Here is a 121,294-nt window from a genome sequence, read left to right on the forward strand (position 1 = left end):
TCTTTGATGCTAAGAAAAGCATATGCTGATTTTGGTGTTTATGTTCAACAGCTCGGTTACATGTTGTTTTGCATTATTCTTCCTCTTCTTTTTTTTTTTGAACAGCTGCATTATTCCTCCTATCTAAATGCATGCTTAATTAGTTAACTATTCTCATTTTCTAATTAGCTAATTATTCTCATTATTTAATTAAGTGTAAAGCACTAAAGCAATAATCCTATTATTAATCACTGCACTTTTATTTTTCCAGTTGTTACATAATTAAAAATAAAAAAAATAAGAAAAATGATGCATCAATTATATATTTATATCGTTAGGATGTAGAGTGTGAGAAACAATAAGTATCGGTATCGAAAATCGACATGTCAAATTTTGGAATGAGATATTAACATTAGTTTTATCTTAATCTATTGGTAAAAAATTTATCATATATATACTTTAATAATTATTTTATTCAAAAATTCATCATATTTATACTTTAATACTTATTTTGTTCTAACAAATTTCATTTTAAGTAGAGATTGTCATTGTTCTCTTATTTAGATTCAATTAACTTATAATCCGTGTAACACGCGAAATTTGTTGTTTTTTTTTTCTTTAAAAAACTTATAATATTTGAAACTATTAACATCTAAATAGATATTTATATACTTTTGAATAACAATCATAATATCATATTCATTGTTAAAAAAAAATGTTAACAAATTATGTTTTCAACCATAAAACTAAATTACAAACATGAAATATTAAAGAGATACTTTTATTAACACCGGGTTGTAATTATTCCTATAACTTTATCAAGGGTACCAAAGGTGTTATTTACTAATATTTTTAAAAAAATCTTTATATTACATGGTTTTTTGATATGATTAGTTAAATACATGAATTAATAATGTCGTTGAAATAAAACTTTATTAATGGAATTAAAATGTAATTGAACTTTCTCATAACAATATAATTTATACTATATTAAAAACCTATATGCTTTTACTATTTTTTATGCATAAGGTACAACATCATCGGCTTTATACTCTTTAATTGCATTTTACATGTTTACATGTTGAAAAAGCTAAATATATATCCCTTCCTTATGGTATTTTCTTTTTAATATATACTTAAAAAATAATGTGATATATACAAGTTATTTAAGCATGAAATGTCAAGTTCTTATAGCACATACTAATTTTTAATAATTTTTATTTTAACCCCCTAAAGTTTCTATCTTTTAACTTTCACCCCACATCAAAGTTTTCGGTTTTATTTTTTGACACTAAACTTTTAGGTTCTCAAGTTTTCATCAAACAACTTTCGCACAGTTACGGTTTTACTTTTAAACATTTGGTTTTTGATTATTTTCATCCAATTTTTTTATACATATATAGCGTTTTCAATATATAATAACTTTTATTATCGTCACGTCTTACTTTCATGTAACATTTGAAACATTAATATAGTTATTGTTTATGTTTTTATACATCTTATTATTCTTTTACAATTTTTATATTGTTATTGCTAACATGTTTAGTAGTATTTTCTAAGGAAAGTTTATATCTTTTGACTTTTACACCACATCAAATTTTTCGTTACATTTTCTTGACACTAAACTTTTGGGTTCTCATTTTTCATTAAACAACTTTCACATAATTACAGTTTTACCTTTAAACATTTGATATTTGATTATTTTCATCCGTCTTTTTATATATATAACGTTGTTATTATATAACAACTTTCATCATCGTAACGTTTTACGTTCATATAACATTTAAAACATTAATATAGTTATTGTTATGTGTCTATACATCTTATTATTCCTTTTTAAAAAGCTTTATTGTTATTACTCAGTTGTCTTCTTTAAAATTTGGATTTGAATATTTGACATAAATTTGGATCCAAAAATTTATCGTGTAAAATACGTATCCCGCGACAACACTCGGGTAAAAATAACTAGTATTTACTAAAAAGCTTTAAAAAAATTAAATAAAAAAATCATACAACTAAAATTATTTATCAAAAGGTAATTAGTGAAGTAAATGGTATAGGTTATTAACAAATAAATAAACATATAGTAATTTATCAAAAGTTTTTATCAAAACTTAAATATCATATTCAATTTATCATGCCCATTTGAATTGAACTTTTGTCAAATACTCAATTATCTGACATTAAAATTACAAATGTATGATATATAAAATTTTGTATGCATGAAAATATAAATGTACTATATAAATAAATGATTTTTTTATAAGTTATAACATTAAAGAATAAGGAATATCATTATTATAAAGATTTGATTAATAAAGTTATTGTACTTCTCATTATAGCTCAGTGGTTGAGCACCAGCTTTACATGTTGGAGGTCTCGAGTTCGAGACATGGAAAGGACATTTGAAGGAATTTCACAATAAAGTCATCCAGTGAAGCATGTTTTATTAATGCAGAGGAGGCAGGGTTTTATCCCAAATAAATGTCGTGCCTTCAGGCGGTTTAGCTGGGAGTTTCTCCTCCTACTAGGTATTGAGGGTGAGGGGCTCTCTAGCGCCGACCCGGTTAAGACAACGTAAGCTAGATCCCCTGTTGCGAGCAAATAATTCACACCTTTAAAAAAAAAGATTAATAAAGTTGTTGAGTGGTATTTAATAAGGCCATTTACTAAATTAAAATAAATAAAAGTAAATTGTAATAAGTAAAGTATGAAGACTAAAAATGTTATCGACGAATTATTGGATTAATGATGTTGTCATTAAGAAAATCTAATAGTTGAAAATAAAAGGTCAAATGTTATCAATGACTCACACTTTTTCATATTTGAATTAAAGCTTTTTTTTTAATATATATTAAAAATTACTTGAATTAATGATTTTAATTATCCATTATTAATGTATACATGTTAGATATTAAAGAATATAATCAGAACAAATCATCATCATTTTTTAGAATAAGAAGATTATGTGTTAGACTGCAAACCAAAAATCATTCTATCATGTAAGGGAAATGATATATTCACAATTCAAATTTGTTATCTATAATAATTGTCTACTTCATACAGTTATACGTTATTCAATAATATGCACTTATTGTAGATGGCAAATTTATGTTATAAAAATATTAATTTCCATCATGTTAACTCACGTATAAATAGATGAAAGGTCCTTGTATGATTATCATCATAAATCAATACAATAAGCAATCATTCTGATTTTTACTTCTTATCAATATACGATTTGAAAGATATATACATTTCTTTAGTTAACAAGACACTAGGAACTACAGTTAAGTTAATTTATAAATTTTGTGTCTACTAGGAACTACAGTACTCGGCGATTGGTTAATTTATAAATTTTGTGTTTATTAATGTAAAACAACACGAAAGAAATTATATGTTTACATGGAAAATGATTGATCCTCTTAATAGATTAACCTAAAAATCCTCTTAATTTTTAGATGAGTACACGTGGAAAAATCAGGGAGTGAGATTAAGAAAAATAATTAGTGGTATTCACATATCACAAGCTAAAGTTATTAGAAGGATTTTTAAGCTAATTTTTTAATAAGATAAATCATTTTCTTTACAACATACCATTATTTTCTTTATGTATCTATATAAATCTCGATGTAATAATAATAAAAATCAAAATTTATTGGGAGTTGAAACTATAGTATAAATCTTTGTTTATTTATTACTATTATGTAATAAAAATCCGTTGAAATTCCCCACAGCTATTGCTTTCGATTTTCTATGGTTATCTTTTTTTTTTTTTTAATGTTCGTGTCACGGTACGACTAGCCGTTACATCCATATGCGCAGACAGTCACTAACGACCGATCCACGAAGTCAGGGACCACAGGAGAGGGAAAACCCACCAATTTAACCGCCACATAAGGCACGACGTTAAATTGGAGGTAAAACCTTGCCTGCTCAGACTCGAATCCTGGTCTCTCAGGATCTAAGCATCATTGCATGACTTCAGAATGCTGCTGGAGTTTTAACCAATTATCTTATCTTTTAATTTTTAACGATAAAATATTAATGGTTAATAATACTCCTTCCGTCCGATATTAAATGTCCAATTTTGATTTGTCAAGTCTTCTGCTTTAAACCTTAACCGTAAAAATATTAGTATATACTATATAAAACTTCATATAATTTATATGGACGGATTGAGTTTTCAATGTACTTTTCATTGATATAACTTTCATCAACTAATATATAACACAAACAAAGATATTAATGGTCAAAGTTACAAACAAAAGACTTGACAAGTCAAAATTAAACATTTAATATGGGACAGAGTAAGTAATTACTTTTTAATTGTTCAACAAACACTTATTTGTATATTTTAACGAGAAAATAACTTGGATACCTAAAATTTTCTGTCCTTAGGTCAATGGTTGAAAGATTATTACTCATTCAAGAGGTCTTGTGTTCAAGATTTGGAGAGGACATAAGAAGTCCCTTTATGAGGGCTTGACTTTGGTATACCCATGTTTAAGTCTAATGGGACAGGGTTACCCCTATTAATCGCCGTGCATTCGGGCGGATTAGTAGAGAGTTTTCTCTCATCGGGTATTTGAAATAGACAATTCTAATTCAAGAAAGTTCTCTAACGCGAACCTGGTTAAGACAACATATGCTATACCTTCCATTATCGAATCACAACACGAAATTTCTAGCGAAATTTACCTTTAAAAAAAAAAACCCTAAATTTTTCTAAAAATGTATCAAATTTTTTTAAACAACGAATTAATAGTTAGCCATTAGTATTCGAGACAAACAGTGACATCCAATTGGACAGTATTATACCTTTTTTTATTTTCACAAAATACTCAATAAAATCGCAATCAAAATTGTCAAATCGCAATGAAAAACACAATATCACAACGAAAAATTCAAAATTGCAAAGAAAAACCTCAAAATGGCTATGAGAAATGCGGAATCACAACAAGAAACCTGAATACGATTTAGGGTTTCTTGTTGTGATTTTGTGTTTCTCGTTGCGTTTTTGGTTGCGATTTTTCATTTTTCATTGCGATATTGCGTTTCCTATTATGATTTCGTTAAATTTGAAAAAAATTGGCTGAAATTGTGTTCATGAATATTTAGACCAAGAATTCATTGAGGCAAATCAATGAATCATCATCATCCTATATAACCACGCGTTCTCCACGCGCATAAGTATTCCACTATCTGGTCTCTTTTCTTTTCCAAACCGTCATGACATAAAACCTCCTTTTACGTCTCTTTCTATCCACCATCTCTCTCTCACTCTTTATATATATAAAAACACACCCATTTTATTTTCTTTTCATCCCCACCCAAAAAATAACACAAGTTTTTTTTTTTCTTAAAAAAATCATGAGTTACTACAATCAAGGCCAACCCCCTGTTGGTGCTCCCCCTCCACAAGGTATATACCATTTTTTTTTTCATCTTACATTTGATTGATAATATATATTTAGGTTTAGATAGTGAGAATTATGTGACAAAAAGGGTTTTATGATGGAGTTTTTGTTTGGTTAATATATGTATGTATATGTATATATAAATATGTATATGTATAGGTTATCCACCAGAGGGCTACCCAAAGGATGCATACCCACCACCAGGGTATCCACCACAACAAGGCTATCCACCACCACAACAAGGTTACCCACCACAACAAGGATACCCACCTCAGTATGCTCCTCAGTATGGTGCTCCTCCTCAACAGCAAAAACAAAGTAGTGGTGTCATGGAAGGATGGTAATCTTTTTATTTTTGTTTTTACTTTTTTTTTTATTACTCTTTCTCTTTTACTTTATCAAATTTGTGCATGTATGTTAAGTTTGGATAGAGTAAAGATCAGATCTAGATTGATGCCTAATCTCAGGTTTTTCTTTTTTCTTTTTTGGGTGTTTGTTTTTTAGGGGTATTTTGGTCATTTAAGGATTTTAGGAAAGATGATGTTTTTTTTTTATCTGGTCATGAGATTTTGGTGCAAAATCATGTGATTTGTTCTCGAACATTTGGGTTAATGTTATTGTCAAACTTTATGAATTAGTCTTTTTTTTTTTCTTTTGATAAAGATTGGCTAGGAAACTAGATTTTAAGAGGGTTTCTGCTATTTTCTATGATAAAATATTCCGATAAGCAGTTTTTGAGCTAATTCGTCAGAAAAATGAGCAATATGAAAAAAAAAATATTTAATTAAATAAGCAAATATTTAATGCCCCTTAGCTAGATTAATAAAAAAAAGGGTAATGGAAGGAACTCTAGCCCCGGTACCACAATTGGATACCCATCAACTCACCCCGTATGAGCCATATGATGCCGGTATAATAGCTCCATCCTAATCCCCACATGATTTGGGCACCCCGAAGGATCAAACCAGCGTATTTAAACTTCACATGTGGGTCGAGGCTTTATTGGTAACGGGTACCTTAAAGGAATTATTTTTTGTGCCAAGCGGTGACCGGACCTGAGACCTTAAGGTCATCAAGTGATTTCTTTACCACTAGGCTAACTCCGTATTGGTTAGCTAGATTAATCACATTTCATTATTTTGTGAAACCTAAACTTCAAAGGATATAACAATTAATATTTCAATTTTTGATCACCTGCTAATTGGTTAAGTTACACATAGTGGTTTTATATAGCGAATGAAGATATTAGTAAGTTGTTTGGGGAAGAGTTTATGATATTTTTTATAAATGATTTTGTATCGGAACTTTTGGATTTTTACATTGTAATTAACGTGCCTTATGCAAATGAGACAAATGAGAGTTTATCTAGGAAATGTGTGCTTTTCTGTATAAAACGAGTCGTGTACGTTTTGTGCTAGGTTTAATGCTCTTATGTTACGTAGGAATTATATATTACTTCTCTGCATTTTGATATAGTTGGCATTTATGGAAAGGATATATACAAGCATATTTCTTTGTTTGGACCACAATGATATTCACGATGAAATTTTAAAATATAAAGAATATACACCCCTATTTACCTATGTGTCAAAATGTTTTGTATTAATAACTAAGGCTGTGATTTTGTTTTTTGGGTCATGGTGTGTAGAGAGCTAAAGAGGTAATCTTCGATTTTTTATGCATTCTCCGAGTAGAATCAACAATTGAAAACAAATATACTTTTTCAGCTTATGGCATCAAGGAAAGAAATGTGATCTTTGGGATCATACATGCAAGTGTGTACAAATATATATGTGACTCGTATTAGGAAAAAGACGTGTATAATGGGAAAAAAATGGTATGTGGCAAAAAAAAGGGGGGGCGGGAGGTGGTGGGTAGCAAGAAAGCTTTTGACCCACACCCATCAACACTTGTTCTATCTATTATTTTGTTTCTTCAAGTATTAAGGTAGCAAATGTGCTTTTAAAAGCTGTGATTCAGATAATCATAATGATACTCTTGGTTCAGTAAATACTTAAAAGAAGCGGGTTTAGGAGGTTGTAAATGCCGAGTACCCTTTGAAAAAGTTCATATTTTTGGCTGATGTCTGTTTTTTAGGCAAAGTGTTAAACTTTGTTAACGGTGGTTTTATATAGTTGATAAAATTATTAATAAGTTATGGGAAGAGTTTGTGAATTTTATTATAAATGTGATCTTGTATTGGAATTTGTAGATCATTATGTTGTTATCCAAGTGTCTTCTGTAAATGAAAGCTTATCTGAACTTTCTAAGAAATGTGTGTGCTTTTCTGTATAATACGAGTCGTGTACGTTTTCTGCTAGGGTTAATGCTTTTATGTTATGTAGAAATCATATAGTTTCTCTGCGTTTTGATATTGTTGGCATTTATGGAAGGATATATAAGAGCATATTTCTTTGTTTGGACCACAACGAGATTTACAATGCTAAACTAGAAATCCAAAGAATATACATTTATATTCACGTATGTGTCAAGATGTTTTGCTTTAATAACCAAGGCCTCGTTTTTGTTTTGTGGGTCCCTTATATATGGTGTGTGGAGAACTAAAGAGGTAATGTTTGATCTTGTATGCATTTTTGAGTTAAATCAACGATCAAAAGACGAGTGTACATTTTCTGTGTATGGTATTAGGAAAAGGAATGTAATCTTTGGAATCATCATGCAAGTGTACAAATTTTATGTGACTCGAAATAGGAAAAAGACGTCTATAATGGAAGAAAATAGTATGTCGCAAATGGGTAGGTGGTGGGTAGCAAGAAAGCGGTTGACCCATCAACATATTTTTTGTTTCTTCAATTATTAACGAGTAAATTTGCTTGTAGAAGCTGTTATTCAGATAGTCATAATGATACTCTTGCTTTAATAGACACTAATAAGTAGCGGGTTTAGGAGGTTGTCAATGCCGAGTACCCTTTGAAAGAGTTTATATCTTTGGCTGATCTCTGTACTACTACATTTGACAAGGCAAGGTGTTAAACTTTGTTTGCAGTTTGGCTGCCCTGTGTTGCTGCTGCCTGTTGGATGCTTGCTTTTGATTGAATGAAGTATGGATGGTGTACAAGTTATACCAAGATTTCATTTGCGCTATCAACTGTGGGGACTTGTAACCAGATTTGAACATTGCTTTATCTTTTTCCATATGATTTTGGACTTAATGAACTGAAAATGTATCTAGTGGTTTTAACATCTGTGTTGTTCTTCAATGGATCATGAGTTCTTGTTTTTGCATCAGTTAACTAAGTTGTCGGTGTTTGTGAATGATTTTTTTCTTTTGGCATGTCAGGAATTGCATTACGACATCCCTGAAAATCTCTTCTGAGTTTTCGTATCGTGTTCAAATGCTCTCCCTTTATAAACTGTCCTGAAATAGAGATAAACAACACACTTCAAAGCTTAATATCCTTTCAAATACATCACCTTTTACATTAGAAAACATGAGTTATGTTCCAGATTACACTATACGTCTATACCTACTATAGTTTGGATTGTCTACTATAGTTTGGATTGTCTTATAGTAATATCTTAATGATAAATAGAGAAACATTGCTTGCGTAATGGTAATCTTAGTTACTAACCTCAATCTCTGTTTTGTGTCTTGTGGTTTTATTTGATATTTGCTTATCTTGTTTTATAACGCACAAGTGCACAACTTTGTTTATGATAACATGATAAGAGCTTTTACAGTAGATCAATTTTGTACTGCTGCATAAGCATGTTTAACTATCGAGTTTTAATGAGATTTGTTTTTCTTGCAACTTAAAACATGTGGTGCCATGTAATACCAATATATTACTTACAATCCAGATATCCTCTTGAGTGCCAACAATATTTTCACGAGATACCTTTATTATACATCTAGATTCTATGTTTCTCATACTTGGTCAATAGAACTCTACGCTTCCTCGGTTCCTCTTAAAAATCCATTCTAAGGGCATACGGTATGAGGTCGGGGTTGGCGTTGCTGACATGGCATTTAATGCAATATCTTGCCCTAATCGGGTCCTAACACTTGATTGTTTGTTTTGTCATTCCAACCTTGGATATGGCGTCCATTTTCTGTTTCCTTTTAATTTTAACGGTTGAGAAAGAAGTAAAGGGTTGGCGTTGCTGACATGGCATTCAATGCAATATCTTACCCTAATCGGGTCCTAACACTTGATAGTTTGTTTCGACATTCCAACCTTGGATATGGCGTCCATTTTCTATTTCCTTTTAACTTTAACGGTTGAGAAAGAAATAAAAATCAAAGTGATACTTATAAGCTATTAAGGCTGATCGGAATGAAGCGTTTCTTCCCCTAGGGACGCCAAAAAAGCATGTGGAACGCCCCGGGAACGCCTGCCACATTGCTCCCAGGGGCGAACCTAGCCAAAAAATGTGTTTCCCTGTTCCATTTCGAACGCCTGGCAAGATTTGACCAAACAACCCTTTACTTTTCCTATTGGTCTTTTTTTTACTTGTATAATAAGGGGTTATGGGGATTGGGGAACTCCTCACTCCAAGGAGAATCTCTCACTTCAAGAGAACTCCACATGTCATGCATATGACAAAAAGACTCCTCATGATCTAACAAACCTAGTGTATATTTATATTAAATGACCGGTTATTACTTATTACTCTAAGAAGTCATAGCCTATACTAGGGATTAGCAAAAAAAACACGAAAAATGAAACCGAATCGGTACCGGTATCGAAAATTGGTACCGATGAGTATTTGGTTTTGGTATCGGTTCTCATTCTAGGCCGAATTCGGTTTCGGTACCAATCGGTTCGGTACGGAGAAACCGAATATGAATACATATAGTAGGATGTAGTGGTAGGCGATTCTTCTAAATCATATTAGCATATGAAATTGTTTTTATATTTATACTTCAATCGAATCCTTTAGTTCTTTTTCATATTGTATTCTTTCACATACGTTCACTATCAATATACCGATTATGCTTGATACGTACATACAATTTATTCACCATCATTCATCATAGTCAACTCAAAATTTTGAGATCTCACAGGTTGTTTTATTTCCTTAATGAATATGAACAAATAATATAAACACGGTTTATCAGTTTTACAGTGTATTTTTGAAACGACACAACTCGATTTAGGAAAAATAAGATTTTTTTTTGTGCGGCGCACAGAAGTTTTATGCGGAACACAAAAAAAAATTTGCTCAGAAAGTCTGTAACACTAAAACACTCATTTGTGCGGCGCACAGAAATTCTGTGCGGCACACAAAATGACCTGACAGCACCAAAATCAGTTTTTAACACTTAATTCAACTTGCAACTTATCCAACTCAAATCCAAACCTCATTAGACCATAATTCAGATTTCAACTTATATAAAACACATTTACAAACATAGTTTGACATTCAAACACAATTCACATTTACAATCGCCATCAAATGGGTCGTTTGCCCAAGTTGACATTTGATCAAAACAACCATACATGCTTTTGATGTCAAAAGACCAAACCTTACCCATATTTGCAGAAATTTGTCATAACCAATATTACCAAAACATCAATAGTGTCAAGAGCATAAATAGGTGAGATAACTAGGTGTCTACATAAAAGTACCATTCCTTCAAGAATGGCAATACCTTCAACCTTTCCAAAAGCAACTTCTAATACTTCAAACTTCGAATCCACAAGTTCCTAGTTCCTTCTTTTGGAACCGCCTATAAAAAAGGTAAACAACTAAAACGTAAGTGAATGCTTAGTGAATATACCTGCATACATTTATCTACATGAAGGAGGGCAATGCACAAATGACTATTATATGTCACCTATGACCCCGTCGATCCATACTTACATACTCACCTTTGTACTTTAACGCTATACATGGATCCATATAAGCAAACAACACAATCATTATCACATATTGGGGTTCTTAGGCCCCATTCACAAGAGGTTCTTAGGCCTTGTACACAATGGGTTCTTAGGCCCCGTTCATCACATATCAAGAGGTTCTTAGGCCTCATTAATCACTATGCCACAAGGGCTTTAACGCCAAATCGATTTCCATACATGAAATCCATCATCATATGAAAATTGACCCAACATATACATAAAGGTATGCAAATATACTCATCTCCTTCGCGACTCGAACAACAACTCGATATAATGGCAATGCACAAATACAAATTTTCAACCAATTTATCACATCATAATATTCACAATCTTGACTAACTCAAATTAATCATTCTAACATTTTACTAGCATTCTTAACCCAAAATCATCTCACTTTGTCATTGAGTTGCTTTTCTTTCACAAATTTGTTTATTGAATTCAATCAATCATCAACATCATCACTTTTATCTTCCAATAATTTAACTAGTAAAAATCATCACTTTCTTAAGATCAATGTTTTCATCTCAACACACATATTCTTAGTTAAATACATTAAGCAACTCAATAACAAACTAGAATGAACAAAAATTTTGGGAAAAACTATACATAAATCACTTTCTAGCAAAATCCCCAAATTTTGGTACTCCAAGAACCCTAATTTCAATAGAAAAGATAAAAACTAGGTTAAAGAAATCAATACCTCTAGAATGGAAGATAAAAGATTAGGGTTTCCAAATCACAATTCTTTCCCCTTTTCTTCTTACTAAATTTCGACCTCCGCCACCACTTTACTCTCAATTTTTCCAAATTCAATTCTTCACTAATATGAATTATTATTCTTAATTTACTTGGAGAATTCTTGATAGATTAAAGAAATGGATTTTTGAGTGGAATGGAATTCACAAAAAGATTCATGAAAAGAGGAATTAGATAATGGAATGGTGGGTAATAGTTTAAGAAGATGGTTGGCACACTATGGGGGTGCCACGCCCCGTGTCTAATTTTTGGGAGAAAATATCCGCTATCCATTAAAGTTTCAACTAAATTAATCCCATATCCAAAATAAAATATCAGGAAATTTATTTAATGTCAAAACTATAAAAAGGGGTTAATTTCTATACCTTAAAAATATTGAGATGTTACAATTTTAGAAATTTGAAAAAACATTTATATTATATATAAAATCCATCTTGACTTCATGAATTGCATTTCTCATATTTTGTACAAGCTCAAGTTGCAATTCTATAGTAATACAAAAGTAAGTTATCTCCCTTCTCCAATTTGTTTTAAAATTTTTACTAATACCCTTCATCTTCGTATTCATGATTCCAACTCCAAAAGAAGATTTATCTGCATATACACTCGTCAAACCCAAAAATGCTCGTGAAAATTTGGTACTTTTCGGTACAAAACTGAAATACCACCGGTATCGTATTCATATAAACGGTACGGTATTCGGTTCTCACTTTGGGTCATTTTCGGTATCGGTAGCATTCGGTTCGGTACGGTTCCGATACCGATCTCATCCGTAGCCTATACATAGCTAATATAGAATATATATTCGAAGAAATGAAGAATACATTAACAAAACGTCTGAAGGGAAAAAATAAAGAAGAATCTTGAGCTATCGTGCCACAACAGAAATTTTACTTTAACAATAGTTAATTACAAATCACTATAACTTTTGGTCATTAGTCCTATTTTTAAGTTACATCGACCCTTTCCATTCTTTATATAAGGAAGATAAATGTAATGAAATATGAAGAATAATTCCAATCCATCTCTTTAAAAAAACTTCACTTTGCCTACCTTTTTGTGTTGCTCAAAATTTCGTGTAAATATATATTTTGCATAGGAAACCAAAATTCCAAAACAAAAGGAAAAAAAAGCAAAAAAATTATGCAAGAAACAAAAAACAAATCAAATAATTGTGTAAAAACCAAAATATATATCCAAAACTAGGAAAAAAGAAAAACAAACTATGAAAAAACTATATATTAGAAAGTTTAAAACAGAATACAACATGTTTAAATCTAAGCAATAAAATGGGATATAATGTAATGAAGTCTGAATAGCGGCACTATATATTCTAATTATATCCATTATAAGAAACTTTGTAATTATTTTTAGTGAACAACAAGAGTTTAAAGTAGGAATAAAATATATTGACATTAAAAATCAAAACATTTTTTGAGATATTTTATATGGAAAATGATAAATCCTCTTAAAATAATAGCTTAAAATCCTCCTAACTATTAGATTGGGACATGTGACAAAATCAGGGGGTAATATTAGGAAAGAGAATTAATGCATAACACTTATCATGTTTTAAAGCTTTAGGGGATTTTTAGACTAATTTTTAAGAGAATTAGTGATTTTCTATTTTATAATTGAGAAATGATTAATTAGACTAAAAAGATTAGCCTAATTATTAGCCTAACAATGTGAGCCTAACACTTGTCCTTTCCTACATTTATTTAATAATTAATGCTAAAAGATTAATTAGATGTCCTATTTTGCCCTTTAGAAATTATATAATATACAAATAATATGTTTACGGAATATGTATTATAGATCTATATCCAATGCAATTTTAAAAAATGAATAACAGGACAATCACTCCACTACATATGAATAGCTTGATTCAACAAAATACTGCATAAAAATACCAATAAAAGGATTGCTTGAATCAATCCATTTCTATTTAAAAACTTCAAAATAGTGTATAACTATCCAAAACAAAGTACAACACCACCATCTAAATGAGTACAAACATCCATTTCATATATAAAACAAAAGAAACCCATGTAATCTAAGTATAACTTAACAACGATGAATCTCCATCTCCATGATCAATATTTGAAATGCCCAGATTCTAAACATAAATCTCTTGCAAATAAATGCATCTGCATAAAAGCCCATAAACAAAATAAGTTGTCGTGGACATGATGTATCAACCAATCAAAAGTGTCGTTTACAAAGTTGTATTCATTAAAGGCTCATCTAAACATTATGTATATATGTATCATTAGTTTTTATATTCAGAGAGGTTTACAAAGAACTGTACATTGAGCTCACCTCTTCTTTGCTTACTTATTAAGATCAAAGCTGTAAATTGCCGTGAACGACTTATCTTCGTGACCAGTTTTTGTAATTTTACTGTTCGGGTCTTCACTTCCTTCAAACACCTGCATTAGATAAATTCAATAATCAAGTAATATTGAACATATAGCTATTAAAAATAACAAGAATACAAGGATATATATCCCAGTATCGTAGGCATATTTGTAAAAAACAAAACTAGAAAGTTCCTCTTCAGAATCAAACTTCATACCAACTTCGGGAATATCTTGGTTGATAGTAGCAGGGATTCGTTCAATATATTCGACATCAATATGCTTAGTTTAAACAAAAGGTTCAACATTGGGAGTTGGTTCGATAGGTTCAAAACTTGGAATTTGTTCGATAGGTTCACCATTGGGTATCCCGGTTGTACATTCCGTAAACAAATCAAACATGCTACTATACACAAAAGAAAAATCAAACACATATTATGAAAGCAACATACGACATATTTTGCAAGAAAGCTTATTATGCTAAATTAATAAGAAAAGTAGTAGATAATCTATCTATAGTATAATAATATTCAATAAGAAAATATAAAACTAGTATATATACATATATGTATGTCGATTCAATAAACACTTGACAAGAATCTATACATTACAAACTTACTTCAATTTTGAGGCCTATAAAAGACGGAGTGGTGGTTGCGTGATGAGAGTAAACGGCCGGATGAAAATAGGTTTATGAAATGTCAAACTGATCAGAGGAAAGGCCCTTTTAATTTTTTGTTTAATTGTTTTATTAAAATAATAAGGGTAAAATAGGAATTAGATTAAAAGTTTTGATTGGTGATTGGGCTAAAATTATTAGGTTAATATTTAGGCTAATTAATCATTTCTCTTTATATTACTAACAAATTACAAACTTTTGTTTTACACACTGACGTAGCTAGGATTTGGCTTTTCCATGTCATTTCCTTAACCTACCAAATTACCAATTAAATAAGGTTAACTAACTTAGGTTAAATAAACTCACGGTGATTACTTTTCTTCATTCCCTTCTATAATATCATCAGCCTAAAAATATGTTTTCTGCCTCCCATCCTAACTTCTTCTAAAGGTGATAAATAAATATCATCGTTAACACAATCTTATCCTCTAGAACACATATGACTTATGAACATGAATCGATCTTCATCTTTTTCTTTTCCATTACATGATGAAAGACATTATTAGATCACTCGTCCTTTTTTTCTTCGTCGTTAGATGATGACGGGTTGTTATCGAATTTTGATCAAGGGGTATTACAAGATTAGGATCAAGGGGTTAGCACAACATTATGATCAAGGACCATTATCGGAGTCAATTTCATGTGCAAAATGGAGATATATTTCACTAATTTTTCTCCACAGTTGTGATCTATACGAGGATTCCAAGTTCACAAAGCATCACAAGTTACTTTTCCAGATGTATCATTTAACAATCCAAAGACAACATTTAGCTCTCCATAGCGGTTTTTTTGTTGTTGTTCGTCACACTTCTATTTGGGGACATATTTGTTTGGGCATTTGTTTTCTTTGATTATAAGCCAGGTGAGATGGGGTCAACAATTTTCAATCAATTGAACTTAATTAAGCCAAATCAATGAGGTGGAAATAGTTTTTGGGTTTTTCTTATGTAATTAAACATCATGTTTGAGCGTATTGTATTTTGATCCTGTCTAACAAATTTTGTGCTCGACATCGTTATGTCGTATTTTGGCCCCTGGTAAATAATGGTTTCATATAGGTAGATGATGGATGATTATTGGATTTCTTTGTCAAAGAGAAACATAATGAACAATAGGCTCATTAAATGAACAATAGATACGAGTCTCGAAATAGATATTATTTTAGAATATGGATTTTTAATAGTTTAGATCAACTTTATAGGTGAAGTTAGATAATTTTAGTATTTTAATTGAAATGAATGGCTAAGATTCCAAAAATCAAGTTTGAATATTGATCTTTAATTTTAATCTAAAAGTTGAGATATTTTTAACTTTTTCAATAAAGTTGATATAACTTTAGAAAACATGTATATTGCTATATAAAAATTGAAAATGATATAATCTATTAACTAAACCTTCTAAAAATTTTCCTAATTACAAGATGATGACATGTGATAAAACGAAAAGATAAAATTAAGAAAGAAAGTTAGTAGAATCTATAATGTTTTGGTAGTTTTAGGGGATTTTTAAGATGATCTTTAAGATGGATTAATTATTTTACGTAAGTTATAGCCTCATGTTAAAAGTTGAAAAAAGTGATGAACGCTACATTTATGAATTAGATCATCATCAACATTTAATACTCGTAATAAATCAAACATGAGTGATTAAGTTTTAAAATATTTCTTAATCAATTACTTATACCATTTAGAGTCACTCATTATCATCACCCTAGTTAAATCACACCAATAATAGTATACTCGTAGATTAGATTAAACCCGCACGTTATGCGGTAAATTACAATAATTTATAGTTACATTATTATTCATAACTTAGGATAATATAAATTTTGTCAGATTGCGACTGATGCAAACAATAAAATTATAATAAATATCTGACATAAGTCAAATATGTTAAAGTATGATTAATGAAACATATATATTTATAAATGATAAACATATTTTTTAAGATATATATCTAATAAATATAATAAAATAAATACTTTTCCAAAAAATAAACATAATATAATAAACAATCTCATTTAAAAAAAGATAATTATTATAGAATTAATAAAAAAAACACAATATAATGTATATAAACATTTTTATACTCATATAAAAAATTTAAAAAATTATATTAATAATTAGGATTTTTTTTTTGGAACTTACTACTCACAAGTTTATCGTCTAGATATACTCACAAGTTTCTTGTTATTATTAATATTTAATTAGATTAAAATCATGATAAATAGTCTAATTAGATAAGTCATGCATTAAAGGGGTTTGATGTTATCCAAATCTAACCAAAAAAAATAATTTATATACGTATATGTATAAAATATACAACATAATGAATACTCGTATCTATTACTCCTATTAATATTATATATATACTATCTATACTATATTATAAAGCAGATTTTTCCTAAATTTTTAACATTGAACTTGAAATTTTCAATATTGATTTTAAGTACTTGGGACCCCTCCTATCTATTCTATATTTATCTAAAATAATTATAATACCCTTTCTCTCTCCTCAAATCTCAACCAATTATCTTTTTTCTCTCTCATCCATAAATCATTTTTTCCTCCAATTCATTCAAAATCTTTTATCTCAAAAACCGTACATCGATAAATTATAAAAATTGTATAGGTGTTCTTAAGATTTCATGCTCTTTCATTAGAGATGTCATTCGATATACTTTCGACAAATTTTTAAATCCGAGGGCGGAGCCCGTACGGCTAAGGCATTTGACTATCATACTCTATGACATATCAACTCCTATAACCTAGGTATCACCACACCATCTCACCGCCGCAACGCGCGGGTACTTGCTCTCGTATATTATAAAGCAGATTCCCCCTGTTTAAAATTTTAAGTTTCAACATTTACTTCCCTAAAATGCCCCTTCTATCAATTCTATACTACCAAGCACCGACTCTCCCTCTCCTCAAATTTTAACCAATCATCTTTTTTTTCTCTCCTCCACAAATCATTTACTCCTCCAATTCATTCAAAATCTTTTATCTCACAAACCGTACATCGATAAATTATAAAAACTATATGGGTGTTCTTAAAATTTCATGTTCTTTCATTAGAGATGTCATTCGATATACTTTCGACGAATTTTTAAATTCGAGGGCGGAACCCGTACGGTTAAGGCTTTTGGCTATCACACTTTATGACCTATCATCCCACCATCTTACCGCCGCAACGCGCAGAAACTTACTCTTGTTAATATTAAATATATTAAATAATTAATATTAAACTTAAAATAATCGAAAAGTATAATAATTTGACAACTAAGCTAAAATCCTATATGTCATTTAAAAGAAGATGCCGTAAGATTTTTCATATCTTCTCAGATTCACTCTCGGGCCGGAAGTTTCTTCCACTTCAAGCAGTCTTTCTACTTTTGAGTAGAAGTAAGGTCTGTATATATCATACCTCCGGGTCTAAAGTCTAAAGTCTAAACTATAACGAATCGCTTTTAACTATCTGAACCGGGTCTGATTCTGATTACATTTTAACAGGCATCTCAACGTGAATCATCTTCTCCGGTCGGCCCAAACCCCCTTTCTCCCCTAGTTTTCGTCGTCGTGTATATTTCCTCCCAAGGTACTACTAGCAGTAACTACTTTCTCTTCCATCTTTTCACTATTTAATTAATTATTATCCCAATTCAACTGTATCTATCCACCAATTTATATATTCTTGTCTATTTTCACCATAATTAAATAATTTAAAACAATATATGCTTATTCTGTTACATAAATTTATTTTTTATACATATGGATACTTACATAAAATTTGGACTGTATTAAATTTTGTTCATTAAGAAGGCTTGTACTTATTATATAAAATTGATTTTTTTTTTATTTTTATATATATTCCTAAAATGATGATAGCTGATTATTTTAGTTATATGAAACTGCAGCCATGGATGATGATAAACTCGATGATCGAGCCACTTTGGTTACGCGTATCGAATCGTTGGAGCGCGGTATGTGCCCCCTTGTTTTTTCTGTTTTGTTACTTTTCGTCCAAAATAATTGTCCACATTATTATAATAAGATTGTCCCAATGTCATCTGAATTACTATATAAGATTATTTGGTATTAATGGTTAAGTTTTTAATATCATCATTAGTATCACAAAATTCATATAAGTTTTCGATAAATGATGAAGGGTAAAGTTGAAATAATTACAATTTTCTTTAAGTGTGTGTTTTTGTCTGCTGGACGATCTAATAATATTAACATCATTTGGTATCTATAATTGAAACAGAAGTAAATAAAATGTTATTTTTGGTGAATGTTTGATATGTAGAGCGTGACGAACTACGTAATGATATTGAGCAAATGTGTATGCAACATGCTGGACCTAGTTATGCGGCTGTTGCTACCAGAATGCATTTTCAAAGGTTTCTTTCTTTACAACGTTTTATGACCATGTTTCTTTGTGTTCTTGTAACTTAAATGCTTAAACTAGTACTGATATTAATACCCAATTAGGACAGCCGGCCTTGACCAGGAGATAGATGACTTGAAAAAAAAGTTAACTTCTTGCATACGAGAGAATGCAAATCTTCAAGAAGAGCTTTCAGAGGCTTATCGTATTAAAGTGAGAATTCATTGTAGTTAAAATGCTTTTTTGATCATTCTGGGTCTATTCATATTAATGTTCTAATTCGTTTATCAGAACCAGTTAGCTGACCTACACGCTGCAGAGCTGTCAAAGGTCCGTCATTTCTTCTGGAGTTTGTTTTTTAAGTTTTAGTACAGTGATACCACTAACCCGAAACAACTATCATACTACTGAATGATACTTATTGCGATTAACTGTTGCAGAGCGTAGATGCAGAGAAACAGATTAAGTTCTTTCAAAGTTCAGTTGCTGCTGCTTTTTCTGAACGTGACACTGCAATAATGGAGGTCTAGTTTCTTCACATCTGCATTTTGTAGTGACAATACTTCAAGTTTACTTATTTGTATTGTGTTTTGATCTATTTCCTGCACCAAATTATTAAGATTGAAAATGTCTATATGGTTGTTGCAGGCTGAACAAGCTAAGGAGAAAGAGGAAATTGCATCACAAAAGTTTGACATTATGCAGCAAAAGTAAATACTTATTATGTGCTTGTGCATTAGTCTTCTATTTGTTTGCTATTTCTCCTTGTTATGCTCAATAATTTGGTGGACCAGGATAGAAGAACTCACTACAGCTGTCCTTGAAGAAAAGAAGCTTTCAACTACACTTCAGACTGATTTAAGTAAACAACAAATGGAGAATGAAATATTCAAGCAGGTGATTATGAGTGATCTGCATTATGTGATCATAATTTTTTTATATAGTTAGGTTTTTCTAGTGCTATAAAGTTTGTATCTTTACTCGGTACAGGTGATCAATAAGTTCTATGACATCAGACAGAATTCTTTAAACAGATATGATGATGCTAGTTGGGGAGATAAGTGTACTTCTCTATTAAATGATTCAGAAGACATGTGGACTTTTACTGGTTCCGGGGAAACATCAACCACAAAATACATTGTAAGTTATAAATCGCTAATACTCAGGGACTAACTAAATATTTTTGTATGCAACTGGATTGACTTTTGATTCAGACAGACTAAGCTAGAGGTAGAGGTGGAGGCGTTGAGAAAATCCGTAATTAATCTTCAGAGCAAGCTACAGATGGTATTAATATTGTACAAGTATTAGTTTCTGATTCATTTAGAATGTTAATATATGAATGCAATTCTATAAAATAGCAGTGCGAATAACAACCTGATAGTTAGTTATGGTCTGTTATCTGAGCTGTTATAAACTTTGTTAGTTTCACTAACAGGTCAAATAGCAACTGAATACTAAGTGCGTGGTTGTTATTTTCATACTGAATTGCCCTCATATAATAACTATGAACATTACTGGACTAGTTGCTCCTTTCTGATATTTCATTGTGGAACAGGGATTGGAGATCGAAAAGCATTTGAAGAAGTTGGTGCATGATCTGAAAAACAAGAAAGTGAGATTAACTTTAAGTGTTTACTAACAATGCTTTACTTAGTGATACTTAATACTCATTTCTACTTGAATACAGATCTCCATGAAAGAAAGGATGAAAAGGGACATATTAGGATTACGGGGTTTCCATTCTCAGTACAGGCTTGAAGTTGTTAATTTGCTCGAGGAGGAATCTTGTCTTCTTAAATCAGCTATTGATGACATCAAAGAGAATTTGAAAAAATTTTCTATAAATGAAGAACATAGCCATTCGTCTCCTCAGAGGGATATGACATTGCAAGAGAATGATTGCCGTGATGTGCATATAAGCCCTGATACCGGATTAGATACCATTACAAAGGTATATGAGCATGTGCTTTCTATTTTTTTTTTTGTTAAGAGTTGTTAACAGAAAGAAAATATTGAAAGAAGGATTAAGTATTTAAAGTGAATGTGGTCTGTGTGGATTATAACCTAATATGTTTCAGGAAGAAGCGTTTGGCATTCCAAGCACTTCCATTTCTGGGGCTGGAGATGAGTCAGAAGCATTGGTTCAAATGATAAAGGATAAGGTATGTGTGTTAGTAATCTGGTATGCTAGGGAGCTCTTATTTATTTGTTCGGGTTAAAAGAGCATACGAAAGAGGATGGTGACATGACAGATTTAGTTAAGTCGAAGCTGCAATAGGGTTGGCCAGGGTTGGGAGGGAGCACCTTAAGCTAATTAGAGGTTCTGCCAGCCCAAAAGTTATGGAGCTCCCATCCCATTGCCACACTCTTTTGATTTTGTTCTCTCGTTTTAGATTCCAGGGACCCATTGAATGATACATGGTTTCCCGTTCTCTTAGTTATTGTTTCACATTTAAACATTCCAGCTCTGTTCTTGTTAATTTTTGTTACATTAGACTATAGTAATACTGTTCTTTTTTCCCGTGTTCATTTAACTATCATATTATCCTGTTCATTATTATTGTGTTCTCTAAAAGTAAGTATCAATAATATCCGTTTTTTCTCCTTTTTTAGAATTACTCCTTGTTCTCTAAATAAGTATTGGTAATTACTAGATTTAACATTTATTATATATACGTTTATTTATTATTGTTATTATATACTAGAGAGGTGCCCGCGCAATGCGGCGGTGACAGCAGTGTGGTGGTGTTGCCAGCGCCGAGTGTAGGTGATTGATGTAAAGGGTGATAGTATAAGTATATTAAAAGATAAATGATATAGGGATAAGTATCCTGAAATGTAACAAACTTTGGACTAATGTCTATAGTAGGAAATAACTAAAGTTGTGTGTATTGTATGTAAACAACTTTAAAAAATGTTTTATTGTATGTAAGAAAACATATTTGACAACCATATAGAGGTGTCACTTGTCTGATTTTAATTGGTTGAACATATTTTCTTACATACAATAAACATTATTTTCAAGTTGTTTACATACAATACACATAACTTTAGTTATTTCCTACTATAGACATTCGTTCAAAGTTTGTTACATTTCAAAATACTTATCCCAATGATATATGCTATAAATATGTAAGAGTGATAATATGGAAAGTCTGAATTTTTAAGACATTCCGAAAATAGAAATCCAAAATGCTTTATAGGTAGTTATAGATAACTAGTTTAGTGTCTATGTGTCTGGAATTTGTTAGGGGCAAATTTTTTTTTTTTTCTGGTGTGTGAAGGTTTTGGGTTTGTGGCGAGTCAGTTATGGGGCCGTTAGTGTGTTAATGTGTTGTGATAGTAATTGTGGCTCATTTTTTAGTCAATTTAGTTGTTGGGGTGGTGTTTATTACCAAGCACTTCTAGTTTTCTCTTTTGTGTGGCATCCATTACCCCAACAGTATATTAAATACACACACGAGCTTCAAAAATACCTTTCACAATGATTCAGTTAAATCAGATTCAAGCGTGACCCAAAATATCCCAAAACTTATCCCAAAACAGTCTCTAAATTGCCCTTGATCAGCTCTAAACACATAAATACATGAACATATCCATACACATAAAGTCATTTATCTGAATATAAATTTGAGATTAATCAAAGATTTTGAGACTTGAAGGATACTTAACTGAGAATAGACTGGATTGGTTAGACTTGAATGAGAACGAGAATTAGATTGGTGAAGTTTGCAAGTCTTGACAGAGAATGGAGAACTTGAGATTGTCTATTACTTGATGCATCCCTGGAGTCTGGAATGAGAGAACATAATTTGAAAGTGTGGGCACTGGGATGGTGGCATATTTAATGTCCCAGTACTAATATTTTATGTCACTATTATCCGATTGAGTTGATCAGACACATTTATAAATTTTATGATTGTTCTATATGTTAATTTTGTTTACATGAACGATTTTAATACTATAGTATCCCCTTTTCTGTAATAAGTGGACTTAGGAGGTTTTATGCATTTAAATGCACTTTGGGTAATCTTTGATCCATTTACTTGTTTTTACCATCATTCTACTCATTTGACTTGTTGTAGACAAAGCTTAACCTATTTACCTATAAGTGTGTCGAATCTATCTATAAGATACACCTAAATTAACTGTGCGGCAACTCTTAGGTCTTACGAAATATAACTTGTAATTGTTGTCTTCATAAGATTACTCTATGCAGGCTTGTGTTTAATACTTCTCTGTTTTACATAATTTGTAGGAAAGCATTTCTGACTTGCAAAAAGCATGCAGTGCAGAAACAGGGGATGTTCCTGAACCCCTTGCTCAGGCATTGCAAGAAAAGGTATGCGTCCATTTGTGTTTATCAACTTGTATAGTTGTACATGTATTTACTTTTGTTATATCCAAATATATGGATTATAAAGTTTGAAACTGTGCGAGCCTGTTCAATTGTATTCAACTTTAACTTTAACATCTCCTGGCCCTTTTTATTAAAAAGATGTGATAACAGAGCTAAATGGACTAAAAAAGATTGGTAGGTTAAATATTTGGCAGATTAATTTATATGTGTATTATTGATTGAACTTTTTCAGGTAGCAGCATTGTTGCTTCTATCACAGGAGGAAGAGAGATATTTGTTGGAGAGCAACATAAATGCAGCTCTTCAGAATAAATTGGAGGAGCTGCAAAGAAATTTAATTCAAGTAACATTTCTTATATGAGTTCATTCACTTTAGTTTAATAGATGCCATTTTTTTTTAGTAGATCGCTATAAGTTGCCCTTTTTTTGGGTAGATGATAAATTGCATATTATGTGCATTCACAGTATAGTAATTTTTCTGCAGGTGACAAATGAAAAGGTAATTGCTCTAATGGAGTTGGCGCAATTGAAGCAGGAATACCATCTACTACAGGAGTACGTCTATTCCTTCTTAGTTTTAATCTATATGATTTCAAGTTTATATAATTAACTAGGGATAAGTATCTTGAAATGTAACAAACTTTGAACGAATGTCTATAGTAGGAAATAACTAAAGTTGTGTGTATTGTATGTAAACAACTTGAAAATAATGTTTATTGTATGTAAGAAAATGTATTCAACCAATTAAAATCAGCCAAGTGGCACCTCTATATGGTTACCACGTATGTTTTCTTACATACAATAAACATTTTTTAAAGTTGTTTACATACAATACACAAAACTTTAGTTATTTCCTATTATAGACATTCGTCCAAAGTTTGTTACATTCCAGGATACTTATCCCAATTAACTATTGACATGAGATGAGGTAGTGTCATAAGATGAGGTCGTGACATGATTACGGTTTCACATATATAGGAAAATCAATGATGACGTGCACCATGGTAAGGTTGCAACTGTGAGTGATGAGAAAAGCGTGTTCCATGATAAGGATGGAAGGTTGAAGGGTTTGTTGAGGAAAGCGTACTTTAGCCAGTGGATTAGTCCCCACCAACAGAATGCACAAAATATCAGTTCTACAAGTACCATGGATTTTGCAAGGTATGTGGACCATAATTTTTCTCTTTCTGTTTATGGTGATACACAATACGAGTGCATTTGTCCTTACCGTTGTCTTTCATATTTATCTTATTCTATTTGAAATGGCACTTATATCATGATAAACAAACACTGGTGAGATGTTAGGAATTACAACACTAAAACGACACTTCTAACCAAATTGAACTAAACTTACACTGACAACATTATGACTTTCACTAATGAATTCAATGGACCGGACCTAAATTATTGAAACTAAAGTCACAATTAAACTTGTCTTATTGTTACTTTATATGTTATGCAGAATGAAGATTGAGTATAGCGCTCTCAAAGAGAGCTTGGAAAGTATGGAGCATCTAACTTCTTCAATTCGCCGACTTCGTCTCTCGCTTGTTAAGGTAATGATCCTTTACCATTCTAAGTTTCTAAAGTTTTCATTTCACATTGGCTGAAAAATTACCATAAATGTCACAGGTTAAAGATTCTATCCCAGCTGAGGAGGATACGGCTGGTAAGAAATCAGAAATCATTGAAAATGTTGTCACGGAGGCAAAGCTTCTAAAGACCGCACTCGGCAGTTCTCTTCCTGTAAGCTGGTCAGCCGAGGCAGATAATGGCGTTTCAAGTGCAGAAAAGGTCGATTGTGTGTCTGCTGCTGGTTTTGAGATGGTAGAGCTTCTTATATTAGCCTCACATTTAGTAAGAAATTCCATGCTTTGAAGAAAACTACCATCGAGTTGCACGGACCCACAAGTAATCAAATTCTTATAATGTGTACATTGCTTCTTTAGATAAATATTATCATTTAGTTTTTTTTTTCATAACTTTGGTGTTGACATAGCGGTGTTTTTTTGTTCTGGAGTCTTACTGATAGTTTTAGTGTCCACATGCGTTTGCCTTGTTGAATGGAAATACCTTTTTTGTATACACAAACTGCAATTGAGCTAGAAAGTTTTCACTGCTGTTTTAATAGGTAGCATTTAGTATAAAACGAGATATGTCATTCGGACGTTACCCGTTACCCGGGAGACATGACGTTCATATATTTTTATAATATGTTTTCAGGAATATTTTTACAGATGGAGAAATTGAGTTAACTTTATACGTTGAAGACATTAAAAAATTAAATGAATTTTAGAGGATAGAATGGATATATATTATTCAAAGTTTTATGTAAAAAGGAAATTATTAACTTTATATTATTAGTTCTACAAAATAATGACAAATTTTTTTTCGAACGGAAATTTATTAAAAACACTAACAGGTTGAGGATTCAACTGTTAACAAAATTAAAAGAGTTACATGACTAATAGAGGGTTTTAAAACCACTCGTTCCGTGAGTAACTACATTTATTACATCGACTTGAGTATTAAAAATAAGAGTAAGATACAATAGACTCAAATAGAAATTCCTTCCTCAGCTTTCCGGGCGAAAAAACTTCATCGTTTCGATACTTCCAAATGACTCACATTCTGCAAAAAACAAATACTTCAATAACAATCTTCTTAGCCATGGGAATCCGAAGAGCATCAATCCAATATAACAAACTTGCGGGCGAAGTTGGAAGAACAATATCCAAGTTGAGCCATTTCCAAACTTTTATCCAAATAGAACGGGCAATCTCGCAAGTTAACAAAACATGGCTGGTCGATTCTATTTCTTTTGCACATAGAGGACATAAGATCAATGGCATATCAATACCCCTGTTGGATAAATTAAACCTTGTAGGGATGGAGTAGTAACAATCTCCATACATGGAGATTCACTTTACGTGGTGCATATTTGTTCCATCTAGTTAAGACATTACTATTCGGCAACTCATTTTCATCGATAATTGTGCGAATTCCTTTAACGGAGAAATCTTCCATACCTTCCAAGGACCACACCCATCGGTCAGGTCTCTCGCCAAGTGAGAAAGAACTTAACAAAGATAACAAACTTGTGAGCTCGCACTCCTCCACTCCGCCTCTAATATGCCAGCGCCAGTTACCTACAAATTGACCCTTGACCCATCGATCAGAAACTAGGCAATTTCGGGAGTTTTCCAACCTAAACAAGACTGCTGAATTTCCAATCCATATTTCATGCCAAAAACTAGTTTTATCACCTTTTCCAACTTTCTTCATTATAGCTTGCAAAGGAATAATATCAGAAGCATTCAAGTCCATTGCCACTTTAGAAATTGCGTGCCAAATGCCAAATTTGGTAGAACCATTTGATAACTATTATCAAATCAAATCACAAAGCACTTAACGGAAAACAAGATCTATGTAGTTTAATTAATTAACCAAAGTATAGAATGTGTACCTTAAATTGGAGAGAATTAAGCAAGAAACCTTAATAAGAAGGTTTAAAATAAAACCTCTCTACGATCGCACACACAACATTGGAATGTATGTGTGCTAGTACTTGATCACGAACTCACAAACCCGTTGTGTATATCTTCCTAATATACGGTTGTAGTCGACAAAACAAATAATCAAAACCATAATTAATGTTCACATTAAATATAGATATATGGTTCTTGGTGTTTTCGAACGGCACAAGAAACAAAACAAAAACACTTTTGGATTTTGGTTTGGTTCGACCGAAAGGAAAAGGGAAAAGAGAGGAAGGTTTTGTTGTGGGAAAAGAATGAAAAACCATTTAATTAAGTCCTCTAGGGAATAATTAGGGTTTAATTATCTTGGAAAACAAGTTAAATCAAGGCTTTTAAAAGCCTTAATAAAACCGGCCCCCAATATGGATTTAGAGCCCAACTCTAATTTCCATATTTCACATTTTAATCCTCCTTCTAATTAATTTAAATACAATTAACCCTTTAACTTATTTAAATTAATCATTTCGTGATCAAACTAATTAATAAAATACATTTAATATATTAATTAATTATAGTTACATTCATGTTGAGGTGTGACCTCGTAGGCTTAAATACTTTTCGGACATACGTTCATTTTACGTGATCATATTCCAACAGCTCCCACTTGAGCTCGTAATGAATGAAGGTAATAACATTGGTTAGCGTCTAGCAACACGCCAATGCTCCCGAAAAAATTTAAGTGTAGTATCTTAAAATACATTTCAAATGGTCAAAGCATTTATTATCCCTTTGTTCAGATACCTTTTTAAATATGAATATGGATCAATGTCATTTCATAATTTAACGATTATGTTTCTCATTTTATGACTGATTAAATATTACCAAATATAATCGAGAACAATCTGGATTTATTTGGGCACGACCATGCAAACATCTTAATTAGTCCTAACGAGGGTGCCAATGGTATCATGCTTCAACTTTTACATTGAAGGAACAAATCCTATATTGACTACACGTGTCAGTCATCATACTTCACGACGCTTTCTGAAAATAGCCCTTTATGTACCCCCTTATTCAGGTGAGTTAGAACTACATCTAGTAAGTGCGATTCATACATGCTGACCTACTTGTATCTCAAGTCAAAGGATCAATAAAAGTAACCATTTACGAATTTCACTTAATGACGTCGATCCATAAAGTGATAATTCGTTAGTGGGGTAGTCCGATATGCATCCGCTATGGATATCATATGAGTTTGGTGGGAACCATCCATTACATATTCCAAGAATATAACCAATCACTCACATTTGTCTTAGTTTAATTATATTCCCATATAATTAATCGACAATGGACAATTTAGAATATTTAATAATATATAAAAATATTAAATGAAATATTGAAGGATTAAACATGCAAATATAAGACACAATTTAATATTGAATGAAATCAAACATATCAAGTATTTTATTTCATTATAGTAAATATAAATTGTTTAACATCCCTTATCCAAATACCGAATGACAGATTTACAGGAAATAACTAGCTAATTTAGATCCTATGCCCTCGGCATGCCTTTCAAGCTTGGGCCTAGACAAAGCTTTTGTGAAAGGATCAGCTAAGTTAAAATCTGTGTGAACTTTGAGTAATTTGATTTCCCCTAGTTCGATCTGCTTACGAACATAGTGATATCGTCTAGCATAATGTCTGGCACCTTTCTGAACTCTGGGTTCGTTGGCAATGATTAATGCACCAGTATTATCACAGTACATATCATTGGGTAAGTGTAACAATCGTCACCTGAGCATTCGTCCGACTGTACTTTTCCGTTCGAATAAGGTTAGTAACCGTCAAACATAAGTCTACAGACGTGAGTTTTTATGGATTAAAGTATGAGTAAGACATGTCATTTTATTGTATACTAGTGTTTTAGACTTTTTAAGACTTGGTGCGAATGTTTGAGAAAGACTAGCTGTTTAATAGAAATGCCTAAATAAAGACTTAAAATACTTTCGTGAGTCAAATATGGTCATGTGACTAGTCGTTGTGTTCGTAATTCAAAAATATATCATAAAATATGGTCAAATCATTTCTATGACATTCGGTGTTCGTCCGGTAAGCAAAAAGGACTAAAACTGTCAGGCGTTCCGTTAGTTTGACGGACCTCCCCTCCCTTGGCTCTCTCTATAAATAGAAGACCAGCCTTTTGCCCTTTTTTTTTTCTTGTTTTGGTCGTTCACATAGCTACACACACACTCAAGGTTTTCTTTCAAGAATTCTAGCAAAATTTTCTATTGATTTTCTGTTCTAAACGCGTGTAAATCAATCAAGGCTTCAATCATCGATCAAGAAACAAGTGTGTATTATCATAATCATCATCAAAAACGTGAGTAAGGCTGTTCTTCATCTATTTAATTCGTTCTATATGTATATATACATTTACTTTTTCGGTATTTATCAAAAGCTAAGCGAATCATGTCTTTGATTATTGTTTGTGCATCTTTCGGTTACATTTGTGTGTAAGAACTGAAATTGAACCTTGATTAAGGTTTGATTCGACTCGTTATGCACTTATGTAATCGGTTTTGTGCAACTACAAATTGAAGATATCCTTTACTTGGCTAAAAGACTAAAAAACTAGTCGATTTCGTATCTTAGATCAAGATTTGTGCAATTGTCAATCACATTATGTATGAAATCAGTCAAACATCACCCTTTTTGTATTGAGTTGTGTAACTTTTGGGCATCTAAGATCCATGGGTATGAATTGGCTAGCCATAATCTACGTCGTTTTAACAAAAATCGCATCGAAATCGTCGTTTTTGATCAAAATGCGTCCAAATCCGACCCCGAACAGGTCTAGCTCGACCTCTACCTGGTCTAGCTCGACTTAGGCAGGTCTAGCTCGACCTAAATCAGGTCTAGGTCGACCTCTTCTGGTCTAGTTCAACCTCTCATAGGTTTTGTCGCTTCAACACGTAAAGTTACTAGTTTGACCCGAAATGACTTGTTTTAACTCTCGGACCCTTAAGTATTGGGAAGAACTCATTTTGACCTCTGTCCAGACCTGTCATGGTTGAGTTCAACCACTTCCCTACTCATATAATCGATTTCTTTGGCACTTCGTGTCCATACGCGCTTAATCGGTTCTTAAACTTGACTAGTTTTTTCAAAAAGTGTAGTTTTGCTCCAATTGATTAACGTATGATTAAATGGTTTCAAAATAACATTTTTTGGCTGTATTTGGTCGAGTTCAACCATAAGGTTGAGCTCAACCTCAACTCGTTTCGGTTTCGTAAGATTTTCGGTTAAAATCTCCGGTTTTGCCTAGTTTTGATTAAATTCGAGTAAAACTTATTTTGGGCTACAAAATGATTTCAAATCAGGTTTTATTGATAAAATAATTTATTTTGAACTTAAGAAAGGACATTGGTGTCAAATCTAGACTCTTGTTCGGTTTATTTGAATTTTGTCAAACGTCGTTTTAAAAGTTAAATAAAGACATGTGCACTTAAAGGCATTTCTAATAGGCTAAGACTTAAGACCAAAGACTTTCATTGTGACTTGTCATGTATTATTGATAGGTTTTGATTGTCGTGGACTTTGATTGTGCTTGTCGTGCTCGTTCGTTATACTTTCATAACACTTTTAAGGTGAGTTTCGTAGCCCCTCTTTTTACAAGTTTTGGGGTGGAAAGTATACTTATGTTTCAAATAGTTTTGTCGATTTCTGTTTATGTTCAATACGGAGCCTGTGCGTGTAGAGTTACTTGTGCCATTCGACGTGCTTGATTTTGTTTATATGTGTGCGATTTATGTGTTTATTGTTATGATTTATGGTTTGGACGTGCTTATTGTATGAGTTTGAGGCTTGGACATGAGACTTGAGACTTGGACTAAGGCAGGTACCGTAAGGCCAGACTTTGAGACATCGAGTCTTCAAGAAATTGAGTCTTTGAGACATCGAGACTTTGAGACATGAGACTTGAGACTTTGGACATATCATGGCGTAACTCTGCTCATTATGTATTGAACTAATACTTGTTTAGACTTTAAAGAATCGGCAAAAGACTTATTTCTTTGACTAGAATTTTTGACTAAAACCTACGAACTCACCAACCTTTGTGTTGACACGTTTTAGTATACTTTTCAGGTACTTAGGCTATTCAGGGATAAGGACTTTCATGATAGGACTGGACTTTGGAGACTAGAGCTCCTTTACTTTTGTCAGACTTTAAGGCTGCATGCCTTGGTTTATTCCTTTTATGGATGTACTTGTGATAAGCTTTCCTAGCATTGTCATGACTTTGAACTCATGTTTTGGGAATATATTCATTATATTCTATTTCATATAGCAGTATCTATGTAATTTCATGTTGTGCTGTACTTTTCATGACACTTCATGTTTCCGCCAACGGTGGGGTGTTACAGAATGGTATCAGAGCCGTGGTTGTAGAGAATTAGGTGGAAAAACCTAGACTATAACCTAAGAACCCCGTATAGCATTTACAATAGGAATCATAGATGCATCCTAGAACGTCACTTATATTTTGAGTTCATATCCTATTGAGACTTATTATCCCTGTGTTTATTTTGAGTATGGCTATCATTTGGTGATTGTGTTCTTTTGGTGTTATTGTGATTATTTATGTGTATTAGAGCAAGATGAAGTGATGGCGCTAACTAGTATCGCATAGCAATAATCATAGAAAAGCCTGATCAACTGTTCTATGATTACCGCCATGCCTTACGACAATTATTGACATCAGTGATTGCAGTTGTAGTGAGAGTGTGGTAGCTACCCTGGTTTGCTTAATGGGTGTTGTTTAGGTGGAGGGTTAGCCGCTGGTACACCCTGTATACATACCGAGCCTATAACTAGAGAGCATACCAGTACCGCGATCCGACCTTGCATTAGATGTACTAGGGGTGTGGAGGGTTAGCCGCTGGTACACCCTGTATACATACACCGCTAGTGCAACGGATGTAGGTGTTAGATTCAGACCACATTTTAACTGCGATATAGGATTATATATTAGTAGCATATATATATGTATATATGTATTGCATTGACATGGACTGCAAGACTAGGTTTAGTTATAGATAGCATCCCTTAGACCATAAGATGAGAGAGCTTGCTGAGTGTAACACGTGACATAGGAATTGAGATCTTCAAGCGTTTCTTCACGACTGATTTCTTGGAGATACATTAACGTGTGTGGAATAACGGTGAGATGAGAGCTACTGTGAAAGGAGACAATTACCGCGATTATTCAAGTCATCAATGTTGTCCTGGCACAAAATGCGACGAAAGAAGGGTCGACTTGTAATGAAGCAGAGGATGCGCAGTATGAGGAGGCAGTGAACAAGGAGACAAGCGAATACTATGCAGACGCTGATGATAGAATTCGTATTGGAAATGTACGAAGAGAGACTAGAAGTGGTGTCAGATGTTTTACTTACAAAATCGTCAAGGAATGTGGCATGCAAGATTATGTGGCAGAGGTGGAGCAGGCATATTTGTTCAATGATTAGATAGACGGAAGCTGTGATTGACATTAGTGAGTGTACACCTGGTCAAAGGTTCAGTTATAGGGCAATTTCTTTACCTTGGAAGCGTTGTCTTGGTGGAATGGTCAATGTTGAGCCAGAAGCAGAGTAGTGGCCAAAGCGATGTCATGTTAAAATTTTAAGGAGTTCTTGGCGAGAAAGTTCTGCAAGGCAACTGAACTGAAAAGATTATATCGAGAACTTTTGGAGTATAAGATGATTGGTGCTGATCATGTTCGTTACGCTACATGTTTGAGTGAGTTGTCAAGGATGATTTCATAATTGGTTAATCCGAGAGCAAAGGCATCGAGGAGTATCTTCGTAGGTTGACCCCTTGGGTTAGGTCGATTATGGTTGTTGTTCATCCGCTTACTCTGGAAGAGGCTACATTGAGATACGAGGCTATGACTGATGAGTTGATTTAGTGTGGGACTCTTATGGCTGTTAGGACAAAGACGAAGGAAAGTAGTGGGGCAAGTAGTAGTGAGAAAGTTTGGCAATCTATTGGTAAAAGGCATAATGGAGGCAAGGCAATGTCAGCAAAAAGCAATATGTGGGTCCTTGCCCTTAGTGTACAAAGTGTAATCTTCACACATGCGTTATTATTGATAGGTGTTAATTGTCGTGGACTTTGATTGTGCTTGTCGTGCTCGTTCGTTATACTTTCATAACACTTTTAAGGTGAGTTTTGTAGCCCCTCTTTTTACAAGTTTTGGGGTGGAAAGTATACTTATGTTTCAAATAGTTTTGTCGATTTCTGTTTATGTTCAATACGGAGCCTGTGCGTATAGAGTTACTTGTGCCATTCGACGTGCTTGATTTTGTTTATATGTGTGCGATTTATGTGTTTATTGTTATGATTTATGGTTTGGACGTGCTTATTGTATGAGTTTGAGACTTGGACATGAGACTTGAGACTTGGACTAAGGCAGGTACTGTAAGGCCAGACTTTGAGACATTGAGACTTTGAGACATTGAGTCTTCAAGACATTGAGTCTTTGAGACATCGAGACTTTGAGACATGAGACATGAGACTTGAGACTTTGGACATATTATGGCGTGACTTTGCTCATTATGTATTTAACTAATACTTGTTTAGACTTTAAAGAATCGACAAAAGACTTATTTCTTTGACTAGACTTTTTGAATAAAACCTACGAACTCACCAACCTTTGTGTTGACACGTTTTAGTATACTTTTCAGGTACTCAGGCTATTCATGGATAAGGACTTTCATGATAGGACTGGACTTTGGAGACTAGAGCTCCTTTACTTTTGTCAGACTTTAAGGCTGCATGCCTTGGTTTATTCCTTTTATGGATGTACTTGTGATAAGCTTTCCTAGCATTGTCATGACTTTGAACTCATGTTTTGGGAATATATTCATTATATTCTATTTCATATAGCAGTATCTATGTAATTCCATGTTGTGCTGTACTTTTCATGACACTTCATGTTTCCGCCAACGGTGGGGTGTTACAGTAAGTCACTCGAGGGGATCACGTCAAGCCCGCTAGTGAACTTCCTTATCCAGACTGCTTCCATTGCGGCTTCTGAGGCGGCAATGTACTCAGACTCTGTTGTAGACACGACAACTGTGGTTTTTAGCTCATAGCATTCCACCGTGCCTTCATTTAAATAATGAAGACGTATCCCGACTAATATTTAGAATCATATTTAGCAGTCTGAAATCCAACATCACAAATTCTATTACCATTTGAATTCTTGATCGGAATTTCAACCATACACCAAGAATAATTCTTTAGTAGCACACATGTACTTAAGAATATTCTTTACAGCAATTCAATGATCCTATCCAGGATTTTGCTGATAGTGGCTAACTATATTTTGCGCGAACGCAATATCAGGTCTAGTGCATTTTATCGCATACATAATAGATCCTACAGCCGAAGCATAAAGGATTTTTCGCATACGCTCCACCTCATTAGGTGTAGAAGCACTGTTCTTGCTAGATGAGTTAAGTCTTTCTAGCATGGGAACGAAACCACGCTTAGAATTCTTAATCTTGAAATGCTTCAAGATCTTATCAATATAAGCACTTTGACTTAAACTAAACAACCGCTTTAATCTATCTCGGTAGATCTTGATTCCAAGAATAAATGTTGATTCTCCTAAATCTTTCATGGCAAAACACTTTCCAAGATGGGATTTAACATCTTGCAACATTGGAATGTGTTTTCCTATGATCAATATGTCATCAACATACAAGACAAGGAAAGTAACATTATTCCCACTAGCTTTGCGATATACACATAGCTCATCGGGATTTTGAACAAAACCAAACTTTTTGATTTCTTCATCAAACCGTTTATTCCAACTTCTTGATGCTTGCTTTAGTCCATAAATGGTCCTTTAAAGCTTGCATACTTTGTTGGGATGTTTCGGATCAATAAAACCTTCCGGTTGATCCATATAGACTTCTTCATCCAAGTAACCATTTAAGAAGGCAGTCTTAGCATCCATTTGCCATATCTCAAAGTCATAGTACGCTGCTATGGCTAAGAGAATCCTAATAGCTCTAACGTCCGCGACTGGAGAAAAGGTTTCATCATAGTCAACACCGAAACGTTGAGTATAACCTTTCGCCACAAGACGAGCTTTCTAGGTGTGTACATTTCCATCCATGTCAGTTTTCTTCTTGAAGATCCACTTACACCCAACAGTTTGAACATTTTGTGGAAGATCAACCAAGCTCCAGACTTGATTGTCTTTCATGGATTTCATTTCCACCTTTGTATCTTCAAGCCATTTGTTAGATTCTGGATCTGATAATGCAGCTTTGAAATTCGGAGGCTCATCGAGATCTCCAACAACGTCTTCTTCTACCATCATACATAGTCTTTCGGTAGGACGTCTTGTCCTTTCGGACCTACGAAGTGGAATCACTTCATTATCATCGACTTGAGGTTCATCACTTTGAACACCCCCCCCCCCCCAAGTTGATGATTGCTAGTATCTTTAAAAGGTGACACATCTTCCTCTTGAGTCTCATCAAGTTCTACAACCCTCCCACTATTCTCTTGAACTAATTTCTTTTCAAAGAATTCAGCATATCGAGCAACACGAACAGTGTTTTTGTCGAGATCACAGAAGTCGTAACCCATCGTTTCCTTAGGGTATCCGACAAAGATGCACTTAGTAGTTCTAGGTTCAAGTTTGTCAGGCGTATCGCGCTTCACAAGTGCCTCACATCCCTAGACTCTTAAGTAAGACAAATTAGGGACATCACCATGCCATAATTCGTACGGTGTCTTGTCAACCTTCTTGGTTGGAATCATATTGAGAATGCGTATAGCAGTCTCTAGAGCATAATCCCAAAACGAAAATGGAAGAGTTGTACGGGTCATCATTGATCTTACCATGTCTAACAAGGTTCGATTTCTCCTTTCAGGTACTCCATTATGCTGAGGAGTATATGGAGGAGTAAGTTGTTGGAGAATTCCACATGCTTTAAGATAATCCTTAAACTCTTGGCTTAAGTATTCACCACCTCGATTCGAACGAAGAATCTTGATGGTTTTACTGAGTTGATTTTCTACTTCATTTTTAAACTCTTTAATGTTTCAAGGACTTCATGTTTATGTTTAAGCAAGTAAACATAACCATAACGACTAAAATTATTCATAGAATAATGAAGCAGCTAGCATTTTTCCTTGACATATGTCTAAAAGGGCTACATACATCGATATGTATTAGTCCAAGTAGTTCCTTAGCCCTCTCCGGTTTTATGCGGAAAAAGTATTCTTGTCATCTTGCCGAAAACACAAGACATGCATTTGTCAAATGATTCATCATTTGATTGTAAGATCCCTTCACGTTGAAGTTTTCCAATGCTTTTCTTGCTAACAGTAATTCGAAAGACACGCATTTATCAAACGATTCATCATTTGATTTGTAAGATATCTTCACATTGAAGACTGTTAATGCGTTTCTTAATAATGATAATGCCAAAGATACGCATTTATCAAATGATTCATCATTTGATTTGTAAGATATCTTCACATTGAAGTCTTTAAATGCGTTTCTTGACAAAAATTAAACAAGATGACCATGTCAAAGATAGAGTCCAAGTTAACTTGACTCTTTTACTATTGAATTATCATTTGAATCTCATCAACACTTATAAATTAGTTAAGAAGATACTTGAAGAACTAGTTAAACCAACTTGCTTCTTCTTCTTGTTCAACTCAGCTAGATACTTAGGACAATTCCTCTTCCAGTGTCTCACTATAGCATAGTGATGACAAGACTGGTCTTTAGCCGTATGCTGCTTTTTCCAAAGGGTCTTTTAAGGTTTTGAGACTAAACACATTGTTTTCTCTTACCTAAGTTGTTGCCTTTAGCTTTTTGGTTGTTTTGCTTTCTAAACCATTCCCCATTGATCATAAGAACTTGGGGTATCTCAGATTTCTTGGAAGGTTTTCTTCATACTCAATCAACTTGATATGAAGTCCAACTATGCAAATCTGCAATTATCTCTTATACCAATAAGAATCGACAGAAGATACGCATAGTTTAATCCTTTCCATAATGCTCAAAGTGACTCTTCATCTTGAGTACATGAGCATTTACCGGTTTCCCATACTCGTGTTCAAGTTATGGAGTGACTCAATTAGCTAAAGTAATTTAACTCCAACTTGTTTTCCGTACATAGGCTTGAGTTATTTGATCATATCACATGGATTTTGCAATTCGAATTGCCTTTTGAAGCTTAGGAGACATGTTTCTAGCATCAAATAAGCAACCTCAATATGTCTATTGTACCGAGTAGTTTATGCTTCCAACTGCAAAGCAGTGGCATTCACATCAGGAATAGCAGTATCTGAGTTTCAAATGACATCGGTTTTCTTTTCAACTCTTAGAACAATTCTCTATTGACAAAACAGTCATTGAAATTGGTTTCAGAAAGTTTTCTCTTTCTAGCATCGACCTGAAAGCCGATTAGTGTATGTTTTGTGAAGGATTTGTTGCCTTTTACAAAACAGATTCAAGTTCAATTATCGGTATTTTCGATAACAAATCCTTAAGAAATTAATTACCCAATGTTTATAAAATAAACAATTAATTTCATTAAGGCTAGGATCCAATTGACGTGCAACCATTTCATCAGTTGATCTGCTAGAAATGATTGCACTCAAAAGGTAAGTGATGATCAATAATTGCATTACAAGTGCAATTCCTAGAAAGTATGGGACCTACGTAAGACACTCGATTTATCAAGTGATCTTTTGTAGTCATGTTTTGTCCCATCTTTTGCCACGGATCAAGGTCTCACCGCTTAACTCGCTTTAAGTCGTCCAACTAAGAATGTGCAAAATTGACCACCAGTGTGTACCAGTGAATGGGTTTCGCCATGCAATCGCCATTTCACCACTGTGTACCAGTGAGTAAAACAACGACCCCATGTGTCCTTGACAAATTGGATGGCAATGACTTAAGTTTATTGGGTCATTCAATTTGATATGTGATCAAAAAGTTATGTTTCGAAGATTCATGCATATCTTCTAAACATAATATTTAATAAAATCATTTTTATAGTCTTAACAACACAAGAGATCTTGGTAGCTCCATTTGAACGCACAAAGAAGCGCAAGGACAAAGGTTTGCGATGAACGCAATTAAAAACCCGCCCTTTTAGAAGGCTAGCGCACTCCGACTTATACCTCTCTTAGAGTTTGTTCAAATGGTTGAGCCGGTGTATCTCAAGGTTGTAAGACTCCAATTTTATTAAAAAATCTCTATTTCGATATTGCTTAGTCAGGTTTATATTTTCTCAAAAAACAATTTTACATCACAATTTATATCACAATAAATATGTAAAATTATAAACTATAACTATTAAGCATGCAACGAGTTATGGTATGCCACCTAAACATGTCACTATGGTTTATTTATGTCTAATTCGGCTCCCCCTTCAAAGAAGAGGACCACATACATCAAGTCACCTTGATTGAGTAAGCCTTAAACATATACAAAACAATTAAGTATCATATAAGCACATAGTTGCTCAGTGGAAATTCCAGTAGCTTCACGACCTGTTTAGACCAGAACTACAAAGTTTTAGCTCTATGTGTTGAGCATCTACAGTTCAAAGCACGACCTCTAACTCATTACGGATTAAAAGATATGAATTTTTTAGTAAACTGTCGCAAAACAGAAAATTTATACGAAAAATTCACATTGTCACACAATTAATTATCAAATTATCTAGCATAATTAACCCTAATGATCAAGATTTCATATCAATATATCTAAGTAAGAATTATGAATGATTTGCATGAAAAATTCATGATTTTTTCTTCTTTTTAACCATTAAAAATTAAAGGTACACATATAATCATATGCAATTTATCACATAAACATGCAATTAATCAAAACTTGGATTAGGAACCCTAAAAAAAAATTTTTTTTTTTTTATTTTCTGGAATTTCGAACTATATATATATAATAATTAAAACTTTTTTCATATTTAATAATGTAATTAAATTACAAAATCAATTTAACAATATATATATATATAATCGAAATTTTTTAAATCAAGAACCCTAACCCCCATTCAAGTTTTGATTTATTGGTAATCAAAAAACATACATAGTAGGCTCGTGATACCACTGTTGGGTTATATAACTATTATCAAATCAAATCACAAAGCACGCAACGGAAGACAAGATCTATGTAGTTTAATTAATTAACCAAAGTATAGAACGTGTACCTTCAATTGGAGAGAATTAAGCAAGAAACCTTAATAAGAAGGTTTAAAATAAAACCTCTCTACGATCACACACACAACGTTGGAATGTATGTATGCTAGTACTTGATCACGAACTCACAAACCCGTTGTGTATATCTTCCTAATATACGAAATCCCCAAGAACCGAAAACACCATAAACAAATAATCAAAACCATAATTAATGTTCACATTAAATATAGATATATGGTTCTTGGTGTTTTCGAACGGCACAAGAAACAAAACAAAAACACTTTGGATAGTCCACCGCTGTTTTAAGTCACAAACTCATTACCGATTAAAAGATATGAATTTTTTAGTAAACTGTCGCACATCAAGAAATTTACACGAAAAATTCACATTGTCACATAATTATCTAATAATCAATCCTAATTATTGGATCATCATGCTTTGCAAAATATATCTCTATATATCCAGTAAAATCACAATAAATTTTGCATGAATTTGTTGTGATTTTACTATTATTTAACAACTTTAAATAATCAAGATACACATAATCATGCAATTCATCACATAAATCATGTCAATTCACAATTCAAAACTTGCTTGAGAGTTTCAATCTCCATTGAATGAGGTTGAAATTTTAATTAAACAAAAACCCTAATTTTTATTTAATCAAAATCCGATTTAATTAATTAAAAATAAGAAAAACAACCTTTTAATTATTCAACAATTAATTAAAATCAACCAACCCTTAAACCCTCTTTCAAGTTTTGATCTTTGTAATTAATAGATCACATATATGGCTCGTGATACCATTGTTAGAATATGAGCACATAAACATACATAATCACGAGTAAGCGCAACGGAAGAAATCGAAACATATATGCAATCAAATTAATTAACAAAGAATAGAATTGAGTTGTGTACCTTATGCAAAGCTCCAATAAAGATAATCATAATAAGATTATTATTAATGCTTAGGGTCTAAAGCAAAACCCCTCTACGATCGCACACTAGACACCGCGAATAACGTATGCTAGTACCCGATCACAAACCAAACAATCCCTTTGTTTAAACCTTAACTTCAAAGTCGAACACCCTTAATGAAAAGGGAATTCGGCCACTTCAAAGAAAATGAGAGAAAAAGGAGAGAATTTGCTTATGTGAAAAGTGTGAAAGAATCAAACAAAACCTAGAATTAAGCCCTCTATATATAGAGAATAATTAGGTTAAACATTCTTGGAAAACAAGTTAGAATTAAGGCTTTCCAAGCCTTAATCCAAACCGGCCCCCATAGAATTAGGGCCCAAAAACCATTTTTCAATTTTTACATTTTTAATCCTCTTTTTTAACTAATTAACTATAATTAACCCTTTAATTATGTTTAATTAATTATTTCGTGATCAAACTAATTAATATATTACTTAAATATATTAATTAATATTATCGAGTTACCGTGTCATTTCATGTGACCTCGTAGGCTTAAATTATTCCTGGACATGCGATTTATAATAAAATGATCACACTCCAACATCCCCAAGACCGAAGAGATAAGAATAGACCTCCCCCCAATAGATAGAAGGCTAGCCTTCTATTTCGACAACCTCTTCTTGAATTTCTCAATCATTGGCCTCCATGATTCAATTCTTCCCATATTCGCACCTACCGGGATACCTAAGTAGACAAATAGGAAAGAATCCTGACCACAACCCGCAACCCGTGAAAAGTGATCAATGGCTGATCCAGATACATTAACCCCGAAAAGTTTGGACTTATGAATATTCAATCGTAAACCAGAAGCCAAATAAAAGCAATCAAAAGTCGACTTAACATTGATGAGATTCTCCTGAGACCATTCCCCCATAAATAGAACATCATCAGCGTAAATCAAGTGTGAAATAGCAATATTACCAATCGTAAATAGAACAAAATAATGACAAATAACGTCTACCTTATTTAAATGCATAAGCTAAAAAAAAAAAAACAAAGCTAAAACTCAAAGTTTCAAGAAACATATGTTTTACTTGAAAAAATTAAAATAATAGTCAAATCATGAAAACTATTATATAAATATTTTCATTTAACACGAATCATTATATATCAACTATAAACATAATATTTTCTACAAAACTACAAATGTATCTTATAAAGCAACTAAGTTCTCAGTTTAAGGAAAAAAAATTCTGAAATTCAAATAAATTATATAAAAATTTAATTAAATTAAACATGACAATTATAAGTTGTCATTTAAAATTCAATGTCCTTTACGGTTTGTTACTTTGTTATATAGGCATTGCTGTCACGAAACATGTAAATCTCAGGCCCATTGGGCCAGAAGCAAACGTCTTACATATTTCTGATTTAAAAACGTTCGCACGAAAACTGATTCACGGTTTTTAGGATATTTATAATGGATTGAATAGCGATGGACTAAAGTTGTGCAGTATTTGAATTTCAAGTATTTCTCAAATCCTACTATGAAATGGAGAAATTACTAGATAGTCGAGAAAAACTACATTTTTAGTGCATAGATAAAAATCCTCATGCTGAGTTTTTTCATCAATGGCTAGCTACCATTCTCAGATTTGCTTTGGCAAGATTCGAATTGCATCCCTCAAGACACACGTCTCCAATGATGTCAAGAGTGGGTTTGTTTTTGGTGCATTTAAGAATCTGGGATGAGATGTATTTATTTATTTTTTTTTATTTTTTTTGGGGATAGAAGGTAGATTTGATCTTTACTTCTTATAAAATAGTCAAAGGTTCTTCTAAAAATAATCTTTTTACTTTTGAGTAACAATAAGAGTGTTTAAATTTTAATATCTTACGTGTGCCGCTTATATTTCGTGCAAAACGGAATTGGGAACGCTTCTTGAAAGATTCACGTGTGCCGCCTAAAATGAAACTTACAAATGATAATTTTGAGTTTTTCTAGTTCTAGAATAGTAATTCAGCATTCGATATATATCCTAATGTTTATATAAATGATATATAGTTTAGAATAATCAACAGGGCATTTGGTCTAGTGGTATGATTCTCGCTTCGGGTGCGAGAGGTCCCGAGTTCGATTCCCGGAATGCCCCTCCTTTTTTAATTTTATTTTTTGTCCACCTTTTCAGGCGAGCAACTTCAGCCATTCATACTTTAACTTCAATCATACAATGATACAAAGTAGCTTATAAAACTTAGAGTTAAATGCAAGATTGGTCCCTATGGTTTGTATGTTTTAGTAAGGAGGGTCCTATTCGAGAATCGTTGCAATGATGGTCCTTATTTTGAGAATTTTTTGAAAAATTGGTCCAAATTTGACGGATCTGTTAAAGGTGGCCGTCAAGTGAGCACGTGTGGGGGTATTTATGCACTTTCCACCCGTAGGAACCCCCATTGCTAAAATGGAAAAATCACAGGGACCAATCTTGCAACTATTAATCTTGATTTTTTTTTAATTTAATTCAAGAGATTGTAACATATAATTATCTGCTCGTTAGGTTTCTAATATTAAATTTATGTGCACTTTTAAATTTTAATAATAGAGATATATACCTTATATAAATACTTTTATTTTAGAAAATTGATTCATACGAGTATATAAACTTTTGTTATTATATAAGCTTAAATAAATAAAAGATTGTATTTTAGGAATTTGATATTTATTAAAGAAAAAAGCAAATATGTTTAAATAATATAAATGTCATATATAGTATTTTAGTTATCTATTCTCGAGTCAAATACCCAGAAAGTCAACAACATTTTTTGAATTAAAACAAATTACTAAATAAATGAAAATAATATAAATTCTAATTTACAAATATAAGAAAAAGCAACCTAGAATTTGCCTTAAAAGACAAAATCTTTGATATATTATTAGATAGTAGATATAAGTTATTATGAGAATTGGAATTTAATCATAAATTGAAGAATTTATAAGTTTTAGAATTTTTAGTGAAAATATGTTTTTAGTAAAAAAGTGTAAAAAATTATATTTAAGTTAATTATTTAATAAAATTTATTCTTCTATGAAAAAGTTAAAAAGAATTATTTAGTGATGAATTTTTAAAAACTGTAAGTTTATAAAACTTTTTCTACAACTATTAATATAATTAATAATTAAAAGATTTTTATTTTCATATTTTTTAATTTATAATTTTAACTATGATACATAAAAATTTAATTTTTAGGTTAATTAAATTTTTTTGATTGTTAACAAGTGATTAGGCCAATATTCTTTTATTATATATAAAGAAGAGTTAGTTGCAAGATTAGTCTATGTGGTTTTTCCATTTTAGTAATAGGGGTCCTTGTGGGGTGGAAAATACATAAATACCCCCCACACGTGCACACTTGACGACCATCTTTAACGGATCCGTCAAATTGGATCAATTTTGCAAAAAAATCTCAAAATAGGGACCCCATTGCAACGATTCTCAAATACGGACCCCTTGCTAAAATGTACAAACCACAGGGACCAATCTTGCAATTAACAATAAAACTTATATATATATATCACCTTAGGCGGAATCGTAGGATATGACGAAATGACATAGCATAGCACATGGAATTTGTAGTAGAGTTATATTAAATGAAATCCAAATAAATGTAATTCCCACAAGCAGGATAAGTCTAGGCAACACACCTCAAATAGCAAAAGATGTAACAAAGAGCAAATAGAGTTCAATGATGAAATGCAACTAGGAGTCCATGAAGGATCTCTTTATTAGTCTTCCTAAAGTCCTTATGCTCAATCTCCTTTAGCATTGTTATTATCTGAAAATGAATGCTCGAAAATGTCAACATAATGTTGGTGAGTTCGTAGGTTTAAAGTAATACAAATGTGTTTGTTGTGCATGATATAAGAAGTATGGACAATAGTGTAAATATAAAAATGTAGTAGCATGTATGTATACCAAATACTGATCAATGTCATTATAGTTATCCAACAACATAAACTCACCACTGCTTGCCAACAACTAAATCACATCACTTGCCAACAACTCAATCACACATTGATATACCAACAAACTACCAGCTGGAGTATAAAGTTGGTTAATAGTTATCACTGTTATCCTTAAATAGTCTTCAATAGATATCAACAGACATCTATTGCATCATAAAATCAGCACAAGCAAACTAGCATACATATTTTATAATTACACGTATTTGTCCAAGAAAACAAACTAGTTTTGGCACACATAGTAAAGAAATGAAAAGTGTTTTGAGCATCATTTTCCCCTAAAGAAATAATATAAAAAGGGGCCACAAAAGTCACCTCAACAAGCAAGTAGTTGTTCAAAGTCTGAAATGATCACTAGAATCTACACAATACATATACAAGAACAAGTTACAATTATGGATATGGTCAATAACCGTCCATTGTAACCCGTATTTGATGATATACATATATGGCTACTTTCAAAATATTCGCAACTGATTTGTCATATATTATTAAGTTACAAGTCACATAACTTAATATGGAGTATTTGTTTTAATGATTTATGATTGAATTTTATAAGCTCATATTCACTGAAATTTTTGGTAACTTTATCTATTTTTTATTAGGATGAAACGAACAATTCAAGTTTTCAAATCTTAACTATTGTAACCTTAGAGTGTTGTAAACTTACATGAATTTTTACTTAATTTATTTCGCACGTTAAATATTTTTAAAAATTCCATAATCACAGACTAGTCAGAAAATTCATTGTTTGCATAAGGTCTAAAGTGATTTTTAATATGTTTTGATAACCTTAAACTTCATATTTTTACACGAAACCAATTCCACCAGAAAGTAGACTTCCTGAACTTAATTTTAGACACCAAAACGTGACTTAACCATTTCCCATGACCAAGATACAACCTTTCAAAGTTAACAAACCGAATCTGTCCAGATTCTGAAATAACTCAAACTTAAAGACTACTACAACTAATATACATATATAAAATTTTAAATCTTTCCAACACCTATTTACATCTGTTATTATGATTTTCATGTCTTCATAATTCGATTTCTTTAATTACATTAATTATTATGCTACAATAAATACGTAAACTTTTAACATTAATATGATTTATACTTCAAGCTTTTGATTTAACCCTAAAAAAAATCTTTTCATTCATTATTATAAATTTTGCCAATATATATATATATATATTCATCAACATAGGTTACTTATAAATAAAGATTAATAAATAAAAAGATATGCTTATATATATATGAAAAGAGAAGACAAGTGATTTACCCCAAGATTGATGATTTCCTTCTTAGATACCAATAAATATATATGTATATATATATATAATTTGTTCACATAGACTATTCACATATGAACACCAAGTTATAATTAAAAGTTTCTAATGGTTCCTCCAATTCAAATGGTTTTCATTTGAACCTTTGCCTATATATATATAGTATATTACATTTTTCGTCACTAAACTTGGCATGTTTACACTTTTTTTCCTTAAAGTAAAAAATAGCAAAAAAAACCATGAAGTTGGCACTTTTTCACTTTTCGTCCCTGTAAAATAGAAATTTGAGCTTGATTTGTGCTCTAATGGTGAAATTAAGGTTAGTGTGTGAAAAGGTGTTTGTGTGTGTATGGAGGTTGAAGATGGAGATGGAGAGAGAATAATTAGATTGAAAATGGATTGATTGGGATAAATGTGGGAAAATGCTTACAATTAATGTGTGGAAGGGGGCTATTTATATCATAAATCTAAGTTTCACTAATGCCCCTTCCACCTCTAAAATATTTACATTTTAACACCATTTTTAGTTCTAACATTCTTCCCCTTGGTGTTCAAAATGTAATACATGCATGACATCATCTTTAAATACGAATTTGTTGATGAAGATCTTAGAAGCTTTCTCATTGTCTTTAAGATCTTCCATCAAACTTGACTTTATGTCTTTAATATTCACACTTACCTTACAGATGTATCTTTAAGTCTTGAACTTCTCAGAGTATAAGCATTGCGGAAACTTGATCTTGGCTCTTTAGATTTGAACATGAAAGCCTCTTCTTGACAAACTTAACTTTGTCACACTTCCCCTCGATCAAACAATCATATTTGCGTACCACCAACGCTTATGTATAGGGTGTACCCGCGGCGTACCCACCACGTTGGCGATAACTATCTTCAAAGAATAATTTGGCGATCACTTTAGTCAACAATTTATCTTTCTTCCCCTCAACTGATGGATTCTTCTTTCTCCCCATCAAATTTCAAGAAAGCACACACACTTGTTCGACTTCATTGTTCTCTTTCTTCCCCTCATGATGAATGTGTGGCTACATGTTCATCATGTTTCTTTGAAGTCGAAACTGGGGAATCAACCATTATGAAGTAGTAGTCCAATAAACAACATCTTTACCCCGGGTTATACACTGACATGTGTATAAGCCATATTCACCAGATCACTTAACAACAACCTTTGGAACCCATTTTTGCTGAGGCCCAGTGGTTTTTGTCTTCACATTCCAAATGTAAGTATCATCAATCCGGCGAATTGAGTCTGAAGTCCATGGAGGGTGAAAACTCGAAGTCGTTGAAAAGTTGAGTTTTCGTGGACGCAGTGGAGAGGATAAGACATTCACTTTTGGCATATGAATTGTTTTAGGTGCAAGATTGTAGAGTTGCCAAAACGAGTATTTGATTGTTTTTTTCTCAGTTGACTTTGGTTTGTAAACTGATTTCCATGTGAGCTTAGGCAACTGAGCTTTGGCTTGTAAGATGAAAGCTGTAATGTCTTCAAAAGATAGGAATGAGACTGAAGATACTGATCCATCAACTGTAGATGATGTTGAATACTTCTTACTCTTCTCCAATGAGTAATTGGTAAACTGAGACATCTTTCGGGCAGGGGTTGATGAACCATTGACATTGGAGCTCTTTGGGATGGACTCAGTAAAGACTTTTTTTGAAACATCAAGTTCAGTTGGAAGTATTGGACTTGCATCATGATAAACTGATCCATCATCACCATCAGTATCATCCTTCTCAACTTTGTTGAAGTCTTTGAAGACTTTTCTCTCCTTGCTTAATAAAACAGTTGTCTTATCTTGCAACTCATGTTGAAGATTTGAAATTGTTTGTTGCAAGACAACTTCTTTCATTTGACTTTCCAAAATGTGTTCATCAAGCCTTTGAAGTGAACTTTTCAACTCATTTGTCAATTTAGAAATTGTAGATTGCATCTCACTGGTCGTCTTTTGTAGAGTAAAATCGTTGTTCACAAGCTCGATGAGACATTTTGATAACTCATCTGTTAAGTTAGAAACTTTGATCTTCAAATGAACATTTTCAGTTTTGAGCTCCTCATTTTCAGATTTGAGTTGTTCATTTTCAGCCTTGAGTTGTTGAATTTCAAGATTAATCTTCACATTTTGAGTCTTTGTCTTTTTGACATGAACCTTTGGAGGATTTGAATTTTGATGAGAATACCTTTTACAAAAAGCTTTTGTATCGGCGATTATAGATTCATAAGACTTTTGATCCTCATCATTCATGGGTGAAAAAGTATTTGAGATGTTTGACATTTTGTTGTTCAAAGGAAGGTATGAAATGAAAAGTAATTGTAATTGAAATTGAAGTGAAAGAATTAAAATTGAAATTTGGAAATTTTGTACTTCAGGTTTCCCTCCAAATTTTTGCCGCCGAAATATGTTCTCATGAAACTTTGAATTTCATGTAAATTTTAGATATCATGATCATAGGAAAAATTTGATAATTTCTAAAATTTTTCGCCAAAACCACGTCGATAACGGATGAAAATTGGCCTAAAATTTTTTAATGCTATCAAATTTTAAATCTTCATGAATTATCCCTTTTTAAGACCTTGGGCAAAAATTATTTTTCTCGATAAAAGACTTTTTTTTTTTTTTTGGAATTGGAACGATCTTGTGAAGATCGTCCTAAGAATTGGGTTGAAAATATTATAAGTATGAAAGAAAGAAAGGTAGGACGGTCTTCAATGGAACTGGGACGGTCTTGGAGGAAATGAGACGATCTTGGCTAGAATCGTCTTATGTACAGGGACCTGGGACGATCTTGTCAGGATCGCCCTAGGGTTCAAGTAGCTGGGACGATCTTGATGAAGATCGTCTTAGTTTCTGGCTAAAAATCTTCAAGTATCAAACACTTTCCAAGTGTTTGAATTGACCAAACCAATCCGTAAGGATTAGTTAGCCACAACAAATACTTCACCACACACAAACACTTGTCAGAACGATCTTGAGGAGATCGTCCTACAAGCCACTAAGTAAAAGTATGAAAATGAGGTTCAAAGACTAAGACAATCTGAAGGAGATCGTCCTAGTGAAGATCGTCCTGAGTTCATCATCTTCTTCAACATCACAGCAGTATTCAAAAACTCCATTAATGATTTCTAAAAACTTCAATATTTTCTGAATTACTTGGAGTTAGGACTTGAAATAACTTACAAAATGTTCGTTTTCACCTTAGCAACACACCGATTAAAAAATTTTAACACAAAACACAACAGATTCCAAACCCAAGTTTTGAGCCAAAAATTCAAACTCGAGATTTAGATCGAATTGGAACTTGAAACTTGACAGGATTATGTTTTCAACTACTAGGAATCTATTGATGAACAAATATCTATGATTTTATGTGATTTGATAGGTGAAAAATGAAGAAACAGGAGCGGTTATGGTTATGAACACGAATTCTCAAATTTGAACAAAATTAGCACAAATCTGTATGAAATTTGTTCTGGATCGTCAACAAATTGTTGTTTTGCTCTGACACCAAATGTAAAATAGAAATTTGAGCTCGATTTGTGCAATAATGGTGAAATTAAGGTTAGTGTGTGAAAAGGTGTTTGTGTGTGTATGGAGGTTGAAGATGTAGATTGAGAGAGAATAATTAGAGTGAAAATGGAATGATTGGGATAAATGTGGGAAAAGGCTTACAATTAATGTGTGGAAGTGGACTATTTATATCATAAATCTAAGTTTCACTAATGCCCCTTCCACCTCTAAAACATTTACATTTTAACACCATTTTAGTTCTAACAGTCCCCTAACTAACTCAAAATCAATCTCCCTTAACACACAAACACCAATCTTCTTCATGTTTAAGCCTTCACCACATCTTCGCCGATTACCACTTCGAAGGCTTCGACGCCGATGACGAAATCGATCTCTTCGATGACTCTCTCTCTGATTTCCCCCCTCCATTGTTCCCCTCATTCGGGCACCGCCTTATCAACCTCCATACACCACCTTTTCGGCCACCACCGTCGTCCCCCTCCTTTAAAGCCTTTATCAAATCATTATACTATTTTTGACCCCCTTTTGTCATTCCCCTCCTCTGGCCACCACCTTATCAACCTCCACCTCCTCTAGCCACCACAATTGTTCCTCTCCTTCGAAGCCTTCATCAATTCTTTCTACTGTTTCCGATCTCCCTACACAACCCTTTTCACCCTCTTCTCTATTCTTTGATATTGTGGGATAAATATGAATTTGAAGGTTTCCATTTTGAAATCTAACTTGAAAAACCTGACGCTATGAAAAAATATAGTGGAAAGAAACTCAAATCGGCTAGACTCAATTTGGGTTAATCATTTATTTTCGAGTTAATCATATTTTTTTGTATGTATATACATTAAGGTGGAACAAATAAATAAGGTCAAATATCCACATGGGCAATAAATAAAGATAAATAAAAACTAACGGTACACATCATCATTTTCTGTTAGGAAGTTATCGGGATCCCACAAAAGATGTTTTTGACAAATTTAAGGTCATAAAGGACGCGTTTTTTGTTTGGACCCCAATAAGGCTATTTGGTACAAGTTGGGGTACTTTCTAAACAATTAGCCTTAGTTTATATTGTACAACATACATTAGTGTTTTACTAACTAATTGGGTTGGATCAGTGGTTGGAGCCCTTGTCTTTGGAAACAGAGGTCAAGGGTTCGACCTTCATGCCCAACAAGGCTTGGAGGTCCTTTTCTACCTTTGGTAAAACCTGAAAGCAGTCTCTTTACCTTTGATAGGGGTAAGACTATTTGCATCTCAACCTCCCTCATATACCATTAAAGACGCTATTTGGACCCAAAACCCCGTAGGATACGACATTAGGAGTTACTTTACTATTTTTTACATTAGTTTAGAAGAGGCGAAACTTTGATCATGTTTCGAAACAAGGAGGGGTTATGTGGTAACTATATCCAAAACTTCAAAATCTAACAATGAACCTATAACCGACCTACCAGCAGGCATTATGTTTCCGGTCTATTGTCGCCTCTCCGCCGTGCCGTCGTCTCTCCACGCCGGACCACCACGTCACTAACCACTTTCCCACATCTTCTGCTTCTTAGCCAACAAGATTTCATAGGACGCTTTTGTTCTTGTAGGTAACAGATTTCCACCAATTAGTTTCTGTTAGTGATAATTCATTATTTCATTTTTTTTTGTTCATTACGGTTTAACACTGTTAATTATCTGGTCAAATTCAAAGTTTTGGGTACTCTTTATTTTCAGCTGCAAAAAAATTAATGCTTTTAGGGTTTATCATTTTCAGGGTTTAAGGATTTTTAGCTGTATATATAATCTGTGTATATCTGTAGCTATCAATTTAACTTCCAATATGATTTCGTGGTTGCGAATCCTCGAATATAACTATACTTGAGCATGACCAATTTGTTAAATTTCTTGTTTTTTTTTTGCTAATTAGTGTGTAGGTTGGTCGTTACTCGTTAGGCTTGCTTTAAGTATGTAATCATGATGCTACTTTTGTTTACTGTGTAGCCCGAAAAAGTTAAGATATTTGCGCCGTTTAAGTTAATCTTGGACAGTTGTAACTCCCGATTGTATTTTTTATTAACTAAATTTGTTTAGCTTTTTAAGAAAAATAAATCGTAGACGGTTGTGCTGCTGCCTAGTACTTAGTTAGCAAAATTTGTGTTGTTTTGCAGTATGGCCTTATTCAGGGAATTCAAGTTACAATCTTTGCTAATTAGAAAGTTCAATAATCTAAAATAAAGTTTCCAATATTTCTTACAAGTTCCACGCCGGTTACACAATAATTGCAGGGCATTGTCCAAAGGTTTAAACTTTAGGAGCAGAGTTGAGAAAGCTGTATACTATATAATCTAGTAGGTGTTCTTCCGATGCTCAGGGTTCTAACTGGAGGTAGGTAAGACTCTTTATTCTTGGTCATCCACTAATCCGTCATTATCTTATGTTCACATGTATATTATTTATCCTATAAAGATTATGTTTTACTTGGTTCTTTCTATTTGTCCTTATATAGGGAACTTTATTTTTGTAACCTTGGATTTGTTTTTTTTTTTATTTTTTAAACTAGTGTTGCCATAACTGTTTGTGTAATTCTGACATATACTTTTATATCCTTAGTTCGAGTATTTAATTCAAAAAATTACTGCGGATCAATGTTGGCTGACTATATTTCTTTTGATTTTCTTTTCAGATTGCTGCCAAACTGCAAACGTAACCATATTCCAAAACCTATTCAGTCAGGTCGGTGTCTTCATACATCATATTTCCTTGCTGCAAATCCTATCCAAACTTCATCAAATGACATTGGGAGCTGTGATTGGAACATTGATAACGATATCTTGTTTCACTCATGCACAAATACCTACCTTGCCAAACGCCTTCATGCATTGCTTATTGTGTCCGGGAAGGTCCAAAGTCTATTCATTTCCACAAGGCTGGTCAACCTTTATGCAAATCTTGGTAACATCTCTTTATCTCAACAAACATTTGATCAAATCCCACAAAAAGATGTTTACACGTGGAATTCGATGATATCCGCGTATGGTCGTAATGGGATTCCTAGCGATGCTGTCAGTTGTTTGTACAAAATGTTAAAAAATGAAGTTAAGCCCGATTTTTATACTTTCCCGCCTGTATTAAAAGCGTGTCGCAATTTGAATGACGGGGTGAGAATACATGCATGGATTTCTAAAATGGGGTTGGAATGGGATGTCTTTGTGGCTGCCTCTTTGGTTCATATGTATTGTCGCTTTGGCTTATTTGATGCTGCGTACCAGATTTTTGAAAATATGCCTGCACGAGATATGGGTTGTTGGAATGCTATAATCTCGGGTTTTTGCCAGAATGGAAAAGGTGAAAAGGCATTAGAGGTTTTAGATGAGATGAAATATGCAGGGATTACCATGGATTCTGTTACTGTAGCTACTGTTCTTCCCGTTTGTGCTCAAAAGGATGATTCAGTCCAAGGAAAATTGCTCCATATGTATGTCATAAAATATGGGCTGGAATCTGACTTGTTTGTTGGCAATGCGTTTGTAAACTTTTACGGCAAGTTAGGTGAAGTAGAGAATGCACAGAATGTCTTTGATAGTTTAGTGACCAGAGATTTAGTATCATGGAATTCAATAATTGCTGCTTATGAGCAGAATAATAATCCAGATCAAGCACTGAACTTCTTTCATGAGATGCAATTGAATGGATTTAAGCCAGATTTGTTGACGCTAGTAAGTGTTGCCTCTAGTATTGCGCAATCTCGGGATTCTTGGAGTAGCAGGTGTGTCCATGGTTTTGTTCTAAGGAGATATTGGTTTGAAAAGGATGTGATAATTGGAAATGCGGTGGTGGACATGTATGCGAAACTAGGAGATGTTGACTCTGCACGTAGACTTTTTGAAAGAGCCTCCCTTAAAGATGTCGTATCATGGAACACAATGATTACAGGATATGGGCAAAATGGTCTTGCAAATGAGGCCATTGAGGTGTACCATATGATGGTAGAAACTTCCTCCATAGCACCAAATCAAGGAACTTGGGCGAGCATTATACCAGCTTATGCACATATTGGAGCCTTAAAAGAAGGATCAACGGCCCACGGGCGGGTCTTGAAAACAGGTCTACTTTTGGATGTTTTCATTGGAACATGTCTCATTGACCTTTATGGAAAATGTGGAAAAATGGAAGAAGCAATGAACTTATTTTATGAAGTACCCAGAGCGAATTCGGTCCCTTGGAATGCCGTGATATCGTGTCTCGGTATCCATGGTCAAGGAGAAACATCCCTAAAGCTATTTAGGGACATGCTCGATGATGGGGTTCAACCTGACACTATAACTTTCATATCCTTACTGTCGGCATGTAGCCATTCAGGGTTAGTTGAGCAGGGCCAGTGGTACTTTAGTGTAATGCAAAATGATTACGGGATTAAACCGAGCTTGAAGCATTATGGGTGCTTGGTTGATTTGTTTGGTAGGGCTGGGCAACTGGAGAAGGCATATAGCTTTATAAAAGATATGCCTTTACAGCCTGATTCTTCAATCTGGGGTGCTCTTCTTGGTGCTTGTAGGATTTATGGAAACTCAGATTTGGGCAAGGTGGCTTCAGCTAAATTAGTAGAAGTTGATCCAGATAATGTTGGACATTACGTGTTGTTGTCGAATATATATGCAAATGCTGGTAAATGGGAAGGTGTAAACAGTGTTAGAGCATTAGCTAATAGTAGGGGTTTAAAGAAGACTCCTGGTTGGAGTAACATTGAATTAAACAATAATGTAGAGGTTTTTTACGCTGGGAATTATTCGCATCCCCAATGTGATCAAATTTACGAAGAGTTGGATAAGTTAATGGCGAAAATGAAAATCCTTGGTTATAATCCAGACTACAGTTGTGTGTTGCAGGATGTTGAAGAGGACGAAAAGCAACATATTCTTACATATCACAGTGAGAGATTGGCGATTGCATATGGAATTATTAATACACCTCCTAGAACCCCTATCAGAATCTTTAAAAACTTGCGTGTATGTGGGGATTGTCATACTGTTACCAAATTTATATCTAAAATTACTGAAAGGGAGATCATTGTGAGGGACGCTAAGCGGTTTCATAATTTCAAGGATGGTATATGTTCTTGTGGTGATTATTGGTAGTCTTTTGAGTTCTTTCACTCATCTTCCTGTTGTATCTACTAGTGTTCTTGAAGGTGCCCTTGGTGCATGCAATTTTCTCAAAGAGCACATATCTGTTTTTATATCATTTTGTTAACCTTCAATGGTCTACTTTTCGTTTTTTTAGATATAGGCATATTCATTTCTGGTGACTTTGATTCACTGATTCACTTTGGTATGTAGTCAACAATTGGAAGTTAGAAATACTGAGCCCTGAATTGCGATTTGCATACTGTTTCGATTTACTTGTGCTCATAGTATATCGTGTATATATATACAATTGAGGACACCTCATTCTTAAGTGTTATTCAACCAGGCTATCCACCTTAGCATCCTATGTTTAATCAATGAGCGATTTCTTCAAGATACATCAGCCACGGTCTGATGTGGAAAACTCGCTATAAATCAACCAATGATTTTGGATTCATTGCTGTGATATTCATGTTTTTCATATGACCTGCTTTAAAAGCTTCATTCTCTTATAAGTTTTATCAGAGATTTGAATTTTGGTTCAAAGTTGGTTTCACCTCTGCATATTTCAGCAGGTATAATATTCTCTTTACTACATACTGTTTTTATGCATCTTGGTTCAGTAATTCATTTATCAAGAATTCTGTTTTTTCTCTGCCTCCCTAATTTAAGTTTTTGTGAATATGAAGACTATATTTAGATGATCAACACCTTTTTAAGTTGATCTATCAAAAATTATTAAGACTATGTTTTGTTGATCAACACTTTTTTGAATGTGATGCTATATTTATAAACGTAACAACTTCTGATGCCTTACAGGTGATCGATTTTTTTTTGTCTTTCTGAATTGCATCTTGAAGGCAAAGCTTAGTGTACAGATCTCATGTTTGTCTGGCTTCTGTCACCGAATAATTGACGGTTTCAGGTAACCCTTCCAATTAATAAATCAAGAAAAGATGAGGCTTTCTTAATTACAGTTTATCAATTTTTTGAGGTTCCCCTAGAATCAGTACAATACAATGGGGATTGCAACTGGGTTTGTCGTTTTTGGTCTAATTGTTATTGGCTTTTACAGCCACATTATATATGATACTAACTTTCTTATCACTTAAAGATCATAGCACCGCGTGTTTGTAGTTCAATGACTATATGTCCTGATTCCTTCCTTCAGGAGTTGACTATGTGTATTCTTGGAATTTTACCATGAGCGGTATTTAACATGGTCACCAGGTGTACACACAAGTACGTGCATCTTGTCATTCAAATCAAATATGATTCCTTATCAAGGTTTGCACATTTATCTGCATTTACGGTGCTATATTTTAATATTCAGTTCTCATTCATAATGGACACTTTGTCTATACACCTTCTATCTATGTATGGATTGATATGTACAGTAGTTAAGATGTACGAGTATATTCTAAAAACATAGCATCATATTAGCTTTACCATTTGTGATTTTGCATGGAATGAGATTAATTAACTCAAATTTTTTTATGAGTTCATGGTGCACTGTCAAGAATATGGGGCTGAAGGCACATGCAAAACATGCTTGGAAAGAAGATGAAATTTATTAAAATGAGGTTTATCGACTGCATTTACACTGAATATAGAAGCATCGCGTAAAGGCAAGTATTTGTATATTAACAGAGTTTTTTTGTATATTTGCGAACAAAGCAGATGGTTAATTTTTAAAAATGTAATAGTTCCTTTTAAATATTAAATAAGTATGTCCATTGTCAAAAAAAAAGATAAGTATACTCCGGTACGGGAACGTGGTACAGGATCATAAATTTAGGGGCCTATTGAATTGCGATCCCGTACCACAAACCATGTGACTATGGTTTAAAGCTACTAGCACTTAAATTTTTATTTTTTGTAACTATATAGGACTTCTTAAAGTTTTAGAACCTCCTGACTTTTGTGACTGAGTATGTCATACTTATTGCATACATTCGACATTTAAGGAAAAAAAAAAAACGATTTGCCTTCTTCTGGTATCGGCTTATCGTTTATAGGGAAAACCTCATCCCTTAACCCAAATCTATGCCATAATGACTTAGTATCCGTTATCATGTTTGAAGAAACAAGTATGCAAGAAGAAGTAGTTGGCGGAAAGTTTTCCCTATCTTTAAGATTGCCTAAATATATCGATCAACTTACTCGCCCATGAAACCTACATGAGAGCCGACTTACAAATCATAGAAAGCAAAAGAAAATTGCTATATACGAGCAATAATTGTTAACTGTAAAGTTTTCTTTTCTTAGTGATGGTAAAAACTGTCTTGCTATGGCATGAAGTCAAACAAAGGTACCAAAGATCATGATAATAAGAATTATTAGGTCTCCAATGACAATAGTGATTAGTCTGATTTTATCGAAGGCTAAATGGAATTAAGAATCATGTCACTTTTTGCACATGAAATAACTTTGAGGTCTATAAGCTTATTAGTATAGCCACTTATATCTACTTCAATTTTCAACTAAAGGTAAAAGCGAATTATGTAAGTCTTGGTGCACGTTTTTTTAACTTTTGGTCTTGCAGAAGCCGAGATGATTTGGTGCCACCCACATGGCCACATATGCATATAACCCTTCATATCTTTTTTTTTTTTTTTTTCATATTAAAGTATCATCTGTCATAAAACGTTTGGGTTGGGTAACTCGTCAAATTGGTAAGTTTAGTAGGATTAATTGCTTGGAAAATGTTTCAACTTGACACTTTTGTTTTTGTAAGGGTTCAAAAAAAAAGTTTTATTGTGAGTACTAAAACCGGCTAAAATCACTATTGTAAGACTGCAACCACTTTTTCTGACGTGTATGGTAGCTAGCCGTTTTTATGCTTGTTTTTAGTACATAATCTGACATCTTCCTCTCCATGTGTATTATATACGAGTAGTACAGTAATAATTAAATATATGCATCTGTCACCTCCCTTTCTCATATAACAATTGTAATATCAAACCCAACAAAACTCTTTATCTTGCTAACAAAGTATCTGAAATACCATCTTCATATCTAAAAATCTAAAATACCATCTCCTTGTTATAAAATGTCTGCAAATATGTATTATATTACAAAAGTCGAATACTTTTATGTTAAAATCAAAAATGTAATATGTTACAATTACATATATGATCGACTCAACATCTATCCACTTCCATTCCACCACCAACGCTGCCGGCGTCAGAAACTTCACCGGCGATGAAGTTACCAAATTCTAATCAATGGTTTCATTCCAAATCACTGGATCTGCAAAACCCATAAACCAATTTCACAAACACACACAATTACCAACAACCACCACCACGTACCTTCGATTTCTCTGCCATCCCAACTGTCCCTTGTTGCGCCTCTCCGATAGCCACCACTGGTGGCCCGTGATTCCAGATCTAATTTTGGACAGCAATTGGTTTAGAATGTTTGGATTGTATTTGATGACAGTAGGGTAGCCGGATCTAAGCGGTGACATCGGAGGGGTGGAAAGCAATGACAATGACATAAGTAAAAAAATGTGTATGGATTTTAGGGACGGGAGTGATGGGGTATACATAAGTGTAAGAGATCGATTAGAATACTTACATATCTTGTTTGTATATGTAATCAGATATTATGGAATACAAATATATGAGCACAAATAGAACTTCATATTTCCACAAGAGATTATTATGATTGTTGATGATGAGATATATATAAATATAAATTTGTTTGATGGTGTGATTTGGATGTCAAACCATCTGCATAATCTGGAAAAATATAGAGTTGTCGAATGTGGTTGAATCATATGGGGAAAAAGGCGTTTAACTAAGAGTTTTATTATAGCTACCAATTTTTATTTTTTTTTTAGTTTTTGATTTTAAAAGCTGACACATTTAAGTATGTCCCACAATTAAGTTTGTTCCCTTTCTCAATAGTCAAATATTTTTCAGTTTTTGTCAGGCTTTTTATTGTTATATCTTTTAGATTAGCTTATTTTTTGCTTGAAAACAAAAAGTTATGTGTTGATTTAATTTGAGATTTATCTACCTTTGTTCTTGCATTACATTATCTCAATTGCAAATTTGTATCTCAATTTTGTTTAAAGAAAATCACTCGAGATTAAACCATTTAGATACCATAACATTTTATTTCTTTCATTATTTATACTGACTGACTAATAACCATAATTTTGTCACAATTAAAGTTATTTTTTTATCACTTTTATTCATTAAAAATAATTTCAGTTTTCAAAAAACAAATACAGTTAGAAGAGTTTTAACACAATCAAATTATTGAAAACATAATTTTGTTTAAAAAGAGAGTTGATTTTTTGGAACAATACAATAAAGTTAGTAAAAGAAATTAAATACATGGATTAATCAACAAATTAGATACATTATAAATAGTGAATTAAAACTATCATTTCCACTAAACAAATTAACAGTTATACCAATTCCGGCAAGCATCCATTTTATGGCTAAAATTCCGACAAGCATCCTTTTTCCGGCGATTACATAAAGAAACATAAATCTTTCCAACGAAAATTCCGGCAAGCATCCATTTTCCGACGTATTTGATGCATATATATATATATATATATATATCTAAATACATATTTTCATAAATGTATCTATACTTACTGAACGGCCGCCATTATCCACCACCTATCGTCTCGACCTGAACCACCTCCGGCCGCCGACACTTACAGTAACCACCCCCAACTGCCTCCACCTTTCAGATCTAAACCACCACCAAACGTCCAGCAACCAACACAAACAACCGCCTCTTTCAGATCAAAACCGCCGTGACTTTCAAAAACCACCACCAACCGCCGCCACTTACAGAAACCACCACTAACCGCCGCCACTTTCAAAAACCACCACCAACCGCCGCCACTTACAGAAACCACCATTAACCGCCGCCACTTTCAAAAACCACCACCAACCGCCGTCACTTTCAAAAACCACCACCAACCGCCGCCACTTACAGAAACCACCACCAACTGCCGTCACTTTCAAAAACCACCACCAACCGCCACGACTTTCAAAAACCACCACCAACCGCCGCCACTTTCAAAAACCACAACCAACCGCAGATCTGAGAAGGGAGAGAAAAAGAGGGGCGGCAGTGGTTAGATATAGTGTGAGACTTTCTGTTGGGAGAGGGAGAGAGGGCGGAGGGTTTTTTTGGGGGGAGGGAGAGGGAGAGAGGGGATAGAAAGAGACGGTTGTTTTTTTTTTGGGAATGAGTGTGTTTTTTTTTTGAGGGGGAGATAAGTCATTTATATGGAAAAGGATTTAGTTGTTTTTAAGGGTCATAAGGATTTAGTTGTTTTTAATCAATCTAATATCTTTTACTTTTCTTAAATTTCTTTATAAAACTGATTATTAGTATTTAAAAGTTTTTAAATTGATTTAAAATAATAATATTAAATTTATATTAATTTTTTTTAATCAATCAACATTTTTGTTATTTTTATAAATAAAATAGTTACAACAGGATATGTTTTTGAAATTTTTTTAGCTTGTCTTTATTAACAACATATTTTAAAGTTTTGATATGATTTTTGTGTCAGAATTCTCAGAAAATATCCAATGGAAGACAATAAATTTTTTATGACTACACCAGAATTTTTCACCAACGAGGTATATACATAATTATTGAGTATTTTTTATTAAATTTATTTGTTATCTTTATATTTATATTTTGTTATGATTATTAAGTAAACTTGTAATACTTATATTTATATGTCTTAAATTCATAATTTTTTTGATAAAAACTAACACGATATAATTTATTTTAGGTGTTCAGCTCCCGGGAAGAATTGATGAATTGGGTAAAGGACGTGGCATACTCTGTTGGTGTTGTCATTGTCACTAAAAGATCGAACAGTTATCTTAGTGGTTTCGTGTATAAAGTTGTACTGATGTGTGATCATGGCGGCAAATATAAACAGAAGGGTTCAATTAGAGCTCCCCGCACAAGAAAAACTGATTGTCCATTCGAATTAGAAGCAAAATATTCAGATGAATATAATTATTGGACGTTAGTAGTCATATGTGATGAACATAATCATCGCCATTAACAAAGTATGGAGGGTCATCCATATGCACAGCGGTTAACTCAAGATGAGTTTAGTTTGGTTGAAGAATTGACAGCGATGAATATGCCCCCACGTGATATTTTATCAATCGTTAGGGAGGGGAATCTAAGTAATGTGTCTACAATTAGTACGATCTACAACGCACGCACGCACTAAACTTCGCATGGCCGAGCAAGTAGGCAATTCTCCAATGCAGGTTCTCATGGCTATTTTTTTTTTATTTTTATAAATCTTGTCATTTTATTATAAACATTCAAACGTACAATGCAGGTTCTCATGGCTCTTTTGTGGACTAATAATTATGTTTACGAATTTTCTACAACTACTTCGAACGAACTAGAAAATCTATTCTTTGTGCATCAAACATCATTCAGTATTTGGCGTGCATTTCCACATGTGTTGATTATTGATGCCACGTACAAGACCAACTATTACAATTTGCCTTTTGTGGAGATTGTTGGTGTAACGTCGACCAACAAGACATTTTCGATAGCTTTTGCATTTATACAAAATGAAAGGACAACTAACTATACATGGGTCTTAAATTGTCTTAAGTTGACTTTAATGAATTATGGAGTAAACTAGAGAAGTCTACAACCATGGATTCTTACACGGAAAATTACAATCAACTTCAGTCATTTTTGACAAAATATCCACGTATGTTTTCTATATTCGCATTTAACATTTTTTTTTAATCTCCCAACGTATATTTTTTTTTCTTTTTATATTTCTCATACAACTTTACGTTACCATTCAGGTGTTCTTAAGTATTTGAATGAAACCTTGTTGGAAAAATACAAAGAAATGTTTGTGTCTGTGTGGATTGATCGACATCTCAATTTTGGAAACAACAACACCAATAGAGTAGAAAGTCAACATGCGGTCCTAAAGAAATATTTGAAATCCAAAAGATGCACTTTGCATGAACTTGTGGGTTGTATTAATCGTCTGGTTCAGTCTCAACATACGGCGATCAAAGCAAGCTTCGAAAAAAGCAGAATTGTCCGCTATCAGAAGCACAATCTACGATGTTTCAAACTGTTGCATGGTTTTGTTTCCAATGAAGCTCTCAATATGATTCTTACGAACTATCATCAAGTAGACCCTTCAAATTGTGATTGTCGACTTCGCAATAGTTGTGGGTTACCATGTTCTTGTGAACTTTCGAAGTACATAAATTCAGGTATGTATAATCCGATAGATTATTTTTATAATTTCTTTAAAAGTTGTATATACAGTACTTATTTATTTTTTAATGCAGGTCAATGTATTTCATTGGATTCGATTGACATCTTTTGGAGAAAGTTAGATTTTTTACCGGCAACATCTGTGGAAGATGATGATGTTAGTTGTGGAAGTGTACTGGAACATTTCAAAGAAAACTACAACAAGCAATCCAAAGTTGGAAGAAAGAGCTGGTTAAGAAAGTTGAAGAATATATTCAGTCCAAGTACAACCGACATTCGGGAACCGCGAGTTCAAAAAAATACCCTTGGACGACCAAAGAAATCGCAACAAAAAAGGCGTGTCGACTTTTCCTCAACAAAATATAGTTGTTCAACCATTCCCGATTATGTCAATTCGGGTTATGAGCCGACCAGACATAGCTGTTTCGAATTTGACCTAAATGAGGTCCCAACTGATAGGTGTTTCGAATTTGACCTAATTGAGGTCCCAACTGACAACTGTTTCGAATTTGACGAAGGCCCGCCCATGAGTGGTTCAAATTTAATGGATGATATTCCAGAAGTCTTTCATTCAAGCCAACCATTCTTTCAAGATCCTTTTATGAGCCAAAGTCAACACCAGAATGCATACTATCCGGATTCATATGTGTATACAACCGAAACCCACAATCCAAATCCATATATCTACCACAATCCAGATCCATATATGTATACACCCGAAACCCAAAATCCAGATCCAAGTATGAACGATAAAGATTATTTAATTGATCAGGGATTCGAAGATTTTATTCCGTATATCACACAGGTTCAGAATGTACTAGGAGATGGAAACTATGGATTTAGAGCGACGGTTGTTTGCATTGGTCGTCATCAAGATGATTGGCGTCAAATTCGTATGGATTTATTGGATGAGTTATCTGTGCATAATGCAAGATACACTGCAATTTTTAACAAAGAAGGCGTACAATCACTTCAGTACATGCTGAATCACTTTGAAGGAGGATTTGCAGATCCGCAATATTGGATGACTATGCCAGAGACTGGGTTACTCATTGCTTCAAGGTATAATGTGGTGGTTGTTTTTTTGAGCAAAGATGGGGAGACAACGTGCTTTCCGCTTTTTACTAGCCCACCAAGTTCACAACCACATGATATTTGTGTAATTGGACGAGTCAATTGTAATCATTTCGTGAGACTGGTGTTACAAGGAGATTTTCCAGTACCTCCTACGCATCCACAATGGTCTAGTCACGCATTTGATCGGGCATGGGATAATCCTTTTTTGGATAGACAATATGTACAACCTGATTAAATTCCCTAGACATAATTCAGTAAGTGTGAGAACTTGTATTAATATTGATTAAGAAAATGATTAAAATATTTTATTATCTATGAGTATTATTTATATCTTCTATTATTATGTATCTTCTACTATTATCTATAATTATATAAGGTGCATGTTAATGATTTATTATATTTTTAGTGTTTGAATTACAATAAAAAGTAAAATGTATGATTTATAAATAAAAATAATGAAATACAATAAATACATACATATATATATATATAAAGAAAAAAGTAATAAGACAACATGATTATCAAAGTAAACTAAAAATAAAAAAGTAACAAGACATCATGATTAGTATATCATGATTATTACATTTTTTAGTAAAAGTAAAAAGAAAAATAAATAAAAAGAAAAAAAACATCATGATTACATTATTATTAAGATTTTGACTAAAATATTGGTGTCTATATTGAAAATAATTAGTGTGGATAGCCATCCCCTTAACTAATAGTGGAATGACCTCATATATTTGTGGAAAAAGGTGAACTGATCGGATCCAACAAAAGTTCGGTATAAAAAGATGTTTAACTGATAGTTGAATGTCTACGTGGAAAATGAAGGTAAATGGTTGTCAAGTTGTAATATCCACGTATGAAATAGACGGCTTAAAAATAAATCAAAATGATTTACAAATTAAATTTTAACCGGTAACTTGCAATTAGCCCCACAAAAGTCATTTTAACCAACTTCAATCTCTAAAATAGAACTTTTTTTTGTTGGAGCCAAAAAAACAAAAGTGTTAAAGTTGAAGCAATTTTCAAGCAATTAGCCACATTTTAATACGAACAAGGTTGACCAAAATTGAAACAATTTTACTCACTTTTTTTAATTGATACTTGGCATGTCAATCATGATAATAAGAATTATACTGTTACTTCATTTTGACCTGTTTTCTTTTCTTTTTAATGTTTGCCTTTTCAAATATTTTAGGTGGTATATTGAAGGCTCAGCAATACTCCAAATTCTGACAGTTTTTAAAATGGACGACTAAACCTCAAGTAAAACCACGCCGTTGCTTTTGATCGATGGCTTTAACAGTTGGAATATATCATTATTTCCCTAATTTTGTGTCTGATATACATAGTGGCTTATAATGTTCCATAATTGTTTAGTGTAAATGTTTGAATCTGCTATCCAGAACAAACTTATCATATGTATTTCCCATTTTCCCCCAAGTATATGTTTCTCTTATATTTTTATATTCGTACGCCATTGATTATACTTAATCATCATTATTTACTTACTAAACTACCAAGCCGTGAATGCACATACTAACCTATATACTGTTTGGGTCTTTAAAAGCAGAAAGAGTGCTTGACACTTTGACAGTAGTAGGTTTAAGTTGCATTTGGTCATTTCAAAAGAATACTTTACATATCTATTTCATTTTTTTGGCTCAGCTCAATGGCTGTTAAATCTTGTGACTACAATTTTGATCCAAACAAGCGATAGATTGTCTACAGGCAACGTAGGATTATGTAGGATTATCTACTAATAAAAATACTAATAAAAAGAGACTTGATTCTTTTCATTTTGGCGTTGTATAAATGATTTGTAACTTAGGTTATGCTTCTGATTTTTTTAATGACATTTATATATGTTTGTATTAAATGATTATTATAATTGCGTTCGATATAAAAAAACTGCTAAAACTATCAAACATCAAGTACCAGTGGTCTAATGGTAGAACGATGATCTGCCATACTATAGACCCGGGTTCGAATCCTGTCTGGTGCAATATTGAGCTGTGAAGATCTTATATTTTCAATTTATCATTTAGTTTCCAATGGTGGTTGGGTCCATCAAATTGTCTGATTTCAATGAAGATCTTATAGGCCTTATTGAGCTCTTTTCTCAATTTTATATTTTCAATTTATCATTCAGTTTCCATAAGAAATTCTTATTTTATGATTTTGACAACTTGTTTACCGAGAACACCTGTGAAAATTAATATGTTTTTAAGCCGGTAATGATCAAAATCGTCGAATGTACCTTCAAAAGTAAGCACCACGGAATAGCCTGTTGTGTTTTATGTACCATCCATCGAGTCATTTCATATGTACTCTCATCTATGATCAATCATTTTTATTGAAAATTTATGCTCAAGAGACTAAAAATTGCTTTGGACACTAAAAAATAATCCAAAGACTAGATTATTTCTTCAAAAAATCAGAAATAATTCTTCTCAAGCCATGATCTTGATATGCATAGTGTCTTCTGAAGAACTCGATGCTCCAACCTTGAAATATTGAGATACCGGTGGGGATTTTATATGTTTTGCAGTTTGGTGATGATCTTCTACGAATTTAACTTCATAATTACCATGGGTTAGTGAGGTCGCATAGAAACCATTAACATCTGTGGTGGCTGTGACAACTCTTCCAAAGAATGCACGTACGATTTTGTCTACAACGTCTCCCGTGGGCAAGTTGTTGAAATTGTTGTCGGTTAAGCACATTCGATAGCAGCCTTGGGGACTCCATGCTGACCAAATAATTATTCCATTCACTGCTGGATGTGCATAAGCCTCTTTTAGAACTTGTTCCAATATTTCTGCCTGTAATTCACAAATCAAGACTTCATTTTCATTGAAAAACATTTATACCTATATATACTTGTATACATATATGAGTTACAAATTATATTTGTGTTGGAAGTTGAAAATGATACCTGATTCGGGCCAGATTGAACATCTAGTTCAGTGATCCAAATGGGCAATTTTGAACTTGCAATCTTATCGATTGCGGATCTCATGTAAGGTATGTTCACTTGGCTGAAATGACCTTCTAATCCTATTGATAAAGGACCGGTATAGCCCCCAGCCCATATCTGTTTAACTTTCGACAAGTAACTATCAGGAGATGAGTCCTGGTCCCCAGGTGATTCGATTGTATTATAGTCATTCAAGAATAAAGGAGTGTTTCTATCGAGAGCTTTAGCTTTTTTGTAAAATTTTGAAGAAATATCCGAGCCAAGCTTGCTTTCAAAGAAGTTAAAATGCAAATTCTCATTCATTACATCCCAAGAGATCACTTGGCCCGAGTATCTGCCCATGACTGAGTTTATTCTCTTTCTGGCTGCAGCCGCGAGCTGTGATGGGCCAAGGTTAGAAACCCAACTTGGTTGATACTTTGGGTCGTCCCAGAACACATTGTGGCCTCTAACCGAAACCCCATTTGACTGTGTGAACTGAAGCATTTCATCAGCTGCGGTGTAGTCTTCGTGGTATTGGTTAGGTTCATTTGCATACCATTTCATCTCATTTTCAAATGTAGTATACTTGAATCTTGAAAGGAACCAGTCCTTATAGTCTTGGTTAGTTAGGATGTTTTTGTTAATAGCACATCCAAATGGGAATTTTGCATACTTTTGTGCAATTGTTATTGTCCTATTTGCTAAAGGTTTTCCTTCACTATCTACTGCCTGAAATTTTACTTTACTTTTCCTAACCTGCCATAGCAAAAAACACTTCATAAACTATTGATTATAGTTTCAATAGAATAGACTTTAGGGATTAGTTTCTTGGAATGTAACTATCTTTGACCGAATGTCTATAGTAGGAAAAAACTAAAGTTATGTGTATTGTATGTAAGCAACTTGAAAAAATGTTTATTGTATGTAAGAAAACATACGTGGCAACCATATACAGGTGCCACTTGTCAGATTTTAATTGGTTGAAACGAAATTCTTACATACAATAAACATTATTTCAAAGTTGTTTACATACAATACACACAACTTTAGTTATTTCCTACAATAGACATTCGTTCAAAGTTTCTTACATTCGAGGAAACTAATCCCTAGACTTTATATACAACTATATATACATACTAATATACTTTTTATCATAAAATTAGAATGTTAATGACCTTCTCAATGCTTTGATGTTGGTGAGATTTCCACTCTTCTTGTGTAAAGGGTTGTAACGAAACGCTATTGATCCATATGTCAATGGATGTATTTTCACTCTGTATAAACAACAAACAAGTTAAATTTTTTGCTTCCTTTTTTTTTTTTTTTTTTCTGATTTTGTTTAACTTGTAAGTCATCGTGAAATCCAGCACTTACCTGAAAATAGAGTTGAGCTGAGCCAGACTTGTTCACGGTTAGCCCACCTTTGAGCATGGACCAGCAGCCTGATTTAGCTTTAGTCGAACCAGCATTGTAAAACCCTGTTGGTGTCTTAAACGTAGCAACCACCGTAGCATCCCCATAGCTTATTTGCACCCAAGCTACATATTCCAAGTCCAAAAGATCATCAGCAAAAAAAAGTACAAAACATTCTTTACTTGAACATTTTGATAGAGATCGAAAAGAGTACCAGAAAACGTATAAAGTTTCTCGTGGTCTAAGAAAAACTCCTGGGATACACTATCAAATGATTGTTTCCTTTGATGAGCCACAATGAAGTCATTTCCGGTTTGTGATCTTCCTAGTCTTAGCTTTGCATTGCCGAAAGAAGCCCAACCCGTTGACCCGTTTTTCAGCTCGGGGTTCACAACTATTCCACCTTCGTACTGTGGCTTATCGGGGTGTTTTAAGCACTGTAAACAGATCAAGAGCTACGCTTAATTGCTTGCTCTAAGAAGGAAAGATTTTGTTTAAGTTTCTAAACACGTGCAATGAATTTAAAGTAATCACTTTTAGATTAAACTTTTAAGTTGAATATATTAATATACTAGGTAGCAAAATATGACTAACAGAGACAAAAATCCGATGTTTGAAATTACCGCACTATTAAAACTATAATCATATGGTACCGCCGCATCTACCAAGAATCCTGTACACAAAAGAACATATAAATATTAATTAAAAAAATGAACTAGTAACTAATAAAGTTCGAACAGAAACGTCTATTCTAATACTAATATAATTATACTAATATGGTACCAGCGCAATGCGACAAAGATGGTGGGGACGGCGGTCTAGTAGTGTCGGTGACAGTATTATTGGGATAGTGGTGGTGTCAAGTGGTGTAGGTTAATGTAAAGGTGATAGTTGAATATTTAAAAAGATAAGAGTTTAAAGTGTTAATTATTAAAATAAGGGTTTAGGGTGTAAATTAAATAATTAAAGAAAAATTTGATAATTTATAAAAACTCTTTACATGGTGGGTGTTTATTAAAGACAATTTAGTACTTTGAGACTTTGAGTAACACTTTATATTTGTATGGGGTGAATCATCTATACTTCTATATAAAAGTTATGCCCCCATGTTGAAAAGTTAACATTTTTGAGACATGCAAAATTACTATTTTACCCTTAATAAATTAACTTACACAACCATTCCATTATCTTCTAAAAGATATCCACTTCTCTTTAAAATCAAATAATTTTAATCAAATACGTATACCACTTGACGCATATGTTGTCGTCACCATATGTTGATGTCACCACATTACTTTCATTGTCATTACCGCCGCATTGCACGGGTACCATGCTCGTTTTAATAAATGAGTATAGATATTTAATATATATATATATATATATATATATATAGGGGGACAATCAAATAAGAACAGTTTTAAAATAAGAACAGTGAGAATACCTTAAAATCATCATTTTGATGTATTAAAAGACCATAAAACTGACATAGTGCATAACTAATTATCATTATTTAAGTGTTTAACAACACATTGATTCATCAAAATCAAAAAAATCACGTTTTTTGTTGGATGCATCATTTTGATGAATATGCATCCAAAATGGATGCACAAAACAAAAAACATGATTATTTCGATTTTGACGGATGAATGTGTTGTTAATCACTTAATTAATGATAATTAGTTATGCACTATGTTAGTTTTATGGACTTTTAATGCATCAAAATAATGTTTTTAAGGTGTTCTCATTGTTCTTATTTTAAGAGTGTTCTCACCGAAATGTTATATATATATATATATATGGTGTGTATATTGCATAAATATTTATTTTTAGTTTGAAATAATAACATTTTAGGTGTGTCATCTCAAATTGTTCAATTGTTTTTTTAGTTACAGAAATAATATTATATTATACTGTATATAAAAACGACTCCCTAACAAGTAACTAGAGATTATTAGTAGAAGGTCACTAAATACAACAAAAAATTATAAAAGTAACAAACTTGACTTAAGACTTTGACTGATAGGATTACGAAATGAGCTAAAACTCGTGACATTTACGGAAAATCTAAATAAAAGAATATTGCTTCAGATTCTTTTACAGTTATATGTATTTAGATTTCCTATTCCTTAAACTTTATGTTTTCAATCCGTTATACAACAATCTTAAGACGGAATATGAAAGTCTTGAGAGAAACACATCCCTGCATTTTTATCTAGAACGACATATTTTCAGAAAAACTCTTTGTCTTCTGATATTTTTTACTAGGTGTAGAGAAAATGCTCCTCCTCCACTCTTATTAAGTTATATGGCATCCAATCATTAAGAGAGGCATTCTTATCATTTTCTTGAAGGGGCCCCTATAGGGCATTTTTTTATTATTATTTATAATAATTATTACATATATATATATATATATATATATATATATATATTAAGAGAGAGAAAAAAACAACAACATAGAAACCTATGCACTAAGCAGTTATGTACAGGCAAGAGGGGCAAGCCTTTTTTCTTTGGAAATGCCTCCCGGGCCGATAAGGGTGTTCCGACGGAATGTGAGCCAAATAACGGGCTACTCCCCATATATAGTCTTAAATACTAGTTTTATCAATTGTAGTCATAAATTAGACTTTTTCGGCCCCAAATTAATAAGGCGCCAAAACACATAACAGTTTAACACGTTTTTATGAAAAATATGATTGACTATTTACACAATTTCGTTTATCCAATTTAGTTTTTTTAATGATCAAAACTTTTATTACATTCCAAAATTGCCACGAGAAGTAGAGGACTTAGTTATGTACATACTACATTTCAAAAATACCAAAAAAGAAGACCATAAAATAAAAATAAACACCAATACAATTAACTGATTGAACAAAAAACACCATTTACTCAATTTCGTTTGATTACGAGTTTCATATATATGAAAATCGCACAAGAGTTGACAAAATTTAGAATATATATATATTTTTTTAACCATTCGACACCCCCCTCTCCCCTCCAAGGCTCCAATAATCTGACTCAAACCAAGATCGATTTTTCAAAGGCAAAAGATCTTACCAATAGGCCATTAATTTTATTAGCTAGAATTAAGTTTTTGATTTAAGAGGTCTCATATGGGTAAGTGTGTGTTTGTTTTTAACCATTTGTTGGATCGAAAGCCTCTAAGCCTAAGTGATAATCAAAGGTAAGGGGCCGCTTAGACTAAGGTAGTTGGCACTTGGCACTGTTAATCAGGGCGCGTTTAAGGAAAAATTCTATAAGCTTCATCAGATAATTAAAATCAGTAGTGGGATCGAACCCCTCGATCTAAGCGTTTTATTGCCTATGGACTTGAATAGAAAACGAATCGACTATTCTATTAAATATCATTCGAATTTAGATAGGACTGATCCTCTAAAACTATTATGTGTCTCTATAAGTATAAAAAAAACTATTATAGGAGAGATGTTTCACAATTAATCAAAATTACTCGTATAATATATATATATATATATAGTTACCTGGAACGAATAAAAAGTAAAGCACAATGAAACCTAAATAACACCATGCTTTGCTCTTCATGGTAACAAGTCTCCAAAATTAATGTCTAAATACCTAAAACACAAACACAAGTAGTTCTTAGAAAAGAAAAAGAATAAATAACAACCTTAAAAATATACATGCAACCATTACATATAACATTCTCTTAATAATGATAACAATTGTTTGCTTACGTGTGAAATCAAGTCTGATACGAAAGAAACTATTGCAACTATCTTCTACAAATTAAAGCAGGTTGAAAATAGTGTGTAAACTATGCGTATAATAATAAATATTGCCGCTAGACATTATTAAATAGTTGAATTATATATACACCTTATTTGCTCATGAGTAATTATTATATTATTCTATTGCCAAAAATGCAATAACATCAACATTATCTAAATTGAATTTAATAGTGTTTATTTATGTTAAATATTGACTATTCCATAAAAAAAAAAAAAGGGTGTATTAATTGTATATAAATGCTAAATGCATTGCTGGATGCCTAGATGTGAGGATTTACCACCATAATAATATCAAGTTATTTTTTATAGTGTCTACCAATAAATTAAAATAGTATTAGAGTTTCCTTGATCAACATATGACAATTTATATAAACAAGTTTTTTTTTAATTTTTATTTAAAATCCTACCTTTTACATAACATAAAATAATTGAAAATTTTAATTATTTAATATATGATTAAATGATATAAATACCTAATATACATAAAACTTGGCGCCCGGTGACCTGACCAGTAATTTGGTATCTCGACCAGACTATTTGCAGCGATTATCGCTGCAAATAGTGGTGTTTTGTCCATATCCAACTATTTGCAGCGATTACTGACAGGGGGTCCGCTATTACTTTGCCAGATTTGCCATTACAGACAGGAGGCCCACACTATTTGCAGCGACTATCGCTGCAAATAGTAGTTGTAGTCGAGATACCAAAAAACAATGGTCAGGATACGGGCTGCGTAAAACTTTTATATCAAAAATCATATCATAAATATGTTTTCTATCATTATTCTTATTTTTATGGTAATTTGTACTTTTATGACATATTGTTAATTTATAATATAAACTTTAAAAAAAAAAAAATTTTGAATGACAAGGGTTAGATGTTAGTGACATTCAAGGTGGGAGTATGTTGAAAATTGAACCCTGTGCACACCTGCAAAACAGGTTTGATAACACATATATCCACATGCTCAATAAATAAATGCTTGAAACCATGGAAAATCAAAATTCGATCCCATATTTTCAAGCCAACATTTCCTCTGTCAGGTTTCTCAAAAAGGTTCCCCGCTGACCACTTGATCTAAGACCAAGTGGTTTATAAAACTTAATTTTATTTGTTCGAATCTTTAAGATAAGTTAAATTATTAGGAGGAAATGATAATATATTTATTTTTACAACTTATAAATTAATACTACTTTAATAGTTAATTATTAATTTATTATTAATTTGTTTTTTATTATGAGTTAGTAGTATCTTATTGGGTAGTATGCAGAGCTTGAACTACACATATTGCGACTAACAGAAACTTGAATGAAAATCGTAAAATGATACGAACCATGTTTAACGCCCATGAGTTTAGATTAGGTGATACTATTATCAATATCAAAAGTATTAATTAAATAGATTTTGTTAAATACTTTTATGATACATATCTCTGATGTTATCATTGATAGACTGAATGCATGTGATGAAGTATGGTCAAGTTTTCTGCGCAGTGTTTATTCTTCTCGGCACCCAAAGAAGCAAGGGCCTATTTCTCCATAGCATCGTGTTTATTCTGCGCAGACAACACTCGCATGCATCATCATAAAAACCACTGAATTAGTGTTTTCTATGGATGAGAGTTTATTCATAGTCAATCATATACAAAATTGAATGGAGAGCAAATAAATAATCTGTGTATGAATGTTTTAAATAGATTTCCAAAAGGAACTAGGTTGAATTATGAGAAGGGATTAAGGAAGAAGTTTGAGTGAGGGTTTTTTTTCTATTCAATTTTTCTTTTAATAAATAAAACCGTGGAAAAAAATAAAAGGAGGGATGTGCGGTAACTTGGTCTTAAGAGGGGTTGTAGTGGCTCCAAATACTTCTTCGGACTCCTCTTTTAGTATAGTACTAGTGCTCAAGTCCGTCTATTAGACGAGTAGTCTGGAAATATATAAATTTTATAATAATTGTGAAATAAAAAGTGTATGACCAATATTACAACTTAATGAATACGAAAGTTAAAGAAGAAACATATGAAAGTTAACTTCATATAAATAATGATTTCAGTCTACCTTTTTTTTTCAACTTTAGTTAAATAAAAAGAGAAACAAAAAGTGTATGACCAATATCACGACTTAATCAAAGTTAAAGAAGAAACATATGAAAATTAACTCCATATAAATATTGATTTCAGTTTACCCTTTTTTGTCAACTTTAATTAAATAAAAAGAGAAACAAAAAATGTATGACCAATATCATAACTTAATCAATAAGCTAAAGAAGAGACATATGAAAATTAACTCCATATAAATATTCATTTCAAATTACCCTTTTTTTCCCTCAACTTTTGTTAAATAAAAAGAGAAACAAAAAGTGTAAAGTATATAAATGTAGTCTTATTTTTAATTGTTGAAAAAAAAACAACGTAGGTTTTTTCTTAGGGTTGAGAATATCTGAGAGTTTTTTCTAGGTGGTATATATATATAGATAATAATAATAGAGATTTTTTTATAAGATTTTTTTATTAAATGTCGATCATTTTTTATTAAATATATATTAAAGAATAGAGGAATAATAAGGAGAGGGTATTAGGCTAAAGGAGGTAAGCCAGATGCTTCGTGAACCATATTCTTAAGGCATTTCGTTGCACTTAAATCACCCTCGTGAAGAGGCGCACTCCGATACCATTGATGTCCAATAGCTTTGATAGTAATGGCTGGATTTACTACTACCTCGTCCATTGAGTATAAGAGAGCAAATGATGGTATAGCAATGATTAGGGGTGACAAGTGTACCCTCAACCCCTCTTTTAGTTATATTATATAGATAGATAGTGCTCAGGCCCGTCCATTGAACGGGTAGTCTCAAGATATATAAATTTTATAATAATTGTGAAACAAAAAGTGTTTGACCAATATCACAATTTAATGAATACGAAAGTTAAAGAAGAAACATATGAAAATTAACTCCATAAAAATATTGATTTTAGTTTACCCTTTTTTTTCCCCAACTTTAGTTAAATAAAAAGAGAAACAAAAAGTGTATAACCAATATCACAACTTAATCAATACGAAAGATAAAGAAGAAATATATGCAAATTAACTCCATATAATATTGATTCCAGTTTATTTTTTTTTTTCAATCACAACTTAATCAATAAGATAAAGAATATACATATGAAAATTAACTCCAAATAATTATTGATTCCAGTTTATCTTTATTTTATTTTATTTTTTTCCCCAACTTATAGTTAAGTAAAAAGAGAAACAAAAAGTGTAGTGTATATAAATGTGGTCTTATTTTTTGTTGTTAAAAAAAAGTCAACGTAGGTTTTTTCTTATGGTTGTGAATATATGAGAGTTTTTTCTAGATGATATATATATAGATAATAATAATAAAGATTTTTTTATAACATTTTTATTATTAAAGGTCGGCCATTTTTTACTAAATAAATATTAAAAAAATAGAAGATTAATAAGGAAAGAGTATTAGGTTAACGGAGGGGGATTAAGGGTGCCAAGTGTACCCCCAACCCCTTCTTTTAGTAATATTATAGATTCGATAGTGACCAACGAGCAATTAATTCAATGGTACAAAATATCTTACACAAATATCTCAGTGATGTAAGACTTAAGTTCGAGTTTTGCTGAGGGGACAGAGTTTTATCACAATCAAATGTTGTGTTTTTAGACAGTTTCATTAGAAAATTTTTCTCCTATAAGGTACTAAGGGTGAAAGAGTTTTCAAACATGGATACGGTTAAAATAACATAAGATAGTTTTGTTAATATTTGATAAATATGTTTTTCACTTTTAATTGATTAGAAATATTAAATGCCAGACAATCCATACTCATATTCTCTTATAAAAATTTATTTGATAAAAAATAAAAAATAAATCCTGAAAATTTCCTTAATATATGTTGTCATATTGTTAAAGTAGGAAAATCGCTTTGTGTGGCATCAATGGTTGTGTTGAAACGATTGAACTATTTAATATACTTGCGTTGAATTTACAAACATTCTGTAATGGATAAGTTTGTTTAAAGAGAAAATTTCATTACATCACCCTATGGTTTGTCATATTATCGTTTTTCGCCCCTGTGTTTTTTTTATTATTATTAGATCACTTTATGATGACTATTTGTTTCATTAGACACCCCTTGCCCTAATAGACGTTATTATGACTTTGTTAGCCTCAATGCACATGAGGGTATTATTGTCTTTTTACCTCTTAAACAAAATTTTCACCTTTTCATCTCCTTTCTCAGATCTAAGAACTCGATGGGAAGGGCTAGTCGGTATTAAGTGGTCCACCGCCACCACCATAATCTTCGGAGGTTGAATTTCCGGCGAGCTGACATGGCTTGAAACCAATGCCACCATCATCATCCTTTAATTTCTTTGTGAGCTTATACACTTGATACATTAATGATAATACAATCAAATCAGGATTTTGTTTTTTTTAATGATGATAACAACAAAATCAAAATACCAAATTAGAAGATACCACTTCATCAAAGTGTTGGGTTTCATCTTCACCCGACCCAAGAACCCTTCAAACAAATCCCCAATCTCAGTTGGGGGAGTCGGATTTTCAACCACTGTTGTCGGTGACCAAAAACCACCTCCATCGCGTTTTCATTATGTGTTGTAGTTTTTGGGTTCATCTTCAAAGATCTATCCGATTTGGAAAAAGATTCACTTTCAAGATTCCATGGTTTTTGTGAAAGTTCATTATTGATGGTGGTGTGCAGCTTTAAGGAATGTCTTTTGTTGCAGGTTTTTATATGTATTTAGAGATTTATTTGTATGATATAGATGGGTAATTGTGATTTGTATATAGGTATAGATATGGGTGTATAAATTAGGGATATAGATATATAGATTTGGAATGAATGGATGAATTATCTGGTGGTGTTGTTGATGATTGAACATGATGATGAAGATGATGGTAAAAAGATGAAATTACCCTAGCATATGAGGGGTTAACGGAAGACAACAAACGGTAGTTAAAAAGAGGGTGCGTAATGATACAAAAAGTCACCATAGAGTGATCTAATAATAATTAAAAAAAACACAGAGGCGAAAAATGATAAAATGATAAACCATGGGGTGATGTAATGAAATTTTTTCTTGTTTAAAAGTTCATCATATATATATATGGGAAAAGTGAGTATGAGGCTGTTATGCACCCAACTTTGGTGAAAAACCCCTCACATACTAATATTTTAATATTTTAAATAAATACATGACCCCCCATGATTTTTACCTTTTAAAAAAAGGTATGTGAGGGGTTTTCACCTAACTTGGGTGCCTAACAACCTCATATTCCCTTTCCCATATATATATATATATATATATATATATACTAGGCTTTTAACTCGCGCGATGCGCGAGCTGTCTAAAAAACAAGATAATAACCTTTATATATATAAAGAAACGGTAGCGAGCATATTTCATCAGAATTACGTAATGTGAACTACTTTCTCCGTCCCATTTTAATTGTCATGTTGACTAACTTTGTATATAAATAACTTTATATATATAAATAACTTTGTATGTGTCATGTAACACTTGATATAAAATATATGAATGAATTGAGTTTTTAATGTACTTTTCGTTCATATAAGTTTCATCAACTACTATATAGTACAAACAAAGTTATTTAAAGTCAAAGTTAGTCAACATGACAATTAAAATGTAATGAAGGGAGTATATAAATTGTTTAGTAACATGCAAACATATAGATAGAGCCAAAAGTTTGACAAAAATATGAACCGAAGGAGATAGCAGAACTTGCCTATACTTTAAAGTATCGTTATAGCTGGTGAAAGACTTGGTAATACTTTTTCCAGTAGTAATTTGCTAAGTTTTTTTGGTGGATTAATAATGACACCAAACATTAAAACAAAAAAATTTAATTACATGAAGTAGAAGTAACACACATTTATTAGCCCATTTCCAATAGCATATTGCATCATATAAACAAAAAAATATAAAAAAAAATGAAAGGTATATAAATTGACAATCAAACTAAACTGCATAGTACATTCATCAAAATATATAAAACTTTCATTTTTATATATGTATGTAAACAGGAAAGTATTAGCAAACTATACATATTTGCAGACAATCTCTAACTGCACACTTTACATAACCGAAAGCAAAACCGAATGAACTTGAGTCCGACAAATGCCAAGAAAGTTAGTAATGCAAAAAAACAAATAAATACATCTAAATATCCAACGCAAAAAAAAAGTTAAAAACCCTAAGAAAAGTAAATATTGCAAAAAGTTACACAAACGCCTACCGTGATTTTTGGTTGTTCTATTTTCCAGCGCTTGATTGCACTCAATCTCTAACTGCACACTTTACATAACCGAAAGCGAAACCGAATGAACTTGAGTCCAACAAATGTCACGATAAATACATCTAAAGATCCAACGCAAAAAAAAAAAATGTTAAAAACACTAAGAAAATAAATAATGAAAAAAATTATACAAACGCCTACTGTATTGTTGGTTGTTCTATTTTTCTGGGCTTGATACGTGACACAATGGTGGTTTTAATTTTTGTTTAATCTAACTCAAAAGATGTAGATTGAATGTAGATTTACAATTACTTGATTTTGTGTGACTTAAAATTTTCATATATTGTTTGTACTTATAATTTTTATACTTAAAAGGATACTGTCCTATATATTTGGTACATATAATCAAAGTGTAATAAATATAATGTCTAAGATATATGAGATTCGAAGTATTCATTTAACTAAATAAATAAATTTAGTTTTTTATGCGTAATTTTTTTTTTATATTCATATAGTTTAAATATATTATTAACTATTTTATTTGAAAAAAATATGGAGATGTGTGGCAATATTATAAAATAGGTTTTATTTTTATAGGCTTTAAAATCGTTCAGATTCTTATTGGTTTAATAATTATATATATATATATATATATATATATATATATATAAGGGGAAGTGAAGGTGGGGTTGTCCCACAACCAACTTGGGTGAAAAACCTCTCACATCTTGATTTTTTATTTCATAAAAATTAGGGGGCCTATCATTTATTCATTAATATTAAAATATTAATATGTGAGAAATTTTTCACCCAACTTAGGTGTGTGACAACCCCACACTCACATTTCCGATATATTATATATATTTGTTTAAAGGCAAAATCACAATAGTTTCTATATACGGGTTGTGCGGTTTCAATTAGTTCAATTAATTTTTGTTATTGATGATTTATGTTTGTTAAAAGTTCTGATATATAAAATATATACTTATTGAAAGACAATACCATAAAAAATTTAACACAACTTTTAATATATTGTTTGGAAATCTGGAAAGGATTATGCTTTGTTATTGATGATGTGTCGCTACATATATTTGTTAAAATCTTTTACATATGAAATAGATATTTTTTATTCGTAAAAGGCAATACCAAAAAAAAAGAAAATAGTTAAAAGAGAAAAAAATATGTAAGAAACCACAAGTAAGTAACCCATAATATTAAACCTGAAAAGGATTCCATATGGTAATATCTGAATATTATTACAAAAGAAGAATAAACGTTTTCAATATAATTATTTGAAACCCCGAAAGGAAAAACATATGAAAAAAACAAGAAGTAATTCATATTGAAAAACTCAAACGGAATGCGATTTGGCAAAATCTAAATAATGTTGCGGGTTATAATTCCCCCTTCCTCCCCGGGAAAAAAAATTTAATTAATTAATAAAATAGACTTTGGTATCATATAATTTTAGTGAAATAACTATCACATGAGTACCCAGATATTGCAGCGGTGGTGGAGGCGACTAGGATCTAGTGATGAGGTGATAGGTGATGATGACGGCAACTATTGGTGGTGGTGACGAGGTAGATTAATATAGGTTGATATAAAGATGGTACTGAAAATATTTTAAAATATTATAGTTTAAAGTGTAAATTTATAAAATTAAAGGTTTTAAGATGTAAATTAGAATATTAAGGACAAATTTATAAATCTCTAAAATTTTTTTTGAAAGACAGAGCGAATAAGTGGTTAATACCCTCAGTTTTTGATGCGCCTACACCGGGTAAAAATCTTGGCATGCCCTAAAGGCTTAATTGCTCTCTCATGTGTAGATGAGTATAGCATTGCTAAGGCCCCTAACCACATTTGTATGTGCCAAGATTTGAACCCATGGCCCCGTAGGAAGAAACCGTAAAGTGGAAAGTTCTCTAACCACTAGACTATCACACTAATGACTATAAATAATCTCTAATAACTCTTTTATTGGAGAGAGGTTCAAACTATCGGAATAAATAGATGTATCAAAGAAATAGAATCGGGTAACCTTTTCATAACATTTTAAAAGGAAATGGGCTAAATTCTTTTAGGGGAGTAGTGAAGATAAAAAAGGAAAGATAACACGGAAGTTACAGATGTATCATTGGTTTATCTCACAGGTTTTTGGTTCGACTTTTAGTAGTGACAAGTCTGTGGGTTTTTTCCCTAAATCACCTGTAACGGTTTAGGGTCTACATCTCGTAGCCTAGAGTATGTACAGGGTTTCAACATTATAGATCGAAGTGTTCCCTGATGTCGTATACCGATTAACTGTTAAAAAGAAAAAACACGGAAGTTACCATAGGAAGATGAAAGAGTAAGCATTTTTGGTTGTGCGAATTAATATCATAAAGAAGAATTTATATCGTCACCCTCTTAATTACGCATTTTAGTAAGTTGAAAAGGTACAAGGCAGTCTAGCCCTTATAAATAATACAAAGATTTTTAGGAAAATATATCGTCTGATCACCACCCTCTTACCGTAATCTTACCCATTCTTTGGTCGGGCAAAAATGTTGTCAGTTTCAAAGAGGAAAAACGAACCTGCCCACTATATGTTGAAGATTGAGTCTTTTTCTCTTCTTGCTGAAGCTAAATCCATCAAAATTGAATCTGATGTTTTCGAAGCCAGCGGTCATAAATGGTTCATTAGCTCTATCTCTAAACTTTATGTGTATCCTTTATAAGTTGGTTTTATATCGAACTTTATGAGTAAATATTAATATAATTTTCAGGAGACTAGAATTGTATCCAAATGGAAATGATTTGAAAAGTGGCGGTGACAACATATCTTTGTATCTTGTGATATGTGACACTGAAAGCCTCCGAAAGGGGTGGGAGGTTTGCGTTGATGTTAATTTTTTTGTTTATGATCATGAAAGCAATAACTATGCAACTTTTCAAGGTATCATTTCGTCTTTTTGAACTTATCATATTATTTTGTGATAGTATACGTACTTACCAAAAATCGGGCCATTTTGAAATATATACATAATATGTGTTTGTACAGATATCAACGGCGATGGAAACAGGACAAGGTTTAGCGTGAGTAAGAAAACCTGGGGCTTTGACAAACTAATATCACTTGAGTCTTTAAGGAAAGTAAAAATGGTTACTTGCTAAATGATACCTGTTTGTTTAGAGTTGAGGTTTTTGTTGTTTCGGAGTTAGCACAAACAGATCGTTGCTTATCATTTATAAAGCCCTCGGCAGCTACTAGTACCTACACCTGGACGATTGATAATTTTTCAAACGTGACAGAGGAAAGTATTTATTCAAATGTCTTCAGAGTTGGCAATGTCAAATGGTACATTGGCTTTTACTTTCTTACGAATCATGAGTATATGTTTTCAATTTGTATGTGGGTATTTGTTTTTCAATGATTTCATGTGTTTTTTTTCGGTGGTCAATTTATCAAAAGCAGGAATTTATGCCTTTATCCAAAAGGGAACAATACAGGGGCGGATACTCATTTATCTATCTTTTTGAAAGTATTTGACGATGCTTTGTTTCCTTATGTTTGGCGAGTTTATGCAAATTTTAAGCTTCGGGTTAAGAATCAAAGTTATAAGGACGATATAGAACAAGGTAGAGTCCATGTCTTTACCACCGCATTATATATATCTTCTAACAGTTTTTAAAACAACATATGTGAAGCTTTGCAATTCTCTCTTTATTAATACTATAGTTGTTGCGGTTCTGGTTGCTGTTGTATTGTATTTGTTGCAGGGCTTGCTTGCTGTTTCAGTCACTCTGATGAAGTTTGGGGTATACCTACTATTGTGCAACTGAATGAGCTCCATGAATCGGGAAACGGCTTGTTGGTGAATGGTGTTCTTATTGTGGAAGTCGAGTTCTTAATGTTGGGTGCCCTCAAAAATTTCATCTGAATTGAATAATGGTTCTGTTGGTTAAATTATCTATGGTTAATCATCATAGATTTATTGTTTTTAATGCTGATGGAATGGAAGAATTTGGACCACTGGCCGGATACCGTATTTGTAAACGACTCAATTTGCATCCTAATCTTATTGTTGAAAGATGAAACTTTATTGTTGTTTTATTTTTATTTAATGTACTTTAATATGCAATGGATGAAATCTTATTTCCGGAAGGAAAAACAATGATAGAAAGTTGGTCGATTTATCCGACAAAAGAATATTTTCTTCTTTTTTAAACAAAAGGCATTTTGCGTTGTGGCAAGCACCACGAAATCTTTTGTCTTTCTCAATTCTCTTTTATATATGCAGCTTTTTCTTCGTAATAATATATATTCTAACTAGGTATTTTACCCGCACAGAAAAAGAATTGTTTAATACATACATGGAAAAAGGTTTTTTAGGGAAAAAATATAGGGTTAAATGCGCCGGAATGTAACTAACTATGGCTGAAACGTTATATGTGCACAATTTCAAGTTGACCTTTATTGTATGCGTGGACTTCCAAAAAAAATGATAAATCTTTTTCAGATTCATTAATAAAACTTACAAACTTAATTTTTTATTCATATATATATTTTTGTAAAACTAAGTCATTAAATTGAAAGGATGGAAAGAACTCACATTGTTTTGGATGAATTAGAATGAAAACTCATTGTGTTGGACAGATTTTTCATAATGGACAGAAAAGATATTGAAGGAAATTGCTAAACTAAAAAGATAAATAAATATATACACTCAAGATTTATAATATATGTAACTATCTTTGCCTACAAAATTTGAATATAATATTATTATTTTTATACGGGATATGAGATTTATGATAAATAATTGGATGCAATATATTGATGTCTTTGTATACGTTGTTTTTTTTTAAAATTTAATATACGTTGGTTTTTTTATTTAATAGATAAACATTGTTAAAAACATACGTTGTTTTTTAGCATAAGTTTTGCTTTGAAGATGGCTTTAAAAAGCTTAGCATAAGTTTGGCTATGGAGATGACTTTAAAAGGCTTAAATTACTATTTTTTAATAATTATATAGATATCGTTCAGTTAGTTGACGTAGTCAAATAAATCTATACGAATGTCAATTTAATGTTTTATATTCATTTCAAGTTCTACGATTGTTTATAACTGACGAGAAATTAATGAGAAATAAGACAGTTCAGTGCAACATATATAGCCTTTTAGAATGAAATTACAAAATGTTTTCTCAATATGTACCCTCACTAAATACACAGAAAATCAATATGTCATATACACGATTAATATGCTTACTCGTGTGCGTGCACATGGGTGATAAGCTGTCATCATTTGTTTTTAACCGTACCATCAAATACAAAAGTATAAATATCATAATAATAATAATAATGATAATAATAATAACAAAAAAAATTAGAAAATACCAATTAATATAATTATGAATTTGCTAACTAGTGTATTCGGGCATTATTTTATGAACTCAAATTTTACTAAATAATAATCAAAAATATAATTACATATAATACTTATTAATTCAATCTAATAATTACTATGGTTTATGAATCGTTATTAATGCATGTTTTTGTATTTTGAAAAAGTTTAAATTCATTACATGCATATACTAAGGGTGGAAGGAGTGGGTGTCGGGTAAGGGTTCGGTTACCCTTTACCCGATCGGTAACACCATTTCATGCAATCGGGTACCACTCGGCTAGTGAAAATCGGGTACCATTTTGAGCTTTGAAGCGAGGCACGGGTAAGCGAGAAAGACGTTGGAATGGGTGTGGGTCCCCCACTTTCGAACGTTGCACTGTGATTTAAAAAAAAAAAAAATTTACCCCTTTATTTATATAAAGCACTCACTATTATTCCACCCTTTATTTTCACACACTACCATCTTCTTCAATATTTACCATCTTCTTCTTCCCATTTCCATTTCACACACAACTTACTTACTAAAATGGACCTTCGTGATTGTAAAATGGTCATCCAAACCCACCTCAATTACGACTCCAAACACCTCTCTGATGTGAATAACGTGATTGCATCCGTTTCTGAGAATAAAGCGGCTTACCAAGCCATAATCGACCGACTTACTGCCCCGAGTTATGCTCCTAACAACGCCGAAAGTGAGCATCTTGTATATCTTTGTCAGAAGATCGACTGGCTGAATCAAGTTATTTTTCAACTAAGCGCTGCTTCTTCAACGCTGACCCAGACGCTAGATCACGGGGTATTCTCACAAGGTAATGTACTCTGACCTGGGGGTATTCTCTCAAGCCAGTGTGGGTGGTGGTCAATACGTTTCTCCTCAACCCGCCGCCAGCTCTCCTGAGCCCTACCGCTACATTCACCGCAACGACGGTGACAACACTGTTGACTCGGACTATTCCGAGTGTTAGTCATCTTTTTTAGTAGTTTATGAAATGTTTTTAGTATGTGTTTTTAATATTATTTATGGTTTATGTGTTTTTAGTATCATTTATGTATTGTGATTTTTTTATTTTAATGGAAAAATGTTTATGTTTTAATGGAATTATTGGTATAATAAAAAAATGAAAAAGAAAATGAATTTGGGTAAGTTTAATGAATTGTGTATGTATTTCAAGTGATTTGGGTAAGAATTGGTTAGAATTGGGTAGTTGTGAGTTGAAGGGTTTTGATTAGATAAAAATTGGGTAACTTAACCAAGTGTTTAACCACTCCTTCCACCCTAACCGATGCCCCGAAACACTGGTTGGCAAAGCCCATATATTTAACCATAGTCTAATAATTATCACTATATATAACCGTTTTGAAAATTCTCTTTTATTTATAATACGGAGTAACAACAAACCTAACCATGTTTTATGGTGTAATTTGATTTCAACAAGTTTGGCAACAATTTACCCAATAGGTTATTGGTCCAGTGGCACAAAGGAGACATGGGAGGCTTTGCGTTTTTGGAGGGCTTACTTAGTCACGTTACTATCCGGACAATTAATAACAATTAACAAATGTAATTAAACAAAAAATATCCAAATTTTTAGTCCTTATATAAGATTTTTAGGAAGTTTAGAAAGTATGCATGTTGGTTTTGCAAAACCGTTGATATCGTCAACTAGGAAGTAATATGGTCACACCCTCGATCTCACGCATTTTTAGGACGTTCAAAATTAAGATAGGCAGTTTAGTCCTTATAAATAATACTCGTACTACAAGAGGTTTAAGAAACTATATCGTGTCTCCCTCTTGCCCATTTTTTGGTTGGCAAAAATGTTGTCAGTTTCAAAGAGGAAAAATGAACCAGCCCATTATATGTTGAAGATTGAGTCTTTCTCTCTTCTGTCTGAAGCTAAATCTATCAAAATTGAATCTGATATCTTCGAAGCCAGCTGTCAAAAGTGGTTTGTTCTATCTATATGCTATAAGTGTTAATGTTATCTTCAAGTTAATTTCTTTCATATTGAACTTGATGAGTGAATTTCACTTAGTTTATATAATTTATATATTTTCAGGAGACTAGATTTGTATCCAAATGGAAAAGATGGTAGCAACATATCTTTGTATCTTGTGATATGTGACACTGGAAGCCTCTCAAAAGGGTGGGAGGTTTGTGTTGATGTTAATTTTTTTATTTATGATCATAAAGATCACAACTATGCAACTTTTCAAGGTAATTTTTTTTGTTTTTGCAACTTATTTAATTTATCATATCATTTTGTGATCATATGTATACTTATGAAAATAATTTATTTTCGCGTGTGTATATAGATATTGATGGTGATGGGAACAGGACAAGGTTTAATGAGAGTAAGAAAATCTGGGGTTTTGACAAACTGATTTCACTTGAGTCCTTCACGGAGAGTAAAAATTGGTACCTGCTGAATGATGTGTGTGTGTTTGGGGTTGAGGTTTTTGCCGTTTCACAATTTGCAGAAAATGATCGATGCTTATCGTTTATAAAGCCCCCGGCTGCTATGAATACCTACACTTGGAGAATTGATAAATTTTCACAAGTCACAGGAGAAGTTATTTTTTCAAATGTCTTCAAAGTTGGCAATGTCAAATGGTACATACATTAATATGCATGTGTTTAATTTAATCTGCCCATGGCCAGGGTATGATTTCGTTCAATGATCTGATGTGTTATTCTATGGTGCTTCATTGACTGCAGGAATTTATTCCTTTATCCAAAAGGTTATAGTGAAGGGAAAGATACTCATTTATCTTTATATTTAGAAGTATTTGATCGTGATTGGTTTCCTGATGGATGGCGAGTTTATGCAAAATTCAAGCTTCGGGTTAAGAATCAAAGTTATAAGGGCAATAGAGAGAGAGGTATAGCCCATGCCTTCTACACCCCATTCTTACTTTGAACATTCTTTAAAACAACATATGTGAAGCTTAATTTGCAATCTTTTCTTTATTAATTAAGTGTTTGTATTCTGTATATCTTTTGTACCATGTGACAGTTTGATGTCTTTTCTTTGTTGCAGAAATTGACAATTGGTTCAGTAGCTCTTCTGGTGGTTGGGGTATACCATGTTTTGTGGGACTGCAGAACGAGCTCCATGATGGCTTTTTGGCGAATGATGTTCTCATTATCGAAGTCGAGATCTCAATGTTGGGCACACTAAAAAATTTCATCTGATAGAATTATGGTTCTGTTGTTTTAGTGTCGAATTATATATAATTGTTTTTAATTAATGCTGGGATGGATCGAAGAATTGGTGTTGAAAGCTTTCTTTTCTAATATATACTATACAATATCTAGAGATTTATCATTTCCCTTCTCAATGCTTTGATGGTGATGAGATCTCCGGTCTTCTCGTGTGAAGGGTTGTAGCGAAACGCTATCAATCCATATGTCAATGGATGTATTTTCACTCTGTATAAACAACAAACAAGTTAAGCTTTTGGTTTTTTTTTTCTAACGGTGTGTTAAATCTTGGTAGGGTGTCCATTTGACTATGTTTAAAGATATAAAATTAGAGGTAATGTATGAATTAAGGGTAATATGATAATATTAAAAAGATTTCTCAATTTTCTAAAATAAGGAGTCCAATATATTTTATAAGATATTATAGATACAAAAATTAAAAAATCATTATCTTTTTACACTTTCATATTATATATGTAAAAAATAAGTATAACACCCAATTTCATGGGTGAAGAAATAATTTGATGTTACAAATTAATTTTTACGCATTTAAGTATATACAATTGATATATATATATATATATATATATATTAGGTATTTTTCCCGCGCGATGCGCGTTAGTTTAAATGATTACCCAATGTTGTTTGTGAAAATTAGACGTTAATAGATAATTATTCAATTTATTTAGTATAATATGTTATTTGTTTTAGAATTTCTTTTACCTTTATACATGAAGCTAAGATATTAAAGAATAAATATTTAATTAGGGAACTTGCCAATATATTAAAAATGAAATAACTAAGAAGTTGCCCATATGAAGATATCTCGTAATGTGTTAGCATGGCAAAGCATACCTCAACCTAACAAAAGCAAATCTTATACAACCATTCAGATACATCTGATAATAAAATTATATATAACCGATCAAAGTAGAATAAAATATGATCAGGCCCTTAATTAAGTATAAATATAACAACCCATCTCTTTATAATACAAAGAAAAACTACTATACATACATATTAATGATGTGTAAGTGATCTCTAAAGTAAACCAAAGAGGACCGATAGGCTGATCAATGACACAAAGACAATTTCTAAACTACTTACCCTGAGGACCGATATGTTGATCAATGGAATACATAATCAACCTCCAACAACCCACATACGTTATGCAACAAAGAAATTAAATTTTAAATTATAAACAAAAAATTAGAGTAGAATAGATCATTATCAAGAGATCCTTCTCGTACCAATATTTATATATTAAGAAAAGTCTAAAATTGGAATTATGTACATATGAGTAAAAAGAAGAGAAAACTTAATGAACAAATCAATTTAGAAGCAAATGATATATCTCTTGATTCTTTTTTCAACTTTTTTTCTTATAAAGCTAAGCAATTGAATTTAAAGGATGGAACGTGATGGACGGATTCTTGAAGAGAAGAAATTGAATAGATTGTCAAAATGAGATTTGATATATATTTTCAAGATTTAGTGTATATTGTAAGATTTGGTATTATCTTTGCCTAAAAATATTGAATCTAATAAGGGATTTTGTATTTTTAAATAGTTTTTGATTTAATGAAAATTCAGATTAATATGGAGATGTCACATAGAATTTTTCCTAGGTGGCAATTTTATAAGCTAGTTTTGAATTGAAAATGGTCTAGAATTATTCGGTTAACTACTGTTTTAATAATTATATATACACACTTAAAAAATGTGACTTTATTTTTACACAAAAAATAAAATATGATATAGTGTATAAAATATGTACAGACTTAAAAAATGTCCAGTTGAGATAAATCCAAAGACACTCATTTATGTTATTATCAAGACTAATAATTACATATTGATTATATCAAATTATTTTAACATTAAATTAAATATGATATAGTGAATTTTTTTTTTATTTCATCATTTGAAATTTATAAAAATCTCATTTTAACTTTCAATTATTACAACCTATATTACATATAAAAAAAAGAAATGATTAATCCTCCTAACAAAATAGGCTAAAAATCCTCCAAACTATTATATGATGACATGTGGAAAAATCAAGGACAAGATTAGGAAAGAGAATTAGTGGATACCATGTCACCTAATTAGAGCGTTAGAAGGATTTTTAGGCTGTTTTGTTAGGAGGATTAGTCATATCCTAAAAAAAATACCCCATGTCGAAAGTTACATGGGGGAATGTCTAAAATGTTCTCCCATGTAATATTTTCACTTACCACCCTTTAAAATACTTTCATGTACACTATTATCTTAATATTAATAATTAAATTAAATTATCAATCATCTTTTAAAATATATTCGTTAACCCCTTAAATCAATTACTTTTATATAAATTATTTACAAAAAGCGATGTCGCCTCCACCACGTACCAACACTCGCCCCCACTACCATACCGTCGCCGCCACGAACACCGCCCTATTGTGCGGGCACGGTGCTAGTATAAATCCAATCTCTCGTATTCAATAAATTATTCCGTTTTTTTAGAAATTATTTTGAATATATTGTTTTTAGAATAGTGTAGTGATCAATTATACATCAAATTTGGAAAATGTATTACAATATATTTATTTTTAATGTTGACAATTATTCATGCACTATGTAAAGAGGAAGTTATAAGGGGGGGGGGGCGGAGTGGGAGGGATTTATGAGAATTTATGGGCCAGCCTTGGGAAGCATACCACCACCACTTGTAAATTTATGGCTGAGAGGGTTAATGGGAGGGTAATATACCCTTTGTTGATAAATGGAGAGAAGCAAATGGGGGCGTCTACAAGTGGGCCCAGGAAGAAAAAAAGAGCCGTTGGCTCTGTTTTTTTATTTTAAAAAACTCATTTCCTTTATTTTACATCTATATATATATACATATATATATACATATATCTACCAATTTAACTTCAAAAACTCAAACAAAAACATATATCTATTCAAACCCAAAAACCTTTTCACCTAAAAATGTCTTCAAGTTCTTCCGATGAACTTATCATCCCACCTCCGTTTCCCCAAGTATCTACCGGTAGTACGTTTGATTTTTTTCAAAACGCGATCAACGAAATAGAAGAACTTGAAGACTCGGGAAGCTCTCGTGAAAGCCAAACCTATATTGATCGCGAGAGAGAAGCCGCGCATAGCAAACTCATGCGCGACTACTTCGGCGAAAACCAAAGTTTGGGGAGCGTTGGTTTCACCATCGCTACCGTATGAGCCAACGTTTGTTTTTGAAGATTGTCGCCGACATTGAAGCTACTTTCCCGTATTTTCGAGATGGAGTAGACGCGAGGGAAGAAAGAGTTTCTCGCCGATTCAAAAATGCACGTCGGCAATTAAACTACTTTCAACGGGTGAACCGGCGGACAACTATGAGGATTATCTATGTATGGCCGAAAGAACAAGCCGGGAAACTCTCGAGTATTTTTGTGACGCGGTTATTCATTTGTACAAGCGGGAGTATTTGCGCAAACCGACATCCCACGACGTTGCCTTGCTGTACAATGCGCATGAGGCGCGACATCATCTGCCAGGTATGCTCGGTAGCCTTGATTGTACGCATGTTGTATGGAGGAATTGTCCTAGGGGCTTGAAAGGGCAATACACGCGAGGGGATCACAAAGTGCCGACTATCATGATTGAAGCTGTTGCGTCACAAGATTTATGGATTTGGCATTCGTTTTTTGGTCCTCCCGGATCAAACAACGACATTAATGTGTTGAATCGGTCGTCGTTGTATGATACTACTAGAAATGGAACGGCTCCGAACACGTCATTCACTTTACGCGGCCGCTTGTACAGACGTGGGTATTTGCTTACTGATGGAATATATCCTAAGTGGTCTACGTTTGTAAAAGTGTATCCGCATCCAGTTGATCCAAAGGAAGTGAAATTCAAGCGAGTGCAGGAGGCGGCGAGAAAAGATGTAGAACGGGCTCTTGGGGTGCTTAAGGGAAAATGAAAGATTTTGGAACGTCCAATCCGGATTATGGATAAGGAGAAGATAGGGAAAGTCGTCGACACATGTCGTATATTGCATAACATGATCATAAAGGACGACGGGAGGGCTATCTCACCGGTTCATATAATGGATCCACCGGTGCCTGCAGCTTACGATCCTAGAGTTCTACGGGAGGTACATGACGAAAACGTCCATCATCGTCTTCGGTATGATTTAACAGAGCATGTATCGACGGTGGATTTGGCATACCTCGATGACCCAGCAGCTCAACCACCACCGATCGAGGATTTGATTTAGTATTATGTAGTTTATTTAGTTTTTTAAAAAAATGTTGCATTGTATTTTTCTTTTACTAGTTTATGTAATGTTATGTTTTTTAAATATTAAATAAAATGTTAGGTATTATTGTTAAATTGTTTAAGTTAAAAAAAAAAAGGAAAACGAAAAAAAATGATTTGGGAGGGTTGAGAATTTATCGGCCGACAGTAAAAAGGGTTGGGAGGGTTGATTGGGAGGGTTGAAAGGTTAAATTGAGTTGTAATGATTTTATTGGTGGAATTTGGGAGGGTTTGATAAATTCCCCCATATTCACTCCGCCCCCCCTAAGATTTTTAGAAAGTTGAAGCCATTTTGGTTGTGAAATTCGAGTAATTTAATTACGTATCTTAGGAAATTGAAAAGGTAGTCCTTTAGTCCTTATAAATGGTACTACAAGATTTTTAGGAACGTCTCATCACCTTCTTGTGCATTTTGTGGCTTGGATAAAAATGTTGTCAGTTTCAAGGAGGAAATATGAACCAGCCCACTATATGTTGAAGATCGAGAATTTTTCTGTTCTTGCTGAAGATGAATTTATGAAATTTGAATCTGATGTTTTCGAAGCCAGCGGTCATAAATGGTTAATTACCTCTCTATATTTGTAAACCGTACTCTGCTTTTTTAAGTTTTTTTTCCATAGCGAACTTTATGAAAGAATATTAATTTATATACGTGTTTTCAGGAGACTAGAATTGTATCCAAATGGAAATGGTGAGAAAAGTTGGGGTAACAACATATCATTGTATCTTGTGATATGTGACACTGAAAGCCTCCCAAAGGGGTGGGAGGTCTGTGCTGATGTTACTTTTTTTTATTTTTGATCATGCAAGCCATAGCTATGCAACTTTTCAAGGTACTCGTATATTTTGTCTATCCTTAACTTATTTTATCATATCATATTGTGAAATGTATACTTACAAAAAATGAGGCCATTTTAAATATGTAATTGATCTGTGTATGTATAGATATCGATGGTAACAGGACAAAGTTTAATGGGAGTAACAAAATCTGGGGGTTTGACAAACTCAAATCACTCGAGTCCTTCAAAGAAAGTACAAATGGGTACCTGTTGAATGATGCGTGTGTGTTTGGAGTTGAGGTTTTTGTTGTTTCCGGCTTTGCACAAAAGGATCGATGCTTGTCGTTTGTAAAGCCCCCGGCAGCTATGAATTCGTATACTTGGACGATTGATAAGTTTTCTGATCTTACAGAAGAAAAAGTTTATTCAAGTGTCTTCAAAATTGGCAATGTCAAATGGTACATCGGCTACTAACTTTCTCATCATTTATGCGTATATTTATTTGCGTCTGTTGCATAGCATTTTTTCTTTTCACATGATAACTTTTGTGTTTATACAAATGATCTCGTGTTTTTATTTTTTTATTTTCTGGTGCTTTATTGCTTGCAGGAAACTATGCCTATTTCCAAAAGGAAAGAATAATACGTCGAATCATTCATCTCTCTATATAGGAGTACCTGACCATGATTTTTTTCCTGATGGTTGGCGAGTTTATGCAAAATTCAAGTTTCGGGTCAAGAATCATAGTTCTGGACCTAACATAGAGAAAGGTAGAGCCCATGCTTTTACATCACATTCTAATTAACTTCGAACATTTTTTAGAAAAAGCATATTTGGTTGTAGGTGTTTGTATTATGTAGTTCAGTTGTATTGCACCATGTGACAGTTTAATGGCCTTTCTTTGTTGCAGAAACTAAGCACTGGTTCAATAGCTCTGCTGATGATTGGGGTTTGACTTGTTTTGTGCCACTGAATGAGCTCCATAAATCGGCAAATGGCTTGTTGGTGAACGATGTTCTTATTGTGGAAGTCCAAATTTCAATGGTGGGTGCACTAAAAAATTTCATCTGATTAATGGTTCTGCTGGTTAATTATGGTAGTTAATTACAGAATTGTTGTTTTTCAAAGCTGGAATGCAAGAATTGGTATTTCAAATCTTCATTTATATTCTATTTGAGAAATCATCCTCGCTATTCCCAAGAGTGATTGAACCCATTTCTTGACGTTGAATAATTAGTTGGCGACATGACCAAACCCAGTCCACATGATACCATTTTTCAGCCCCAAGACAGTTTTTTGTAAGATTCGAGAGCAAACAAACGCTTGTACTGAAAATTTAAACAACTTTGTAGCATATGTAAGTTGCACTATTATCAAATTCGAACTTGGCTAAATAAGTGAAGATTAGTGCTATATCAATCTAATAGTTTATCCTAAAGCTTTTATTATATGACAAATATAATCCATCATTCTCTCTTACAATCTCTTTCTTTGATTGTATCAAATGTCATCATCATGTTATTAGATTGATTACTATGTTGATTAATCATTTTCTATTAGTGAAACCGAGCTTGGCTTGTGTTAATTTCATACGTCAATGACTATTGGCTAAAGATGAATGCTCAGATTTGTGGGATTTATGAGTAGGAATACAATCATAGGTTAAATATATACTCTTTTCGTCCAATATTAATTGTTTAATATTGACTTGTCAAGTTTTTTTTTTTAAATTTGACCGTAAATATCATTGTTTGTGTTATATAATTGTAGATAAAAGTTATAACAATGAAAAGTGTATTGAAAACTCAATCCATTTATATATTTTATATGGAGTGTTATATGACACAAACGGAAATTTTTATAATCAATGTTAAAAGCATAAAACCTGAATAGTTAAAATTAGATAATTAATATGGGACAGGAAGTATCACTTATGGTATGTCTAACTTTTAATAGTGTTGAAATACTTGTTGTTTAATTACTTATTTAAATCATTAACCTTGTTTAAAAAGCCAAAATGGAAAGTATTAACTATGTGCAAATGTATATACTTTTAGTAAACTAGGTGTATGACCGCGAGATACAACGAAGGTAGCGATACGTAATGATGTGGTGGTTATTGTAAAAATAAGTGACGTAAAAGGGATCATTGAAGAATTTATTATGCAAATTATTTCATTAAAAATATTATAGGTATATCTGATGTATATGTTTAACTTAGTGAATATTAAAAGTAAAGTAACTACCAAGGCCGTTTTTCACGGGTTTGAATCTCAATACCGTCTTTGAAGGTGTATGAGAAAGTTGTGACGTAGACAACCATACCCCTACTAAAGATCATTAGACTACTTTCAGATCTACCAAAGATTGAAAAGGACTTCTAGCCTTGCTCGACATGAGGATCGAATCCACGACCTCTATATCCAGAGGCAAGGGGCTTCAACCATTGATCCAACCCGTTGGTTTAAAGTAACTCTCAATGTCTTCTTCCACTGGTTTTGTGTCCCAATAGCTAATATGGTTATTTCAAAGTCTGACTTGCTTAATAGAAAAGTAGTAGTCCCAATAATTTATATCTATATTAATCATCAACTTCTTTTATAAAATCTCAATTAAGGAACTGAAATACCAAAAATACTCATCTCCTTTATTCATTAATTTAAAATTTTCTATCTAATATAACTATAATATACTTAATGAAATAATTTACTTATAAATTTCTCAACTCTTAAAATTACTATACTACCTCTTTAACATAACCATTGTTGCCCCCCCCCCCCCCCCCCCACCATGAGTCGCCACTCATGCCTCCGCCACCACCACTATTACTATGGCCGCCTCATGGCGCAGGCATATGACTCATGAATATGAATAGACCATGTTAATTATTTGTTAAAAAACATATTGTGTTTTATAGGGGTGAGCAAAAACCGAAACGAAATCTGGAAAAAACCAAAAAAACCGAACCCAAAAACCGATAACTGAACCAAAACCATTGGTTTGAATTTAGTTTTTGAAAAAACGATTGGATCCGTTCGGGTTTCGGTTTTTGTTTTTATTTTCATTATCTATTTTTTTTTTTATAGAAACAAACTCCAAAAATTGAAAAAAAATTCTCTTTTGATAATCATATGGTTCGAGTTTTGCCCTTAAGACCGATATTAATATAAGGTAGCTAGTGATAAATTGATAGGTCATTAAGTTTTTTGAAATAGAATTTTTGATTTGTTTTTATATTTTGATATATTATTATTATTATGTTGAAAAAGAATGTTTGTTCAAAAAATCAAAAATTAATTAAATAAATAAATGAAAGAACAAAGTATAAGTAAATAAATAAAGCATGTGTATATGTATATTTTGTTTATTAATAAAGTTTATTATTATAAAAAATTATATTTTGATCCTTTTAATAAGAAAATAACAAAAATAGTTCTCAAGTGGATTGACGTAATAGATAAATAGACGGTCGTCAGTTTTAGGTACCTTACGAGTAGGGGTATGATTCGAATAGAGATTCAAAAATTTTTACCAAAAAGATAATTTGAGGTATACTTCAGGTACCATCCGTACTCCTATCCTTATTAGAGATATTTTTAAAAAAATGTACTAAAAAATGATATAAGCTTAACACGGAGACAAAATTAAAAATGACGTGTTTGATTCGGGTTGGGCCGTATTCCCTTTTAACCTTGGATTATATATCACTTTCGCTCAGCCTCCGGATCACTTTCTGCCTCACTACTGACTCAACCCCAGCCAGGAGTTCACTCTTCTGATACACTCCGTTTTGTTTATAAAAATAAATACATCTAACCGGGTAATATTCCAATCCACTTCCGCTTCGAATCGGCTCGGCCTTGGTTCCAGCAGTTCACACTTGTCTCACTTCCTTTCCGCCAAGGTGTGTTCCTGCTACACTCTCTCTCAGCCGCTTCATATATACTTTTTTTTTCTTTTTAACTTATGATTATTATTATTATTATTTTAACGGAGTAGCATTTCTATTTTGACACACGAGTGTAAGTACTCGCGCGTTGCAACGTTAAGATGTTAGGGTGATAGTTGCGGTAAGATGTTAGGGTGATAGTTCATAGGTTGTGATAGGTCATAGTTTGTGATATGTCCTAGAGTGTGATAACCAAATGCCTTAGCTCTACGGGCTTCACTTTCGGATTTAAAATTTCGTCAAAAGTATATCGAGGTACATCTCTAATGAAAAAGAATTAAATTTTTAAAAACACCCATATAATTTTTATAATTTATCGATTGACGGTTTTCGAGATAAAGATTTTGAATTAATTAGAGAAATTTTTGGAGGAGAGAAAAAAAATGAGTGATTGAGATTTGAAAGAGAGAGAAAAAAATGAGTAGTTGATTTATTGTAAGGGTATTATCGATAAGTGATATAGGTAGGGGTTTTTACTTGTATAAAGTTGAAAAATTAGAGGGAATAAATACTTTATAATGTAGTAGAGATAAAGATATATATTTCTTCCCAATATATGAAACCGATGTATATAGATTTAATAGGAGGGTTTGGACTACACCTTCATAAAACATTTTCTTTTTTAAAATGAAAATAATAAACAAAACCATCTCACATTTTTTTATGATAAATATCTAGTATAACTAAGTGGTGTTTGGCCTAGCTCTTATTTTTTTGGCTTATGCATATCTATGAAAACTAGCTTCTTGCTTATATTTTATAAATTACTATATAGTGTTCGATATAGCTTATTGGCTTATATAGAAAAAAGCTACATATCTTTTTGGTTTTTTAAAAAAACCTTCAAATTATTTAGAGTATACTCTATAGTATATACTGACTTATGTCCGCACAATAAGCTGGCGCCTGGCGGTGGGGTAGTGGTGGCGCCGACGGGTGGCGGAGGTGGTGGCTGCAGTAGTGTCGGCAACGGTGGCGGTGTGTTGGTGGGGGCGGCGGCGGGGCCGCGGTGGGGCAACGATGGTGGTGAATGTGAAGGTAATTGATGTCAAAGGTAGTAATGTAGTTTTTTTAAGAATTGATGGAACTATTTTGTAAATTATTTCATTAAGGGTATTATAGTTATATTAATTAGAGATGTTTAAATTAGTGAATAAATGAAAGAGATATCTTGGGTTTTTCAAAGACTGAAAGTTTAAGAAAAAAAGGGGTGATTTGCTTTATTGGATAGTATAGATATAGATATAAAAAAATTGACAGTAGTAGTAAACAATTGATTAAACCATAATCTAGTTACTATTACCCTTTTGTAAGGAGTTAAATTTAAACAAATTAAGATCTTTTTATTCTTTAGCTCTTAGATATTCGAATTCAAATTTTGTAGTCCTTGTAAACTATACGAGATTTTTAAAGTTATTTTGGGTTGGACAAATATGTCGTCATCGTCAAAAAGGAAAACTGAACCAGCCCATTATCTGTTAAAGATCGAGTCTTTCTCTCTTCTTGCTGAAGCTAGATCAATGAAAATTGAATCTGATGTATTTGAAGCCAGCGGTCATAAATGGTTTGCTCTCTATCTATCTCCAAACTATTAGTGTATTATTTTTAAGACATTATCATGCTAAAAAACTTGATGAGTAAATTTATGGATTTTCAGGAGACTAGAATTGTATCCGAATGGAAATGGTGAGGAAAGTGGTGGTAACAACATATCTTTGTATCTAGTGATATGTGACCCTGAAAGCTTCCCAAACGGATGGGAGGTCTGTGTTGATGTTAGTTTTTTTGTTTATGATCATGAAAGCCATAGGTATGCAATTTTTCAAGGTAATATTTTTGAGTTTTTAACTTATTTTATCATATCATTTTGTGATAAAGTTGAGGTTTTTTTTTGAATATATAATTTATTTGTGTATATATAGATATCAATGGCGATGGGAACAGGACAAGGTTTAATGAGAGTAAGAAAATGTGGGGCTTTGACAAACTAATCTCACTTGAGTCTTTCAAGGAGGTTGAAAATGGGTACTTGTTTAATGATGCGTGTGTGTTTGGAGTCGAGGTTTTTGCCGTTTCAGAGTATGCACAAAATGATCGATGCTTATCATTTGTAAAACCCCCGGCAGCTAATAATACATACACTTGGAGAATTGATAACTTTTCAGATGTTACAGAGGAAATTATTTGTTCAGATGTCTTCAAAATTGGCAATGTCAAGTGGTACATCGGGTTTTCCCTCCTTACCATTTGAAATATATATATATACACATTAAATTTGGCTGTTGCTTGTTATGTTTTAACACATGAAAACATTTGTGATTTTTCAATGATCTCATATGTTTCTTATGGCACATTATTGACTGCAGGAAATTATCCCTATATCCAAAAGGAAACAATGCATATAGAGCCCATGCCCTTACCTTTTTTAAAACAACATTTGCATCTTCTCTTTATTAATAGTTGTGTTGATTCTGGTTACTGTTGTATTATATATGTAGTGGTTAATACTTGAATAGTTTTTCTAGTAAATGTTTGTAGTCTGTAGTTCTATTGTATCATGTGACAGTTCAATGGCTTTTCTTCGTTGCAGAAGCTAAACACTGGTTCAGTAGCTCTGCTCATGATTGGGGCTTTTATTGTTTTGTGCCACTGAATGTGCTCCGTGAACCGGCATATGGCATGTTGGTGAATGATGTTCTTATTGTTGAAGTCGAGATCTCAATGTTGGGTGCACTAAAAAAATTCATCTGAATATTGGTGGTGTTGTACTGTTGTATGTATGGTAGTTAATGATGGAATGGAAGGATTGGTGTTTGAAATGTAAGAATATGGCATTCTCTGTTTTTTAATCATCCTTATATGTATGGTAGTTAATTATACAGTTACTGTTGGTTTAAAATGATATTCTGTGTTTATTTTTTCCTTCTATTTGAGAAATCATCCTTTGAATGCCATACTGACAACTTTTAGAATAACTTTTAGAATGAAATTCTAAAAAGGTTGGATTGTTACTTCAATCTAAAAAGGTTGCAAAGTATCACAAATCATTCTTGTTAATTTTTTTTCACATTTGATACTCATGTTCTTTTATCAGCGCTCATTTCTCTGTTTATATGCCGTCGATCATCCCTGTTAATTCCACTTTGATAAAATGGTCTTTTCCCATCTTCCATTGAACATCACAAATAATTCATGTAGTTTTGTTAGTTTCACACTACTTGTTCCCAGAACAACAAAATATGGGGGAAGTAAGACGTGACTAGTCACTCTAAGGTCACAAGTTGTCACAGAAAAAAATGAGCCACCGATATGCATACAACTATACATCTTTTTGATCATATAACATGTTCATCGAAACTGAGTGTCTGAGTATGGTTGATAATCAATTCTCATTCTCATTCTCATTCTCATCCTTAATAAAGCAAGGTTCCTTGCATCAAAATATTTTTAAAAATTGCCGAGTGGCAACCTGCCCCTTTTTTTAAAAAAAAAACTCTCCCTTAATTTAACTTAACAAAATTTACACGGAGGCTTTAAACAAAAGGATATTGGAAAATAACTCAATGTTTTTTTTTCAGGGATGTTTCTTCTTCATGACTTTACTATTTCTTCGTCTTTCTCATATTTAGGGTTTCAATTTGAAGATGTTTTTTGCTCTTGGCCGGACGGAATTTGCACGGAATTTTCCCCGGAAAAACAGGTATCGAAAGTTTCAAATTAGGATTATGATTTGTTTTTCTTTTTGGCTTATAGTTATTTTTTTAATATAAAATGCAAATTTAGATCTATTCTTTGTTCTTATCTTATTTCTAACTAATTTTTGTTGATTATCTGTTCCAAGCTCGCCTCCCATCAAACGTATTTTTTTTATATATATAAAATGCAATTTTAGTACTATTCTTTGTGGTGGTTTTGTTGGATGAGATATTTGGGTTGCCTGGGATTAACGACATGGAGTTTTGTTGGATAAGTGTATTGTCAAATGCTTTATTAATTGCAACCACGTCAAATTATTGTGTTTAACTTGTGTTTACCATCTGATTTGGCTACCCATATTTTTAATGTGAATGACACAAAAATCTTGCTAGGTGGACTGCAACAATATTAGATAACCTTATATGGTTGTATAATGTATCCGATCATATGTAGTCTATGTAACAATTCAAAATTAATCTTACTTATCACATTATGGGTTAAAACAACTTATTTCCACTACTGAGGGCATACTTTCTATTTGTGTATAAGCAACATACAAGTTGAACGGAAACCAACTTGTGGTTAGTGTTAGTCATTTCTCATTTCACTTATTTTGAATGTAAAGCAATTGAAACATAAATCATTCGCATTCTTTCTTTGTAACTTTTGTCAGACTATTCCTACAAGCTTTGTCTGAAGATATCAACTGAATTCATGTCTTCCAACTTTTGTGCCGTAGGGTAAACAAAACTGCGAGCTAAACAATACAATGACACTAGACGCTAATACTATTAAAAATATATAGTCAAGCACAAAAAATTCCGCCTTCAATAACACTTAACACCAATTTTATGCATTTGAAGGTGTTGACACATCAAGTATAAGGTCCATAAGGAAACTTGCTACCCTCTTTGTCTTGTCTTATGAAGTGTTTATTATCATGTACGATGTATGCATCTAACTCAATAATGTTGATTTATTTGATTAAATATACTACACTTTTAGCTCTCAATGGATATGTCGTAAGCAACATTTGTTTGCTACTGAGATTGTATATGTAATAAGCTGATTTTACTATAATAGGATTGCCGATAACCAAGTTGTAAGGTTTCAGGAGACGCTTGATGAGATGAGAGTATAAGCTCATACGATTAATTAGTCGATTCTGGTAAACTTGGTGACAGTGTTGAGGTAAACTTCAATATGAACTTGAAATGTGTTGGAATTTTATTTACTGTGCTCGGTAGCTTTCATTTTTGAACTGACTTTTATTTTTGTTGAAAAGATCACTGTTATATACCGGGCTATGAGTGCGAGGATTGGTCAAACTCAGAGGATGTGAACTCTTCAGCTTATTTAGGCTACTCTTTACAGGTGGATTCTGAACTTCATTTGCATCTACCTACATACGTACCAAAGGAGTTCTCCCTGAACTCTCCACTAGGTAAGTACATGACTTTGATCATTATTCATTAGCGACACAATGGACAAGTATATATCAATATGATTGTATCTTTTTCGTGTAACAACTTCTTGAGCAAATATCTATCTTTTTTGGAGTAGTTGATCTTGGCGTTTTTCCAAATACGACTGTTAAAAAGGAAGTCTCTTTTGGTGGGTATTGATCATTATTAATTTGTGTCCTAAACATGTTACTTCTCAGCTGACTTTTAAAAATGAATGTACAAGAATTCATGTTTTTCCTAGGATGCATGGTGTAACCAAAGCTTCCGATATAACCAAGGTATTCCATGACTTTCATGTATTCAAATTAGATGGGTTAGGGTGGTCATGTCAGGCTGACATGATACGGGAAAGTGATTCCCATGCTCGGATTCGATTCTCCAAATGGGTTAAGAAAATATATCTAGAGGCTTTCCGGCTTCTTGAAGTTGCCCTGCAGTAGCACATCACGCTACTGGTAAACATTGATTTTATAAAACAAGATATATATTGCCTCCACCATTAATATTATATGTAATTTTTATTTTGTTGTGAAAAGAGTGCTCTTTCAAAATAAATCTCTTCTGACACGGTGGTTCTCTCAACAGGAACCATGAACATGGACCCCATTACGAATGGTGTGTTGAAAGTGAAAGAATGAGAAAGGATGCAAGTGAAAGAATGAGAAAGGACTATTTGGTTGGTTGTATAAAAAAGATGCAGCTAGGAGGTTGATATATCATATATATATATATATATATATATATATATATAGTTTATTAAATGTTTTCTTTCAATTTTAGCATCATTGCGAACTTGACACCAAAAATGCAGATATTTTTACACTGTAATTGTTTTAGGATTCATGATAATGGATAAAGCATTTTCATGGAATTGAAGTTTTGATATCTAATATTATAACTTATTCACATGGCTATTTTCATATGAAATTAATTTTGATTCACTGCTTTCATATCAAATTCCCGTATAGCCACGACACATATAATATATTTATGCCTTTAATAAACGTATTTTGCGAAACTTTTATATAAATGCCCGGATTGAACCCGGGTTAATTAGCTAGTAAGTACACTATATGTCTGTTGTTGGAAATTTGGTGGTTAATACTAATAGCTACTACTAGATTAGAAATTAAGAGGTACCAGTTAATTTCATATGTCAATGTCTGTCGGCTAATACGATATTCACATTTGTATATTAACTTCGGGCTTATATCAAGCCCAATTCTAAAGTCTACTTTTATAAAGAACGTTAAATACTTTATGTCGTCATTTACTTATTTAAACCATTAACTTTCTTTAAAAATGAAAATGAAAACTATTAACTTTGAGTAAATACTAAATTTTAGACCCGTGTCTGACACTGGACACGGGGTTTACGATATTATCAATATTAAATCTTCATACATTTAATTTATAAAAACTTATAATTTGGAAGATATACGGTTCTAAGTGATATACTTTGCAAGTTGTAGTACAATAACCACATGTTCGTCACAGTCATTATTAGATGATACACATTGATGAAATGTTTGTAATAGTCATTCCACAAGGCACATGCTACAATAATTTCTCTATTATATAATTTTTTGAAACCAATTGTACTCATAATGTGGTATTATTATGAAAGATTATTATTCATTAAAATATAAACATACTTGTGATCCCGTATTTGACATTCAAGTATACGTGTTTGATCATGATACGACCCATAACATGAATATGTTTATTTTCAACCACTGTCCAATAATAATTAAATAACAATTATGATTGTTTTCATATTGTTTGATAACAATTATGACTTTTGATTTGAGTGGCAATTTAACTTTAAAAAATTAAATAAAAATATTTTTTGTAACGTTTTTAAAAAATTTAAGAAAAACTTCTCAATTTGATGGCTAAAAATAAATATAATTTAAATATTTATGGTTACAAAGTGTAAATTATTGATGGAAAACAAAAAAAGTGAATTAATGAGACTTTTTCTACAAATTAATATAAATACCAATATAATATATTTGGATAATGATTCTAATTTATAGTTAATCTAAATGATGACATAAGCGAGAATTAATTTGATACAAATGAGCGATTTGATTGTTTAATAAGTCATTAGTTCAACTGTCTTATAGTATATATTAAGATTAAGATTAAAATTAAAATTAAAATTGTATAATTACTACTAAAATCTTAATATATTTACAATAAATTTAATTTATTTTTATATAATTAATTTTATATGTATGATAGAACATATTATTGGATATATATTAGCTATTATTTTATTGGATAAATAATAGCTATTATTTTATCAGATATACATAAGCTATTATCATTAATTTATTATATTAAAACTATTGGGTAAAAAGTGTAAATTTGTGATTGAAAACAAAAAAGTGTAAACTAAAGTCAAAATTGAAAAAAAAGTCAACATTAAAAAATCGAGAACTGTGATTGATCGATAAGTTATTAGAGCAACTATGCTTTAGTATAATAAAAAATACTTTCCTTTATATAGTTAGTATTGTGTAAATTTTGTTTAGGAATTATACTCCTGAAATATACTTTATGACATTTTCCCATTAACTTTATTTTCTATTTATTGAATTTATATTTAATCTTAAAATATTAATTTTAAAGATAAATTCACAAGTTTTGTATAATATAACAAATAAACATGCAAATTCTTTAGTTTTTCAATAAGCACTAGGGGTGTTTATAGACCCGTTTGATCCGGATTTAACTAAATCTCAAACCAAACCGGTAATTACGGTTTTAATATATATTAAACCAAACCATACCAAGTATATTGTCTGAACAATTTAAACCAAACCATGTAAGCCGGTCCGGTTTGGACGGTTCAACTTTTAAAGTTTATTTTTTATTTCTTTTATTATTATACAATTTTGTATATAATTGTCAATATTTGTGTTAAGATCCATAACAAATACTTAAAATTAGAATCGTACATATGAAAAAAATTTACTAGCGGGTTAAACTATTAAATTTAATGTATTCAAACTTTAGGTTAAAACTTTATTCATATGTTAATAACAAGTATAATACCCACGTAATGAAAAAGTTTTTATTTATACTAGAAATGTATAATTAGGTATATATTTAAAATATAAGTTTTGTTCTTTATAATGAAACTTTAAGAAATTTGGAGCATAAAAGTGTTTATTTTAGTAAAATGTTTAAACTTTATGACTTCAGATAAAGTAATTTTCTTTTCAAGTTATCTCTTCCCTCTTCCTATTAAAGCAAGGTTTTAAGACTAATTACTTTTAAAAATTTGCCAAGTGGCAACATATCCCTTTCCTCGACTAGCTCCTTCCGTCAAACGTATTATATAAGGAGAAAAGAGAAAAATCTTCAGAGAAGATAGTTCTTCTACTTCAATCTTTATGATCAACAAATTCGACTTTGTTAAGAAAAAATCTCATAGATCTCTGTGATCAAGAAAACCATCTTCAAGGTTGGCTCTCAATTTTAATTTAGAGCTTTTTACACGATGTACCTTCTATTTTGTCAAGAATCCAAATATACGGTGATTGGGAAGGTTTTAACCACCAATCAAGATTATTAAGTCACTGAAGGTATAAATTTCCTATATCAATTTACAAGTTTTTCAGATTTCAAATATTAGGGTTCTTGTTTCCTATTTAGATTTATTTTGAATGTATGAGTTGGTATTCGAGACTAACAAAGATAAAATCCCATCTATCAATCATAAATTTTTGCAAGTGGTATCGTAAATTTCTGCATAAGTGCATAAGTTGTTACAAAGCTCCATGTTTCACTGCATTGTTACTTGATGGTTTACTTGGGTTTGCTCAAGGAAATAAAGCTTTGCACAACTGTCATGTTTTTTTCTGGTAGATAAAAGACCAATTTTCATGTCCATCTTATTTCATATTCAACTCCATTTCCATTTTGCGTTTGTGGTTTATATAAAACCGGGACATATAGAGATGAAATGGGCTACAAGGAGGGCCACTAAGTCTATTGACCTTATGATATGCTGCCTTTTGAAATCTGCAACTGCCGAACCAATATGGGCATGCAATTTTGTTTTTCTTACCCTGCATAATGTTGATACAAGATTGATAAAACCTTTGATACAAGTTTAATGTCGACTGTCATTAAACAAAAGTGTTCAAAATAATATCCTAAAAAAACTACATATAATAGAATCACAATGTGAAACTCAATTGTAGTCGGCCCATTTTGTGATGCTACTACTCGGGAATACTTATTGAAGGTTCCTTGGAGCTGAAAAACTTCTCAATCGTAATGTGAAAGTCAAAAACTATAGTGTGAACCTAAACGTGTTCTCTATATGGATATGATCTTGATCACTTTGTCTATTTTATCTGTACCCTTGCTTCTTGATGTAGCTATTGTTTGGCTTACTCATTTACTGATGATACATATTTTGCTGGAAAGGAATGATCTTAAGGAGCAAAGAAGTTATCTTTGAAGGAACATAGTATAAAGTATAAACTTTTACTTTCGTATCCAAAATGATTACCCTTTTTAAGCATACAAAGGTCAAATTCAAGATTGGTTGCTTTCATCCTAACATCGATGTTTATGGAAACATAGTTGTAGACTTAATCCTTCACTTAATGTGTTGTCTTTTTGGAACATTCAGGTCCATTCGAGTGAGGTCATTTATCTGGGTGCAAGTCTTGAGTAGCTGTTGACTTGGTTATTGATCATTTGATTTCTATGGAGCAATTTTTGCTAATTTGTGCAGGATCCATGGCGGAATCCAACAGTACAAGAGGAGGCAACAACAATAAATCATTTAATTGGTCTAAACTAAAATAAATATATGTGTTATAAGGTTCATTACAAAGATTAGAATCTCTTTTTAGTGTCTAAATTGGTATGTATGCGTATAGTTCGAGGACTATACTATTGATCTAGAGGCTCTCCTTTAGTTTCCCTAAAGGCCATGTTTTTTGAAGGTCTTAGTTCAGGTCACAAGACTTTTGGGTGGTAATGTTTCATTGGATACTATTATACTAAGAGTCTATGTGGACTGGACAACCTTAGAGATCTAACCTGAGTGCAGTTGTCATGTTGACTATTAGCAACATTGGCTTCTCAGTTCTCACTTCATGACACGACCTGATAACATAGAAGTAAAACACTTTTTCTGTTTAGTGCAACTGCTTCTCGAGTATAATCTTTATGATGTAGTTAACTAACCTATGAACGTGTGTTTTATTGTTAGATATCGTACCCTATTTTTGTGAATCGAAAAAGTCTTGTGACAAATAATATCATTTTGTTGTTGTTCGGGTCACTCTTTAGATATTGGGTCAAGCTCTATTGCTTTGCTCAAGGATGTGGTGCTACAAGGGTCCGCTAATTCATCGATGTTGCTACTATTGTTGTCACATTTTGTATCCATAGTTACTCATGGTGATCCATTCTTATGCTTTAGTATTTATAATTGGCCTTCTTTTCTTTGGTTCGTAATCCTGTAAAACTATGTGGACCATGATTATGTCTGAAGATGTCGTCATTGTATTATTCTTAATTTCTTATCGTAAGGCATTTTTATTTGAACATTTCGTTGTAATATTGTTACTGAAAGACATCTTCAGGATTGTATTATTGTTACTGTAAGTCTGTAAGGCCTGCACAACATTGTGCATTACTTTGAGAGGTCATCATCTTGAGAGTTTTGGTATTCCTATTCTTGTGTTATTCTTTAGTTGGGAACATAATATCATAGTCGTATTGTTACTTTAAAACTAACTGTCTGGACTAAAGTCATCGCAGGGACTCATGTAGACTATAATAAACATATATACATACCACACTAGAGCAGATGGATTTATATTTGTGTTATATTTGAAACGTGGAACTTCTACAAGCCTATGCTCATCACATGACGAATTTCGTTTTGTCTGGTATAAAAAAAATAGGATGTTAGGAGTATTTCACAACTTAGATGTATGATATCATCTCCCTCACTTTTAATATCAAACAAATTTTTACTTCTTTCTAATTTATAAATCATGCCCGGGTATTAACCCGGGTTGATTAGCTAGTGAAAGTATAAAATACGGTCCGGTTTTACGCGGTTTTTTCTTTGCTCAAACCGTAACTGGACCAAATAACCCGATTTTTCAAAACTTAAATCACTAGACCAGACTTTAACAATTCAATCCAACCAAACCATTCCAATCCAAATATTACGGTTTGGTTCAGATTAAATAGTTTGACTGTTCGATAAGCACCCTAATAAAAATCATCATACCAGAATTTGATGATATGGAAAAATGAAAAAAATAAAATAAAATGCATTTCAAGTTGGGGTACTTGAAGAGTTAAAGTAATACTCGTCTTTTCGTGTCTCTAATTTTGTTTTCTCCCTCTATTGTTTCAAGAAAACTAAGAAAGCAACAACCCCACAATAGTTATGGTGTCTACCCGTCGAAGTGGACGCAAACCCCCTTCTTCCAAACGCCAAAAAGTAAGTAATTCTTTTCTTTCTTTTATCATTTCCATAGATTCTTTATGTATAGATATGTATATATTGATTTTATTTGGTTATATTAATTTAATGTATGCATTGTTTTGATTTAATAATATTAAGCCAAATGAAAAACAACCCGAGGAAGTAGGGGTGAGTATGGATCGGTTTGGTTCGGTTTTTGCCTAAAACCGAAACCAAAACCGATCCATTCGGTTTTTAGAAAACCAAAACCATTGGATTCAGTTTTTGTTCGGTTCGGTTTCTCGGTTTTCCGGTTCGGTTTGGATCGGTTTCGGTTTTTTTTTTCGGTTTTTTTAATAAATTTTGTTTTTTAAGTTTTTTAAAAATATTATGTTATAAATTTAACTTTCAATTGTTAAGAAAAAAATATGATATAAAAATTAAAATACAAAAAAGCTTTTTATTAATTAATTATATTTTTATGGTGTTAAAATTTGTATAACTTTTATAAAACGAATTGTTTTTACTACACGTTTTTATTAAAAATATACAATTTATATAGATTTGTACAATAAAAAGATAAAACTATTAACATATTTATAAATTATAAGTAATAAATATAAATGTAATATGATATAAAAACAAAATAAATTAAAATATATTTAGTTCGGTTCGGTTCGGTTTTGATCGTTTTTTTGGCATATGAAATCGAAAACCGAACCGATCCGTTCGGTTTTTAGAAAACGAAAACCAAACCAATGGATTTCGTTCGGTTTTCGGTTTTTTCGGTTTGGGTTTGTCGGTTTTTTTCGGTTTTTGGTTTTCCGGTTCGGTTTTTTGCTCACCCCTACGAGGAAGGTACACATAAATTGAATGTAGATTCGCCAGAAAGTGCTGCCGGAATTTCACAACAGAAAGACGACGGCGAGGAGGTTGTTAGTGTCACTCCAGCTGCTTGGGTTGCCCAAGGTGAATGTTTTGTTCTTTTTTTATGAATATTAATGTTTGTTGAATCTGATTGAATAGAATAAGGTAGTAACTAGTAAGGGCCCGTTTGGTTAGAAAAAAGTTTTCTAGTTTTTCATATATAATTTTCATGAAAATGAAAGGGGTTTTTATTTTCTAGAAAACAAATAAAAATTTTGAAAACGTGTTCTAATTAGAAAATTAGAAAACATGTTAGAGACGTGAGGGGAGGGGATGAAGGAAATGGAAAATGAAAATAGAAAACGAAAAACAACAAAAAAGATGTTTTTAATTTTTCTATTGAAAAGTGGAAAACATTTTTTTTGGTTTCTCGAAAAACATTCTCAGAAAACTATGATTATAACGTGTTTTCTGTTTTTCATGTTTTCTTGGAAAATAAAAATGAAAAACAAGGAGTGTTTTTTGTAAGCAAACGCCCCCTAAAAAATTTGTTTAGGGTTTTAGAATTGAAAAAAAAGGTAAATGGATGGGACCCTCTGGTCCTATGTGCCGTTTTGGTACCCAGAGCGCACACCGCATAGAACTCATGCCCGGTAAGTCACAATCCTTACACATGGGATCACAAAATATAGTTTTTCCACTTGCCTTTCACAAGTTTTGAACCTGTGACCTGCCTTCATTTGTGGGCCCTTTGTGGTCACATGATGGCGGTATCATTGGGGTTTCATGTCTATATCTACATTCATATCCATATCTATACTAGATTATAATACAAACCTTCCATTTTCTCAAAAAAAGAATTTGATTTACCCAAACAACCTCTCTTTTATTTACTAACTAGATATATATCCCGAGTAAAAAGCGTGGCAGTAGAAATCTCAATTTTTTTGTATTTCCGAGAAAGTTAATTAATGAAAATTTGATTTATATACATTTACAAAAATTTGTATCTGTCAGGGTTCAAGTTAACAGTGAGTGAATTGTTACATTTTATATACGGAGACAAATTGGAACATTGAACAGTCCTTATTTCATTTAATCAGAAATGCAGAATACCAAACTTTTAACTGATATGCCCATCTTAAGAAAAGGAGAATGAGCGTATGAAATGGGTCAAAGGGGTAAGAAAAGTTAAATATAGAGGAAACTATTCAAATGATTGGAAACCATCGAAATTTTGCTTCTTTACATATGAGCCTAAATCATTTTGTTTTAAGAATTAGGATATTATCGTAGATAGGATATATAACTTTTTATATCATATCTTAGACATTACCTAATTATAAAGAATATATAAATTTGGATTAGAAGTGTCTTAATTTGGCAGTTTTGATTCAGGCTCGCTTTGACACATGTTATCCAACCCACCCGAACCGACTATTTAACTACCCAAATAAAACTGACCTTGTATGTGTCAAACTCGGCACTTATCGGTCAATATCGGTAAAAAAATTGACTTTTTTTTTAAAAAACGGGTAGCCCTTGTTAAGCTTTCTGTTCAAAGCTGAATCTTTTGTGACTTTGGAACACTTGCTTCCTGTTTGTTAAACATTCTGTTTGCTTTCTGTTTGTTAAACTTTCTGTTTCACAATCCAAAAACATGTTTTAATTTAACTCTTCCTGTTTATTTTCTGCTTCCTGTTCAGATTAAAAGGTATGTAAACTTATGTCAAATTGTATATGTTGTTAGTATATATATAAATTTTAGATAAATTCCTTTACAATTTAGGGTATCCGATATATCCCCGATATATCCGATATATCGCTTATCGGGGGTCGGCCAAAACGATACCGAAAGCGATGTTTACAACCTTGCCCTTTATTACTTCTGCATTGGTGATCTCGCCGCTAAATTTTAATGCAAGACGCAACTCTTCAATCTCCATATAACCCCTTCGGTTCTTATCAAAAAAAGTCAAAGGCTTTGTGTAGGTGTTCATCGTTTGCCATTTTCTCAAGATGCACTGTGACAGCCAAAAAATCCCCAAAGTCCAGGTTCTCATTTCATATACTATTTAGGAGCTGTTGATTGAAAAATCGATCTAATGCTTAAGTTTAAAAATGTTACCAAAATAACTATATATATAACACATAGTTTAGATATGATCCCTGCGATTGCGTTGATCATCAAGTTGACAAACTGGTCTTTATCAAAATGAAACTCGGCCTTCAAATAGTACCTACATGATATAAGATGCTTAGGTAACCAGCAAGTCTTGAAATAAAAGGCTAATATTAACATCAGAGTTAACTACTATTATGGCTTATAATTATACCAATAGTGCAGAGAGAAGGCCTAGTTCACCAAGACCGCTCAAAAACGCCACAATAGTTTCCTGTGAAAATATCCAGGGAAATAACATTTGCAAGAGAATACTTTAAATGATCAAAAACAAACCACATCCTATAATAAGACGTTTTTAACAGCAAAGAGACCATGAAGTCGTTTGTTTAACCTTTATAGTTTATTTGGATGTTAGGCTTGATTTTTCATCTGGATTAATCTTAAATAAATTATGCTTCCATTTGGCTCTTAATAAATCATATGGTGTACTTACATTCCATTTTTCCTGAACAATTGGTCACTTATTGGGCATGAGTGTAGGACCACAAAAGTCAAACTATGTAGAGACACAATATGCTGACAGAAACTCCAAATTGAACAATAATTTATTTGGTTTAGATATATATGCATTTCCACTCTCGGATTTTCTTTGACTCGCATGATGCTTAAAGCCTTATACTATACCTTGACTTTCTGTCAAACAGACTACTTTAATTATATAATTCATATATGGATTCTTTAAGAATGATTAGATTAGAAGAAAAAATAGAAGTTATAAATATAAAAAGTATTGGCACTAAAATGTACAGGATTTTTAAAGAAAGAGACCTCAAGCAATGTTAAAGACACCTGGTTAAAGACTATGGCATATCCATTTTAGGAATTCAAATATAATAAGCACAGGATGATATGTATTTAAGAATCTTAAAAAAAACATCAAGAACATATCCAATACTTGTAAATTGTAAGTAAATATAATTTTTCAAAAACTTCACTTATTTATTGAGATATTATATCGATTATCGAATACTTAATAGCTATAAAGTTCTATAAAATATAGAAACCAATATTTTACTGCTATAAAGATAGGAACTCTAACAACAATGGTTACGTTCAAATCATATACTGTGATAAATATATCATATGTAAGTAGAATATACAAAAATACCCTTTTCCCTTTCTTTACAAATATGGCAACTTAGTTTCAAGGCCATCATCCACCTGTCGATTAAGACATGAAAATTTGTTAAGTTTCTAAAGCTCAATAACAAAACAGAATATATAAGTATATAACTTAAAAGAAAGTACACTCGAGAGCTTTAGCTGTTTCAAGGCCATCATCTACCTCTCTATCAGACATGTTGCATATCACTCGAGTTTTTAACTACATTCAACCAACAAAATCAATAGATATTGCTAAAAGGAAATACAATATAAAAGGTCCGTGTTGTGCCTTGACGTGGTTTTTATAAAATCCTTTCTATCGAGAGCTTGCTGTTGAGTTTTTTCAGCTTGTAAGAAGTAGATCTGAGACGGAGATATGAAACGGGTACCTTGTAAGAAATAGAAGATGATAGAAGAAAGAAAGTGAAGATGAAAAAAGCCCTTAAATTTGCCATGATCACTATAAAAAGACAACTAATATTACGAAATCACTTAATAAAAGAAAATATAAACAACCTAACCAAACTGAATACATACACATACCTTTAATCCAAAGATAGACAAATAAATAAAGAAGTTGAAAAAGAAAATTTTGATGGAGGAGATCAAAAGAGAAAAAAAAAAAAAAAAGGAAAAAAAGTTCAATGAGAGAGAAGAGAGAATAAGATGATGAATGAGAAGAGTTTTGCTATACGTATATTTAAGGATTTAAAACAACCGCCCATTTTCTTTCCCTTCTCTTTATTATACACATTTTATTTACACAATACATATGGCTTGGCTAAAAACTTGATAACTGAGCTTTTCCTATGTCATCATTTCTCCTCTTTTAGTACATTAGTAAGATATATACAAATTACAACATTCATCGCTCAACCTTTAAAATATCTACCCTACTCTCTTTAACATAAATTACATTTACATTAATGACCACACAACTACCGCTATCACCGTCGTCGCCGCCACTTGTCGTCGTCGCCACTATCGAGGGTCGCCTTGCATTGGGCAGATATCCCTTCTGGTATTTAATAAACGAAGCATGTCAGAGGACAATGATTCATTATTCGTGTGTCAAAGGCATGACAATTTATTGTGTAATGATAAATTCTCCTAATTCATTCTCTTAAAAATCCTCCTAGTATTTTCATTCCATGCTAAATGTAATCCACTAATTGTCTCTCTTAATCTCATCATTTTGATTGTAGCATGCGTAATGATAATAATGTTAGATGGAATTTTAGGAGGCTTAATTGTTTTTCTAATTGTACTTTTCCATTCTTAATTCCTACTTGTTACGCATTTTTGCATTTGTATATTAATCTTTTGCTTTTATTTCAATTTTTGCTTCCGACGCGTTAAATTTAAGGGTTTAGTGCGCCGGAATGCAACTAACGATGCCCAAAAAGTTATAGTGTGCACGAACTAACGTTTTTTTTGTTATATGCATAAACTTAATAAAAAAGTTTAAATCATGTAACTTTTTGTGACCGACCAATCAAAACCTTCCATGTGGCCTTTTCAAAAAAATTTTTTTTTGCACGTGGTAACTCATATGGGCTGCCACGTATACACATAGCATGATTTGAACATTTTTACTAAGTTTATGCATACAATAAAAAAAACGTTAGTTCGTGCACACTATAACTTTTTGGGCATTGTTTGTTTCATTCCATCGCACTAAACCCTAAATTTAACTAGTTCCCGATAACAAACTTAACCACGTTTTATGATTTGATTTAATTTCAACAAGTTTAGATTCGATTCCCAAGCTATAAGATAATCACGCGTTATTATTAAGTTTTCTCTAAAAATAGAGAGAGGAAAGGAATGGAAGGAGAAAATTTAAAATGCATTGGCAAATATTTTTTTTTGTTCGTGCAAAAATTGATATCTGCTTGGGATTAAAGCGGATATTTAATTTTGGCCGTGTTCTATGTGAAGCTATTATATCTACAAGTAGATTAAAGCTGGTCAGATACAAGAGAATAACCAGTGTTGAGCGGCTTCTAGCAGCTTGGGATCTCCGTGTTTTACCGATTAATAATATGTAATTTCTTTATTGTTTGTTAGCCTTCATTGTTTGCTAGGTTAGTAGTTTGCCTTGGGTGATGTATATTGCACGGTGTGTGCATGAACATGTGGAAAGTCAACTTAGTACGTACTCAACTAAGTTGCCTGATTAATTTTTTATATAAAAGCTTACAAGGGTAATCCCTTTTACCCAAAATGTTGTAATCATAAAGAGAAAGTTATATCTGCGCACCCTCTTAATTGCACATTCTAGGAAGTCGTAAAGGTAGGCATGTTAATCTTAGTCCTTATATACAAAATTTTTAGGAATATATGTTGTCACACCCTTTTACGCGTATTTGGTTGGGCAAAAATGTTGTCAGTTTCAATTTCAAAGAAGAAAGATGAACCAGCCCACTATAAGTTGAAGATTGAGTCTTTCTCTCTTCTTGCTTTTTTTTTGCCAGCGGTTTTAAATGGTCAGTCTATCCCTAACCTATTGTATTGTTTATCTTTTTCTTCATATTAAACTAAAATGAGTAAATATTAATTTATATTTTTTTTCAGGAGACTAGATTTGTATCCAAATGGAAATGATGAGAATAGTGGTGGTAACAACATATCTTTGTATCTTGTGATATGTGACACTCAAAGCTTCTCAAAGGGGTGGGAGGTCTGTGTTGATGTTAGTTTTTTTGTTTATGATCATGAAAGCCATAACTATGCAACTTTTCAAGGTATCATTGTCTTTTTTACTTACTTTATCATATTATTTTGTCTTTTCAAGATATGTTTACTTACGAAAAGTGAGGCCGTTCTGAATATACTTTATATGTGCATGTATAGATATCCATGGCCATGGGAACAGGGCAAGGTTTAATGAGAGGAATAAAATCTGGGGGTTTGACCAACTAATATCACTCGAGTCTTTCAAGGAGAGTAAAAATGGGTACCTGTCGAATGATGCATGTGTGTTTGGAGTTGAGGTTTTTACTGTTTCGAAGTTTTCACAAAATGATCGATGCTTATCATTTAGAAAGCCCCCAGCACCTACCAATACCTACACTTGGAGAATTGATAATTTTTCAAAGGTGACGGAGGAATGTATTTATTCAGAAGTTTTCAAAATTGTCAATGTCAAGTGGTACTTTTAATCTTCCCTTGGCTTATTATATTTAGGACTTTCAGCACACGATAACTTATGAGAACATTCATTGGTCTCATGTGTTTTTTTAACTATATATGGTGCTTTATCAACTGCAGGTTTTTAAACCTTTATCCAAAAGGAGAGAATATAGGGGAAGATACTCATATGGCTACCTATTTATATGTATTTGACTATGCTTCGTTTCCTCATGGGTGGCGAGTTTATGCAAATTTTAGGCTTCGGGTTAAGAATCAAAGTTCTAAGGACGATATAGAGACAGGTAGAGTCCGTACCTTTATATTTTGACTTTCAATATTGTTTAAAAGCGCGTGCGAAGCTTTGCAATCTTTACTCTAATATTAGTTGTTTTGCTTCTGGTTGCTGTTGTGTTATACATGTAGCGCTTGATATTTTAATAGTTTGTTAGTATGTGTTTGTATTCTGTAATTCTTTTGTATCATGTGACAGTTTTATGTCTTTACTTTTTTTTTTTTTGCAGAACTTGATCACTGGTTTAGTAAATCTGCTGACAATATGGGTATATCCGAGTTTATGCCCCTGATTGACCTCCATGAATCGGCAAATGGCTTCTTGGTAAATGATGTTTTTATTATGGAAGTCGAGATCTCACTGTTGGGTACGCTAAAAAATTTCTTTTGAATAATGGTGTTGGTTTATTAGTATGGTCGTTAGTTGAAAGAACTAATGTGTTTAACCATGGTATGGAAGAATTGGTAAAAAAAAAATTTATTCTTTTATTTGAGAAATCATAGTTTTAATGCCATATTGAGTATATTTGTAATCGACTGAAGTTGCATCCTAATCGCGCGTATTATCAGAATTAATTATAGAAAATGCTAAATCCCCAAATAAATTCCAATTCCTGCCATCCTTTGATCATTCCCTAGAGTGATTATATACCCAACTGGTGACGTGACGTAATTAATTGGCTTTCTTCGGCTCCCTTTCTTTTCTCTTTCACTATGTTCTTGAGTTCAAAAGAATTGGAATGATGAGATGATAAAAGAAGAGATATAATCCTTCTAAATCATCCCAAATATGGGAGGAAGATTTTTAAAACAAAAACAACTAAAGAATCTTTTTAAATCATATCACTTCATTTCCTTTCTATCATTAAAATTAACTCAAGAACTCAATTCATACAAAAATCATTTGGTTCATTTCTTTTCCTACCTAAAAAAACTCTAAGAAGATAGTGTTTGCGCCATGACTAAACCCAATCCAGTTACCTTGACCCAAATATCAAGCTTCCGGATTTGCCACAGCCCTCCAATTCCACTTTTATTAAAGCACAAGATTCTGAACTAGTCCAAGACCACCTATTGTTTTGCAGTTTTAATATTTTTACGGTGTATGCAGCTACATTTTTTTCAACTTGTAAGAATATGAAATCAACTCAGATTTTGATTAATCAACTCAAAATACAGATACAGACTCTATAAAGATGAATTGTCCACAACTGTGTGCAATTCTAAAGGACTGGGATCATCCACAAACGTGTGTGATCCTAAATACAATCAAGACTCAAGACTGACAATACAAAGATTACAAATATGAGAGAAACTACTACATCTTCAGTACAAGACCAGAAAAGACCCTAAGTTATGCGCCCAATTTCTCCCAACCCTAGGAACAGTGAATGCGATGCTTATATAGAGACAAAGGGTATGAGATAATTACAACTTCAGTACCTTCACAATAGCCAAGGACAGAAATAGACCCTATACTATATTTTCACAACTAAACAGGTTTAGACCTTGATCTATATCAAACTTTATAAGTTTGACATGAATGTAAATAAATAAATATATGTATATATATATATTTTAACATCCTCCCTCAAACTTATAAGTTTGAACAGAGGGAAGGAAAAATTAAGACCTTGTAAACATGTCACACAAATTGAGTTTCTTACAGAGATCCTTATGATGAGCCTCCCCTAAACCTTTTGTAAAAATATCAGCCACCTGGTCATAAGAATCAATTTTTATAGTTTGGATCATACCTGAACTTACCTTTTCTCTGACAAGGTGGACATCAATCTCAAAGTGCTTTGATTTTTCATGAAAGACAGGATTAACAGCCAATTGAATGGCAGAACTGTTATCACAAAACATACTTATAGGAAGCAAATCTGTTAACCCAAGATCATACAAGACATTGGAAATCCAAATGATTTCACATGTAGCTGAAGCGATGCATCTATATTCAGCCTCTGTAGAGGACCTTGAAATAGTTGCTTGCTTCTTGCTTTTCCAAGAAATTAAAGAACTTCCAAGATAAACACAAAATCCAGAAACAGATTTTCTGGTACTGGGGCATTTTGCCCAGTCAGCATCTGTATACACACTGAGTTTCAAATTACTACTTTTATCAATTTGAATCCCAAAACTAGGACTGGTTTTTAAGTATCTAAGAACTCTTAAAGCAGTTTTAACATGAGATTGTAATGGTGCATGCATATGTTGACTGAGACAGTGGACTCCATAGGAGATATCAAGTCTAGTGTTGGTTAGATAGATGAGTTTGCCAACCAACTTCTGATAATGTGTGACATCCTTAAGGTACTTATCATCACACCTTTCTTTGTTATTCAAGACAGAATTGGCAGGTAGAGGAGTAGCAATGGGTTTGGCTGCCAATAAGCCAAACTCATGTAAAAGTTCCAAGCAATACTTTCTCTGAGTCATACACACCCTTTACTGTTTTCTAAGACTTCTATTCCCAAAAAATATTTTAAAAAACCCAAGTCTTTGATTAAAAACTTTTGACTCAAGAAAAGTTTAAACTTCTCAATTTCATCAATATTGTTACCAGTAATGACAATGTCATCAACATACACTAATAAAGCAATGAAAACAGTTTCTGTTTTCTTGGTGTATAAAGAATAATCATACTTACTTTGACTGAAGCCATGCTCAACCAAGGCACTGGTAAGTTTAGCATTCCATTGCCTTGGGGCTTGCTTGAGACCATACAGAGATTTAACAAGTTTACAGACTTTGTTAGAACCATAATCAGAACAGCCAGGAGGTAAATCCATATATACCTCTTCTTCCAAGTCACCATACAAAAAAGCATTGTTGACATCAAGTTGATACAGTTTCCAACCTTTGTTAACAGCTAAACTTATCAAACATCTCACAGTAACCATCTTAACCACAGGGCTAAAGGTTTCATCATAGTCAAAGCCCATTATTTGACTATACCCCTTTGCAACTAATCTGGCCTTGTACCTCTCAATCTCACCTGAAGCCTTATATTTTATTTTTTATATCCACTTGCATCCTATAGTCTCTCTATCACTAGGTAGGTCAGTGACAATCCAGGTATTGTTCCTATATAAGGCTTCAAGTTCATTGTTCATAGCCTCAATCCGTGAAGGATCTTGAACAGCCTCATTATAACTTTGAGGTTCAATGGATTTGTTAAGGTTAGTGACAAAACAGTAATTATCATTACTCAATTTAGCATAGCACACAAACTTATCCAAACCATACCTTATACTAGACCCAACAATATAATCATTCAATCTGACAGAGGGTTTAGAGGTCCTACCAGACCTTCTTAAGTCAATACCAGTTCCTTCATTTTGTTGTAAGGGCTGGTCAATATGAACTTGATCAATATTTAATACTTGACCCAAAGCACCCTCAGGTAAAGCATTCTCATCTATGTGTGTTGCAGTGTCATTAGAACTCAGAGATGCACCCAGGCCATCTCCAGGGTTTAATTGACTGTTGCCATCACCACTAGATGTATTAGAGGTGTCATTCCCTTCATCATTGGGCTGGTTTTGACTGTCAATGTTAATACTATTAAAAAAGTTTAATTGATCAGATTCATTAGACAGTTTTATCCCAAACAACATATCAGAGTTAGAAGCAGAGGTTTTCATCTTAAAAGGATAAATGGTTTCATAGAATTTGACATCTTTAGAATAGAAAACAGTTTTAGACTCAAGACCAAATAGTTTGTATGCTTTTTCAACACTAGAAAAACCAATTAAGACACATTTTTCATTCCTTGGAGTGAACTTATCTAAATTATTTAAAACTGTAGAAAAACACAGACAGCCAAAATTCCTTAAATGGGAAAGACCTGGTTTTTTATGATAAACAAGTTCATATGGAGATTTGCCCTTTAAAACAGAAGAAGGTAACCTGTTCACATGATAAGTAGCAGTCAAGATACATTCAGACCAAAAATTTAGAGGAAATCCTCCCTGAAACATAAGACTCCTAGCAATGTTAAGCAAATGCCTGTGCTTCCTCTCTACAATGCCATTCTGCTGTGGTGTGTAAGCCACAGTAGTCTGGTGTATAATCCCCCTTGTATTAAAGAAAAAACTTAACTTGTTGTTTACAAATTCAGTCCCATTGTCTGTTCTAATAATCTTAATTTTCATATCAAACTGATTTTGAACAAGATTTACAAAAGAGACAATCATATCAAAAACTTCATCCTTGGTTTTAATCAAATATACCCATACAGCTCTTGTGAAGTCATCAACAATAGTTAAGAAATATTTAAAACCATCTTTGCTTGTAACTCTATAAGGACCCCATAAGTCCATGTGTACAAGCTCACCAATTTTAAAACTTTTGCTTTCACTTAGAGGGAAAGGCTCTCTGGTCTGTTTAGCTTTATGACAAATTTCACAAGGAGAAACATGAGTGTCATTATCTAATTTCAGATCATGTTTTAGAACAGCAAGCACAGGATCAGCAGGGTGACCAAGCCTGCTGTGCCATAGAGATTTAGACACATTATAAGAAATACCAATCATGGAATTATTACACTTACCAAACATACTAGAATCACTATCAAAAAAGTAAAGACCACCTTTCTCACTACCAGTCCCCAACATTTTTTCCCTTTTCAAATCCTGAACATAACAATTTTCCACATCAAAGCCAATAAACAATTTATTATCTCTTATCATTTTATGCACAGACAACAAACTAACACAGTAGTCAGGGACAACTAAGACATCATACAGAATCACATTGTTATTTAACTTAAGATTGCCAATGTGAGTAACTTTAGCAAGTGTGCCATTTGGGTGACCAACAGTTAGATTTAATTCAGATACATCAACCACATTCACCATATTGGCAGTACTGACAGTCATGTGATGGTTGGCTCCAGAATCTATAATCCAACCAAGACTCACATTATTGCATTTTTGACCTGAGGAACCACAGAAGTACTTGTCAAAAATCATATTAAATTTCACATTGTAATTAAGAAAGGAGGGTTTACCTGCCATGTTTGCTTGCAGGTTGCCAGAAGGTGTATCACTAATCAAGCTAATTAGTTTTTGAACCTGTTCATTTGTAAAAGGTAAAGGAGAAACAGGTACACTAGAAGAAGCAGAAGAACAAGCAGGAATAGAAGACTTATCATATTCACTATTAGCATTAAAGCCAGTTTTAAAACCACTTTGTCTTAAAGGATTTGGGTGTTTTTTAAATCCTGGAGGATAACCAACAATTTCATAGCATCTTTCTATAGTGTGTCCTATCATTCCACATTTTTTACAGACTAGATTAGGATTAGGACCTCTATTTGAATTATTAAACCTTCTTTTATTGTCAAAAGATTTTGCAGCAAATGCAGAAATTTGAGGTTTATCAGAACCAACATGACTGTTACTAGACACAACAGAAGTGTGAACACCCCTATGAGACTCTTCTCTAGAAAGAATAGCAAAAGCAGCTTTAGCAGTAGGTAAAGGGTCCTTTGTTAACAAGGTACTTCTAACAGACAAATAAGCATCATCAAGACCCATCAAAAATTGCATTAATTTCATCAACTTATCACGAGTTTGTACTTCAGTTCTAGCCTCACATGTGCATACAGGAAGTTTGGTTAAAGCATCAAATTCTCTCCACAAAGCATTTAGTTTATGGTAATACTCAGATAAGGATGAACCACTTTGTTTCACACAATTAATTTTTTGCATACAGTTAAAAATAATAGACCCATCAATTTTATCACATGTTTCACTTAATTCTTTCCAAACTTCAAAAGCATTATCAGAAAATACAGAAGACAAATACAAATCTTGTGAAACAGTGCCTAAAATCCAAGACAACACAACAGCATTACACCTCTCCCATTGTTGAGATAACACATTACTAGTAGCATAAGTAGATTTAACCACAATACCATCAATAAATCCTAATTTATTTTTAGTTTGCAAGGCCAACTTCATAGCACTTGCCCATACTCTATAGTTTTCAGTACCAGTGAGTTTAAAAGATATTAAAGGTGTTCCAAGAGTATCATTAGCATGGAGATGTAAAGGGTGACTAAGATCAAGATTACTAATCAATGTAGTATCAGTCTTTTTTTTTTTTTGTTATAAATAAATAGACAGAAACAAAGCACAAGCAATAAAGAACAAGGATAAATAAACAGATAAATCAAATAACAAATAGGAAACAACTGGAGTTTTGTAGATCACACAAGTGTTCACACAATCATTGAACTAAACTACTGCCATGATTCCTTGCTTCTAAAGAAGTAGGTCAAGGCAGCCGTGAAATTCTATGTGCAAAACACGACAGTCCACCAGTTGTAAAGAGCACAAGAAGACTTACAAGGAATTGATTATACGAACAATCAATTCAGGTGGAAACGATAATGAAGAAATAGGGTTTGAAGAGAAGAAACCCTAAACCACCAACGATCTTGAACCGGAGAAGATCCTTTAATCGCAGCCTGTGTCTCTGATACCATGTAAAAATATGAAATCAACTCAGATTTTGATTAATCAACTCAAAATACAGATACAGACTTTATAAAGATGAATTGTCCACAACTGTGTGCAATTCTAAAGGACTGGGATCATCCACAAACGTGTGTGATCCTAAATACAATCAAGACTCAAGACTGACAATACAAGGATTACAAATATGAGAGAAACTACTACATCTTCAGTACAAGACCAGAAAAGACCCTAAGTTATGCGCCCAATTTCTCCCAACCCTAGGAACAGTGAATGCGATGCTTATATAGAGACAAAGGGTATGAGATAATTACAACTTCAGTACCTGCACAATAGCCAAGGACAGAAATAGACCCTATACTATATTTTCACAACTAAACAGGTTTAGACCTTGAACTATATCAAACTTTATAAGTTTGACATGAATGTAAATAAATAAATATATGTATATATATATTTTAACACAACTATTGTACAAACATGAAAATATACATAAATATATGATTATATTTACATATTTTAGATTTAGATTATAGTTATATGATGATGATAATGATATTTACGTACATACACAATTACATCAAAGATTATATATTAATAAAAATTAGAAGAATAATGCTTGAAAAGTGGTACAATACATGACCCACGTTGACCCGATTTTGTTTTGATACAAATATGGGAAATAGATTTGTATACAATAAAACCTCTATAAATTAATAATGTCGGGACTAAGA

At 32.5% G+C, this 121,294-nt stretch overlaps 10 protein-coding genes, 2 long non-coding RNA genes and 1 other non-coding gene across 14 annotated transcripts; 12 read left to right on the forward strand and 1 right to left on the reverse strand.

Moving 5' to 3' along the window:
• Positions 1-5,197: 5,197 nt before the first annotated feature.
• Positions 5,198-8,646, forward strand: LOC122599857 (cysteine-rich and transmembrane domain-containing protein WIH2-like). The gene is made up of 3 exons (XM_043772447.1): positions 5,198-5,404; positions 5,559-5,739; positions 8,407-8,646. Exons 1-3 carry the CDS (start codon positions 5,353-5,355, stop codon positions 8,450-8,452), a joined length of 279 nt encoding a protein of 92 aa, XP_043628382.1. The 5' UTR covers positions 5,198-5,352; the 3' UTR covers positions 8,453-8,646.
• A 9,932-nt stretch (positions 8,647-18,578) lies between these two features.
• Positions 18,579-25,917, forward strand: LOC122599711 (paramyosin). 2 transcript variants are annotated; one of them, XM_043772262.1, is made up of 19 exons: positions 18,579-18,658; positions 18,978-19,043; positions 19,370-19,463; positions 19,555-19,663; positions 19,742-19,780; positions 19,891-19,974; positions 20,099-20,160; positions 20,245-20,347; positions 20,441-20,590; positions 20,669-20,737; positions 21,009-21,065; positions 21,141-21,404; positions 21,532-21,615; positions 23,712-23,795; positions 24,046-24,156; positions 24,298-24,368; positions 24,792-24,974; positions 25,276-25,369; positions 25,446-25,917. In XM_043772262.1, exons 2-19 carry the CDS (start codon positions 18,980-18,982, stop codon positions 25,689-25,691), a joined length of 1,968 nt encoding a protein of 655 aa, XP_043628197.1. In that variant the 5' UTR covers positions 18,579-18,658; positions 18,978-18,979; the 3' UTR covers positions 25,692-25,917. The 2 variants fall into 2 exon arrangements, with proteins under 2 accessions (XP_043628197.1, XP_043628198.1); XM_043772263.1 differs by lacking the exons at positions 18,579-18,658; positions 18,978-19,043 and having other exon boundaries at positions 19,376-19,463; positions 19,560-19,663.
• Positions 25,918-42,561: 16,644 nt separating this feature from the next.
• On the forward strand, positions 42,562-42,633 carry TRNAP-CGG. Its single transcript has one exon. It is a non-coding gene; the product is annotated as a tRNA-Pro (tRNA).
• An 8,140-nt stretch (positions 42,634-50,773) lies between these two features.
• LOC122600324 (pentatricopeptide repeat-containing protein At4g33990) lies at positions 50,774-54,756 on the forward strand. Its single transcript, XM_043773031.1, has 3 exons — positions 50,774-50,930; positions 51,609-51,712; positions 52,007-54,756. Exons 2-3 carry the CDS (start codon positions 51,687-51,689, stop codon positions 54,456-54,458), a joined length of 2,478 nt encoding a protein of 825 aa, XP_043628966.1. The 5' UTR covers positions 50,774-50,930; positions 51,609-51,686; the 3' UTR covers positions 54,459-54,756.
• A 543-nt stretch (positions 54,757-55,299) lies between these two features.
• On the forward strand, positions 55,300-55,850 carry LOC122598868. Its single transcript, XR_006323764.1, has 2 exons — positions 55,300-55,371; positions 55,618-55,850. It is a non-coding gene; the product is annotated as an uncharacterized LOC122598868 (long non-coding RNA).
• Positions 55,851-65,248: 9,398 nt separating this feature from the next.
• Positions 65,249-68,502, reverse strand: LOC122601423 (endo-1,4-beta-xylanase 5-like). Its single transcript, XM_043774181.1, has 7 exons — positions 68,466-68,502; positions 67,794-67,843; positions 67,385-67,607; positions 67,132-67,295; positions 66,933-67,031; positions 65,734-66,513; positions 65,249-65,620 (listed from the first exon to the last, which is right to left on the reverse strand). The coding sequence occupies exons 1-7, from the start codon at positions 68,500-68,502 to the stop codon at positions 65,249-65,251; spliced, it is 1,725 nt and encodes a 574-aa protein (XP_043630116.1).
• An 11,286-nt stretch (positions 68,503-79,788) lies between these two features.
• On the forward strand, positions 79,789-81,165 carry LOC122601424 (ubiquitin C-terminal hydrolase 12-like). Its single transcript, XM_043774183.1, has 6 exons — positions 79,789-79,919; positions 80,011-80,116; positions 80,286-80,320; positions 80,418-80,582; positions 80,700-80,863; positions 81,005-81,165. The coding sequence occupies exons 1-6, from the start codon at positions 79,789-79,791 to the stop codon at positions 81,163-81,165; spliced, it is 762 nt and encodes a 253-aa protein (XP_043630118.1).
• Positions 81,166-83,159: 1,994 nt separating this feature from the next.
• On the forward strand, positions 83,160-85,832 carry LOC122601425 (probable inactive serine/threonine-protein kinase fnkC). The gene is made up of 6 exons (XM_043774184.1): positions 83,160-83,445; positions 84,465-84,585; positions 84,697-84,854; positions 84,953-85,250; positions 85,356-85,519; positions 85,678-85,832. Exons 1-6 carry the CDS (start codon positions 83,160-83,162, stop codon positions 85,830-85,832), a joined length of 1,182 nt encoding a protein of 393 aa, XP_043630119.1.
• Positions 85,833-89,232: 3,400 nt separating this feature from the next.
• LOC122601426 lies at positions 89,233-89,805 on the forward strand. The gene has a single exon (XM_043774185.1). It carries the CDS (start codon positions 89,233-89,235, stop codon positions 89,803-89,805), a length of 573 nt encoding a protein of 190 aa, XP_043630120.1.
• A 767-nt stretch (positions 89,806-90,572) lies between these two features.
• Positions 90,573-95,917, forward strand: LOC122601427. The gene is made up of 6 exons (XM_043774186.1): positions 90,573-90,708; positions 90,880-90,915; positions 91,089-91,380; positions 91,532-91,692; positions 91,833-91,966; positions 95,771-95,917. Exons 1-6 carry the CDS (start codon positions 90,573-90,575, stop codon positions 95,915-95,917), a joined length of 906 nt encoding a protein of 301 aa, XP_043630121.1.
• LOC122601428 (ubiquitin C-terminal hydrolase 13-like) lies at positions 95,890-97,328 on the forward strand. The gene is made up of 4 exons (XM_043774187.1): positions 95,890-96,435; positions 96,529-96,698; positions 96,794-97,091; positions 97,238-97,328. Exons 1-4 carry the CDS (start codon positions 96,305-96,307, stop codon positions 97,326-97,328), a joined length of 690 nt encoding a protein of 229 aa, XP_043630122.1. The 5' UTR covers positions 95,890-96,304.
• A 6,332-nt stretch (positions 97,329-103,660) lies between these two features.
• LOC122602160 lies at positions 103,661-105,717 on the forward strand. The gene is made up of 2 exons (XR_006324166.1): positions 103,661-104,583; positions 104,688-105,717. It is a non-coding gene; the product is annotated as an uncharacterized LOC122602160 (long non-coding RNA).
• A 2,222-nt stretch (positions 105,718-107,939) lies between these two features.
• On the forward strand, positions 107,940-114,463 carry LOC122601429. Its single transcript, XM_043774188.1, has 5 exons — positions 107,940-108,010; positions 113,224-113,393; positions 113,503-113,800; positions 113,920-114,083; positions 114,303-114,463. The coding sequence occupies exons 1-5, from the start codon at positions 107,940-107,942 to the stop codon at positions 114,461-114,463; spliced, it is 864 nt and encodes a 287-aa protein (XP_043630123.1).
• Positions 114,464-121,294: the final 6,831 nt, after the last annotated feature.

This window comes from Erigeron canadensis, chromosome 5 (assembly GCF_010389155.1).
Source record: "Erigeron canadensis isolate Cc75 chromosome 5, C_canadensis_v1, whole genome shotgun sequence".
Classification (NCBI taxonomy): Eukaryota; Viridiplantae; Streptophyta; class Magnoliopsida; order Asterales; family Asteraceae; genus Erigeron; species Erigeron canadensis.

Coding starts and splice junctions, on each gene's coding strand:
- LOC122599857 (XM_043772447.1), top strand. CDS start 5,353: ATGAGTTACTACAATCAAGGCCAACCCCCTGTTGGTGCTCCCCCTCCA. Junction 5,405..5,558: donor TGGTGCTCCCCCTCCACAAG/GTATATACCATT, acceptor GTATATGTATAG/GTTATCCACCAGAGGGCTAC. Junction 5,740..8,406: donor AGTGGTGTCATGGAAGGATG/GTAATCTTTTTA, acceptor CTTTGTTTGCAG/TTTGGCTGCCCTGTGTTGCT.
- LOC122599711 (XM_043772262.1), top strand. CDS start 18,980: ATGGATGATGATAAACTCGATGATCGAGCCACTTTGGTTACGCGTATC. Junction 19,044..19,369: donor TATCGAATCGTTGGAGCGCG/GTATGTGCCCCC, acceptor TTTGATATGTAG/AGCGTGACGAACTACGTAAT. Junction 24,157..24,297: donor TGCAAAGAAATTTAATTCAA/GTAACATTTCTT, acceptor ATTTTTCTGCAG/GTGACAAATGAAAAGGTAAT.
- LOC122600324 (XM_043773031.1), top strand. CDS start 51,687: ATGCTCAGGGTTCTAACTGGAGGTAG. Junction 51,713..52,006: donor AGGGTTCTAACTGGAGGTAG/GTAAGACTCTTT, acceptor TTTTCTTTTCAG/ATTGCTGCCAAACTGCAAAC.
- LOC122601423 (XM_043774181.1), bottom strand. CDS start 68,502: ATGGTACCCGTGCAATGCGGCGGTAATGACAATGAAA. Junction 67,032..67,131: donor CAGCTCAACTCTATTTTCAG/GTAAGTGCTGGA, acceptor TTGTTTATACAG/AGTGAAAATACATCCATTGA. Junction 65,621..65,733: donor TTCAATCTGGCCCGAATCAG/GTATCATTTTCA, acceptor TGTGAATTACAG/GCAGAAATATTGGAACAAGT.
- LOC122601424 (XM_043774183.1), top strand. CDS start 79,789: ATGTTGTCAGTTTCAAAGAGGAAAAACGAACCTGCCCACTATATGTTG. Junction 79,920..80,010: donor GAAGCCAGCGGTCATAAATG/GTTCATTAGCTC, acceptor TATAATTTTCAG/GAGACTAGAATTGTATCCAA. Junction 80,583..80,699: donor AGAGTTGGCAATGTCAAATG/GTACATTGGCTT, acceptor TATCAAAAGCAG/GAATTTATGCCTTTATCCAA.
- LOC122601425 (XM_043774184.1), top strand. CDS start 83,160: ATGGACCTTCGTGATTGTAAAATGGTCATCCAAACCCACCTCAATTAC. Junction 83,446..84,464: donor TCACGGGGTATTCTCACAAG/GTAATGTACTCT, acceptor AAATGTTGTCAG/TTTCAAAGAGGAAAAATGAA. Junction 84,586..84,696: donor GAAGCCAGCTGTCAAAAGTG/GTTTGTTCTATC, acceptor ATATATTTTCAG/GAGACTAGATTTGTATCCAA.
- LOC122601426 (XM_043774185.1), top strand. CDS start 89,233: ATGGCCGAAAGAACAAGCCGGGAAACTCTCGAGTATTTTTGTGACGCG.
- LOC122601427 (XM_043774186.1), top strand. CDS start 90,573: ATGTTGTCAGTTTCAAGGAGGAAATATGAACCAGCCCACTATATGTTG. Junction 90,916..91,088: donor CCCAAAGGGGTGGGAGGTCT/GTGCTGATGTTA, acceptor GTGTATGTATAG/ATATCGATGGTAACAGGACA. Junction 91,693..91,832: donor TGGACCTAACATAGAGAAAG/GTAGAGCCCATG, acceptor TCTTTGTTGCAG/AAACTAAGCACTGGTTCAAT.
- LOC122601428 (XM_043774187.1), top strand. CDS start 96,305: ATGTCGTCATCGTCAAAAAGGAAAACTGAACCAGCCCATTATCTGTTA. Junction 96,436..96,528: donor GAAGCCAGCGGTCATAAATG/GTTTGCTCTCTA, acceptor ATGGATTTTCAG/GAGACTAGAATTGTATCCGA. Junction 96,699..96,793: donor TAGGTATGCAATTTTTCAAG/GTAATATTTTTG, acceptor GTGTATATATAG/ATATCAATGGCGATGGGAAC.
- LOC122601429 (XM_043774188.1), top strand. CDS start 107,940: ATGGATGGGACCCTCTGGTCCTATGTGCCGTTTTGGTACCCAGAGCGC. Junction 108,011..113,223: donor CCGCATAGAACTCATGCCCG/GTAAGTCACAAT, acceptor ATTTTTTTTCAG/GAGACTAGATTTGTATCCAA. Junction 114,084..114,302: donor TAAGGACGATATAGAGACAG/GTAGAGTCCGTA, acceptor TTTTTTTTGCAG/AACTTGATCACTGGTTTAGT.